The sequence below is a fragment of the Taudactylus pleione genome, unplaced genomic scaffold (genome assembly GCF_031769625.1).
Source record: "Taudactylus pleione unplaced genomic scaffold, aTauple2 ptg000547l, whole genome shotgun sequence".
NCBI classification, from domain to species: Eukaryota; Metazoa; Chordata; class Amphibia; order Anura; family Myobatrachidae; genus Taudactylus; species Taudactylus pleione.
Window position 1 is genome coordinate 3,893,120 of NW_028284949.1, and position 144,179 is coordinate 4,037,298.

A 144,179-nucleotide genomic window follows, 5' to 3' on the forward strand; every position below is an offset into this window, starting at 1 on the left:
AGACCTTCATTAGGCTCTTTGTGTCATCTTCCCAGGATGATTGGGTGGACCTCCTGCCATGGGCAGAGTTTTCTCATAATTTTAAATTCCATTCTTCCTCTAAATCCACTCCTTTTTTTACGGTTTTTGGTAGACATCCACGAGTTCCAGATTTCCAGAAGCTTCCATCTATAGATGTTCCAGCTGTGAATCAAGAGATTCAATCCTTTTCAGTTTTATGGAATAAAATTCACCTATCTCTAAAGCAATCTTCTAGGAATTACAAGAAATTTGCGGACAGGAGACGTTTGGCGGTTCCTCTGTTGAGAGTCGGGGACAGGGTCTGGTTATCTTCCAAAAATATTCGCTTAAGAGTCCCGTCCATGAAACTCGCTCCGCGTTTTATTGGTCCATATCGTATCATTAAGATAATCAGTCCAGTAACTTATAAATTGGAACTTCCTCCTCAAATGAAGATTTCAAATACTTTTCACGTTTCTCTCCCTGGTGCTCAATCGTTTTCAGAATTGTTCCCCTAAATTGCCTCAAGTCAAGACATTACAAGGCACTGAATTTGAGGTGGAAAAGATCTTGGATTCCCGGCACAGATTCAACACCCTTCAATATCTCATCGATTGGAAGGGCTACGGCCCCGAGGAAAGGGCCTGGATCAGAGCCTCTGATGTACACGCTCCGCGACTAATCCAGAGTTTTCATAGGCGATTTCCAGATAAGCCTGTTGGGTGTTCAGTGCCCACCCTTAAAGGAGGGGGTACTGTCAGGGCTCAGCCGGGGATCGGCGCCTGCTTACCGCACCGCCGGCTTCCCCTTTCATCCTGGGTGGTCGGTCGGCCTGCGCGACGGCGGGGGAGAAGCTAAGTATTCTCCCCGCTTGCTGTGGCTTCCTGGAGGGCTGGTGTCCGGCATCGCAAATCCGGACATGGGCGCCGCCATGACAGTCGACCCATGTGACTGGATCCTTCTCCCTGATAGGCCCATTTTCAGCTGATGCTGTGCACCTGTCTAAGGGTTCCCCTGGGTATAAAACTGTTCCACAGGTTATGGGAAATTGCCTGAACAACGGTTGTCTCCTAGCATGCTTTAGTGAGTTCCCGGTCCAGGTTCCTATTCACCCGTACAGCAGCAGTGTTACCACCTTTACCTGTGTGCCTACACATCTCTGGTGAATACCCGTGCAGCAGTGTTATCACCTTTACCTGTGTGCCTATACATCTCTGGTAAATACCCGTGCAGCAGTGTTACCACCTTTAACTGTGTGCCTATACGTCTCTGGTGAATACCCGTGCAACAGTGTTACCATCCCCACCTGTGTGCCTTACGTCTCCAGTGAACATCCGTGCTACAACGTATACCGCCTCTACCCGTGTGCTTTCTATCTCTGGTGACGTCTCAAGTAACCGTGAGTTGCTTCCCACTTGAAATCCTTATTGACGTTTGATCCTCGTGTCAAGGTGTTTTCTATACAGTATTTTAAGGGACTGTGTTGTGCCTAAGCAGGCATATCCTCGCTGGGCCACGGGTGTAGTGTCTCTATCCCTGCAGGGCTTGGGTACCTGGTCAAAGGACCGCGACCTGCTCACGGGGTGCAGCTAAGCCCATATCCCAATTGGGGGGGTCACTGGCGAACACCATCCTGTGGGTTAGACTCCGCACCTTTGCCCAGGTCTCGCCAACACTCAAGACCTGTGGATGAGGAGAACGTACATCCAGGCCCCTCGTCTCCGCTTCTTTCCCCAACTTAGGCCCACCACGTCCTCTTCTCCAGTCTCAGACGTGACAGCCCTGGGTTGCTGTCAATCATCTTCTGGGCCACATACTGACTGATGGCCGCCCATTCTTGCCTAATCAATGCTGGGAGTTTGTCAGAATTTGTGGGTTTTTGTTTGTCCACCCGCCTCTTGAGGATTGACCACAAGTTCTCAATGGGATTAAGGTCTGGGGAGTTTCCTGGCCATAGACCCAAAATTTTAATGTTTTGTTCCCCGAGCCACTTAGTTATCACTTTTGCCTTATGACAAGGTGCTCCATCATGCTGGAAAAGGCATTGTTCGTCACCAAACTGTTCTTGGTTGGTTGGGAGAAGTTGCTCTTGGAGGATGTTTTGGTACCATTCTTTATTCATGGCTGTGTTCTTAGGCAAAATTGTGAGTGAGCCCACTCCCTTGGCTGAGAAGCAACCCCACACGTGAATGGTCTCGGGATGCTTTACTGTTGGCATGACACAGGACTGATGGTAGGGCTCACCTTTCCTTCTCCGGACAAGCGTTTTTCCAGATGCCCCAAACAATCTGACACGGGATTCATCAGAGTAAATAACTTTATCCCAGTCCTCAGCAGTACAATCCCTGTAGCTTTTGCAGAATATAAGTCTGTCCCTGATGTTTTTCCTGGAGAGAAGTGGCTTCTTTGCTGCCCCTCTTGACACCAGACCATCCTCCAAAAGTCTGCGTGAAGATACACTCACACCTGCTTTCTGCCATTCCTCAGCAAGCTCTGCACTGGTGGTGTCCCGATCCCGCAGCTGAATCAACTTTAGGAGATGGTCCTGGCACTTGCTGGACTTTCTTGGGTGCCCTGAAGCCTTCTTCACAACTATTGAACCTCTCTCCTTGAAGTTCTTGATGATCCAATAAATGGTTGATTTAGGTGCTATCTTACTAGCAGCAATATCCTTGCCTGTGAAGCCCAGTGTGACCTTCTGAAACTTCCTAAGAACGCTTCAGGTGGCACTGCTGCATAGATTCTGGCTGTAGGGTGCCATTCTAAGCACCCTGCTAGCCAGATGAGGCTAGCAGAAAAAAGCATGAGGGCCAGACCAAATGATTCTGGGGGCCTTATACAGCCCCCGGGCCTGAGGTTCCCCATTCCTGTTATACATGAACAAATATACCTACTACTCAGCATATTCTCCAGCATTGGTTTGAGGATTGGATGAGGACGCTGTGTCATTTTTTAAATTTATATTAATAGTCGTAAAAATGGCAGCAACGATAACAACCAAAAATCCCCCCCTTTCAAAAAAAAAAATAGAATAATAAATATGCAGATAAACAGACCACCATTATTATAATATCAATAATATCAAATGCAATATAAAAAATAACATACGCAAGGTATACATAGTGTACAATAAGGGCTAAAAGTGCGGCAGTATGTTTTGAGTGTCAATGTGCAGGGGAGGGGTAGCGCATATCCCATAAGGCCCAAGCCACATTAACCGTATAAGTTATACCCAAATCCCCATTTATGTACACCTGAATTATTAGCAAGAAATCCTGAATGTTAGTACAAGACCACATGCAACGTAAGAGGTCCGCGTCAGGCTGAGAGCATTTAAAACAATTTGAATCTTTAGAGGCCTCCATTAGGCATCTCAACTTGGGGGTGTAATACGCTCAATGAAGTAGCTTATAATGCATTTCAGGGTATGGAGAAGATATTAGTTGTTTGGTCAGACATACGCTAAAGTCAATAACGTCCAAGTCCATGTCCTGAAAAACACTTAGCCGTGCCACATTTTTAAAGTATACAAATCTAATCATCTTCTAGTGTGATAATTAATAAAAGTAGGGTGGGGTCCCAATAATGTGCGATATAGAACACCATCCAGAGGACATATTTTATCAGACGGTGATAAATGAGTTAAAACCTGATCTACATAGCTACGGATTTGGAATTATGAAAACAGGGAAATGGATGTGTCCGTATGGTTCCTTAAGTTGAGAAAGAGAGAGGATCGAGGAGCAATCACCATCCAAGAATTGTTTAACCAATCAGAAACCCCTGGAGATGCCAAGAAAGCACCACACCACTAATGATACCATCTTGAAATTCAGGGTTAGAAATAAAGGGTAAGAACAAGAAGCCAAAATATTAAGTTGCCTCCTGAAGAGTCTCCAATCGCGACACGATTAGTGTGTTACCTACAAGATTAGGGGGCGATCTAGTAGGATGGCTATGTAATAAGTTTACTAAGTTTGTATTTGGACTAAATTATTGTTCAATAACCTGAGAAACTAAATGACCACCACCCCCAATCTCAGGGCCGGCCCTAGGCATAGGCATTATAGGCAAATGCCTAGGGGCAACAGGAATGCCTAGGGGGCATCCCAAGATTAGAGCTGGCTCGGTGCGTCAACCCGAGCCAGTCAGGAGGCTGTAGCAGCAGGACACTTCTCACACAGGCAGTAAGTGTTTACTTTCTCTGAGGCAGCTGCTGCAGAGTGCAGAGGAGGACGGAAGGGGATCTAGCTGTGCAGAGGAAAAGCCAGGCAACACCCGCGGAGCTGCTGCTAGACCCTGCCCCACCACACAGCATAAAGGTAAGAGCTGGATGAGGGGTGGAAGACACATATGGGGAGTGGGGGCTGATGACACTGCTATGTGAGGGGGAGATAAAGACAAATGGGGAGAAGGTGGGGTGTGGGGGTATGCCTGTGCTGTGAGTGATGGGTGTTGTGCTGTGATCTGTTCTGTGCTGGGTGAGGAGTACTGTACTGTAATCTGTGCTGTGAGGGGTGCTGGGCTGTAATCTGTGACGGGTGCTGGGAGAGGGGTACTGTACTGGTCGAGAGGTGCTGTACTATAATCTGCTGTATTGGGTGTTGTACTGTAATCTGTGCTGTGAGAGGTGCTGTGCTGTCGGAAGTACTGTGCTGAGTGACAGGTGCTGTGAGGTGAGAATTTGCCCTGTAGAATGCCTTCTGAGGTGAGGGTATAATGAACTTTCCCCTAAAACCTGTCCCTTTTCTCTAAAGTTACAGCAGTGTGCTGCGAGGGGAGACCTGGGATTTTCTATTGGGGGCACCAGACAAAATCTTGCCTAGGGCACCAAATTGGTTAGGGCCGGCTCTGCCCAATCTAGTCTAAAGCGTAGTGGTAATTAACTGCTAGTACAAAATCTTGAATACAAGGGAGGTTAATCTCCCCTAGATGTAAAGGTTCCAGCAAATGAAAGAGAGAAATTTGGTAAAGGCAGTAGTAATCAATCGGTGGTCACTCTTTGTGAGAGTAAAAGGGAGCATCTGTAGGGGATAAAGGGGTGAGGGAAACTGAGCATTTTGAACAGGTGACAACGGCCTTAATAAGAGAGGGGGAGGTGTTCCCACTTATGAAAATCAGTGAACATTCAGCGGATAAAATCGGGAAAGTTAGCTAAAAATAATCTAGATGGATGTGACGCACTGCTTAAACCTAAAAGTGCCCATCCACTAGCAGACATGAAAACGACTGCATAATTACGACATTGTAATTGTGCAGTCGTTTGTCAGTCTGTGATGAGCCTGCACTGAACGAGCAGTTGTTCAGTGCAGGCTCATCAATCATCTGCAAACATGCTCAACCTGACGTTATCGTCGTCCAGCATGTTTGCACGATGATAGATGTCTAAACGACCAGCTGGCACGCGCATCGCTGGTCGTTTTAGACATTTTTGCAGATGATTTATGAACGATCGTTATCGTTCAATTGCTCAACTTAATCGTGTAGTGCAGTGATTTTCAACCTTTTTTAACTCGCGGCACACTACACAAGATTTTAAAATTGCCAAGGCACACTATCCGGTGATGCGGTGTGCGCGGACTATGAAAAAACACACTACATTAGTTCCCACAGGAACAAAACACACTACATTGGCCCCCACAAGAATAAAAAACACACTACATTGGCCCCCACAAGAATAAAACAATCCCATTGGCTGGCCTAACAGAAAAAAAACCCACATTGCTCCCCACAAAAAAAACAACCATACCATATTGCGCCCCACAGAATTGCTCCCCACAGAGTAAGAAACCTATGGCTGGCCCCACAGAAACAAAAAACAAAACAAAACACATTGTTCCCCACTAAATAGGCAAATATATGGCTGGATAACATATGGCTGGTTCTCACTAAAAAAAATGACATGACTGGTTCCCACGAAAAAATAAACTATGGCTGGTACCCACGAAGAAGAAAAAAATGTCTCGTCCCCTCAAAACCCACATTTCTTCCCCCCTTGTCACTCACACTGCAGCAGGATCGCGTGCGGGCTTCCAGGCAGGCTGCAGAGCCTGCCTGGACAGAGCGCAGGCTGGCTGATTGGCGTAGGGCGTTGGCTGGCAGAGCGGGCTGGAGGGCAGTGGACAACGCGGCGTGCGTGACCTGTGATGTCACGCCGCCGCATCTTTGCAGGTCACTACCCGGTCGCGCCTGAGTCTCCCAGAGGAGCTCAGCGGCCCGGGATGCTGAAGTACAATAAAATGTGCCCGGTGGCTCTGACAGCCCCGCGGCACACTTCACAACCGGCCACGGCACACTAGGTTGAAAACCGCTGGTCTAGTGGATGGGCACCGTAAGTACGTAATGTGGTCGGGGGACGGAATCACTCCACCATGACATGGCATCCCTCTGAAGGGCCAAGGTTTTTAAAAGATTAACCTGAAAGCCCGAGACCAAATAAAAGGTATTTAGTACATCCAATAAGAGGTGAACTGTTCTTAAGGGTACGCTAAAGTATAGTAACAAATCGTCTGCAAATGCCGACACTTTAATTTCATGGGTACCAACCGCAATCCCCTTCCATCAAGATTCCCGTAGGAAGTATCTAATAAGAGGATCGAGGGATAGGTTGACTAGCAGTGGAGATAGTGGGTATCTCTGCCTGGCTCCCTATTGGAGTATAAAGGAGGGAGTATTTAAGACATTAATTGTTAAAAATGCAGCTGGCTGATGATCTACTGTAACATCCGAAAAATGTGCATGAAATCTGGACCAAATTGTTGCCAGTGGAGAACCCTCACAATATAGGCCAGGAAACACGGTCCAAGGCCTTATCGGCATCACAGCTAACCACAATATCAGTCTTATTTCCATTCAAATGAGAGTGTGTCAAGGCAGCCACCAAAAGACGGACATTGTGCACTGAGGTACGGCCCTGAACGAAGCCAGTCTCTGCTGGATGGAGAAGCGAGGGAAGATATTCTGCAGGCGCCTAGCAATGAGTCTGGAAAATAACTTTAGATCCCGGTTTAACGGAATTGGTCGCTAAGAGGATACTAATATCGGCTCTTTTCCTGGTTTGGGCAAAACTATAATACGGGTCTCATTAAAATTAGACGGTGGTGAATTACCCTCCATTACTGAATTAAAGTGGATGTCAGGTAAGGAAGGAGATGGGCAGCCAAGAGCTGATAGTACTCTGCCCCAAAACCATCGGCTCCAGGAGATTTATGGAGAGATTTAATTAAGGAATTAAGGGCCTGATTTAGCTTTGGGAATAGAGTGAGAAACAGCACGTAACTATGAACCAGGACAAACCATGTTGTAATACAAGGGGTGCAAATACATACAGTACATTTTATTTTGCATGTAAGGTAAATACTGTCTGCTTTTGCATGTAGCCCACAAATACTGCACAGCTTTATTTTTACACTGCACTTTAGATGTCAGTTTATACACACTCCTCCCAAATCTAAATCTCTCTGCACATGTTACATCTTCCCCACCTGCAGTGCAGCATGGTTTCACCAAAATGATCAGTTCCGTGCTAAATCTCACTCTATTCCCAAAGCTGAATCAGGCCCTAAGCTCCAAGTCCGTGACTGCTGCATACAGGGAGTAATAATCCTCCGTGAGGGTGGGTAAAGCCACGTCCCTAAGAATTTGCATACCCAACACAGGAGCAACATGTGGTGCTTCATACAGATATTTATATTAATAGAGAAATGCTCTAGAAATGGCTTCTGGGTCAATCACACAATAAGAAGAATCTGTTTTCCAAAGTAAAATGTGGGAGGGGTCCGAATAATACCTTACCAAATTTGCCAAAAACTTACCAGACTTATTGCCCCAATGAAAGTATTTATTGCGCTGGTAATCTAAATAAAGTTGGGCCTGGTCAGTACACAAGGTATCATAGAGACTCTTGGCATCTATATAAGATTGTCTGTCTGCCAATGAGTCATGTTGAAGAAATGCCTCTGTTTCTGTAGCAGCAAAAGACTTACGTTTCCCGGCCACCTATTCAATATCTGCCCCCAGGCAAATGGTTTGAAAGCGGCCCAAAATAAATTAATGTCAGAGCTATGCTCAATATTATCATCAACACTGAGGAATGCACGTTCCATATGTGTTTTAAAATCAGCCAACTTTGCAAGATAACCTGGAAATCTCCCAATTCTATAATATGGGAAGAGGGGAGTTTAAAGCCATGGTGGCCCAAACAGAAGTATGATCAGATATAGCTATTGGTTCAATTGCAGATTCTGCTACATGGGAAAGTAGGGAGGGGGAAAAACAACTAAAAGTCCATTCGGAAATAGGTGTGGTGGGGATGGGAATAGAACTTGTACTCTTGTAATGTGGGGTGTTGTCATCTCCAAGGGTCACAGAGCTGCAGTGTGCTAGTCAATGAGTGCAAGGAAGGTGGTCTCCACGATCCCTACATGATCTCACAGTAATATCAAGATGAGGAAGTTGGACCATGTTGAAGTCACCCCCCAGAATAATGTTGCCTTCTGCCCACTTTTGTAAACCAACATACAAGTCAGAGGAAAAAAAAAAACATTGTTAGGACACGAGGATGCATAAATGTTAGCCAGGGTGAACAATTCACGGACAATGATCATTTAATAAAAAAATATCGCCCAGCGGGGTCAGCTAAACTATCTCTAATTTAGGATTGAAGATGTTTATTGAATAATATAATCTCTCCTCTGCTTGTAGATGTAAGGAGGCGGATTTATAGTCCAGATTTAAGAGTCATGGAGAGTATTTGGATCAGATTTGTGCCAGTGGCATTCCTGTAACAGTGCTATATCTGACCTAAGGCGCTTAAGATGGAGGAGCACTTTTTTACACTTTAAGTGTTAAGCCCCTCTACATTCCATGTAATAAATTTGAGATTAGATTTAGGCCTCGTGCGGTCAGCTGAGGAGGCACTCATATCAACCTGTACCCACTCTAGGCCCCGCTCTAGGCCACAAAAGGAATAGACATAAACATAACCCAGGATCCTCACCAATCCCAGCAAGCAGGTGAGGAGGTGGGAAATAAACATATAATCCCTATCAAGGGAAAGTGGAACGCTAATCTTGTTAACTATAGATGAATACAACATATACTACCACATTGGAACCTTTCAATTTTCATAATGGTTATAAGAACTAACAGGGGCAGCCAACATGGCCACCATATATTAACATACTAGAAATATCAGTGCGAAAAGGAGAAAAAGGGAAGGACTGCGGAATAAAGGGAGACAGACAGGGAAAGGAAAGAGGGATAAGATAAAGGGGGGTGTGGGTGGAGGAAGAGACATTTAAACAAAACCTAACAGTGGTACATAGCAGAAAATCAGCCGAACATTATGATCTCGATGAGGGAGGAACAAAGAGCAATTCTAGTCGTTCAGTCAGCATCGTCTATTCCTATGGTGAATGCTGTACAGTAGAAAGAGAGTCTAGGAAATTCTTGGCAGCAAATGGAGCATCGAAAAAGTAGGGTTTGCCAGCATGAAATACATGTAGTTTAGCCGGGTAGAGTAAGGAAAAGCAAAGACCCTTGTCAAAGAGACTCTTATAGATGAGAGAAAACTCACTTCACTTTGTCGCTACCATATAGGAAAAGTCTTGGAACAGGAGGTGTCTGTCCCCATTGTGAGAAAGCCACAACTGTTTCCTCTAGGCCTCTAATAGCAGGACTTTGCATAATTAATTGTTCCCATTATGGCTGGAAGAGTGCTGGGTCAAGCGTTCCGGCCCGATACGATGAACTCTTTCCAGCAGGGAAGATGTCCAACTCACAGGGGGAAGTCAGCAGGAGACCAGATTCATAAGACCCCAAGGCTTTACAGTTTCTGATAGACCAATTATACGTATGTTGTTCCCTTTGTTTTCAAGATCCTCCAACTTATCATGCACAGACGTAATGGTGGCGTCTTTGGTACGTAGCCGAGACTGTGTCGCAGCAAGACCATCTTCCAAATCTGGAATGCGCTGCGCTACTTCAGAGATGTATTGGAAATGCTGATTGAGCTGAGTCAGAGCAGAGTCCAGAGATTTTTTTAAAGGAGCTTATTTCTGGTCCAGCAATTGAGACAATATATCGGTTCTTTCTTGAGATGACGAAAAAGGAGGCGCCCTCACAGGGGCCGGTGCGGGCTTCTGCTGTACTGGGCTACTACTGGAGCCTGCTGGAGATGAGAGTGATGATCCCTCCACCTAAGTCAGTTTCTCATAACTTTTGCCTGCCTGGCTACCTTTGAGGGCCCTGGTTTACTTAGCCTGAAACTTTTCCATAGTGGCTAGTAACAGCTAGCAGTAGAGAGGTTCCAGACCCTGGGTGTTCATATGACCAGGTTAAAGCAGGGTCCAATAGTAGCAGGTAGGGTGAGATGGCATGATCTAGAGACCCAGCAAAACTAGCTGCCATGGAGGCAGCTGGGATAGTGTGATATGAGAAGGGACAGAAACAGGAGACAGTGTGACAGGCCAGCCAGTCTGGGAGAGAAAGCAAGGTGAGTACCCACTGAGAGGAGAGAGTCCACCTTGATCTGCTGAGTAGGGAAGAGAGGGGAGTGCAATCCACTTAAGACTGCTGATGGAGCTGCGAAAAACAATTGGGTAATTTCCAAGATGATGGCAGCACCATTCACAGGAGTCAACGGTAGTCGCTGCACAGCATCGATTACTCCACCTTATTCAAACCTTGATCATGGTCTGTACCTTGACTACTCCTTGCTGCCTTCCCAGATCCTGACCTGTCTAAACCCTACACCATCAGCTCCCTACTGACATCCTGTTGTCTCACCCATATCCTCCTAAAACTCACAGTGCTTACCCAGGGGAGGGGGTGCTACCTGCATTGCATAGTAGTTAAACATATATCCCCTTGTGGGGATCAGTTGTAAACACCTGTGCTATGTTAGACTCTGCACCCTCAGAATAAATTGTGCTAAACCGGGCTGACGAGTTTGCTGAACCATCTACCAGGTTAGTGGTTCATAACACTCAAGAGGAAAGTTCAGCTCCAAAGAGTCATTGGCTTAGATCGCAGGTTCTCAAACTCTGTCCCCCCCAAATAGTTCATGTTTTTCAGGTCTCCTCACATAATTACAAGTGAAATTATTAGCTCCACCTGTGGATCTTTTAAAATGTGTCAGTGAGTAATGAATACACCTGTGCACCTGCTATGTGACCTGAAAAACGTGACCTGTTTGGGGTCCTAAGGTCCAAATTTGAGAACCACTGGCTTAGATACTAGTAGTGTGAATCCAATCGCAAAGGTAATGCAGTTGTGTCACCTGACTTTAAAGGACCGCTTTTGGCAAAGTCATTCTGAAATGATGTTTAGATTAAAGTAACTTGAGGCTCAATCTAAGTTTTTCATTCTCAGCAAGTAGAATCAATTTTTGATCTGTGCCTGTGGGGAAGGAGGAGAAGCAACATTTTAAGGGGATACAGTAGTTTCCAGAATATCTTTTTGATGAGATTTGCCCACCAGAAGTACGTGAGGAAAAGGTCACTCCAACCTGCTATTTCCCTATCAATGGACTTCATCAGTTGAGTAATATTTAAATGGTGTAACCTTGTCACGCATAAAACCACTAACTAATAGAGGAGTAGAGGGGGCAGTGTTTAGAGATAGTAGATGCTACTTCTTGGGGCATGATGTCTGTGTCTAGTAGGGATTGTTAAGTGGGAGCCAGCGAAAGAAGGTGTGATTCTGCTAATAACGTCTCCATGGAAACACCCGTACTCAAGTCAGAGTATAAATTACTAAGGAGCCGATTCAATTCAGCTGGATGAGCCACCGGGCAGCGTAACTAGTAAATTAATATATATATATATATATACAGTATATATACACAGTACTGTGCAAAAGTTTTAGGCAGGTGTGAAAAAAATGCTGTTAAGGAAGAGTGCTTTCCAAAATAGATGTGTTAATATTTTATCAATTAACCCTTTGCCATGAAAACAGCATCACTTCTACTAGGTACACTTGCACAGAGACAGGGATTTTGTAGGCTTATAGTCAGGTTTATAATTAACCAATCATACCAAACAGGTGATAATGATCATCATTTTCATGTGTAGGTTGAAACTCAGCTATTAACTAAACCAGAAATAGCTATGTAGGAGGCTTAAAATTGGGTGAGGAACAGCCAAACTTTGCTACAAAGGTGAGGTTGTGGAAGACAGTTTCATGTCACAGGTCATACACTATGGCAAGACTGAGCACAGCAATAAGACACAAGGTAATTTTACTGCATCAGCAAGGTCTCTCCCAGACAAAGATTTCAAAGCAGACTGGGGTTTCAAGATGTGCTGTTCAAGCTCTTTTGAAGAAGCACAAAGAAATTGGCAACATTGAGGACCGTAGACATAGTTGTCGGCCAAGGAAACTTGGTGCATCAGATGAAGACACATCATGCTTACTTCCATTTAAAATCGGAAGATGTCCAGCAGTGCCATCAGCTCAGAACTGCCGGAAATTAGTGGGACCCAGGTACACCCATCTACTGTTTGAAGAAGTCTAGCCAAAAGTGGTCTTCATGGAAGAATTGTGGCCAAAAAGCCATATTTTCGACGTAGAAATAAGGCCAAGCGACTCAACTATGCACAAAAACATAGGAACTGAGGTGCAGAAAAATGGCAGCAGGTGCTCTGGACTGATGTGTCAAAATTTTAAATATTTAGCTGTAACAGAAGGCAGTTTGTTCGCCGAAGGGCTGGAGGGTGGTACAATAATGAGTGTCTGCAGGAAACAGTGGAGCATGGTGGAGGTTCCTTGCAGTGGCGTCACAAGGTGGCTGCGGTCCGCACCCGGGTGTCACCCGCCGAGGGGTGACACCAAGGTGCAGGCTCCCCATCAGTGACAGGAGCCGGGTGCTGCACTATAGCATTAAGTGCAGCACTCGGCTCCTGTCAGTGAGGGAGCCGGCACTGCTCATGCCCACACCTACTGCACCCCCCACCGGCACCACCCCATTGATACATAATGTATCATACATTTTGTTTACCACGGCCATGGGCCGGGTTCGTGCCTTGAGGCCACGCCCCTCCCGAAGGTCCGACCTGTGAGGCCACGCCCCCGACACACCCCCTCCGGAAGGCCACGCCTCCATTTTGGCGGGTGCCGCGCGCATGGCGTCCCTCCCCGCACCGGGTGTCACTGGTTCCTTGCAAGTTTGGTGCTGCATTTCAACCCTTTGCCTTGAAAACAGCATCACTTCTTCTAGGTACACTTGCACAAAGTCAGGGATTTTGTAGGATTATAGACAGGTGTATGATTAACCAATCATACCAAACAGGTCATAATGATCATCATTTTCATATGTAGGTTGAAACACAGCTATTAACTGTACCAGCAATAGCTATGTGGGAGGCTTAAAATTGGGTGAGGAACAGCCAAACTCTGCTACAAATGTGAGGTTGTGGAAGACAGTTTCATGGCACAGGTCATACTAATAAGTATAATGAGTGTCTGCAGGAAACAATGAAACATGGTGGAGGTTCCTTGCAAGTTTGGAGCTGCGTTTCAGCAAATGAGTTAGGGATTTGGTCAGGATTAATGGTGTCTTCATGGCTGAGAAATGCAGGCAGGTACTTATCCATCATGCAATACCATCAGGGAGGCGTTTGATTGGCTCCAAATTTATTCTGCAGCAGGACAACGACCCCAAACATACAGCCAATGTCATTAAGAGCTATCTTCAGTGTAAAGAAGAACAAGGAGTCCTGTAAGTGATGATATGACCCCCCACAGTCCTGATCTCAACATCATTGAGTCTGTGGGGAAGGAGGAGAAGCAACATTTGAAGGGGATACAGTAGTTTCCAGAATATCTTTTTGATGAGATTTGCCCACCAGAAGTACGTGAGGAAAAGGTCACTCCAACCTGCTATTTCCCTATCAATGGACTTCATCAGTTGAGTAATATTTAAATGGTGTAACCTTGTCACGCATAAAACCACTAACTAATAGAGGAGTAGAGGGGGCAGTGTTTAGAGATAGTAGATGCTACTTCTTGGGGCATGATGTCTGTGTCTAGTAGGGATTGTTGAGTGGGAGCCAGCGAAAGAAGGTGTGATTCTGCTAATAACGTCTCCATGGAAACACCCGTACTCAAGTCAGAGTATAAATTACTAAGGAGCCGATTCAATTCAGCTGGATGAGCCACCGGGCAGCGTAACTAGTAAATTAATATATATATATATATATATATACAGTATATATACACAGTACTGTGCAAAAGTTTTAGGCAGGTGTGAAAAAAATGCTGTTAAGGAAGAGTGCTTTCCAAAATAGATGTGTTAATATTTTATCAATTAACCCTTTGCCATGAAAACAGCATCACTTCTACTAGGTACACTTGCACAGAGACAGGGATTTTGTAGGCTTATAGTCAGGTTTATAATTAACCAATCATACCAAACAGGTGATAATGATCATCATTTTCATGTGTAGGTTGAAACTCAGCTATTAACTGAACCAGAAATAGCTATGTAGGAGGCTTAAAATTGGGTGAGGAACAGCCAAACTTTGCTACAAAGGTGAGGTTGTGGAAGACAGTTTCATGTCACAGGTCATACACTATGGCAAGACTGAGCACAGCAATAAGACACAAGGTAATTTTACTGCATCAGCAAGGTCTCTCCCAGACAAAGATTTCAAAGCAGACTGGGGTTTCAAGATGTGCTGTTCAAGCTCTTTTGAAGAAGCACAAAGAAATTGGCAACATTGAGGACCGTAGACATAGTTGTCGGCCAAGGAAACTTGGTGCATCAGATGAAGACACATCATGCTTACTTCCATTTAAAATCGGAAGATGTCCAGCAGTGCCATCAGCTCAGAACTGCCGGAAATTAGTGGGACCCAGGTACACCCATCTACTGTTTGAAGAAGTCTAGCCAAAAGTGGTCTTCATGGAAGAATTGTGGCCAAAAAGCCATATTTTCGACGTAGAAATAAGGCCAAGCGACTCAACTATGCACAAAAACATAGGAACTGAGGTGCAGAAAAATGGCAGCAGGTGCTCTGGACTGATGTGTCAAAATTTTAAATATTTAGCTGTAACAGAAGGCAGTTTGTTCGCCGAAGGGCTGGAGGGTGGTACAATAATGAGTGTCTGCAGGAAACAGTGGAGCATGGTGGAGGTTCCTTGCAGTGGCGTCACAAGGTGGCTGCGGTCCGCACCCGGGTGTCACCCGCCGAGGGGTGACACCAAGGTGCAGGCCCCCCATCAGTGACAGGAGCCGGGTGCTGCACTATAGCATTAAATGCAGCACTCGGCTCCTGTCAGTGAGGGAGCCGGCACTGCTCATGCCCACACCTACTGCACCCCCCACCGGCACCACCCCATTGATACATAATGTATCATACATTTTGTTTACCACGGCCATGGGCCGGGTTCGTGCCTTGAGGCCACGCCCCTCCCGAAGGTCCGACCTGTGAGGCCACGCCCCCGACACACCCCCTCCGGAAGGCCACGCCTCCATTTTGGCGGGTGCCGCGCGCATGGCGTCCCTCCCCGCACCGGGTGTCACTGGTTCCTTGCAAGTTTGGTGCTGCATTTCAACCCTTTGCCTTGAAAACAGCATCACTTCTTCTAGGTACACTTGCACAAAGTCAGGGATTTTGTAGGATTATAGACAGGTGTATGATTAACCAATCATACCAAACAGGTCATAATGATCATCATTTTCATATGTAGGTTGAAACACAGCTATTAACTGTACCAGCAATAGCTATGTGGGAGGCTTAAAATTGGGTGAGGAACAGCCAAACTCTGCTACAAATGTGAGGTTGTGGAAGACAGTTTCATGGCACAGGTCATACTAATAAGTATAATGAGTGTCTGCAGGAAACAATGAAACATGGTGGAGGTTCCTTGCAAGTTTGGAGCTGCGTTTCAGCAAATGGAGTTAGGGATTTGGTCAGGATTAATGGTATCTTCATGGCTGAGAAATGCAGGCAGGTACTTATCCATCATGCAATACCATCAGGGAGGCGTTTGATTGGCTCCAAATTTATTCTGCAGCAGGACAACGACCCCAAACATACAGCCAATGTCATTAAGAGCTATCTTCAGTGTAAAGAAGAACAAGGAGTCCTGTAAGTGATGATATGACCCCCCACAGTCCTGATCTCAACATCATTGAGTCTGTCTGGGATTACACGAAGAGACAGAAGGAATTGAGCAAATCTACATCCACTAAAGACCAATGGCTAGTTCTCCAAGATGTTTGGAACAACCTCAATGCCAAGTTCCTTCAAAAACTGTGTGAAAGTGTAGCTAGAAGAATTGATCCTGTTTTGAAGGCAAAGGGTGGTCACGCCAAGTATCGATTTGATTTCAATTTCTCTTCTGTTCATTCACTTTGCATTTAGTTAATTGACAAAAATAAACTATTAACACTTCTATTCTTGAAATTACTCTTAATTTGCAGCATTTTTTACACATCTGTATATATATACAGTATACAGCGGTGAAAGGATGGCCCTCCAGGAGATTCAGGTAAAATAAATAAACCACCCGGAAAACCGAGGATGCCCGGGTGGATTATTTATCTTACTAATACTGCTTTTAGACCTAAATCCTGGGTCTGACCCGAGTTTTGGAACTCAGTTCCAAAACGGAGTATTTCCGTATCTGCGCCGTTCACACTGCACACGGCTGCAGTGGATCACTTCTCCCGGCGCTTGGAGATGACATCATCTCCAGGCGCCGAGAAGACCGGAAATCGCCATGCTGTAAACGAGAGCCAGGTCAAATTATTTATTATTATGTTGGGAACGGCACCCAGAGTGGTTGTTGACACTGAGTGGAGTGCCGGCTATTCTGATTTTCTTCTCTCTCTCTCTCACTCTCTCTCACACTCTCTCTCGCACATAAAATAAAACAGAAAAAGAAAAGACTACACATCACACAACAGCGAGGAGGATTCACAAGGAATGAGATGCTGGTTAGACAACACTATAATAAGACACGTAACAGTATTATACAGGAGGGGCACCTGTTGTAGGGTTTCTAGGTTGTACCAGGATATTGGACAACTCAGAACATCAGTAGATACAAGTCACAGCGCCACGCCCCAGCATGTGCTTATATACGCCAACCTGATGCAGGTGGGCGGTCGTGACGTGGGTTTTATTCAAACTGCCACCACGAAGAGTATTGTAGTAGCGCTCTGGTGATCGCCAGACACTTAAATCATATTTAAAAATCCACAGAAAAAGTCAGGACCCTAAATGATCGTACTCTGAGGTTTAGGTGATCTGCATGGGGGAGACCACATGAGGCAGAAGACTGGAGCACTCCTAGCACAAAGCTACCTCCTTGTAGAGTGAACACCGAGTAGTAGTGCAGGATTCTGATCCTTATAGTTCCACAACCACCACTCCACCAGCCTCCACCATTTCCAGGCTGAAAAGGACTGCTTTGTTGTTCTCACAAGATCTGTGTAGATGCAAATAAGATTTTTTTTCAGGAACCTAATGCTGGGTACACACTGTCCGATATATTGGACGATCAATTGATCGACCATTATATCGTGCCCCCGTCGACCAATGTGTACAGACGATATGTCTGTGAACAAAGTAGTTCACATATCGATTGGCTGTACTGCACAGTCAGTGAACAGATATGTCTGCAGACATATCTGACGATCAGCAAGTGTACCCGGGTCTGGCACAGCTCCCCATCCACAGCAGCCCAGCACACGCTGCTGTGTGCTGGGCTGCACTGGGAGACTGTCCGAGGCTGCGAAAGCAGCAGCCCGAGCAGTCTCCTATGCCAAAGGGGGGGAGCGATCACGCTGATTGTGCCCCCAATTGGCTGTGCGCTGGGCTGAGGGGCACACAGCGCCCCCTCACCAGCGCGCAGCGCTGCATCACAAATGTTTTTTTAAAGGGGTGTGGCTAAATATTTGGATAAATATTTGCTTTTTAGAATTTATAAACAATTTTTTAAAGTGCCCTCAAAGTACCCCAAAATCACCTAATTGTATTGACCCCTTAGTGATTATTATTATTATTAATAATAATAATAATAATAATAATAATAATATTGTTATTATTATTATTGTGAAGGCCAGTTAGAAGAGCTGCAGTTCTCGAGTTGGACACAAGATGGCGGAGTAATGATGTTTAGGAGAAGGCTTGCAGTACCGATACAGAGGGCGCTGTGTGACAAGTCTGTATTATTTCTCTCATCGCAATGCATTCTGAGAGTTGAAGTCCGGGTGTTACTGAACACAAATAGAACTAACAGAACTGGACTGCATTTCCCACAACACACTGCTGTTCTTGTACTGTAAACCGGAAGTTTTGTGGAACGCACAGGCAGGAAATTTAGTAGAACGCTCAGGTGGAACGCATAAACCGGAAGTAAGATATAACATTTTCCGTGTCAGAGGTGAGTGGGTGCAAGCAGATAGGAGACATTAACGTGACTGGCTGAAGGTAAATACATGTATAATTAGCCTTTATTATCTGTCTGTGCCTTGTTATTCCCCCACATCCATATTGCAATGCATAACTAATGGCTCATGTAAGTGGTATGAGAGCAGCAGGGATGTCACACATGTACTGGTGCTGTGTAACCTGTACATTATGCCAGTACATCCCCCTCTTACTGCAGGGAGCCAGCTGTTATTATTGCAGGGTGGTCAGTGGTGTATGGGGGAATAGTCTGTCCTCTCTCCTCTCTCTGGGAATAAATCTATGACATGTAACATGTAGGAAGATGGTCACCTCTGTATGGGTCTTTGGTGCTGTGACCTCTTCACGTTGCAGGGGGTGGTGCCCTGTACAGATAGAGGACAGGGGTCACCTAGGGCTGTACAGTGTAAAGATTGATCAGAGGAAGGGATCGGTAAGGAAAGCGGAGTGAGAGAGTATGAGCCCCAAAGGGGATGGGATCAGCAAGTTATCGGTATGTCCACAGTGAATATGTTGACATGACAATGGAGCCATCGGGATCCCTACACAGATGTAATGGTACTTACACCATTTTAACTGTGTGTGTCTTATACCGTTAATCATGCATATTCTCTCTGGACATTGTGAGTGTCGACATAATATACTCAACCAGCCACAAAGACATGGAAGCTGGATTTGCAATGAAGGAGCAAGTGAGATTGTCGCGTGCACAGGAAGACTGTCTGGCTGTGTGCAGAGTGGATGGGGGGTCTTTCTCTCTATCCGTCTGTCTGGAACGGCACCCTGTTACCAGTATCGCTGCTTCAGTACCGCTGATCGGGGGGTAGGGGCTGGCACTGTACCGGGGGATAATTTAAATGTTTTCACCCTGGCAGCTGACTGTTCTGCCCTTAGGCCAGACTTGTGAGCCACCCGTCATTCAACATGGTTAAAATAAATCACTAGGCAAATAGTGGGTGAAAGATGTGCTCTGTTATTCTATATAAAACACACAACTCACATAATAGTAATAATGTGACAATACCAGGAACTCACCACACTGCAGTACATACACTCCTGCATCTTGCCAGAGTCCTCGCAGTCCCTGGGTTTACGTAGTCCTTGGCTGCTGAGCCACCCTCTTCACTCCTCTACCCACTACATGTCTCTGTCCTATTGGTGGATGCAAGCAGCAAAAGAGTCAGTTGATGCACTTGTGACCAAACCTTGCCGCTACTCGACTTCCTTGTGGTTGAACCTCGCCACCCTGCGCCAGTGACACCATGTTGGCACTAACTAGGTTACTTTCAACTACTGAATGCCATACGACGCTGCGACTGGGCTCTTTTTTTTAATGCAAATTGTTTTTATTGAAAAAAGATCAATCATTTTAGATGGAATACAGCGGAAGAGACATGGAAATACAAATGTTGACAGATGGTGTTTCCATTTCAAATAGTCCAATCAGAATGAAAATATAATATAGATAGATCACATAAAAAATATACAATAAAATAAAGTAAAATGAACAAAATCTAAAAAGAAAATATATAGAACAATATAGAGGGGAGTGTGGGGAAAGGAAAGTCAGAGGGGAAAAAGGAATTTGAGCAGGTGGACGAGGGGGGTAATCTACCATAGCCTCAAATGGGTTATATTGAGATCAAGAAGACACAGATACAGGTGCAGAGTTTGAGTTATTAAACAATGAATATTGCGTAGAGCCCTAGAACAACAGGCAGGGGGACCACATAACAGTAAAGTCGGTAGGTCTACCCTTAGAAAAAGATACTATGTCCTCCATGTCCATATAATAATCTATCCTCCTAAACCAGTCTCTAATGGAGGGAGGGGAGGAGGATTTCCTCAAAACAGGGATGACCGCTTTAGCAGCATTATTTAAGTGCCTCAATAAGGAATTCTTATAGGAAGCTGTAGAAGATGAGGACATGTTTAAAAGCCAAAAACCAGGACCTCTCCTCTCAAGATTATCTTAGAACACTCAAATACATTCAACCAAAAGGGGGCCAGGGAGGGGCAGTTCCACCATATGTGTAGAAGACTACCTGGTGCAGAATTACATCTCCAGCAGGTTTTTGGGACCTGAGGAAACAATTTATTTAAAAGTACTGGATACCTATACCATCGTGATATAACTTTGTAAAGAGTTTCAAGAGTAGTAATACAAGAAGAACTAGCAAAGGTGTTATTAAAGACAATCTCCCAGTCTATGTCCTGGATCTCATCCTGGAGTTCTTTTTCCCACACTGTAGTAAATTGAGGGGGTAGTTTAAACAAATTTTGAATAATTAGTGAATATAATGTGGATATAGTGTGAGATGGAGTTTGAGAGGAGGAACATAAGGATTCAAACAAAGTGAGTGTTCTAGTGAGATCAGGCAGCTTACATTAGGAGGTAATAAAATGTCGTACTTGGAGGTATTTCCAGAATTCGGATTGGGGAAAATGCCATAATTCTTGGAGTTCTGTGAACGGACGCACCCCTGATGAACAAACCATCTGACCCAGTCTAAAATGGCCTTCACTCGACCAGTTTTTAAAGGACAGTGTGAAGAGACCAGGGGGAAAATCCAGATTCCCATGAAAGGAAGTGAGAGGGGAAACAGTAGATGAGATATGGGAGAGACGTCGCAGTTTCTGCCAAGAGCGTAATGTGGGTGTTATAGTTGGATGTCTAATAGTTGGTAGTTTAGGAAGCCATGGGACAATTTCTATAGGCTGAGCCAAACTGCTCTCCTCCAACATGATCCACTGCTTGAAACCCCTTGCTCGGGTCCATTCGAGAACACGAATAAGCATATGGCCTGATAGCTAGTGATGTGAGGAAGCTGCAAACCTCCATCTTGTTTACGGCGGTATAGGATAGCATGTTTAAAACGTGGTGTGGAATTGTTCCAAACAAACCTACGAATAAGGCGTTCCATTTCCGTAAACCATGTTGGAGGGATATGGATTGGAAGGGATTGCATTAAGTATAAAATTTTGGGTAGTGAATTCATTTTTATCACATTTATCCTGCCGATCCAGGATAAACGATTGGTGCGCCATCTAGTCAGATCAGTACGGATAGCTTGCAATAATGGGATAAAATTGTTTGAAAACAGTTGGGACAGATCTTTAGTCAGATAGACTCCAAGATATTTAAGTCTAGTGGGGTGCCAAACAAAGGAAAAGGATTGTTTCAAGAAATCTACCAAGGACGGGGATGCAGTCAGGCTCATTGCCACAGATTTAGAATAATTCATTTTAAAATTTGAAAACATACCAAATTTTTGGAATTCTGAAATAAGGTTCGGGAGAGAAATAGCTGGGTTAATAAGCATGCAAGAAGGTCATCCGCAAAGAGTGCCAGTTTATATTCCTGACCACCTATGCGGATACCAGAAATATTTACATTACTCCGTATGGCCCTAGCTAGAGCTTCCATACAAAGAACAAATAAAAGTGGGGAAAGTGGGCACCCCTGTCTCGTTCCATTTGAGATAGCAAATGAGTCAGAGAGAGACCCGTTTATCCTAATTCTTGCTGTGGGAGCATCATATAAGGCCAAAATTCTCTGCAGACATGTAGGTCGTAATCCCATATGCCGTAAAAGATCTGACATAAACTCCCAGTCAACCCTGTCGAAAGCCTTCTCTGCATCAGTCGATAAGATAATAGACTGGGTGGACGAGAGGGAGGCTTGGTGTATTAAATTGATAACTTTAGTCGTGTTGTCTCTGGTCTCGCGACCTAAGACAAAACCAACCTGATCATCATGGATCAATTTGGGTAAGAATATCTTCAACCAGTTGGCTAGGAGTTTAGCAAAAATCTTCAAATCAATGTTGAAGTGAGATTGGCCTATAACTAGGGCACAAGGCAGGGTCTTTACCCTCCTTAGGTATGACGGTAATGTGTGCTTCTAGTGATTGTTTGGGGAAACTGGTTCTATTGGTGATCGAATTAAAAGCACGAGTCATGAGGGGAGCCAACCTATCCTTAAAAGCCTTGTAATAGGCTGTAGAAAATCCATCTGGACCAGAGCTTTTACCAGCTGGAGAGGAGGAGATTGCCTGATCCACCTCTTCAACAGAAAAGGGCGTCTCAAGAGTATCAACCTCCTCTGAAGAAAGCTGAGGGTAATTAAGCGATCGCAAATAGGACGAAATTGCCTCTCGATGAGCAATAATATCCGAGCCCTGATCTAGATTCTTTAGATTATAAAGTTTGGCATAATAAGTTCGAAAGGACTCGGCGATTCGTTTAGTTTCATTATGGGTCTGACCATGTTCGTCTTTTATTGCTTGGATAAATGTAATAGCATGTTGTTCCCTCAATGCCTTAGCCAACATCTTACCCGGTCTATTTCCCCATTGGTAGAAGCGACTACGGCACTTACGGTAGGATAGCTTTATTTTATCCATGGAGAGTTTATGAAGGGCAGCTCTAGCTTCCTCCAATTTAGAGAAGAAATGTGGGGACAAGGAAGCTTTATGGGAAGTTTCCAGGGATTTAATCTCAGCTAAAAGGGCATCTCTTTTCTGCGTTTTCTGTTTTTTTTAAGTAGGAACCCAATTTTATGCAAGTGCCTCGTAGAACACATTTATGTGCCTCCCACACTGTTACCTTGGAAATGTCATCTTGATCGTTTTGTTCAATGTAAGAGTCTAAAGAACCCTCGATTTGAGATTTACAATAGGCATCTTGTAAAAAGAGGTTGTTAAAACGCCATGACCAAGGGTTGAGCGGGTGTTGTGGCAGAGAAAGCGTAAGGAAAACTGGAGCGTGGTCACACCACGTGATGGACCCTATTGAGGTGTTTGATATGAGATGTAAATGTCGGTGACTCAAAAAAAGATAATCTATTCTCGAGTAAGTGTGGTGGAGGCGAGAGAAGAATGTGAAGTCAGGTTCAGCTGGATGAGCGATACGCCAAGTGTCAGCAAGTTGATGGTCTTGAAGGGTGCGTCTCACTCGTCTAAATTCCTTACCTGGCCTATGAGATGTCTTATTAGAAGTATCACGAAGAGGATCAAGAGGCCAATTTAAGTCTCCTCCTACAACTGTGATCCCCTCCAATAAAGTCTCGGCTTTATCTAACACAGTGGCAATAAAGGAGGGTTGACCAGAGTTAGGCATGTACACATTTAAAAAGGAGAAACGCTGATGTTATAAAGTACATTTAACCAAAATACCCTTACCTTCTACAAGGCTATGTATGGGGAGACATCAGATATTGGTAAGTGACGAGCAAACAGGACGGCAACACCTAAGGTTTTACCAACTGAGTTATCACTAGAAAATGTGTGTAGGTAATAATAGTTTGTCAAAGAAGGGGCGTTCCCATTCTTAAAATGCGTTTCCTGCACCAGAGCTATATCCACTTTATCAGCATGAAAGGACCAAAGCATTTGGGATCTCTTTTCAGGGATATTCAATCCTTTTGCATTAATGGTGACAATCCGCAACACGGGTTTACGACTAGACATAGGATCTTAGTGTGGAAATTGCGTAACAATCTGTCCCTTGAGATAAAATGTAAGTTACACCACTACATGTATTACCTTTGAGGAATGGAAAAAATATGGATAGGGAAAAGGGATGGAAAAAAGGGGGAGGAAAATAAAGAAAATAACATAATCGCAAATATTAAGCAAACAATTGAAATATTGAATATAGGCAGAAATTGGAACATTGAAATGCTGCATCTGGACAACCAGGAGACAAAAATCAGCTCCATGTCCAGGATGTGAAAAAAGAAATGCAGCATTGGGGGGGTTCGGAGGGACGGCAACAACAACAACCCAAACTTGCAATTATAGAATTAAATTAATTTCTACTAAAAGATTCTTACAGATAACTTTACAATATGAAACTTACGGACATGTTGTGATATAACGTCACAAATAATACTGCAGCAATTAGTTAAGGTGCACTAAAAGTGCATCAAAATAAACATTAGCATTAAAACACTTAAAAAGAAGATGAAGACCGAAGTCCTATGTTGAGAGGGAAAACTAGAACAGTCTCACCAATTTTGTATATAATATGAAGTGATCAAGTCTCTTCCGTGGATGCTGGGAGAGACAGACGTCCTGTCTTCCGCTTGGAGCTTGAAACTCATTGCCAACTATCTATGTCAGAAGGAAGGGAAGGAATCGTTAAAGGGCTGTGAAGGTTCTCCCAATCCGGAAATGCCACTGTATCTATACCCAAAGCCGTGAAGAAGGAAGGAAGATCATCTGGTGTATGAAGGACAACGGTTTTCCCATTGTGAGTTACTTGTAGATTAAATGGAAAACCCCAACGATATCTCTGAGAGTGTTTACGAAGTTCTGTGAGTGGTCTCAGGGCCTTCCTTTGTTGCAAGGTATACCATGATAGGTCGGGAAAGAGTTGAATTTTGTCACTATTAAAATCGACTTCTTCAAGTTGTTGAACCTTCTGCAAGATAGCTTCTTTTTGGGTGTGGTAATGAAGGCGTCAGATAACGTCTCGGGGTTTGTCAGTAGGCAGACCTCTTGGTCGGAGAGCGCGGTGTACCCTATCAAACAGGATCTCACTATTGGGGTCTAGACCAAGGATCTCCCCAAATATTTTCGTGAGGGCATCTGTGAGATTAGGTTGCGTTACATCTTCAGGTAGACCACGTATTCTGATGTTGTTGCGTCTGCCACGATTGTCTAAGTCGTCTATATGTGATTTTAGATGGCGGATCTCAGATTATTGGTGAGAGAGTATGTCTGTGAATTGGTGGAATGCGTCCGCAGATACCTCTTTGTAGTCTTTCAGACCGTCAATTCTGGTCCCCAATTCGGCCATATCCGATTGTATAGTGGCCACTTCTTGGCGAATAGTGTACTGAAGTTTGGCCTCCAGAGATTGAAAGTCTTGTTTCATACTGTAGGTAGTGACCTAACGTGCGAGAGAATTTCACTAATCTCGTCACGGAAGGTAGACGCTGGAGGGCTGGAAGTATGAGTGGCTACTGGAGACATTCTGTCTGAAGAAGAAGAGGCAGCAGGTGAGGCTGGTGCGGAGGTTCATCTGCAGCATTGGTAACAGCGGGCTTTAGGAACTGACGTAAATCTTGATGAGATCCGCTGTCCGATCTACCACCAACTTCTGATCTGGACCTTTGTTTCTTATCCTTCCCCATTCTGAGTTTAGATAGTGTAAGTATGTGACATGAAGAATAATCTGTATACAATTTTCATGTGTGAGGACAGCTAGAGGAAAAGAGAAAAATCTGGGTTGTTGCCGGGCACCGTCCCTCCCAAGGACCTAGGCAGCCATCAGGATTACCGTTACATCATAGTAGAGAGCCGGACCGGACGTAGTCTCATAGAATCAGAGAAGAGCAAAACATATGTTGGGTATAACAAGTATGAAAGGCACTTGAAGTGAGGTATGACAGTCTCCATATTATATTTAAAGTCTTTATCATGAGTTTCCAAAGTCTCACCACAGGAGGGAGCTAGATGAGCTGGTATTATTAATGAGTATAGAATCAGTGTAAAATAATTATAAGAGACATTTATTTAGTAATATAGATACAGAGACTGGTCTCTAATATTCTTCTTTGGAGAATGTATATGTTATAATTGTCACCAACTTCTTAATTTCTATACATTGAGGCATAGAGATTTTGAAAGTTCTGCATAGAATGGGTAGAGTCTCTGCAGAGTAACTGTTAATCCACAATAGATGGTCTGAATACAATCTAAACTCAGCTCTTTACAGGTGAGAAACAGCTCAGGAGTCACTGAAGACATAGAAGGATCAGGGTGCTTTCAGCTAATAAGCGGGTGGCAGGGCTGTGGTAGGTAACGCTGGCCGCCCTCCGCAGCGTCACTCGGCTCACTCACCACACCTCTGCTGGTCAGAAGGTCCAGGACGGCACGTCGCGCCCGACAGCGGGGGTCCGCAGCTTCCGGGCGACTGGTCCTTGTTGCTGGGATCTGAATAGGTCCTGGGGATCTAATGCCGAGAGCCTGCACTTGAGTCTCTTCACCTCTCAAGGATGCAAGATGGTGGGCGTTTCCCTCTCATCAGCGCAGATCAGCGCTAGTCTTCCACATGAAGCCGGCCGGCGGGTGTGCGGGTAAGTCCCTCCACTGATAGATGGTCACAGCAGCGGGGGGGGTTTCCGGCGTGTCCGCGATCCGGCGGGTCCACAAGCAGGTGGAGGAAATTTAGCTCCCGGCTTCTGGAAGGGGGAGTAGGCCACAGCCTGCAGGAAGGTAGGAGACCTTCCCCGGCTCCGTAGCGCTGCCCCAGGGGTACCCACCGATGCTGGGTACTATAAGGAAGCACACCAGGGGTAGAGAAAGTGGATTTTGAGTGGAAAAGGTGGTAATTGAGACCACTAAATCAGGAGCTGCAAATATGCATGTCTCCTCCAAATGGCCGCCAAGCCACACCCCCGACTGGGCTCTTTTTAAACCCTCCTTTTCTTGGGTTGATCACTCACATGGGACATACCACAGCACTTACCATTTTGTGGTTGCCACGTGCCATCTAGCCTCAGTCAGTCAGTCAGACTGGATGCGACCGAGCAGGATGTATCCAGACGCAATTCTTACAGAACAAAGGAACGTTCACAGCAGCAGTGAGGACAATCCACCTGGCAACACCACATACATAAAATAATATAATGAGCTGGGCGATAAACTTTAGTCACAATGCCTGACACCCCTGAGCTCACTGAACATCTGTCTGTCTGTTTGCAGAGGGGATCTGAAGTCTGTCCAGAGTGGGTGGGACGTCTGTCCATCTGTGAATAGTATGGCTATATGTGCACCATAGATTACAGACTGCCTAAAATGGTTATGAACTTATATAGAATTGGTGTAGACATGTGAGAAATCTCTATTATTGATTGTCAATTTCTGTCCTATATACTGCCCTGTGTAGCTCATCTGTCTAACTGAAGATGGACAGGCATCACATGAACGAGAGGATATTACACCTGACCATGGAGATCATCTACCTGCTGACTGGGAAGGTGAGGGAGTCTGGGAGTGTCACAGTGACATCAATCTTACCTCTATTACTAACACAGGGACCTGACTGGGGAGGTGAGGGAGTCTGGGAGTGTCAAAGTGACATCACTCCTATCTCTATTACTAACACAGGGACCTGACTGGTGAGGTGAGGGAGTCTGGGAGTGTCAATGTGATATCACTCTTATCTCTATTACTAACACAGGGACCTGACTGGTGAGGTGCTGGGGTCTGGGAGTGTAACAGTGGCATCACCCTTATCTCTATTACTAACACAGGGACCTGACTGGGGAGATGCGGAAGTCTGGGAGTGTCACAGTGACATCACTCTTATCTTTATTACTAACTCAGGGACCTCACTGGTGAGGTGAGGGAGTCTGGGAGAGTCATAGTTAAATCACTCTTATCAATATTACTACCACAGGGACCTGACTGGGGAGGTGAGGGAGTCTGGGAGTGTCACAGTGACATCACTATTATCTGTGTTACTAACACAGGCACCTGACTGGGGAGGTGAGGGAGTCTGGGAGTGTCACAGTGACATCACTATTATCCCTATTACTAACACTGGGACCTGACTTGGGAGGTGAGGGAGTCTGGGAGTGTCACAGTGACATCACTACTATCTGTGTTACTAACACAGGGATCTGACTGGGGAGGTGAAGGAGTCTGGGAGTGTCACAGTGACATCACTATTATCTCTGTTACTAACACAGGGACCTGACTGGTGAGGCGAGGGAATCTGGTAGTGTCACGGTACATTACTACATCACTTTTATTTATTTTATTAACATGGGAGTTACATTTTATTGGTAATGTATATAGTCATATTTATTGCTGTCCGTCTCAATACAAAGGATAATATAGCAGTGAAGAAGACATCCGGTGAGCGACAGACATCCAGCAGCTTTCTCCATTTGTCAGGAGAACTGAGCAGGACCCAGAGCCCCATCACGGTGCCTCCACCTCACTCACTGATACATGAGAGACACAATGACCAGAAGATCCTGGAAATCACCAACAAGATCATTCAGCTGCTGACTGGAGAGGTGACTGCTGGGAATGGGACATTATACAGTAACACCAGGGGATGTGTCTGGGTGATGACTGTATCATTGTGTGTGTCAGGTTCCTATAAGGTGTGAGGACGTCACTGTCTATTTCTCTATGGAGGAGTGGGAGTATATAGAAGGACACAGGGGTCTGTACAAAGACGTGATGATGGAGAATCACCGGCCACTCACATCACTGGGTAAGAGGAGACTGTCATGTATTGTAATGGGGAGAGCAGCTATGGGGCCACCTATATACACAGCATCTGATAATCACATATATACAATGTAATCAGTCACTGTGTGTCTCCTACAGATGGGGCCAGTAACAGGAATACCCCAGAGAGATCTCCCCATCCTCTTTATTCCCAGGATGATATAGAGGAGAATCACAGTGTCCCACAGAAGGATCAGGTTGGTGGAACTGAAGGTATCGCTTGATACCAAAAAGTGTTGATCTTTTTTTTTTTCTAAGAATAGTAAACATCTATAAAACTAGGTATTAAATCTATATAATAAGCGAGAAAGTGTATCTGTCTGTCTGTTTGACCTTTATGCATGGCCAGCTCCAAGAAATTTGGTATGGTGGTGTAGTTTGACCAGGATTAAGTTGTTGCCTATGTATGAACTTTGTCAGTGCCACACACTGTCACACAATCCCTAAAAGTGGGGTACACAGGTTCCGGGGCTTACTCCATTGGAAATTGTCAGTCTGACAAAAACCTGTGTGAAAGCAAAAGTATCCTTTCACAGGCTGACCAAGTGTCAAACTTAATGCTCATGCAAGTTCATATTAAATCATTTTAAAGTGACCATATATATTAGCCCTCTGTGTTTGCATGCAAGGACACATTTTTCCACACAATAGTAGTGTCCCTTACACATTATGCCACACAGTAATACTCCTTACACATTATTCCCCCCCCTCAGAAACTAAACTCTCCGTGTCCCTCCAGCAGCCTATTGCCTCCCCCTGTGTGCCATCAGCAGCCAGTAGGTGTGGATTTGGTACCAGACTGGCAGCTAATTACAGCTGGTGCAGCGTCAGAAATGGATAGACAGTAGCGGCGCAATTTGAATCTGGCAGCTCCTGATTGGCTGCCGGTCCCTGAGCTCCTGATTGGCTTGCAGACCGGAAGCCAATCAGGAGCCACCACTGCTGATTGGCTGTCGGTCTGCGAGCTTTGATTGCCTTGTGACAGGCGGCGCTGTCTCTCCATGTCTGCCTGCCGGTGCCAAGCCGGCACCAGATCAACACCGCTGACACCCGGGCCCTCCTCAGTGGCCCTGACTGGACCGTCCCATCTTGTATGCGTGACTGAATTCAGGGGAAGCTGCAGACCACAGAGGAAGCTCGATCACCATAGCAGACGCACCCACGGTAGTTACGACACTGTTTGTATGCGTGCATGTTAGCAAACTGTGGGGTCTTTTTCAGGGTCAATGAAATTGTATTATAGGCGAAGACAATGTAAACAATTAAAGGCTGCAGGCGTACTTTAGGGTCCAGTCTTCAACCCGGGCAACGCCAGGTATCCCAGCTAGTATATAAGGAATATGAACATTTTTTCTTCACTTTTCCATAGGGTACACGGACTACGCTGGGGTATAGGCTGGCAGGTGGAGTCCGTGCACCAAAGTTCTTCAGCAACCTGCAGCCCAGGCTCCTCCTCCGCTATACCCCACCCACAGCCCACGCTCCTCCTCCCCTATACCCCAACCCAGACAGGCCAGTCTATTTTGGTGCCGCAGAAGCGTGCATCTCTAACGGGGCTGCTAATGCAGCCTCATATTTCTTCAGTTTTATTTTTTATTTTATTACTACTTGAGCAGGCAGCGCTGGGCATCCTATAGGTAGCCAGCTTCTGCTTTTCTCCGACGTCTGGATGACAACCACGTCAGACACCTGGGTTCGCGACATAGTCCCGCAGGGCTATGCTCTCACTTTCAGGAGGCGTCCACTGGCACGGTTTTTTACCACAGACCATCCACGAAATCCAGGAAGAGCAAAAGTCCGGCGGGAGTCAATTCACTCTCTGCTAGCCTCCAAGGTAATTGTTATCGTATCTCAGAGGGTCTCTGGCTTTAACGCCAATCTCACCTTGGGTCATATGTCGAACGGCTTCTTCTGCCCAATTCTGAACCTCAAATCCCTCAACAAGTATTTGCGGGTCCCCAAGCTCTGTATGGAGTCTTTGCGCTCCATCATTTTGACATTGGAACCAGGGGATTTCATAGCCTCCTTAGATATCCAGGATACTTATTTACATGTGCCTATCTGACTCAGTCACCAGAGTTTCCTCCGGTTTGCAGTCAAGGAGGAGCATTTCCAGTTTCGGATCTTGCCCTTTGGTGTTTCCACAGCTCCACGTTTGTTCGCGAAGGTCATGGTAGTCATGGCAGCTAACTTGCAGCGGAAGGGTATAAGAATTCTCCCTTACCTGGACGATCTTCTTATCCTAGCCAGATCTCCGGATATGCTCAGGGTGCACCATCTCACAATAGATCTTCTACAGTCGCACGGGTGGGTCATCAGTTGGAAGAAGTCCTCCCTGACTCTGGCCCAGGAATGCTCCACCTGGGGGCCCTGTTGGATTCATGGGTTCAAAGAGTGTTTCTCACAGTGGATAAAATTCGGATCTGCAGGACAGGATTTGAGGGTTCTCACTTCATCGCCAGGTGTTAATTCACACCTGCATGCGGATCCTGGGATCTCTGGTCTCCACCTTCGACATGGTGGAGTATGCCCAGTTTCACTCCCGGCTTCTCCAGGCGGAGATTCTGACTCAAACTGAACGAATCCCATCTCCAGATCAAGCTGCAGACGATCATCTTATCTCGGTAGATTTGTCTCTACCTTGCATGGTGGCTCCAGAGCTCCCACTTGGACAAGGGTCCAACCCTTCTGGATTCTGGACTGGGTCCTTCTCACCATGGATGCCAGTCTTCGTGGATGGGGAGCTGTAACCTGCCAGCAGTCTTTCCATTGTTGATGGACGGCTCAGGAGAGCCGTCTCCCAATCAATGTCCTGGAACTTCGAGCTGTCTTCAGGGCTCTCTGTCAGGCTCAGAAATTCCTTCAGCATCGCCCAGTCCAAGACCAATCAGACGAGCGACAGTTTTTGTAAGCGATGGCTATCACAACTACCAGGATGGCAGTCGCAGCACAATGAAAGAGGTCAGTCGCATACTCCGTTGGGCGGAGCATTATGTTTCAGCTCTGTCGGCAGTTTTCATTCTGGGAGTCAAAAATTGGGAAGCCGACTTTCTAAGTCATCAAGACATCCACTCCGGTGAGTGGGCACTTCATCTGGACATTTTTCAGCCTCGATCAGTCGATCTGATGGTGTCTCAGTACAACCACAAGGTACCAAAGTAAGAATCTCGCACCAGAGACCCGGGGCTCTTCTGGTGGACGCCTTGGCGGTTCAGTGGATTTTTAGTCTCATGTACATTTTTCCTCCAACCTCAGCTCTGTTGTGAGGGTTCTCTGAAGTTGGAAGGCGGCACCGTGATTCTGGTAGCTCCCAAATAGCCGCAGATGGCTTGGTACGCAGATCTTCTGAGCTTCTCCATAGACGTCCCACTGCATCTTCCTCTGGATCTACTCTGGATCTTCTGTCTCAGAACCCGTGCTTCCACCCATATCAGACTCGCTTCGCTTTGATGGGGTGGCATCTGCCTTGAGAGCTAAAGGTTTTTGCGGTCAGTCATTCTCACCATTTTGAATGCGCAAAAACCATCAGCCTAAGTTTTTTAAAACATATTTTTATTGTAAAACCGCAATAAACAATATAACATATTGATCAGAAAATGACAAGACATCAACAGGACCACAACAGTAATGTGCAATACAATGTATCCATGAGGAACGTAACAATACAGGAATTAAAATGGTGGTTCACCTGAAGACAAGGTTTCTTCATTATACCAGGCTGTAAGTTGAACTGCAGCTCGAAGCGTGTCTTTAACCTGAGGTGTTAATGTGTGAACATATGGGAGCCAAATATTAAAGAACTTCTCTGCTTCCTTGTCTTTATTAAGGGATAGTTCTAACCAATCCATATTAAATAGGTGCGTAATTCTAGGTTGTAAAAGACTGAGCGTTAAAGTGTCAGTGGATATCCATTGAGATAATATTGTTTTTTTCGCAGCTGCTGCAATCTTTGCTAGTAATAGACGGGCACCTCCAGGGGCACAGGATGATCCAGATGATGGTACAATATCCCACATAGCCCACTCGGGTGTTAGTTCAAAGGCAATTCCCAACTTGGTGGATATATAGGTGTGTACCAAGGACCAGAACCTCTGTACCTCCGCACAGTGCCACATACAATGCATTAGATCCGCATCAGGTTGACCACATTTAAAACAATTTGAGTCTGTGGAAGTACCTGTGATGAGTCTTAATTTGGGGGTGAAATAGGCACGATGCAATAATTTATACTGCATTTCCGCGTATGAAGCCGAAATTAATTGCTTATTGAGTCTAACAAAAGATTTCAAAATGGTGGATAGGGGTATGTTAGGGAATGTGGAATGCCACTTGGCAAATCCCACCGTCTCCACTTCCAAATTTATTTCCCGGCGTATATAGGTGTATAGCATAGAAGTGGAAAATGACATAGAGAGGCAGCGAGACAGCACATCATCCAAACCATTTTTCCCAGGTATAATGCGAATTTTAGGGAGTAAAGTATTGACATAACTACGTATTTGGAAATATATAAATAAAGGGATTTGGATACAGGGAAATTTTTCCTGTATTTGGTTATGAGAGTAAATAGTCATTGTGGAGAGATCCAATAATTGATATATGTAACGCAATCCCTGTGTGTTCCAGGTTTTGAAAGTCTGTGTTAGAAAACCAGCATCAAACCCTGGGTTATGGCCGATAGGAAGGAACAAGGAGACATTGGGAGGGACTCTCATTTGAGTTCTGGCTCGGCGCCAAGCCAAGCATGTAGTATGTAGTAGTAGATTTTGTGCTACGTGAGGTGGAAAGGACAAGGGTCGTGTGTGTAGCAAACTAGCTAATGGCATTTCAACACTAAAAGATTGCTCTATTAGCGTGTCAGCAAATCCATTTGTTCCTCTAATCCAGTCAATTGCGTATCGGTAATTTGACGCAATAGCATAAGATTTTAAGCAAGGGAGATTAATTCCGCCTAAAGCAGGTGGTTGGCTGAGTTTGAATAATGAAATCCTGGGTTTTTTGTTCGCCCAAATGAACTTGCTGATCGCTTTGTTAATCAATTTTAAATCAGATTCTAAAGGAAGCAAGGGGAGCATCTGAAAAAAATATAAAATCCTAGGAAAAGATATCATTTTAATTAATTGACATCTACCGAGATATGAGAGTGGGAGATGTTTCCATTTTTTAAAATCTAAAAGTGTACGTTGTATTAAAGCAGGGAAATTGACTGAGTATAGGGCGGAGGGATGTGCCGGGATATTAAGGCCTAGGTATTTTAGAGTTGTTTTGGCCCATTTAAATGGGAAAGAATTTTTCCAGTTTTTTGTGACGTCCGAGTGTAGGGCCAAGGCCTCTGTTTTGTTATAATTTATCAAAAAACCAGAGATAATATGGAAGTCTTTCAGGATATGAAGGAGTTTAGGTATGGCAGAATGTGGGTTCTCAAAATACAGTAATAAGTCATCCGCATACGCGGAGACTTTCAAAGTATTATTTCCGATATTTATTCCCTGCCATTGTTGACATAGCAAAAAGGTGCGGATAAGAGGATCTATAGCCAGGTTAAATAATAAAGGAGATAGGGGACAACCCTGTCGGGTTCCCCTATGTAGTCTAAGGGATGGAGTATTCAGGCCGTTAACTGTTAGGAATGCTATAGGGGTGTGGTATATTGTTTTGAATAATGTAATAAATTCGGGACCAAAATTTTGTAGCTGGAAGATGCGCAGTAGGTGGTTCCACGACACCCTATCAAAGGCCTTGTCAGCGTCGCAGCTGACAAGGAGCGTTTGGTTATTTCTCATTTGGTGAGATTTAGTTAATCCTGCAATCAAATGTCGGACGTTGATCACTGAGTGTCGTCCTTTCATAAACCCAGTTTGTGCGGTGTGTATGAGATGTGGCAATACTAATTGTAAACGTTGAGCGATAATACCAGTGAGGATTTTAAAATCCTGGTTGAGCAGAGATATTGGCCTATATGATTGGGTCAGCGTAGGGTCTTTCTCAGGTTTCAAGAGAAGGATAATTCGGGCCTGGTTAAAGTCTGGTGGTGTTGAGGCTCCCTTCAATATTGAATTAAATAAGGAAACTAAATGAGGGGTTACAAGTGGATTTAATATTTTGTAGTACTCGGCACTAAGGCCATCTGGGCCGGGTGTCTTTCCGTTGGCCAGGGATTTGATAGTTAGAGCAACCTCCAACTCCGAAACAGGAGTTGTTAGGGAGTCGCGGGCCTCTTCAGAGAGGGAAGGTAGATTAGCCTCTTTCAAAAAGTTCATCCCCAGAACAGGGTTATCATCCTGTGCGGAGTATAAGTCTGTGTAATATTGTAAGAAAGAGGCCGCAATGTCCTCGTTGGTATGTAATGATCCTAGGGGACCTTTAAGAGAAAGAATGGGAGAGGATGTTTTCTGACTTCTCACTATATTAGCTAGCAGTTTGCCCGCTTTATTTCCCCAACGGAAATAGCGATGTTTCTGGAAATCTAGATAATATTGGGCTCCTTCAGTGCACAATGTGTCATATAAATTTTTGTTATTCAAATAATTCCGCCGTGTCTCTGTGTTGTTATTTTGCAGCATAATGGCATACGATTGTGATAGGGCGTTACTCAATTCCGTGAAACGTGTGTTAAGTTTACGGCGTTTATGGGAAACATATCCCATAATATGCCCTCTCACTACTGGTTTAGATGCGGCCCAGAACAATGATATGTCGCCAATATGAGAAGCATTATCATTATTATAATTAAGAAATTGTTGTTCTAAGTATTTTTTGAAGTCTGGAGAAGTGAATAAGTATGAGGGGAATCTCCAATTGAAGGAAGATGTTTTGGGGGTAGATAGTTGTAACGTGAACCATGTAGGCGCATGATCGGAGATGACTATGTTTTCTATATGAGATGTTTGAATCCTATTAATTAATGAGCTTGAGACCAGCCAGAAGTCCAATCTAGCTGAGGAGTGATGGGGGTGGGAGTAAAACGTGTAATCACGTGCTAAGGGGTGGAGGTGTCTCCATGGGTCTACTAGGGCGAGGGATTCAATTAGTAGTTGTAGCGTTGGAGATGTGCTGCCCCGCCACTCACCGGATGCTCCCGTTCTGTCCAGACTAGGAGAAAGAGTAGTGTTGAAGTCTCCTCCTATGACGAGGGCGCCTTCTGCCCAATTCTGGAGTCGGGCGTAGAGATCGGAGAAGAATGCATTGTTGTGACCTGTGGGAGCGTACAAAGTGACAAGCGTGATTAATTCACCTTCTAAATTCAGTTTAAGAAAGAGAAATCTGCCCTCGGTGTCCAGGATCGAGTCTACAACTGTGTATTTTAAAGATTTATGGAAAATCACCAGCACCCCTCTTTTTTTAGATGTGAAAGATGCAGCTGTATAATCTTTTATCCATGAGTCTCTAAGAGTATTAGGGTCACCCTGTCTCCAATGGGTCTCCTGTAGCACTGCTATGTCAGGTTTAAATTTTTTAAGTTGTTGTAGTATTTTACGCCGTTTAATCGGGGTGTTTAAACCCTCTACGTTCCAAGTTAAAAATCTTATGTTTTTTTGTGTTTTAGTGAGATCAGCAATAGAGTGAGACATTGTGTTATCCTATACCTGTCCTGTAGATCAAAAAAATGAACCATCGTAAAGAGACCATCACGCTCTCAGTCCCAGCATGCAGAGAGCGCCTGCAGTAAAACCTTGAAAGTGCCATTACAGAAATACACATAACACAAAAACAAAAACATGACCTGCCATAATATATGGAATATAACAAACATAATGCAGTCTTACAATTTTTGAAAATTTTAAGAACCAAAAAATAAGGCTCTACGGGCCTATTTAAACCCAGTGAGGTATAAAAGTATCGATAATTGAAAAAAAGAAATAAAAGAAAATAAAAAAGGGGATATGAAAGAGGAGGAATGGTAAATGTGTAAAAGGAAGGGGAGAAAACAACAAACCAGAGATTATCTTGACAATTCTGCCGTTGACGTTTAGCAGTTGTTAAAATAACCAGAAATCTTGAAAACAAGCATAAGATATATATTTCCAATAACAAACTCTCCATGTTTGCGATAGGAGACGGATTTGTACAATTAAATGTATCTTCTTAAGTCACGATATCATTTTGAGGAGTGATTTGGTCAGTTAGAGAGTCCAGAAAAGTCTTTGCAGACGATGGAGAATCGAAAAAGTGTTGTTTGCCGTTATGTAGGACTTTCAGCTTCGCAGGGTACATTAATGCAAATCTCAGTCCCAGATCAAATAATGCTTTACAAATAGTAGAGTATTCCCTTCTTTTCATTGCTACTTGATACGAGAAGTCCTGAAACAACAACAATTTGTGCCCCTGATAGGTGAGGCCTTCTGATTTGCGGTAGGCGTCCAGTATGCGAGTTTTGTCTAGGTAGTTCAACATTTTCATTATGACAGGCCTAGGTCTTCTCTGGTCAGAAGCACGGTCAGGGCCTATGCGGTGAACTCGTTCTATGATGAGGGTATTGGAAGAAGCCGAGCAATTGAGCTCAGAGGGTAACCATTTAGAGACGAAATCCATGAGATCTCTTTGCTTAACAGATTCCGGTAGGCCTATTAACCTTAAATTGTTGCGGCGATTCCTATTCTCTAAGTCTTCCAATTTTTCCTGCATAGCAGAGATCGCTGATTCCTGTGTACGTATTACGCTTTGTGCCTCTGTTAGCTCATCTTCAACATTGGAGATACGTTGTTCTGCTTCCGTAAAGCGTCGACCATGTTCCTTAAGTTGCGAAACTGCTGATTCTATAGCTTCTTTGAGGCCGGACAGTTTTTTGTCAAGCAAGGGAGAAAGAAGCTCGGATATTTCTTGGGCTTTAGCTATTGAGGCGGTACTAAATTGAGTCGAGTTAGAGGCTCCGTCTAGGATATTGTCAGCTGGAGGTGAAGTAGGAGAGTCAGGAGATGATGATGGAGCTACATTTTTGTCTTTCCCTTTAGTAGTTTGACCTTTAGGTGCACGCTGTGGTCTGGCCACAAACTTCTCCATGGTATAGGGATGTGATGTGCGATTTAATCAGGAGCCACTAGGGGGAGCCCCAGGTGTTCAGGATATATATGACACTGGGTCTGTAAATTAAAACCTATAGTATGGCTTGTGAGCACTATCTTTGGACCAGACAAGACAAGATCACAGTATGAGGACCCAGCAACACCACCCTGCTCCCTGGTATGAGCAGCAAATAGAGAGAATTGTGAAAGGAGGTAAGCGCTTGCTGCAGCAACTTAATCAGGTCTCAAAAAATGGCGGCCGCGGGTGATGTGTGGCCAGCGGGGAGCTTGTAACTGAGGGACGTCCCTGAAACGGTGTCCAGGCGTCCCGCTTGTTCCTATGGGTCTAATGGTAGCCCCGGTGGCTGTTGCTGAAGGTGGGGAGGGGAGAAATTATGCCCGGCCGCGATCCAAGATGGCGGCCGCGGGCAGTGCCGCTTTTCCAATGCGGCTGTACTCCGGTGTTGTGGGGCAGTGCGGGGGGCCGGGGCATGCGCCGCTCTTACCCGCGTTATCCTAGAGACCTCAGGGTGGCTTTAGGTGAGGCAGTGAGTCTCTCCGGCGGCGCTATGTCTCGGCTATATGGAGCCGGCTTGGGAGCCCATTAAAAGTGCGGCCAGGTCGTTTGGTCCGCCCACCGGAAGTCCCCATCAGCCTAAGTTATCATCGGATTTGGCATGCTTACTTCTCTTGGTGTTCTTCCAGAGGTAATAACCCCAGATCCTTCCGGCTTTTTTAGAGTTCTCTCATTTCTACAGGCCAGCCTGGATTTGAGTCTTCGTATGTCTTCCTTAAAGGTGCAGGGCTAGGCCCTTTCAGGTCTTTTTCAGAGACAGATTGCCTTGATGCCGGATGTTCGTACGTTCTTTCAGGGAGTTCTCCATGTGCAGCCTCCGTTTGTTACTCCGGTGGCTCCATGGGACTTGGTTCTTCCGGCTCTTCAGTCACCTCCTTTCGAGCCTTTGGATTCGGTGGGCCTTCGTTGGCTCACGTGGAAGACTATATTCCTTCTGTCTATTGCTTCGGCTCGGAGAGTGTTGGACTTGAGTGCTCTGTCGTGTTGCTCTCCTTTTCTGGTCTTTCATTTGGATCGGTGATTTTTCAGACTCGACTTGGCTACCTTCCTAAGGTGGTTTCCAGATTCCATCCTAATCAGGAGATTGTGGTCTGGCTTTTCAGTCTCCAGAGGATTCGACTGAAGAGACCTCTTTAGATATTGTGAGGGCCCTTCGCGTATATGTAGTTTCATGGCCAGGGTTTCTCTGCATGGTAGTCACCGGATAATACCTGTGAGGTCGTTATGGCGGGGAGTCTCTGGCAGTGGTGCTGGTGTTTGGCGAGGGGCATTGGTTGTGCGTGGTTCTGTGCAGGCACTCTGTCACTAGGCCTGGTGGCGTTTGGCGGTATTTCCGTTGGCATGGGCGCCGCCATCTTGCCTGCGGCCATGTGATTCCAGCTGTCCAATCCTGGTAGGTCATGTGCTCATTCCAGCCAGTCACAGCGCGGCACTGAGTATTTAGGAAGGTCCAGAGCCTTCCTTCCTTTGCCAGTGCAACCTGTTTCTCAGCTGCGGATGAGTGAGAGTACCTGTGCCTTACCTGCCTGCTTGTTATACGCTTCTAGCCTGAACCTTGGCTGCTCCAACCTGTTGGACTTACACTGCACCCTCCATATACCTTCCTACCTGCCTGAGTACCTGAACCTGCTGTTTCCCTGCACCTTGCTTTATTTCACTCCCAGCTGGACTTCACTACCTCTGTCTGCATCAGCTACAGCTCACCAAACCTGCATTCACTTACAAGCTCATCAAGCCTGCATTCTGTTTTAACTCACCATACTTATACTGGACTGTTCTGCCTGTCACTATCTGGACATTTGTTCATTAACCCTAACAACAGTTCTCAAGTGCACTTTAGTGCTATACCTGGACTTTTTGTTTGCCATTCCCATGTCTTCTCAGTCACTTATTAAAAATCCCACTTTTTAATTTATGTCTGCTCCTGTGTCTGCTTCTATCACCACCCCGGGTCCACAACAAATTCAGAACCTCACAGTTTGCACTGGCCCCATGGATCCGGCCATGGAACAGGAGTCTGGAGTGGATTTATTTTGCTGTATTGCTGGTCGTTTAGAAAACCTGGAAGCTATGCAACATCAAATGGCCCAGTTCCTACAGGAGATGTCTAAACACCAAGATACTCTGCAAACTTAGTTAATCACCCCTGGAGTATCAGCAACTTCACCTCCTGTGCCTGGTAACACAGGGACCAGGGTATCCCCTCGTCTACATCTACCCATGCCAAGCAAATTTGAAGGCAATCCTAAACTCTGTCGTGGTTTTTTAAATCAGTGTGATATACACTTTACGTTACAGCCTGATAACTTCCCCACCGCTAGAACCAAAGTGGCATACATCGTGTCCTTGCTGACCGGCTCGGCTCTGGATTGGGCTTCCCCACTGTGGGAGCGTTCAGACTTGCTGCTGGATAATTATACAGACTTTGTATCTTCATTCAGGAGGATTTTCGATGAACCTGGACGCACAGTGTCAGCATCGTCCAGCATCATGACCCTGAGACAAGGAACCCGTCCTGTCAGCCAATATGCCGTACAGTTTAAAATTTTGGCATCGGAGCTTAAGTGGAATGAGGAGGCCCTCACCTCAGCCTTTTGGTATGATCTGTCCGACCGATTAAAAGATGATCTGATTACCCGTGAGCTTCCTACCAAATTAAATGATATGATCTCACTCTGCAACAAAATTGACCTACGCTTCAGAGAAGGTCAGGCTGAAAAGCACAGAACTGACCTGCAAAGGTCATTTACGTCTCCTTTGCCTATCCATCCACCCCATCCTCCTATAGATGAGGAGCCCATGCAGGTGAACCAAACTCATCTCTCCAAAGAGGAACGTCAGAGAAGGATGCTAAAAAACCTCTGTCTGAACTGCGGAGATTCGGGCAACCTGGTAGCCTCCTGCTCCCGCAAGTCGGGAAACGCCCGTTCCTAACTGACCTTGGGGACATCAAGTTAGGAGTTATTGCCCGTTCCCAAACACTAAAGATTTCAAGATTTCCTTAGCTTTGGATCTCAAGCCCAACCCTGTCTTCGTCTCTGCTCTATTAGACTCTGGAACAGCTGGAAACTTCATGACTTCCAGCCTAATTGATAAACTACAGATTCCTTGCTCATCTCTTAAGCATGCAATCTCCCTGACTTCTGTAGATGGAAGTCCTCTAGCCAAAGGAGTGGTCACCAAGGAAACTCAACCAGTATTCGTTTGTGTTGGGGCACTCCACTCTGAGTCTATAAAGTTTCTAGTGATACCAGAGGCTTCTCAAGAAATCATCTTAGGACTACCCTGGTTCCTCCAACATAATCCCAGGATAGACTGGTGTTCTATGCAGATTCTTTCATGGGGAACTGACTGTCAGAAATCCTGTCTTCCCAAAGTACGACATGTAAGAAAGACATCTTCGTTACCATCTCCAGCTATACCCAAGGAGTACCAGATGTTCTCTGATGTTTTTTCTGAGCAACAGGCGAACGTCTTACCTCCCCACAGAGAATGGGACTGTCCTATCGAGCTGCTGCCTGACAAGATGCCAACCCGTGGTTGCACCTATCCTCTATCCGTGCCTGAGACTCAAGCCATGTCAGAGTACATCCTGGACAACCTAGCAAAGGGGTTTATTCGACCTTCCACCTTTTTCGTTGGCAAGAAAGACGGAGGCCTAAGACCTTGTATAGATTACCGGGGCCTCAATGATATAATGATTAAGAATCGGTGTTCTCTTCCTCTGATCACAGAATTGTTTGACAGAGTTAAAGGGTCCATCATATTCTCAAAACTGGATCTGAGAGGGGCTTATAATCTCATCCGCATTCGTGCTGGCGATGAATGGAAGACCACCTTTAATACTAGAGATGGACACTTTGAATACCTTTGTGATGCCCTTTGGGTTGTGCAATGCCCCTGCCGTGTTTCAGGGCTTTGTTAATGAGATTTTCCGGGACCTGTTGCACGTCTCGGTTGTAGTTTACCTGGATGATATATTGATTTCTTTCGTCTTCTGTAACCAAACATCATGAACATGTGAAGGAAGTATTGTCCCGTCTGAGAAAGAACCACCTTTCTGCAAACTGGAGAAATGTGTCTTTGGGGTTCCCAGTGTGCCATTCCTTGGTTACATCATCTCTGGCTCCAGTCTAGAAATTGATCCCAAGAAGGTGCAGGCGATTTTGGATTGGTCCCGTCCTGAAACTTTGAAAGCCATCCAAAGATTGCTTGGGTTCGCCAACTACTATAGACGTTTTATTAAAGGATTTTCATCACTATTAGCTCCCATTAACACGTTGACCCGAAAAGACGCTAACCCTGCCCTATGGCCACCTGAGGCAGAGACTGCCTTCCAACTTTTAAAACAGGCATTTATTTCAGCTCCAGTCTTACGACAACCAGATTTGGATAGGCCGTTTCTAGTGGAAGTGGATACTTCTTCAGAGGCCGTGGGTGCAGTTCTTTCCCAGCGTTATGACGATAATCAAGTGCATCCCTGCGGGTTCTTTTCCAAGAAGTTTTCTCCTGCCGAGAGAAATTATGCCATTGGTGAGCAAGAACTTTTAGCAGTAAAGTTAGCATTAAAAGAATGGAGATACCTGCTGGAAGGGGCCAAGTTTCCCTGCACTGTCTTCACGGATCATAGAAATCTTCTCTTCCTCAAGAATCTTCAGTGCGTGAGTCCTCGTTTGGCCCGATGGGCGATATTTTTTGCTCGGTTCCAGTTCACCCTGAACTTCCGGTCTGGAGCCCTTAATCAAAAGGCAGATGCCCTGTCCAGATCTTTCCGTTGTGATGACAAATCTGAGAATCAACTAAATACCCCTGTTTTGGAGTCAAGAGTCTTCGCCACCTTACAGCTACAGCCTCCTACAGGGAAGTCCTTTGTGGCCCCAGAGTTAAGGAAGCAGCTCCTCACCTGGGCTCATCCTCTCGCTTTGCAGGTCACTCATGTACCTGGAAGACCTTGGAATTTCTAAAGAGAGGCTATTGGTGGCTATCTATGAAAGCAGACATGTCGGAATTTATTTCTTCATGTTCTTCCTGTGCCCAGCATAAATCTTCACGACAGGCACCAGCTGGTGAGTTATTGCCACTACCTATTCCATCGCGCCCATGGACGCATCTCTCCATGGACTTCGTCACGGATCTGCCAAATTCTCAAGGGTTCACTACCATCTGGGTCATAGTAGACCGATTCTCTAAAATGGTCAATTACATACCACTAAAGAAATTGCCTTCTGCCCCTGACCTGGCTCACTTGTTCGTTCAACATATTTTCCATTTCCATGGTCTTCCTGCTGAGATTGTCTCTGACCATGGTATTGCAAGTTAAGCCGTAGAAAAATTTAGCTTATCACCCACAAAGCAACGGATCCAGTGAGAGGGTCAACCAAGACCTTGAGACCTTCCTGAGGATTTTTATGTCCTCTTCCCAAGACAATTGGTCTGCATTGCTGCCATGGGCTGAATTTGCTCATAACGCCTCCTACCACTCTTCCATGAACCAAACACCATTCCAAGTGGTCTACGGCCTTCATCCTCGGGTGCTCTGTCACTAGGCCTGGTGGCGTTTGGCGGTGTTTCCGTTCCGTTGGCATGGGCGCCGCCATCTTGCCTGCGGCCATGTGATTCCAGCTGTCCAATCCTGGTAGGTCATGTGCTCATTCCAGCCAGTCACAGCGTGGCACTGAGTATTTAGGAAGGTCCAGAGCCTTCCTTCCTTTGCCAGTGCAACGTGTTTCTCAGCTGCGGCTGAGAGAGAGTACCTGTGCCTTATCTGCCTGCCTGTCGGTTACGCTACCAGCCTGAACCTTGCCTGCTCCAACCTGCTGGACTTACCCTGCACCCTCCATATACCTTCCTACCTGCCTGAGTACGTGAACCTGCTTTTTCCCTGCACCTTGCTTCATTTCACTCCCAGCTGGACTTCACTACCTCTGTCTGCATCAGCTACAGCTCACCAAACCTGCATTCACTTACAAGCTCATCAAGCCTGCATTTTGTTTTAACTCACCATACTTATACTGGACTGTTCTGCCTGTCACTATCTGGACATTTGTTCTTTAAACCTCACAAGTTATCAAGTGCACTTTAGTGCTATACCTGGACTTTTTGTTTGCCATTCCCATGTCTTCTCAGTCACTTATTTAAAACCCCACTTTTTCATTTAAGTCTGCTCCTGTGTCTGCTTCTATCACCACCCCAGGTCCACAACAACAGCTATGCAACATCAAATGGCCCAGTTCCTACAGGAGATGTCTAAACACCAAGATACTCTGCAAACTTAGTTAATCACCCCTGGAGTATCAGCAACTTCACCTCCTGTGCCTGGTAACACCCTTACTTTGACTGGCTGTTTCTCAAAGGAACCCTTCTTTTAATTCGCTCTTTCTCCACTTCATGATGGTTAAAATGGCCCAAAATCGGTGTGAAGGTATCTCTGAAAAAGGGCTTTTCGTGTATTTTTGGAAGCGGGACCGGAGAAGCCTAGGAACCCTTCCTTTGACCGGCTGTTTCTCCTCCTCCTGATTGTCAAAATGGCCCAAAATTGGTGTAGTTGTAACTCTGCTTCTATCACCACCCCGGGTCCACAACAAAATCAGAACCTCACATGTAGAATGTACCAGGGATATCCGGAAGTCGGATTCCCTTTTCATTCTCGATGGTTTCCACAAGCGAGGCTGTCCGGCTAGGAAGCAGACCTTAGCCAGGTGGTTTCGCTTCAGCATCCGCCACATGTACTTGGCAGGGGTTCCCCCCAGCCATAGTGACTGCTCATTCCACAAGATTGGTGGGTACCTCTTGGAAGTTTATGGTGCCTCGGCAGAGCAGATTTGCAAGGTGGCCACATGGTCTTCGGTTCACTAGTTTATCTGCTATTATGATTTTAAAACCTTCGCCTCCGCGGATGCGGCCTTTGAGCAATGGGTACTTAGTGCAGCTCAGGAGCGTCCCCTCTCTTAGGGGGATTGCTTTGGGACATTTCCAGCATAGTCACTGTTTCCCCTATGGACAAGTGAAGAAGAAAAGGAGACTTATGTCTTACCTGTTAAGTCCTTTTTTTGGAACTTCATAGGGGACACAGGGTGATCACCCTGATGCACCTGACTGGCGGGTCTTCTCCTCCTTTTCTGTTTCTCCTGTCTCTTCCGGTGTCTGTGTGTGTCGGTCTTCCTTCTCCTTCTTTCCGCTCCTGCCTTAGGCTTGCTAACTTGACTGGCCTGCCTGGGCTGGGGGTGGTGTATAGGGGAGGAGCCTGGGCTGCGCGTTGCTGAAGAATTTAACTTTTTGGTGTCTAGACTCCATCTGCCAGCCTATACCCCAGCTAGTCCCTGTGTCCCCTATGGAGTTCAAAGAAAAGGTCTTAATAGGTAAGACATGTCTCTTTTTTGTGCGCTCTGCACTCAATAAATGTTAATGATGAGGCTGAGATATAAATAATGACAGTTCTCTGCCTATCTTGGAAAAAAGCTTAATATATAGAATTCAGTTTTAGAATAAATATATTTTTTATATATTATTATTATACACTGATATTCTGTATGGTCACTGTTCTGTAACTCAGGAATCATTACATTGTGATATTTACTATTCTAGGGGAAAGATCTAATTATTATTAAACTAGAAGAGATAAAAGAGGAAGAGGAGACGTATGTGATGGGTGATCAGCAGTGTAAGGAGGAGGAAATCCCTACAGCTATCAGCACAGGTGAGTAATGCACAGAGAATAGAGTCACATTATTACTGATAAGGGGTGGTTTTTTTCTTTTTCCATTTTGTACACCCAGGCCATTGCCAGCTCGTTTAATCCCCATATATCTGAAGCAAATTATTCTATTTTTCATATAATAACTATCAGGTTATACGCAACATAAATATATGAACTTCGCAAAGTGTTAACCAGAATTATATACCTTTTAAATCATTTGGATAATTTCCTTTTATAAAGATAACGCGGCACACCAAGTGTTATAAGTACAACGTTTTTATATATCAAATCTTCATAAAATCAATGCTTGTTAAAATACAATATAGACGATACAAAGAGAGAGAGAGAGTGTAATATATATGATTGCCGAGTGTGTGTTGTTGGGACCCTTTGTCCTATTGTTCAAACCGCATGGTCTCTGAACACAAACTCCATTTTGAAAACTCACATTGAATACTCCCATAATGCCAGGTTCTGTAATACCAATACCTTCACCCACTACAACTGTGTGATATCTTTGGACCAAAACAGTACATTATATTGTATACCAGTGTCTAATATTTTCAACTTCCATGATATAACACTGCATCCACTATACTATACAAGCTTTTCAGATACTATAATGTTGTATAATACATATAAGCTGATTCCTCTGTAATAGTTAAAAATACCACTATACAACTCATAGTACACAATTCTATCATAATACTATAAAGCATCCACCAACCACATGGACCAACTTCAATTTACATTAGAGACATGGGTCAATGGGGGAAGGGGGAGAGCACATGGAATTTCCTTTGTTCATACCACATGGAGGTAGCATCTTTAAATTCCCAAACTATGATAATATATAACTTCACAATACTATAACAACATGGCCAGCAATCCGCAACTCCCATGGAACCACAACCACCAGCCGAACCCAACCTGATTCCACTACATAATGTCCCACAAAGCGCAAACTACCAAACAGTGTACACCACCCACAAACCCAGCACAACGCAATTGACCACCACCGAGTCACGGGTTCCCTCATCATCAGCTGACATCAAACAACCACACATCCACAGACTGCAATACTCCACCCAATTTCCATCCTAATCTTAACTACACAATGATACAGTCAGACCACAAGAATACAACACACACCAAACCCATCCCACTCAGACTATGCCACTGTCCAAGCACATGGGAAGGAAGGGGGAAAAAGTACACCTATATCACAGCCAGCTATATGTATAAAACTGAACCCAAATCACTGCAAACTATCTATACAAGCTATAAACAGATTAAATCTGGGGAGAAGCATGCTGTCCTGTGTCTCCCTGGTGTGTCCTTGCAAGCATGTGTGTTTCTCCAAGTGTGTGTGAATGCCATCCTGCTCTCAATTACCTGTGTCTCTGTAGAGTGTTTGTGTGAATGCCCTCCTCCTATTCCTCACCTGTGGGATCTTGCCCATAAAAGGACATTCAAACCTTATTGTATAGGGTCTCAGGCAGGAAACTGTGGCTCTTAGCTAGGGTAAACAAATGCTAATTAGATTGTATTGTGAGCTGGTTTCTCTGTTGATATTTCTAAGCTCTGGGAAAATTATCACATCTCATTTATATATTTCGGTTTTAGCTGTATAAGGAATTATTATTATTGATTTTAATATACACACTGTAACAATTACCACTATAAATATAACTATATAAGAAAGTGTTTTGTACTTTGCATATGTAACAGCTGGACATCACAGACTCGCTTACCATATGGCCAGTTTAGGGCATTATAACCCGCTCCCAATATAGAAGAATAATGTCATTTCCATACATTTTCTTTCTTTCCAGCAGACGGACACAAAGGTTGGAATCCCTCAGAGGAACATCTAATTTTATATCCAGATTCTATAATAGAAGATGATATCACAGGACAATCTCTCAGAGAAAATCCACTTACCGTAAATGTATACCCAGCACATCACAGTGCACATAGATCACCTGATCCCTCTAATCATGGGGAATGTTCTCCAGATAACTGTAATAATGTCACACAGGCTACAGCTCATACAGGCGCTAACCTCTTTCCCTGTCCTGAATGTGGTAAACGCTTTAGCCATTATTCCATCTTTGTCAGACATCAGAGACATCACACAGGGGAGAAGCCATTTCCATGCCCATCGCAGCTTATTGTACACCAAAGAACTCTCACTGGAGAAAAACCATTTCCATGCTCTGAGTGTGGGAAATGCTTCACGTTTAAATCAAATTTTATTAAGCATCAGCAAATTCACACAAGAGAGAAGCCATTTTCATGCTCTGAATGTGGGAAATGTTTTACATGCAGTTCAAAACTTTCTGCACATAAGAGAACTCACTCAGGTGAGAAGCAATTTTCCTGTCATGAGTGTGGGAAATGTTTTGCACAGAAAGGAGTTCTTGATAAACATAAGAGAACTCACACAGGTGAGAGGCCATTTCTGTGTTCTGAATGTGGGAAATGTTTTAGAGTGAAATCAAAGCTCATTAATCATCAAAGAGCCCACACAGGTGAGAGGCCATTTTCATGTTCTGAGTGTGGGAAATGTTTTACACAGAAAAGTAATCTTAATAAACATATGAGAATTCACACAGGTGAGAAACCATTTCCTTGTTCCGAATGTGGGAAATGTTTTGCACGTCAGGGAACACTTGATGAACATCATAGAACTCACTCAGGTGAGAGGCCATTTTCATGTTCTGAATGTGGGAAATGTTTTGCACGCCAGGAAACATTTGATAAACATCATAGAACTCACTCAGGTGAGAGGCCATTTTCTTGTTCAGAGTGTGGAAAATGTTTTACACTGAAAAGTAATCTTAATATACATAAGAGAACTCATACAGATGAGAAGCCATTTTCCTGTTCTGTGTGTGGGAAATGTTTTTCACAGAAAGGAGATCTTAATAAACATAAGAGAACTCACACAGGTGAGAAGCCATTTTCTTGTCCTGAATGTGGGAAATCATTTACACACAAAGGAAATCTTGATCAACATCAGAGAGCTCACACAGGTGAGAAACCATTTTCTTGCTCCGAATGTGGGAAATGTTTTGCACGTCAGGGAACACTTGATGAACATCATAGAACTCACACGGGTGAGAGGCCATTTACTTGTTCTGAGTGTGGGAAATGTTTTAGACAGAAAAGGAATCTTTATAAACATAAGAGATTTCACACAGGTGAGAACCCATTTCCTTGTTCTGAATGTGGAAAATGTTTTGCTCACCAGGGAGCACTTGATGACCATTGGAGAGGTCACACAGGTGAGAGGCCATTTGCGTGTTCTGAGTGTGGAAAATGTTTTGCACGCCAGGGAACACTTAGTGACCATTTGAGAAGTCACACAGGTGAGAGGCCATTTCTCTGTTCTGAGTGTGGGAAATGTTTTACACAGAAAAGGAATCTTAATAGACATCAGAGAAGTCACACAGGTGAGAGGCCATATTCATGTTCTGAGTGTGGGAAACGTTTTGCACAGCAGGGAACACTTGATGACCATCAGAGAACTCACACAGGTGAGAGGCCATTTTCTTGTTCTGAATGTGGGAAATGTTTTACAGACAAAAGGAATCTTAATAAACATCAGAGAAGACACACAGGTGAGAGGCCATTTTAATTCTCTGAATGTGGGGAATGTTCTAAACATAAATCAGCTCATTTTAGTCATCAGAAACTTGACAAGGAGAAAAACAATGTATATGAGCGTCTAGATATATAGAAATTGCAGCTGTACTTTTAGTAATATTATTTTATTGCACATTTTCACAACCTAGACTGCTTTTCCTGCTTAATGAGGGGTAAATTACATTTGTATAGAGTGTAAGCCTGTGAGCAGGGCCTTCGTACCTCTGTCTGTTATTACCCAGTTTTGATCTATTAATGTTTCCAATTGTAAAGCGCAATGGAATATGTTGCGCTATATAAGAAACTGTTCATAAATAAATAAACTGTTAAAAAATGCGCATGTTCACATCATATACTAATATCACAATTTAGATAAAACCCACTCCTAGCTGAGATGAATGTCACCAACATAAGGCTGCAGTATATTCCCCATGTAAATGGCTTTCAGTTTCCTTATTCCATTAGATTTTGGCCGTGTTGCACAATAATAAGACCACTTGCCGTAATATAGGGTCCTAATAATCTGTCATATTGGTAATTTGTTGGGGATGTAATATGGGAAGTGGGGAACTATTACATCATGTGATCACTTGGCTGTAAGTGTCGGTGTGGGATGGGTCATGTAATGAGATCTGTAACCTCTGATTTTATCTCACTTATTTCCGTGTTCTCTGGTTGGGTTTTCCTGGTAAATAGATTTCTAGTCTCCTTATAGCAGCCAAATTTCTTGTTCCTACTAATTAGATCCTCTGTAACCTACTTTTTAGACTATTCCCAAAGTTAAGGACATTAATATCATGATTATTTAATTCATACATTAGATTATGTCATTTGTGTTGGGACACAGGAAGCTGATGGCTGCTGGTCTCGTTATAAGCAACTACCGGTAATGTCCATTAGGTGCATCAGACTCCCAATATCCCCAGCAGAATACTGAGTACAGATGTGAGCAGGGTACGTAGTAATGGAAGAATAATACAGGGACATCACAGGATAAGTTGGATCAGTACAGATTGTCCTCAGTATGTCCTGCACTGTCTCACCTCCCACAGTGATGATACCACCAGTAATGTGCAGGGTCAGGAGATGGAGATTATTTGTCAGTGAGGGAATCTGTAAGGACCAGGCCAATAACACTGAGCAACACCCAGAGGACAATTCAGGCTATGGTAATAACTTACAATGAGGAGGTCAGAGAGTTTAGTAGGAAGTTAAATGAAGTCTGAATATAACGTCAATTAGTTTAAATCTCATAACACTAGAAATCAGTTTTAATAAATATATTGGTATCAACTTATCAGACAAAGAGCGCTAATGCTAAAAAGTATAACAATTTATTGACACAATATAATATAAAATAAACATAACTGAAAAATAATAAAATAGATAAATGATGTAAATATACAGACACAAAAATATATAAAACCAAACTGTTATAAATTGTAAGTTGGCTTGTATAAGTAACATACATATAACTTACATATAAAAATAAAGGTTTTGTATAGCCATTTACGCTCCAGCACCAATCGGGTAGTGGAATCAAATAGTCTGTCCTTCCTCTGATGTAGGAAAAAATGTTAAAACATTCCAGCTAAAATCTTAACCGATGTATTTAGTTACTTAATGGTTCCACTTTGTAGCATTAATAGCCGTGACTTCTATAGGTCAGTTCGTGCAGCAATAGGTACTTTGATCTTTAAATATGGTGCAACATCGAGGACAGTCTGCCTTAATATGAATAACAGAGTTAATCTGTCAGCATGTTCGAGCTGCAATCAGTTCTCCCCCACTTAAGCAAGATGATAGTGCTTACCGCCGGCCGGCCGATAAGGAGGGTAAGGCTCTCTGTCCGTAAAAGGTTCTCCACGATTGTTAATGCCAGGATGCTAATGTTGCTCCTTACGTTGTTTAGACCTCACGTACACTGCAATGCTGGAGCCGCTGTTGGTAGCCAGAGCAAGAGAAACCAAGTTGGTGCCATAAAGGGGAAACCGTTATGCGTTTCTCTGCTATAAATAATGGCAGTTTCGTCAGAGGGTAGGTTTCCTTATGATCCTGTGGGTGCTTTTAAACTTAGATCATCCAATGGGGAACTCTTAATAATTAAGTCACATCAGGATCACCTGTATGGGTGTGTCTCCATACTTCAGTCTATCACAATCTTCATTGATTAATGATTTTAATAAACAATTATTACAAAAAAATACATAATCACAAATCATCACTATGTGTTTTAAAACAGCATTTCTATATTTTATAGTTAATCTAATTTTCGACATTCATTAATGCATATCAATTTAGTCAAAATAAAAATAGTTTTGTTAATGATGGATAATACATGGGTTAAAAGAACTACACTTCATTGCTAAGTAATGCAACTTGAGACTAGCTCAGAGGCAAGGTATCCATCTAGCACTGAGACAACCCAGGTTCAATTCTCGACCATCACAGAATTGTTTTGTAAAAATAACTAATTTGTTATAACTAAATTCTTATTTATACATTTATTGTTGTCACTATTGGATCATTATTCCATTACATTTTTTTTTAAATAAATGAATATTAATATAAAAATAAAATAGAATAAAGTTGAAATAAAAATAATTAAGATAAAATTCCCAATTAACTAATATGATCTAATACTGGATTATAATATTTTAATAATGATGAAAGGGGATGTTGCTATTGTATACAGCCCTACATATAAGGCATACAACAGTAGCATCCTGTGCCAAGGACCCAAAAAAGATCAGTTGATATATTAACTAGTATCTACACATATGGTTTCAACTTCTAATGATTAATGGCATCAGATACTGGAACAATTACATGTCTCACATATATCATATAGATCATATAAACCAGAGTGTTCTTTTTATGATTAATTGTGTATTGCTACTCACTCTTAGTATAGAGACCTATAGTACTTCATATAGATATAATCTATTATAAACACTCATTGTGTGCAGATAATAAAATAGTGAACCATACTTGTAAATATAAATACATATCATAGCAGAAACCTAGTTAATATTGATTGCTAGGAATCTCAAATATACCCAATTTTAGTGCAAGAAAAAAGAGGCAAGGGAAAAGAGGGGGGGGGGGGTTGAAAGAAAGACAATCATCTTCATATCAAAAACTGTTAAGTTCTATATTGTTATGGCTATTAATGCTACAAAGTGGAACCATTAAGTAACTAAATACATCGGTTACGATTTTAGCTGGAATGTTTTAACATTTTTTCCTACATTAGAGGAAGGACAAACTATTTGATTTCACTACCCGATTGGTGCTGTGTGGAGCTGGAGCGTAAATGGCTATACAAAACTTTTATTTTTATATGTAAGAGACACCTACTGGAGGGGTGAATCCTTTCTTTTTTACTTATACAAATTATACCAGTTTGGTTTTATATATTTTTGTGTCTGTATATTTACATAATTTATCTATTTTATTATTTTTCAGTTATATGTTTATTTTATATTTATTATATTGTCAATAATTTGTTATACTGTTTAGAATTAGCACTCTTTGTCTGATAAGTTGATACCAATATATTTATTAACACTGATTTGTAGTGTTATGAGATTTATAATACCGTAATTGACGTTATATTCAAACTTCATTTAATTTCATACTAGGTGAGAGTTACAGGTTTATTCACTGCTAGGAGCAGCTTTTTCTAATTATTCTATTTATTAGTTATTAATACCAAGTTGTAAGCGCCTGAATTCTATATAATTTGTATATATACAAATTATATTGGTTTTATATATAGTAGGAAGTTAGAGAACAAGTCGCTGCACTGAGCTGTCTGACATCCATGTGACATAACACAGCTGTGTGTGATGGTGGTTTGTGTCTGTACATTGTTAGTAAAGCTAGAATAGTGTATAATTGTCCTCTCAGTGGTGCACATGTTCTGTGATGGCCTTGGTGTTGTATCTAGTGACATGATGTAATGGAAACACTGATATTACCAGAGATTTCCCAAGGAAGTATAGAACTATCAGGCTAGTCACACTAGGCCACAGCAGGGAGGGGAATATAACATAGAGATGTAACCAGGGACAGGGCAGTCAGCTATAGGCCAGAGTACGGGCTGAGGTCAGGGCCATTGAAGAACAAACGTCAGGTATAAGCCGGGTGGATATTGGTCAGTCAGACAATTACTACGACTCATTCAGAACTGGATATAAACTGACTTAAAGCTGTATTATCCTGTCACTTTGGGTACTGGACATTACAGGTATATATTGGGAGCAGAGTAAACATATATTTTATGTAGTATTATGACACTTGTTTTTTCCTTATATTTTGCCATTTAGTAAATCTGGATTTTTGCAATCTTGATTCAATGTATATTATTTTGACACTGTCTTGTCAACTCTCGTCATATTATGTGTGTCTTTTGTGAGTAAATTTTAGCTAATCATTTCTATATATTAAAAGTTATATTTTAATCCAATTACTATCTTAGATGTAATAAGAGAGTGCACTCTTTAAGAGTTCTTGTGTTGGGTTCCCTCTTGAACCAACACCCATATTTTCTCGAGGTATATATTGGGGTTGCATAAGCTTTTTGTATTCCTCAGTTCTGGTTTATCTTTTTTTTTTATATTTATCTTAAATTAGCTTTTTTGTATTTTTAAAATGTTAATATTTTATTGCTTAAAACCAAACTAAAAAGATTTTGTCATACACGTGTCCCCTCTCTCCCGTCACTGTGACAATAACCGCTGCGGTGTTGGGGATTTGCTCTCAGATAAACACCTGCAGGATACAATGTTCAGTCATTCATGTTTATAAACTAGTTCTGCATTTTGTGTGTACATATCTCTTAGATACTGTGTCATCTGTATTGTATTTATGTCATGGACTGAATACTGTGCCAGTATTCATATCCTGCAGCTTGTAATACTTACCATAAAAATAAATGTTTTACAACTGTTTGAAATACCAATAATAAAAGGGATGATTGAATAACTGGATGTTACAGGACTACGATTTACTCTCTGTATAATAAACTACAGACTGATTACATCTCTGATGAAAGGACCATATTATACCATAGCCGGAAAGCCAGCACAGGTATTCCTCATGGATGACTCTAATACGTACAGACTACACATAATGGAACATGTCAGGATGCTTCATATCACTAATCATTGGATGTATGATCTCTTACCCGTATACAGGTGCACGTCACAGCACAGTGTTACTGCACCAGTAGGGCAGGAGCCTCACATCATTACTCTGTGCGGTTACCTAGCTGCATCCATGTCAACTAAAGGACAGACATTAGCATAGAGATGTAAACATGTTGATACCAAGGTTCCCATATAGTCTAATATAGTTTGTTGATAGTGTTCAGTAATCAAGAAATTTATTCTGTGCAAGACACTGCCACATGTAATTAATTGAAGCCTATGTTTTTAATTTCATGTTTTCAAGAGCATACTTAAGTGTCACAACGTCTTTGCATGTCAGTATTTTCTTATATCTGGTTTATGTCAGTCATCTAGAATTGATAAGACAGTTCCACCTTATACATGAACAAATGTACCTACTTCTCTGCACATTCCCCAGCTTTGGGGGTCTAAATACTAAGCCTTGGATGGAGATAAAGTGAACAGAGGTAAGGTACCAGCCAATTAGCTCCTAAATGTCATTTTTGAAACACAGCCTGTGACATGGCAGTTAGGAGCTGATTGGGTGGTGCCTTACCTCTGTTCACTTTCTCTCCATCCAAGGCTTAGTAAATAGACCCCTTGGTCTGAGGGCTGGATGACGATGCTGTGTCAGTATAAAAATGGCAGCATCAATAAAAAAAAAAAAAAGAATAGAATAATAAATATACAGACAAACATTAGGTGGTCCAACCACCTTTATTATATCAAATGCAATAGAAAAAATATACACAAGGTATATATAGTGTACAATGAGGAAGATATGTATGGAAATGGGGGAATAATGTAATCAGAAACTGCCCCTTTCCCAAAGGCATCAGAGGGGCGGAGAGCCTCTGGATAGAGTTTCTTAGTTGTAGCAAGATGTTTACTTAACCGCTTGTCGTATAAATTCACGAGTTGCAGTGGGAAAGGTAACAAGATAGCGGACCCAAATCACAAAACAAATTCTCAGCTCTAACCTCCACATCAAGGGAAGAGTCTATCCAATCCATCTAGAAGAGAAACGCATCTTGGATAAACAGCACAATGGGCACAGACAAGCAGGAGCACGACTGACAGGAACCGGAAGGACCCGTACTGACATGCTATAGCCGGCAAGGTGGTGAAGAACCAGCAGGGTTATGAAAGGTGTTTGCACCAATGAAAACAAGGCAGGAGAATAATGGAATCCACAGGTGAGGTGGAAAAGTCATGAAGTATCACATACTGCAATCCGGCATCCCAATCTCCCAGCAACTGGAGATGCTGTCCTAGTACGATGTGTACAGTATGTTGTATGGAAGCATGTTTGCGGGTGTGTGACTTTCAGTCCGGAGAAGGAGAGACACTCGGAGCACGGGCAAGTGACAAGGCGCGCTGGTGACTTGTGACAGTACCCCCCTTGACGAGGGGTTAAGAAACCCCTAGAACTGGGTTAGTCGGGGAAGTCCTCAAAAAAACGTTAACGTTCGGAGCTTGTACAGATTTCTCAGGAACCCAAGAACGCTCCTCTGGTCTAAAATCTTCTCCACCACAAACTCTTGTTGACCTTGGACGAGCACAGGAGATGGTCTTCCAGGACTTTTAGATCTGAACTTAGAGGAGAAGAATACCGATTTGAGCAAGGAACAGTGGGAAGTATTTTTAATTCTCAGCATGTTAGGCAGTTTAAGCCGGAAAGCAACAAGATTAACAGGAGCCACAATCCGGAATGGTCCGATATATCTAGGGCCAAGCTTCTGAGAAGACTGACGGAGCCTGAAGTTATTCGCAGATAACCAGACTAAATCTCCAACCTTAAACTTGCAGGGCTTCCGGCAATTATCTGCCATCGTGTTGGAATGCAGTGAAGTCTTGTGGAGGCACTGGTTTACCTTGTTCCAGACAGAATGAAGTCGGGAGACCGAAGCTGAAGATGAAGACCCCCTGGCATTGGTTCAAAGGAGTTCACTCTAGGATGCAATCCGGTGACACAGAAAAAAAAAGTGACACTGTGGAAGTAGGGTGACATTAATTATTAAAAGCAAATACAGGCAAACTAAATGACTGACCCAATCGTTATAGCACTTGGAAACATAACATCAGAGATATTGTTCCGGAGACTGGTTAACTCTTAGCCTGTCTTCTGGGTACCATCCCCAGTCCAATGGGCTCTGCCCATTGGACTGGGGATGGTACCCAGAGGACAGGCTTAGACTGTTGCCTAGGCAAGAACAGAAGACTTTCCAGAAGTGGGCAATGAACTGTGTCCCTCGATCCAACATTATGTCCAATGGTAACCCATGAAGCCGGAAGATATATTGGAGAAATAGAGTGGACAGCTCCTTAGCAGTGGGAAGTTTGGTTAAAGGAATGAAATGTGCCATTTTACTAAACCGATCCTCCACAGTCCAAATGACAGTACATCGTGAGGAAGGTCCACAATAAAATCCATAGCAATAAGAGGAAGTAGTAGGCCAGAGGGAGTGACCAGAAGAGTCTTGTTCCAGGTGCAGATGTCACAAGCCAAGACAAACTCGCAAACATCTTGAGGTAACGATGGCCACCACACAGAACGTGAGAACAACTCAATAGTCTTGGAAATGCCTGGATGACCTATTGCTTAACTGCAATGTAATTCTGACAAAACTGACTCTGAGTCTTTCCAGAAACAAATAGCAATCCAGGAGGTTTTCCAGAAGGGGCTTCCGACAGAAAGGCTTGAAGGGCAACAGCCAAATTGTGGGTTAAAGCCACATGAATCTGAGAACTGTGAATAATAGGTTTGTCAGGAGCCGTACACTGTTGGATGGGAAGAAAGCTACGAGAAAGGGCATCAGCCTTAACGTTTTTGGATCCAGGTCGAAAGGAAATGACATAATTAAGGCTAGTAAAAAACAATGCCCAACGAGCGTCTGTAGTTCAATCTCTTCGCTGGTTCGATGTAAGATACATTCTTATCAGTTAGAACAGTAATCTGATGTTTGGCCCCCTCTAGCCAATGTCTCCAATCCTCAAATGCCCATTTAATGGCAAGTAACACGATTGTCCACATCCTAGTTTTTTTTGGCAGAGGCGAATTTGCGAGAGAAGGCGGCACAGGGGTGTAGTTTGATGTCCTGGAGATCCTTCTGAGATAATATGGCCCCAACTCCAACCTCTGAAGCATCTACCGCCACAACAAATGAAAGTTCAGGATTTGGGTGACGAATGACAGGGGCAAGAGTGAAGGCAGTCTTAAGATTGTTAAAACCCAATCCAGAACCGCTTTAACCTTGTTGGGATCCATGGAGAACCCCCCGAGAGGAGAAGAGCAGATGATATATCCTAGGAAGGAGACTTCTTTTACCTCAAATTCACATTTCCCAAGTTTCGCGTACAGATGGTCTTCCTAAAGTTTCTGTAGTACCCGTTTGACGTGCTGGCGATGTTGATCCAGTGACTAGGAATAGATCAAGATGTCATCTAGGTATACTACAGCAAACACACAGTGCCGTAACTAGACATTTTGGTGCCCTGTGCCAGAAAGAGCTTTGGCGGCCCCTCCCTTCATAGTGTAAACTTAAACAGCACACCAAAAAGGAGCTTGGTCTTGTGGAGAAGAGGCATGGCCAAACTATAGTACCCTCCATTCACTTTAATAGTGCCCCTTATACATGTTAAGCTATACAGTAGTAGTGTCCCTTACACATTGCGACACACAGTAGTAATTAACCTTACACATTATGACCATAGTAGTAATGCTCCATACACATTATGGTACACATTAGAAATCCCCCCTTAAACATTATACCACACAGTAGAAATCCCCCCTTTACACATTATATGCCACAAAGTAAAAATTCTCCCACACAGTAGCAATACCCTCGCCAGAGCTCTCTCCCATATGTAGTCAGCACTCACCTGGTCATTGATACTCTGACCAGACACAGAGACTGACGACCGTGTCAGGAGTGGACTGTGGGAGGGCTGAATCTGCCTGCTGCCTTGTGTATGGACTGTGTCACACAGTCTGTTACTCTGCTGGACATTTCCTGCATGCCCAGAAAAACGGCTTTTCACTCCTCAGTCTTGTCACTGTGGGAGTGTCGAGACTGGAGAGGAGAGACATCATGACGTCTCTCCTGTCCACAGGGCTGGATTAAGCCTTGAGGGTGACAGGGGCACTTAAAAAAGTGGGCTACTTTACCTCTTGTCAGCGACTCCCCCCTGGCTGTGCCCGCAGTGCGCCTCCTATGTGAATCCCTCCCTCTGCACCTCAATGAGGCAGCCGCTAGATGAAAGTGAGGCTATCCAGTTCTAACAGTATTTGGTTCAATTTGCTTTGGGTGCTGGGGTGTAAATAGATGGTTAATCTCTTTGGGCAGTGAAGGTGGGAGTGTCTGATGGAGCTGATGTTACGTAATAGTTTTATAGTAAATATAGTATGTCAAAATAGTCCATATCAGTATAGGGGTGCAAGATAGACATTGCAGGTCAAAATTAAGGAACCACAGATAGAGATTAATCATGAAGATGAAAATAAATACAGAGGTACAGAGATGGTAATAGCATGAGAGGTATTAGTTATCTGCTCCCAGCTAGTGTGTTGGGTCAGTGGGTGCAGATAATGTGCAGCTCTCTGTGGCTGCAGCCTGGGTGTACAGTATATAAACTGTATAAAGGAGACTGATTCCTCCTGCTCTGATGGAATTATTAGAATTGCTGCTCTTGCTGGGGACAACAGTGGGACATGCTGCCTGTGCCTGAGGAATCTGTTATTCAGCTCTTTAGGACCAAGACTTTCCTGACCTGGCTGTAACCCCTTGCCTCCTGTGCCCCCGCTCCCCCCTTAATCCAGCTCTGCCTGTCCATGCAGAAAGTGCACCGAGTGCAGGAGCCTGGGAAGGTCTCAGCTGTTAGTGACAGCTGAAACAGGCAGCCAGCAGGCTACAGTGAAGGACTGGAGCCAGACGTATCGCTGCTAGTATATACACAGCAGCGAGCGTCCTGACACATAGAAATTACGGTGGCCGGCCAGTTCTGCCCAAGGGCACACTGTGCTCTGTGCGGCGCACTGGCCACAACACCCTAGTTACGGCCCTGCAAACACCTAGAAACTTACGAAGGACAATATTGATTAGGTCCTGGAAGACAGCGTTGGCATCGGCAAGTCCAAATGGCATGACTAGATATTCATAATACCCTGAGTGGGTGTTGAATGCTGTCTTCCATTTGTCATCCCTTCTGATCCTAATCAGATTGTAGGCTCCCCGGATATCAATTTTGGAGAAGATGGTCGCCTCCTGTAACTGGTCAAAAAGAACGGAGATCAATGGCAGAGGGTAAGAATTCTTGACCGTTACATTGTTGAGACCCCAGTAGTCCATGCAAGGTTGAAGCGACCCATCTTTATTCTTGACAAAAAAGAACCCTGCCCCAACTGGAGGTTTGGAAGGATGGATGAAACATTTTGATAAACCTTGAAAGTATTCCTCCATGGTTTTAGTTTCAGGAATAGATAAGGGGTACAATAAGCCCTTGGGTAGTTTGGCGCCTGGTACTAAATCGATAGCACAATCATAAGCTCTATGAGGTGGAAGAATGTCAGCTTTCATCTTGGAGAACATCATCCAGGAAATCATGGTAAGAAACAGGTAAAATTGGGGAGGAACTAGGTCGAGAGGGCTGTACTGCCCATACTGGAAGGGAGAGACGCCTAGACATGCAATCAGAACCCCATTAAAATTTTTTGCCAGAGTGCCAATCCATGACGGGATTGTGAGTTCTGAGCCATGGCAGACCAAGGATAATAGGAGCTAATGGGCAATGAAGCAAATATAAGGTAATGGACTCTGAATGTAGAATTCCAACAGTGAGTCGGATCAATGGTGATAGGAGCTCCACTAAATGCTTGGATAGAGGGCTGCCATCCAGCCCGCAGATGGAAATTGGTTGAGTCAGGAGTTTTGAAGGAATTCCCAGGGTTTCAAAGAAGGAAATGTCCATAAAATTTCCGGCTGCTCCACTTTCCAAAAAAGCAGTAGTCGGAACTTCCCTTCCAGGTACTTGAATAAGTGCAGGAACTAATATGAAATTTTTAGGGAGAAACCGAGGCTAGGCCTAGATGTAGTTCTCCCGGTAAATCTAGACCCTGCCTTTTCCCGACCTTGATGGACAGGAGTTGGCCGTGTGTCCTTTACCGCCACAGTAGAGGCAGAGGTTCAAGGACTGTCTCCTGAGCTTTTCTTTAGCAGACAAGTGGAAAACTATCTGCATGGGCTCTCCTTGCTCTGCCGAGGAATTCCATACAGGGGACCAAGGGGATAAGGTCGGGAGGTCCTTCTCAACTCTGCGTTACCTTAGGTGACGGTCTATGCGGATGGTGTGATGCATAGGTCCAGAGTTTCAGGCATCGGATGCTGGAACATAATTTACTTAATGTGTTCAAAGAGTCTGAGACAAAACTGACTGTGTAGCTCAGGGTCATTCCATCCACAATATACGGACCGTTTATGGAATTTGGTGCAATTATCTTCTGTTGCTTTCCACCCTTGCTTAAGGGATCATAGATTGGCCTCGGCCACAGCTGCTTTATCAGGGTCATCATAGAGGAGACATAAGACTTTAAAGATTGCATCAATTGTTTGTAGGGCATCATGGGAAGACGGCAAACCGAAGGCCCAGGTGGAGGATCACCTTGGAGTAAAGATATGACTACACCTACACGCTGACTTCAGATCCAGACGAAAGAGGTCGTGGTCTAAAATATCATTTGCAGCTCTCCCGGGAGTTTAAGAATTCTTTGCGATCTCCTTAGAAACGGTCTGGGAGATTCAATTTAGGCTCTCTCACAGTGGCTTGTGTTGAAGATGAGCGATCATCCCCCAATGGTAAGGAAAGTTCCTGAACCTTCTGAGTGAGAGCTTGAATTTGGGCGGCAAGGATCTGACCTCGGTTCTGGCCAGGATCCATAACAGTCGACTTATAATGTGGCTGGCTATAATGTTACGGTCTCCTAGGACTCACTGTGTAAGACCACTAGAATCGCCCTGCGAGGTCTTCCGCCAATAACAGTCACCTGCTCCTCCCTTAGAACTGAAAGCACTCACCGGTACTAAGGTGGCCACTTGTACTTACGCTCGAGATAGTAGAGGCTTACACGGCTATCCTAGGGCCACTGGGTGTTATGTGAGAACTAGTTTAGGCAGGCTGAGTGCAGCCTAGAAAGCAGATAGAGATCCCAGCAGGGATGCAGCCTTGAGATCCGGGGAGCAGCTTTGAGGGCCGGTATGAATGCTGATAGTGCTATGGCCTTGTTGGCTGTAGTGCGGCTATACAGCCGGGATGCGGCTTTGAGAGCTGGGACGGTACAGGCTGAGTTGCGGCCTAGTGGGCCGTGGTGCGGCTATACAGCTGGGATGCAGCTTTGAGAGCCGAGATGGTAACAGGCTGAGTTGTGGCCTAGTGGGCCGTGGTGCAGCTAGAGAGCTGAGATGGTAATAGACTGAGTTGTGGCCTAGTGGATCGTGGTGCGGCTTTGCAGCCGGGATGTGGCTTTGAGAGCGCGCTGGTGACTTGTGACAGTATTGTTAGTGTGTTTATATGTGTATGTATGTGTTAATGTGTATATATGTGTGTTAGTGTGTGTATTCTATGTATGTACAGTATATGTGGTAGTTTGTTTGTATCCGTTTTATGAGTGTGTATGTCCAGCACTCCGGTGCCTTCCTATGGGGACGGCACGCCAAATATAGAGACCAACAAAGGCAGCACTCAGAGAGCTCGATATCATGAAAAAACTGTAAGCTTTACAGATATCATCATCAGTGGGGGGGGGGGGGTATAGGCTCCGGGCAGCTTGGTGGGGGCCCCTACAACTTAGTTGTCCCAGGGCCCCCGGCTCTAGCCCCCATAGACTTTAGAAACTTATCACGCATAAAACCACTGACTACTAGAGGAGTAGAAGGGGCAGTGTGTAGAGATAGTAGATGCTACTTCTTGGGGCATGATGTCTGCGTCTAGTACGGATTGTTGAGTGAGTGCCAGGGAAGGAAAGTGTGATTCTACTAATAACGTCTCCATGGCCTTAGGATCAGGGGAAACACCCGTATTCAAGTCAGAGTATAAGTTACTAAGGGGCCGATTCAATTCAGCTGGATGAGCCACCGGGCAATGAAACTAGAGTCACAAATAAAAATTCTGTCCGAGCAAAGCGGAAGATCAATAAATACTCACTGAATTACAATTAATAGTAAAAAGTGAAAACTCGTATAAACATGAATAAACACACAGTAGTTTCCCCATACACAACACAATAACACAATAGTATAAATATACAGCATAGTATTGTTCTCAATCATTGACAGTGTTAACAGCAGGCAGTTTGCATAGCTTTATATACTTTCTGTCACGGATTGTTTTTTGGGGAATCCGGACTAGGGTTTGGACGTGACAGGGACTCTATGGATTCTGTGGTAAAAGTTGTGGACCGGGCACTAAAGTTAGTACTGAGTATTGGCAGAGACCCATACCAGGGGCGTGGTGTCTAACCCGTCTGGCGGTATTCACCAGGTACCCCAGCAAGCGGCCTCCTGGCTGGGTCACTCAGTACTTTCACTGGAAATTGGGAAATGGACAGAAGCTGTGGGTCTGTGGTTATTGGCTGAGACAGATGATCTATGTTTACTGGTATGAACCGATGGCCTGTGGTTATAAGCAGGAACTGATGGTCTGTGGTTATTGGTAGGGACCAATGGTCTGTGGTTATCGGTAGGGACAGATGGTTTGTGGCTATCAGTATGAGCTGTGGTTATCAGTATGGACTGATGAGCTGTGGTTATTGGCCGGAACCAAAGAACTATGAGTATCGTCTGGAACCGATGGACTGTGGGTATCGTCAAAACTGATGGAGCCAAAGTTACAAGGTGAAGTAGCACAGGAATCACTTTGAGGAATAAACACAGGAGCACTCTCTCCGCACGCAGCAAGGGCTGTGAATACAGTGGCACTGGCAACCTGAGACTTCCTGGGCTTCTACTTTTATTCCTCCTGACCAGTAGGGATTGGATGCAGGAGTCAGCTGATGCAGTGTCAGCTCCGGATTGGCAGTGATCCGTTCAGCTGATTCTGGGGAAGATGGCGGCGCCCTGTCTCCTGCACACATGGAGTACACCAGACACTGGGCCTGATTCAGACCCGCTCGCGAGCACTATGAGCTCGCAAGCGGGTCGATGTTGGCCCAGTGCGCATGCGCGAAACCCGGATAGCGATGGGGAAGCCGTCGCTCCGGGTCTCGCTACAAAGGGGGCGTGCTGTCAATGTTGAGTGACAGCATTCCCCCTTTGGTGGGCGGGCCGGGGCGTGTCTGCCCAGACGGAGGCGTTCCCAGGGGAACGTCTACCGTCTGGGGCCAGCCCCACTGACATAACAAGTGATGTCAGTGGGAGTGCTTTTGGCTCTGTTAGAGCCAAAAGCACTCGGGCTTGCGGCAACAAGACCCTACCGCAAGGGTCTCGTCGCAAGCCCAATGGTCGCGATGGTCTTGACCATCGCGACCATCATCATGGACACTCACATAAGCTGTGGGTGGTAACCCACAGCTATGCAAACGTCCAAGAGGCCGCAACATTAAAAAAAAAAACGCCCTGATTCAGAGCGTCCGGCTCTGAATCAGGCCCACTGTGACCTCAGAGAAGGCCCTGCTACCTCTGACAGTGTTCCACAATGGACCCCATGCTGAGCCGCCATCCTGCTGGAAGCCACATGCCTGTTAAAAAGACCAAGGCAATTCACTGTCTCTGGACTTGTCCCATAATACGCCAGTTCTGGGTCCATATTCGTGCATTCTCTGTGGAAAATCTAACTATCTACCCTTAACACCAGATTGGGCACTTTTTGGAATCCTCTCTCAGGACCTGCGCGTTACTAGGGGATGTCGGAAACTATTACTGGCAATAAGTGCGGCTGCAAGAAAAGCCATATTGCAAACCTGGATACATCCTACATCCCCCTCTGCTAGCCTTTTTAAAGCCAAGCTTTTTTTTTATCTTTTCAGGATGGAATGGATAGGAACTACGTTAGCAAGTGAGACAAATGTCGAAAACTTTTTTGCAGTATGGGAGAGCTATATAGTGACACTTTCTTCAGCTGTTAAATCCCAAATTCAAAATTATTTTTCAAATACCGCATGGTATATGCTTCGTATAGTGGATAATAACCCTCCAATAACTATATAATATTATAGTATAAAAACCCAAAACCCCATGGGGGCTTGTTTGAGATCGGGGAGGATAGGGGTTGAGGTGAGCGAAAAAAATTCTATTTTTATTTCCTTTTTTTTTTTCTCTTTACTTTTGTGAAAAAAATATTTGTTAATGTGCTGTGTTAATTTTGTGTATACAAAGATGTACAAATGTAAATTTGTTTTATTTTTATTCTTATCAAGGAACTGTACTCATTGGTGATTATTGTATGAATTACTTGTACATCTCTTATTCTACAATGTAACACTAATTGCTTCAATAAAAATATTATTAAAAAAAAAAAAAAAGACAGAGGCGAATGAACGGAGCGGTGAGTAGCGTAGACTTTCGGGATCCCGGCAGTCAAAATCCCGATGCCGGCATCCCGACAGGGTTAGGATACTGACACCTATCAGTATCCTAATCCTCCCCCTCTGCCTACCCTAACCTTGCCTCCCTGGTCCATTGAATAAGGGACACTACTACTGTGGGCATTGTCTAGCACTGTCTTTGAAATGACAGAAGCTTTATCTCTCTCCAAGGCTTGATCCATCTCCCTCTATATATCCCAGGAAGACCCATTCCCAAATGACTGTGAAGTTTATCCCAAGCTCCCATGTGATATAATCTTGAAAAGACACCCAAAACCGCTGTACCTTGTCACATGGCCACATACAATGTAGGAAATCAGCGTCAGGAAGAGACCATTTAAAATAATTACAGAAAAAAGAGGTACCCATAATACACCTCAGTTTTGGAGCGTAATAAGATTTATGGAGTAATCTGTAACATACTTGCCGACTTTCTGACTGCCCCCTCCAGGTCAGCACAGCAAGGGAGCGTGACAGCAGCATAGGTGGGCGGTAGGGTGGTGATGCTTGCGGAGCGATCACGTAATTGTGGTCCTGCCCCCTCCTATGTAGTGCAGAGATTAAAGTCCTTGTAAAGAAAGGGGCGGGGCATCGCCACATCCCCCCCACTTTTGATCGGCAAGTGGGCGACTCCGGGGGGTGCGGGTCGGCTCAATCTTACAAAAGCATTCACTATATTTGATAGTCCTATCTTCGGGAAGGATAAGCACCATCTGGTCATCCCCACTAGTCATGGAATCAAGGTACAAATTAGGAATTGTCATACTGTTGTATAGGGAGGAGGTCCCTATCCTCTCTGTTGTGACCTGATGCCGTACAGCAGTGGTTCTCAAACTTGGTCCTCAGGACCCCACACAGGTCACGTATTGCAGGTCACCCAGCAGGTGCACAGGTGTAATCATTACTCACTGACACATTTTAAAAAATCCACAGGTGGAGCTAATTCTTTCACTTGTGATTCTGTGAGGAGACCTGGAAAACATGCAATGTTTGGGGTCCTGAGGACCAAGTTCGAGAACCTGTGCCATACAGCACAGGTAAGATGATGATGGCTGTTCCTTGCAGTCCTTTGCTGTAATCCCCACGATAGTCAGTCCAGCAGTAGCTGTAACCCCTCACTAGTCCTGGACCTGGTCTCCCGTTTACATGGTCTCTCACAGCCGAGTCCTCCTCCAGCCCTTTATTTATTGTGTCTCAGATTCCCTTCCTTCAGGGCGGTTCTCCCTCTTCTGGCTCCCGCATTGGAGGTTCTTATCACATGGGGGCTGGATCAGAATCCTCAATCTTGGTAGTGACTTCAGATAGCCAGTTCCCATAATGGATCTCACCATAGGAGCCTCATCACAGTGTAATGACTCATGGCAGCCTCCCTAGATTAATACATTTGTGTCTTTCTGCATAATAATAATAATAATAATAATAATAATAATAATAATAACAACCTTCCCTCCAACATGACCCCTTCCATCAAGTGCAAAACACTCTGCTCCTGGGCTTCCCACCTAATTTATTGTTGCAGTCACTTATGTTGAACTAGTTAATTGAGGAGACAGGAGTTTCACCACAGGTGACTGCAATCATACATTAGGTGAGAAGTCCAGGAGAAGAGCATTTTGTACCTTATGGAACGGGTCATGTTGGAGGGTCCGAAATAATATAATGTTATTATTATTATTAATAATAATAATAATAATAATTATTATTATTATTATTATTATTATTATATTAAGACTGTCAGGGTGACAAGATGCAGGTCAGAAACTGAAAACTTGGTAATTTATTATTATTATTATTATTAACGGTAATAATAATAATAATAATAATTAATAATAGTAATATTGATGTTGTGATGGGAAGAGCTGCAGTTCTATAGTTGGACACCAGATGGCGGAGTAATGATGTTTTGGAGAAGGCTGCAGTACCGATACAGAGGGCGCTGTGTGACATATTTGTATTATTTCACTCAGCACAATGCATTATGGGAGTTAGTAAACATGAACGGAACTCACAGATATTTGGACTGCATCTCCCAAAACACACTGCTTTCCCTGTACTGTAACCCGGGAGCCAGGTGGAACGCAGACCGGTAGTTATGTGGAACGCTCAGATCAGGTGGACCGCATAGGCCGGAAATTACATATAACATTTCCCGTGTCAGAGGTGAGTGGAATGAAGTAGACAGGAGACAATAATTGTGAATGGCAGCAGGTAAATACGTGTATAATTATCCCTTATTATCTGTCTGTGCCTTGTTATTTCCCCACATCCATAGTGCAATGTATAACTAATGGCTCATGTAAGTGGTATGAGAGCAGCAGGGATGTCACACAAGTACTGGTGCTGTGTAACCTGTACATTATGCCAGTACATCCCCCTCTTACTGCAGGGAGCCAGCTGTTATTATTGCAGGGTGGTCAGTGGTGTATGGGGGAATAGTCTGTCCTCTCTCCTCTCTCTGGGAATACATCTATGACATGTAACATATAGGAAGATGGACACCCCTGTATGGATCTTTGGTGCTGTCACCTCTTCACGTTGCAGGGGGTGGTGCCCTGTACAGATAGAGGACAGGGGTCACCTAGGGCTGTACAGTGTAACGATTGATCAGAGGAAGGGATCAGTGAGGACAGCGGAGTGAGAGAGTATGAGCCCCAAAAGAATTGGGATAAGAAAGCCATCCACAGTGACTATCCTGACATGACAATGGTGCCATCAGGTGTAATGATACTTAGGGCATAGTAACCGTACGGGTAACATTTAGCAGGCATACTCACTGCAGAGATAGTGAGTGTCGGCATAACTTACCCAACCTGCCACAAAGACATGGGGGCTGAATGTGCAACGAAGGAGCAAGTGAGATTGTATAGTGCACAGGAAGACTGACTTGTGTGTAGAGTGAGTGGTAGATCTGAAAAGAATACAGTTATATTCCCGCACTAGTCACTCACTTATCCTATAATTATATAAGTGGTGTTATGGGGATATTGGTTATTACTTTTATTTCCTCAAACGTCCTGTTGTCGTACAGAAGTGCCACCAATACCTCTTATATAGTTACTTTGGAACAGAAAAAGAAAAGAAAGTGTTTTTCTTCCTCTGCACTTATGCCCTAATAACATACATGTATTGCAGTGGTTCCCAAACTTTTTTGACTCATGGCGCCCTAGAGTATCAGAATATTTTCCACGGCACCCCTGAGCCAAAAGTTTCTTTTTGAGAAATTCAGAAAAGAATTGAATGAATAAATGGTGCTTCTATGTCTCCCTTAGGTTCTGTTATGTGATGGTGGACAGGGCTGTGCTTTTTATTGTCCACACATTCTTTTATAGACAAAACCAGTGCTAATGGCTGCCAGTCACACTGAATAAAATTAATTTTATTTGGTACTGGACCACCAACCCAAGGAACCCCTGCAAGTGCCCTGAGGCACCCCAGGGTGTCACGGCACACAATTTAGGAACCACTGATGTATTGTCTATCCCAGGGTTGAGGAACCTTTTTTCTGCCGAGGGCCATTTTCATATATATAACATTATTTGCAGGCCACGCCCACTCAGTGTGACATCACATGGGGGCGGGGCTACAATCACCAGTGATTACAGCAATGCCCGGGGAGCTATAAGGGCAGCGGTGTGACTCTGTGAAGCGTCCTAAGGAAGCTCCAGGCAGCACTGCTGCATAGATTCTGGCTGCAGGGTCCCATTCTAGGCACCCTGCTAGCCGGATGATGCTAGCAGTAAAAAAACTCTGAGGGCCAGACCAAATGATTGCAAGGGCCATATACGGTCCCCGGGCAGGAGGTTCCCCATCCCTGGTCTATCCAATGTGATGATGTGTCCTACTAAAACGTAACTTTTATTTTGAAATTTACTTAAAATAAGTAACCAAATAGCAGCAAAATATTAAAATAATAGTTATGTGTATAGATAGAAATAGTGTTTAAAATCTTCCACTTGGGAGGAGTTCCTTCACGTGCCTAGTTATTATTCAGCTTCCTATAAGTGATTGGTAATCTAGGGAGGAGTGCCTTCACGTGCCTAGTTATTATTCAGCTTCCTATAAGTGATTGGTAATCTAGGGAGGAGTGCCTTCACGTGCCTAGTTATTATTCAGCTTCCTATAAGTGATTGGTAATCTAGGGAGGAGTGCCTTCACGTGCCTAGTTATTATCCGCTTCCTATAAGTGATTGGTAATCTAGGGAGGAGTGCCTTCACGTGCCTAGTTATTATCCAGCTTCCTATAAGTGATTGGTAATCTAGGGAGGAGTGCCTTCACGTGCCTAGTTATTATCCAGCTTCCTATAAGTGATTGGTAATCTTGGGAGGAGTGCCTTCACGTGCCTAGTTATTATTCAGCTTCCTATAAGTGATTGGTAATCTAGGGAGGAGTGCCTTCACGTGCCTAGTTATTATTCAGCTTCCTATAAGTGATTGGTAATCTAGGGAGGAGTGCCTTCACGTGCCTAGTTATTATTCAGCTTCCTATAAGTGATTGGTAATCTAGGGAGGAGTGCCTTCACGTGCCTAGTTATTATTCAGCTTCCTATAAGTGATTGGTAATCTAGGGAGGAGTGCCTTCACGTGCCTAGTTATTATTCAGCTTCCTATAAGTGATTGGTAATCTAGGGAGGAGTGCCTTCACGTGCCTAGTTATTATTCAGCTTCCTATAAGTGATTGGTAATCTAGGGAGGAGTGCCTTCACGTGCCTAGTTATTATTCAGCTTCCTATAAGTGATTGTAATCTAGGGAGGAGTGCCTTCACGTGCCTAGTTATTATTCAGCTTCCTATAAGTGATTGGTAATCTAGGGAGGAGTGCCTTCACGTGCCTAGTTATTATCCAGCTTCCTATAAGTGATTGGTAATCTAGGGAGGAGTGCCTTCACGTGCCTAGTTATTATCCAGCTTCCTATAAGTGATTGGTAATCTAGGGAGGAGTGCCTTCACGTGCCTAGTTATTATCCAGCTTCCTATAAGTGATTGGTAATCTAGGGAGGAGTGCCTTCACGTGCCTAGTTATTATTCAGCTTCCTATAAGTGATTGGTAATCTAGGGAGGAGTGCCTTCACGTGCCTAGTTATTATTCAGCTTCCTATAAGTGATTGGTAATCTAGGGAGGAGTGCCTTCACGTGCCTAGTTATTATTCAGCTTCCTATAAGTGATTGGTAATCATTCAACTAGTTTATTAAGATACATATTATTTATTCTCCTAATCTAGTTGATCGGAGGTTAAATATTACTCACTATATAATTGTTTTATATCCGTACTCAATATTTGATTAGCATATGTTCTTTATTTCGGTATATTTTAAGTGTCTAATTTTTCTTCACTCTAAAACATCCCTTTATAATATTATATTTAGTGACTTCTAGTATTTATCACTTGCATGGAATCGATCTCTGATTCTCTGTGTTGAGCTCAGTGTCCGTAATTGATACGAAGGGGTAAATTTACTAAAGTGAGAGTTTTTAGAAGTGAGTTTTAGAAGAGATGTTGCCCATAGCAACCAATCAGATTCTACTTAACATTTAACTAGCACCTTCTAGAAGGTAATAGCTAGAATCTGGTTGGTTGCTATGGGCAACATCTCTTCTAAAACTCACTTCTAAAAACTCTCACTTTAGTAAATTTACCCCTAAGGGGCATATTCAATTAGGTTCGAAAAGTAACCTTGGCGAGGTTTTCGCCATCATCGCTGATTTTCCATGCGGAAAAGTATTGCACGCGTCCCCGTTTATCCCCGTATTCAATTAGAAATCGGCAAAAACGGCACCTGGCGAAACGCAAACAGGTGAAAAGTGCTGTCAGATTTGGGGAAATCAGCCTGACATCCCCCAAAGGATGCACTATCATTGGGGATCATGGTAGATACCCCCGAATAGCCCTGCTGAAGCTATTTGGGGTACTCAAATGCTCTCATTAGCTGCTAATTAGCATCTTTGCACAAGTGGTGAAGAATAGCATTTAGCAGGTTTTTTTGGAGAAAGTAACTAGTCCTAGCAAATTTTGGATACATGAAAATGGGTGCAAGCATGGTTAAAAAGAGCAAAAGTGGAGTTCCCCCATACTTGCAGACCCCCCACCAAAAGCTTATTTCACTAGTTTTTAAGATTTTTATTTTTTTTTTGCCCCCTTTTTTCATGTCATTTTTTGGGTTGTTCTTCTAATTTATTTTTTTTATTTTACGCAGGTATGCTTTGGGGGCCTGTCCCAAGGGTGCAAGGTGGTTTCCCCACCTTTGCACCCCAATACCACAATTCTGCACTTTTCTTCCGCCTGATTTCATAGGCGAATCTTTTTCACCTATACCAATGCATTGACTTTCCGCGTAGGTGAAAAATCTTTGGAATTGAATACGAGGATACTTTTTAGCCGAAAACGGCTTATCGTGGCTAATTGAATATGCCCCTAAGTATCTAATTCACTCGACACTCTGTGCCTGTTTGTTTTGATAGAATGTTTCCAATTACTCCCTGACACGGTAGAGGTCCTCTCACTAGGCTGCGGCTGCTGCTGGATTTTCACTTTTATCTCAGTGACGTTGCATCACATTTTGTTCGTGATATAGTATACCCACCATAATATGTGTGATCGTATTCCCTCGTGTGTGTAGCTGCTACAGAGTATAATTCTCCGCTTAGTCAGTATTTGTGAAATTGCATACAGTGTGCATTCCAATTAGACTGTTCACAATATAATCGTTAGCCGTACCATGTGACATCGAGTCAGCCTGATCTATACGGACATGTTATATTCTTATTCATGGATCATTTGGGATTCATGCATTTACAGTCTGTATGTTCTATTTTAACTGTTACAATCACAGTGTTTATTGCTTCCCCAATAATATAGATCCACAAGTATGATCTTATCACAGTCGTGAACACCAGGCTAATTCATCAGCCATACCCCAACATTCAACATTTAGATTGAATATGATTTTATGATTGCTAAGCTGCAGTTATGGTGTATCGTGGTTTATGCCGCTGGTATAAACTCAATTATGAAACAACGATCTTCATACACATTTAAATGCCGTTGGTATGGCTTAGATCAGGGGTGGGGAACCTTTTTCTGTGAAGGCACTCCTCCCTAGATTACCAATCACTTATAGGAAGCTGAATAATAACTAGGCACGTGAAGGCACTCCTCCCTAGATTACCAATCACTTATAGGAAGCTGAATAATAACTAGGCACGTGAAGGCACTCCTCCCTAGATTACCAATCACTTATAGGAAGCTGAATAATAACTAGGCACGTGAAGGCACTCCTCCCTAGATTACCAATCACTTATAGGAAGCTGAATAATAACTAGGCACGTGAAGGCACTCCTCCCTAGATTACCAATCACTTATAGGAAGCTGAATAATAACTAGGCACGTGAAGGCACTCCTCCCTAGATTACCAATCACTTATAGGAAGCTGAATAATAACTAGGCACGTGAAGGCACTCCTCCCTAGATTACCAATCACTTATAGGAAGCTGAATAATAACTAGGCACGTGAAGGCACTCCTCCCTAGATTACCAATCACTTATAGGAAGCTGAATAATAACTAGGCACGTGAAGGCACTCCTCCCTAGATTACCAATCACTTATAGGAAGCTGAATAATAACTAGGCACGTGAAGGCACTCCTCCCTAGATTACCAATCACTTATAGGAAGCTGAATAATAACTAGGCACGTGAAGGCACTCCTCCCTAGATTACCAATCACTTATAGGAAGCTGAATAATAACTAGGCACGTGAAGGCACTCCTCCCTAGATTACCAATCACTTATAGGAAGCTGAATAATAACTAGGCACGTGAAGGCACTCCTCCCTAGATTACCAATCACTTATAGGAAGCTGAATAATAACTAGGCACGTGAAGGCACTCCTCCCTAGATTACCAATCACTTATAGGAAGCTGAATAATAACTAGGCACGTGAAGGCACTCCTCCCTAGATTACCAATCACTTATAGGAAGCTGAATAATAACTAGGCACGTGAAGGCACTCCTCCCTAGATTACCAATCACTTATAGGAAGCTGAATAATAACTAGGCACGTGAAGGCACTCCTCCCTAGATTACCAATCACTTATAGGAAGCTGAATAATAACTAGGCACGTGAAGGCACTCCTCCCTAGATTACCAATCACTTATAGGAAGCTGAATAATAACTAGGCACGTGAAGGAACTCCTCCCAAGTGGAAGATTTTAAACACTATTTCTATCTATACACATAATTATTATTTTAATATTTTGCCGCTATTTGGTTACTTATTATAACTAAATTTCAAAATATAAGTTAAGTTTTAGTAGCACACATCATCACATTGGATAGACAATACATGAGTGGTAGATCTGTCTTGTTGTGGGTGGGAGGTCTGTATGGCTTTGTGCGGAGTGGGTGGGAGACAGTGTGAGAATACCTGACAAGGTTGTAGCTAGAGGTGTGAGGGGTGCAGGACCCTGGGGAGGAGGCACCTTCACTGCCCCTACATCTGGCTAGCAGGGTGCCTGGAACGGCACCCTGCTACCAGTATCGCTGCTGCAGAACTGCCGCTCAGGGGGCGGGGCCTGCACTGTATGGGGGGCTCATTTACATATTTTCGCCCTACCAGCTTACTGGTCTGCCAATAGGTCAGACGTGTGAGCCATCCCTGTCATTCAAAATGGTTAAACTAATACCCCTTTTACACAGGCCAAATAAGCCGGGTTACTGCCTTGTCAACCCGGGTCGCGGCTCAGTGTAAAAGGGTCCCCGAAAAATAACCCGGTTCCAGTGACCCGGCAATCCAATCCGGGTAGCAATGCATTATGGGAGTTAGTAAACATGAACGGAACTCACACAGATATTTGGACTGCATCTCCCAAAACACACTGCTTTCCCTGTACTGTAACCCGGGAGCCAGGTGGAACGCAGACCGGTAGTTATGTGGAACGCTCAGATCAGGTGGACCGCATAGGCCGGAAATTACATATAACATTTCCCGTGTCAGAGGTGAGTGGAATGAAGTAGACAGGAGACAATAATTGTGAATGGCAGCAGGTAAATACGTGTATAATTATCCCTTATTATCTGTCTGTGCCTTGTTATTTCCCCACATCCATAGTGCAATGTATAACTAATGGCTCATGTAAGTGGTATGAGAGCAGCAGGGATGTCACACATGTACTGGTGCTGTGTAACCTGTACATTATGCCAGTACATTCCCCTCTTACTGCAGGGAGCCAGCTGTTATTATTGCAGGGTGGTCAGTGGTGTATGGGGGAATAGTCTGTCCTCTCTCCTCTCTCTGGGAATACATCTATGACATGTAACATATAGGAAGATGGACACCCCTGTATGGATCTTTGGTGCTGTCACCTCTTCACGTTGCAGGGGGTGGTGCCCTGTACAGATAGAGGACAGGGGTCACCTAGGGCTGTACAGTGTAACGATTGATCAGAGGAAGGGATCAGTGAGGACAGCGGAGTGAGAGAGTATGAGCCCCAAAAGAATTGGGATAAGAAAGCCATCCACAGTGACTATCCTGACATGACAATGGTGCCATCAGGTGTAATGATACTTAGGGCATAGTAACCGTACGGGTAACATTTAGCAGGCATACTCACTGCAGAGATAGTGAGTGTCGGCATAACTTACCCAACCTGCCACAAAGACATGGGGGCTGAATGTGCAACGAAGGAGCAAGTGAGATTGTATAGTGCACAGGAAGACTGACTTGTGTGTAGAGTGAGTGGTAGATCTGAAAAGAATACAGTTATATTCCCGCACTAGTCACTCACTTATCCTATAATTATATAAGTGGTGTTATGGGGATATTGGTTATTACTTTTATTTCCTCAAACGTCCTGTTGTCGTACAGAAGTGCCACCAATACCTCTTATATAGTTACTTTGGAACAGAAAAAGAAAAGAAAGTGTTTTTCTTCCTCTGCACTTATGCCCTAATAACATACATGTATTGCAGTGGTTCCCAAACTTTTTTGACTCATGGCGCCCTAGAGTATCAGAATATTTTCCACGGCACCCCTGAGCCAAAAGTTTCTTTTTGAGAAATTCAGAAAAGAATTGAATGAATAAATGGTGCTTCTATGTCTCCCTTAGGTTCTGTTATGTGATGGTGGACAGGGCTGTGCTTTTTATTGTCCACACATTCTTTTATAGACAAAACCAGTGCTAATGGCTGCCAGTCACACTGAATAAAATTAATTTTATTTGGTACTGGACCACCAACCCAAGGAACCCCTGCAAGTGCCCTGAGGCACCCCAGGGTGTCACGGCACACAATTTAGGAACCACTGATGTATTGTCTATCCCAGGGTTGAGGAACCTTTTTTCTGCCGAGGGCCATTTTCATATATATAACATTATTTGCAGGCCACGCCCACTCAGTGTGACATCACATGGGGGCGGGGCTACAATCACCAGTGATTACAGCAATGCCCGGGGAGCTATAAGGGCAGCGGTGTGACTCTGTGAAGCGTCCTAAGGAAGCTCCAGGCAGCACTGCTGCATAGATTCTGGCTGCAGGGTCCCATTCTAGGCACCCTGCTAGCCGGATGATGCTAGCAGTAAAAAAACTCTGAGGGCCAGACCAAATGATTGCAAGGGCCATATACGGTCCCCGGGCAGGAGGTTCCCCATCCCTGGTCTATCCAATGTGATGATGTGTCCTACTAAAACGTAACTTTTATTTTGAAATTTACTTAAAATAAGTAACCAAATAGCAGCAAAATATTAAAATAATAGTTATGTGTATAGATAGAAATAGTGTTTAAAATCTTCCACTTGGGAGGAGTTCCTTCACGTGCCTAGTTATTATTCAGCTTCCTATAAGTGATTGGTAATCTAGGGAGGAGTGCCTTCACGTGCCTAGTTATTATTCAGCTTCCTATAAGTGATTGGTAATCTAGGGAGGAGTGCCTTCACGTGCCTAGTTATTATTCAGCTTCCTATAAGTGATTGGTAATCTAGGGAGGAGTGCCTTCACGTGCCTAGTTATTATCCAGCTTCCTATAAGTGATTGGTAATCTAGGGAGGAGTGCCTTCACGTGCCTAGTTATTATCCAGCTTCCTATAAGTGATTGGTAATCTAGGGAGGAGTGCCTTCACGTGCCTAGTTATTATCCAGCTTCCTATAAGTGATTGGTAATCTTGGGAGGAGTGCCTTCACGTGCCTAGTTATTATTCAGCTTCCTATAAGTGATTGGTAATCTAGGGAGGAGTGCCTTCACGTGCCTAGTTATTATTCAGCTTCCTATAAGTGATTGGTAATCTAGGGAGGAGTGCCTTCACGTGCCTAGTTATTATTCAGCTTCCTATAAGTGATTGGTAATCTAGGGAGGAGTGCCTTCACGTGCCTAGTTATTATTCAGCTTCCTATAAGTGATTGGTAATCTAGGGAGGAGTGCCTTCACGTGCCTAGTTATTATTCAGCTTCCTATAAGTGATTGGTAATCTAGGGAGGAGTGCCTTCACGTGCCTAGTTATTATTCAGCTTCCTATAAGTGATTGGTAATCTAGGGAGGAGTGCCTTCACGTGCCTAGTTATTATTCAGCTTCCTATAAGTGATTGTAATCTAGGGAGGAGTGCCTTCACGTGCCTAGTTATTATTCAGCTTCCTATAAGTGATTGGTAATCTAGGGAGGAGTGCCTTCACGTGCCTAGTTATTATCCAGCTTCCTATAAGTGATTGGTAATCTAGGGAGGAGTGCCTTCACGTGCCTAGTTATTATCCAGCTTCCTATAAGTGATTGGTAATCTAGGGAGGAGTGCCTTCACGTGCCTAGTTATTATCCAGCTTCCTATAAGTGATTGGTAATCTAGGGAGGAGTGCCTTCACGTGCCTAGTTATTATTCAGCTTCCTATAAGTGATTGGTAATCTAGGGAGGAGTGCCTTCACGTGCCTAGTTATTATTCAGCTTCCTATAAGTGATTGGTAATCTAGGGAGGAGTGCCTTCACGTGCCTAGTTATTATTCAGCTTCCTATAAGTGATTGGTAATCATTCAACTAGTTTATTAAGATACATATTATTTATTCTCCTAATCTAGTTGATCGGAGGTTAAATATTACTCACTATATAATTGTTTTATATCCGTACTCAATATTTGATTAGCATATGTTCTTTATTTCGGTATATTTTAAGTGTCTAATTTTTCTTCACTCTAAAACATCCCTTTATAATATTATATTTAGTGACTTCTAGTATTTATCACTTGCATGGAATCGATCTCTGATTCTCTGTGTTGAGCTCAGTGTCCGTAATTGATACGAAGGGGTAAATTTACTAAAGTGAGAGTTTTTAGAAGTGAGTTTTAGAAGAGATGTTGCCCATAGCAACCAATCAGATTCTACTTAACATTTAACTAGCACCTTCTAGAAGGTAATAGCTAGAATCTGGTTGGTTGCTATGGGCAACATCTCTTCTAAAACTCACTTCTAAAAACTCTCACTTTAGTAAATTTACCCCTAAGGGGCATATTCAATTAGGTTCGAAAAGTAACCTTGGCGAGGTTTTCGCCATCATCGCTGATTTTCCATGCGGAAAAGTATTGCAAGCGTCCCCGTTTATCCCCGTATTCAATTAGAAATCGGCAAAAACGGCACCTGGCGAAACGCAAACAGGTGAAAAGTGCTGTCAGATTTGGGGAAATCAGCCTGACATCCCCCAAAGGATGCACTATCATTGGGGATCATGGTAGATACCCCCGAATAGCCCTGCTGAAGCTATTTGGGGTACTCAAATGCTCTCATTAGCTGCTAATTAGCATCTTTGCACAAGTGGTGAAGAATAGCATTTAGCAGGTTTTTTTGGAGAAAGTAACTAGTCCTAGCAAATTTTGGATACATGAAAATGGGTGCAAGCATGGTTAAAAAGAGCAAAAGTGGAGTTCCCCCATACTTGCAGACCCCCCACCAAAAGCTTATTTCACTAGTTTTTAAGATTTTTATTTTTTTTTTGCCCCCTTTTTTCATGTCATTTTTTGGGTTGTTCTTCTAATTTATTTTTTTTATTTTACGCAGGTATGCTTTGGGGGCCTGTCCCAAGGGTGCAAGGTGGTTTCCCCACCTTTGCACCCCAATACCACAATTCTGCACTTTTCTTCCGCCTGATTTCATAGGCGAATCTTTTTCACCTATACCAATGCATTGACTTTCCGCGTAGGTGAAAAATCTTTGGAATTGAATACGAGGATACTTTTTAGCCGAAAACGGCTTATCGTGGCTAATTGAATATGCCCCTAAGTATCTAATTCACTCGACACTCTGTGCCTGTTTGTTTTGATAGAATGTTTCCAATTACTCCCTGACACGGTAGAGGTCCTCTCACTAGGCTGCGGCTGCTGCTGGATTTTCACTTTTATCTCAGTGACGTTGCATCACATTTTGTTCGTGATATAGTATACCCACCATAATATGTGTGATCGTATTCCCTCGTGTGTGTAGCTGCTACAGAGTATAATTCTCCGCTTAGTCAGTATTTGTGAAATTGCATACAGTGTGCATTCCAATTAGACTGTTCACAATATAATCGTTAGCCGTACCATGTGACATCGAGTCAGCCTGATCTATACGGACATGTTATATTCTTATTCATGGATCATTTGGGATTCATGCATTTACAGTCTGTATGTTCTATTTTAACTGTTACAATCACAGTGTTTATTGCTTCCCCAATAATATAGATCCACAAGTATGATCTTATCACAGTCGTGAACACCAGGCTAATTCATCAGCCATACCCCAACATTCAACATTTAGATTGAATATGATTTTATGATTGCTAAGCTGCAGTTATGGTGTATCGTGGTTTATGCCGCTGGTATAAACTCAATTATGAAACAACGATCTTCATACACATTTAAATGCCGTTGGTATGGCTTAGATCAGGGGTGGGGAACCTTTTTCTGTGAAGGCACTCCTCCCTAGATTACCAATCACTTATAGGAAGCTGAATAATAACTAGGCACGTGAAGGCACTCCTCCCTAGATTACCAATCACTTATAGGAAGCTGAATAATAACTAGGCACGTGAAGGCACTCCTCCCTAGATTACCAATCACTTATAGGAAGCTGAATAATAACTAGGCACGTGAAGGCACTCCTCCCTAGATTACCAATCACTTATAGGAAGCTGAATAATAACTAGGCACGTGAAGGCACTCCTCCCTAGATTACCAATCACTTATAGGAAGCTGAATAATAACTAGGCACGTGAAGGCACTCCTCCCTAGATTACCAATCACTTATAGGAAGCTGAATAATAACTAGGCACGTGAAGGCACTCCTCCCTAGATTACCAATCACTTATAGGAAGCTGAATAATAACTAGGCACGTGAAGGCACTCCTCCCTAGATTACCAATCACTTATAGGAAGCTGAATAATAACTAGGCACGTGAAGGCACTCCTCCCTAGATTACCAATCACTTATAGGAAGCTGAATAATAACTAGGCACGTGAAGGCACTCCTCCCTAGATTACCAATCACTTATAGGAAGCTGAATAATAACTAGGCACGTGAAGGCACTCCTCCCTAGATTACCAATCACTTATAGGAAGCTGAATAATAACTAGGCACGTGAAGGCACTCCTCCCTAGATTACCAATCACTTATAGGAAGCTGAATAATAACTAGGCACGTGAAGGCACTCCTCCCTAGATTACCAATCACTTATAGGAAGCTGAATAATAACTAGGCACGTGAAGGCACTCCTCCCTAGATTACCAATCACTTATAGGAAGCTGAATAATAACTAGGCACGTGAAGGCACTCCTCCCTAGATTACCAATCACTTATAGGAAGCTGAATAATAACTAGGCACGTGAAGGCACTCCTCCCTAGATTACCAATCACTTATAGGAAGCTGAATAATAACTAGGCACGTGAAGGCACTCCTCCCTAGATTACCAATCACTTATAGGAAGCTGAATAATAACTAGGCACGTGAAGGCACTCCTCCCTAGATTACCAATCACTTATAGGAAGCTGAATAATAACTAGGCACGTGAAGGAACTCCTCCCAAGTGGAAGATTTTAAACACTATTTCTATCTATACACATAATTATTATTTTAATATTTTGCCGCTATTTGGTTACTTATTATAACTAAATTTCAAAATATAAGTTAAGTTTTAGTAGCACACATCATCACATTGGATAGACAATACATGAGTGGTAGATCTGTCTTGTTGTGGGTGGGAGGTCTGTATGGCTTTGTGCGGAGTGGGTGGGAGACAGTGTGAGAATACCTGACAAGGTTGTAGCTAGAGGTGTGAGGGGTGCAGGACCCTGGGGAGGAGGCACCTTCACTGCCCCTACATCTGGCTAGCAGGGTGCCTGGAACGGCACCCTGCTACCAGTATCGCTGCTGCAGAACTGCCGCTCAGGGGGCGGGGCCTGCACTGTATGGGGGGCTCATTTACATATTTTCGCCCTACCAGCTTACTGGTCTGCCAATAGGTCAGACGTGTGAGCCATCCCTGTCATTCAAAATGGTTAAACTAATACCCCTTTTACACAGGCCAAATAAGCCGGGTTACTGCCTTGTCAACCCGGGTCGCGGCTCAGTGTAAAAGGGTCCCCGAAAAATAACCCGGTTCCAGTGACCCGGCAATCCAATCCGGGTAGCAATGCATTATGGGAGTTAGTAAACATGAACGGAACTCACACAGATATTTGGACTGCATCTCCCAAAACACACTGCTTTCCCTGTACTGTAACCCGGGAGCCAGGTGGAACGCAGACCGGTAGTTATGTGGAACGCTCAGATCAGGTGGACCGCATAGGCCGGAAATTACATATAACATTTCCCGTGTCAGAGGTGAGTGGAATGAAGTAGACAGGAGACAATAATTGTGAATGGCAGCAGGTAAATACGTGTATAATTATCCCTTATTATCTGTCTGTGCCTTGTTATTTCCCCACATCCATAGTGCAATGTATAACTAATGGCTCATGTAAGTGGTATGAGAGCAGCAGGGATGTCACACATGTACTGGTGCTGTGTAACCTGTACATTATGCCAGTACATTCCCCTCTTACTGCAGGGAGCCAGCTGTTATTATTGCAGGGTGGTCAGTGGTGTATGGGGGAATAGTCTGTCCTCTCTCCTCTCTCTGGGAATACATCTATGACATGTAACATATAGGAAGATGGACACCCCTGTATGGATCTTTGGTGCTGTCACCTCTTCACGTTGCAGGGGGTGGTGCCCTGTACAGATAGAGGACAGGGGTCACCTAGGGCTGTACAGTGTAACGATTGATCAGAGGAAGGGATCAGTGAGGACAGCGGAGTGAGAGAGTATGAGCCCCAAAAGAATTGGGATAAGAAAGCCATCCACAGTGACTATCCTGACATGACAATGGTGCCATCAGGTGTAATGATACTTAGGGCATAGTAACCGTACGGGTAACATTTAGCAGGCATACTCACTGCAGAGATAGTGAGTGTCGGCATAACTTACCCAACCTGCCACAAAGACATGGGGGCTGAATGTGCAACGAAGGAGCAAGTGAGATTGTATAGTGCACAGGAAGACTGACTTGTGTGTAGAGTGAGTGGTAGATCTGAAAAGAATACAGTTATATTCCCGCACTAGTCACTCACTTATCCTATAATTATATAAGTGGTGTTATGGGGATATTGGTTATTACTTTTATTTCCTCAAACGTCCTGTTGTCGTACAGAAGTGCCACCAATACCTCTTATATAGTTACTTTGGAACAGAAAAAGAAAAGAAAGTGTTTTTCTTCCTCTGCACTTATGCCCTAATAACATACATGTATTGCAGTGGTTCCCAAACTTTTTTGACTCATGGCGCCCTAGAGTATCAGAATATTTTCCACGGCACCCCTGAGCCAAAAGTTTCTTTTTGAGAAATTCAGAAAAGAATTGAATGAATAAATGGTGCTTCTATGTCTCCCTTAGGTTCTGTTATGTGATGGTGGACAGGGCTGTGCTTTTTATTGTCCACACATTCTTTTATAGACAAAACCAGTGCTAATGGCTGCCAGTCACACTGAATAAAATTAATTTTATTTGGTACTGGACCACCAACCCAAGGAACCCCTGCAAGTGCCCTGAGGCACCCCAGGGTGTCACGGCACACAATTTAGGAACCACTGATGTATTGTCTATCCCAGGGTTGAGGAACCTTTTTTCTGCCGAGGGCCATTTTCATATATATAACATTATTTGCAGGCCACGCCCACTCAGTGTGACATCACATGGGGGCGGGGCTACAATCACCAGTGATTACAGCAATGCCCGGGGAGCTATAAGGGCAGCGGTGTGACTCTGTGAAGCGTCCTAAGGAAGCTCCAGGCAGCACTGCTGCATAGATTCTGGCTGCAGGGTCCCATTCTAGGCACCCTGCTAGCCGGATGATGCTAGCAGTAAAAAAACTCTGAGGGCCAGACCAAATGATTGCAAGGGCCATATACGGTCCCCGGGCAGGAGGTTCCCCATCCCTGGTCTATCCAATGTGATGATGTGTCCTACTAAAACGTAACTTTTATTTTGAAATTTACTTAAAATAAGTAACCAAATAGCAGCAAAATATTAAAATAATAGTTATGTGTATAGATAGAAATAGTGTTTAAAATCTTCCACTTGGGAGGAGTTCCTTCACGTGCCTAGTTATTATTCAGCTTCCTATAAGTGATTGGTAATCTAGGGAGGAGTGCCTTCACGTGCCTAGTTATTATTCAGCTTCCTATAAGTGATTGGTAATCTAGGGAGGAGTGCCTTCACGTGCCTAGTTATTATTCAGCTTCCTATAAGTGATTGGTAATCTAGGGAGGAGTGCCTTCACGTGCCTAGTTATTATCCAGCTTCCTATAAGTGATTGGTAATCTAGGGAGGAGTGCCTTCACGTGCCTAGTTATTATCCAGCTTCCTATAAGTGATTGGTAATCTAGGGAGGAGTGCCTTCACGTGCCTAGTTATTATCCAGCTTCCTATAAGTGATTGGTAATCTTGGGAGGAGTGCCTTCACGTGCCTAGTTATTATTCAGCTTCCTATAAGTGATTGGTAATCTAGGGAGGAGTGCCTTCACGTGCCTAGTTATTATTCAGCTTCCTATAAGTGATTGGTAATCTAGGGAGGAGTGCCTTCACGTGCCTAGTTATTATTCAGCTTCCTATAAGTGATTGGTAATCTAGGGAGGAGTGCCTTCACGTGCCTAGTTATTATTCAGCTTCCTATAAGTGATTGGTAATCTAGGGAGGAGTGCCTTCACGTGCCTAGTTATTATTCAGCTTCCTATAAGTGATTGGTAATCTAGGGAGGAGTGCCTTCACGTGCCTAGTTATTATTCAGCTTCCTATAAGTGATTGGTAATCTAGGGAGGAGTGCCTTCACGTGCCTAGTTATTATTCAGCTTCCTATAAGTGATTGTAATCTAGGGAGGAGTGCCTTCACGTGCCTAGTTATTATTCAGCTTCCTATAAGTGATTGGTAATCTAGGGAGGAGTGCCTTCACGTGCCTAGTTATTATCCAGCTTCCTATAAGTGATTGGTAATCTAGGGAGGAGTGCCTTCACGTGCCTAGTTATTATCCAGCTTCCTATAAGTGATTGGTAATCTAGGGAGGAGTGCCTTCACGTGCCTAGTTATTATCCAGCTTCCTATAAGTGATTGGTAATCTAGGGAGGAGTGCCTTCACGTGCCTAGTTATTATTCAGCTTCCTATAAGTGATTGGTAATCTAGGGAGGAGTGCCTTCACGTGCCTAGTTATTATTCAGCTTCCTATAAGTGATTGGTAATCTAGGGAGGAGTGCCTTCACGTGCCTAGTTATTATTCAGCTTCCTATAAGTGATTGGTAATCATTCAACTAGTTTATTAAGATACATATTATTTATTCTCCTAATCTAGTTGATCGGAGGTTAAATATTACTCACTATATAATTGTTTTATATCCGTACTCAATATTTGATTAGCATATGTTCTTTATTTCGGTATATTTTAAGTGTCTAATTTTTCTTCACTCTAAAACATCCCTTTATAATATTATATTTAGTGACTTCTAGTATTTATCACTTGCATGGAATCGATCTCTGATTCTCTGTGTTGAGCTCAGTGTCCGTAATTGATACGAAGGGGTAAATTTACTAAAGTGAGAGTTTTTAGAAGTGAGTTTTAGAAGAGATGTTGCCCATAGCAACCAATCAGATTCTACTTAACATTTAACTAGCACCTTCTAGAAGGTAATAGCTAGAATCTGGTTGGTTGCTATGGGCAACATCTCTTCTAAAACTCACTTCTAAAAACTCTCACTTTAGTAAATTTACCCCTAAGGGGCATATTCAATTAGGTTCGAAAAGTAACCTTGGCGAGGTTTTCGCCATCATCGCTGATTTTCCATGCGGAAAAGTATTGCAAGCGTCCCCGTTTATCCCCGTATTCAATTAGAAATCGGCAAAAACGGCACCTGGCGAAACGCAAACAGGTGAAAAGTGCTGTCAGATTTGGGGAAATCAGCCTGACATCCCCCAAAGGATGCACTATCATTGGGGATCATGGTAGATACCCCCGAATAGCCCTGCTGAAGCTATTTGGGGTACTCAAATGCTCTCATTAGCTGCTAATTAGCATCTTTGCACAAGTGGTGAAGAATAGCATTTAGCAGGTTTTTTTGGAGAAAGTAACTAGTCCTAGCAAATTTTGGATACATGAAAATGGGTGCAAGCATGGTTAAAAAGAGCAAAAGTGGAGTTCCCCCATACTTGCAGACCCCCCACCAAAAGCTTATTTCACTAGTTTTTTTTTTTTTTAATAATAATATTTTTATTGATATTAGTGCATAAAATTTGACAGAGAACATATTTCTCAACATACAATAGTAACAATACCATATCGTGGCAATGTAGAAAAGTAATAAAAAAAAACAAACAAACAAACAAACATAAACACATGGCATAGAATGATAAAAAGAAAGCATTCTCTCTATAGTCAGTAATTTAAAGAATTCATACAGAAAACAGAGTATGAACCATTTAAGAACGATTTTGTATAAAATATTCCCATACAACCTAATTGATTTATGCGTGACATGGTTTATCCTTAGAATGGTGGGTGACCTTTCTCTAGTATCTCCATATTATACCATGTGGTCATAACTGCCACTCTACGTATATTTTCTTTGAGAGATGGAGATAGATTATTGATATAGGGGAGCCATATTTCAAAGAAGTTCTTTGCATTATTTTCAATATCGAGTGAACTTTCCACCCAATCCATCTGATAGAGATACATTAGTCTCGGTAGCATAAGCGTTAAAGGAATGGGATTAGGATCAATCCACTGTGACAAGATAGTTTTTTTTGCTGTTCCCGCCACCCTGGCTAATAATAAACATTTTCCTTTTGTTAGTCTTGGTTGTGTCTCATTAGAATAATGGTTCCATAGCGCCCATGCCATTGATATCTCAAAGGAAATATGTAATATATTATTTATATAGGATTGTACTTCTTTCCAAAAAATCTGGACAATCTCACACGACCACAAGCAATGAACTATGTCAGCATTGGGAGCTGAGCATTTAAAACAATTAGAATTGTCTGATATTCCTGTTAAATGTCTAAGTTTTGGTGTGTAGTACGCTCTATGCAATATTTTATAGTGCATCTCAGCATATGAAGATGAGACTAGTTGCTTATTTAGTGTATTCCAGGATGTAATGATGCATTGGAGCGTTAATTCCGGAAATGTATCTGACCATTTGGCTAAGCCTGTATCTACCTTAGCAAGATCCAAGCGTCTTCGTACATAATCATAGAGCATTGAAGTAGACCATGGATCTCCCATCCTGCTCCTCACTACAGCGTCTAGAGCATTGACTCTATTCAATTGATCAAGTTGCGACATTTTTTTTAAAATATAGCTTCTTACTTGAAAATAAGCAAATATTGGAAAATTAATATTAGGATAACGCTCCTTAAGTACAGACAAAGACAGTATTGTGGAACAGTCTTCATCTAAAAATTTGTAGATCGAGCTAAGTCCCCGAAGATTCCAGTCCCTAAAAGTCCTTGCAGATATATCATCTTGTAGAGTGACATCACAAAAAATAGTTTGAAACAAAGACTCTGTGTGTGAAAGATGAAGTCTCTTCCTCAACAGTCGCCAAGCAGAACAAGTAGTATTTAGCAGAGGGTTGCATTTAATCTCTGGAGCAATTTGTGAGGGCAGAGTATGTAATAGATTAACCAAATTACACTCAGGGCTGAAAGCCTGATCCAGTTCCTTATATGCAAAACAACTGCTATTCCCTATCCAATCGAGAGCATATCTATAATTGGCTGCAATGGCGTAATCCTGTGCGCATGGTAAATTTACCCCTCCCAATGATAATGGTTGTTGTATCTTTAATAACGAAATTCTGGGTCGTTTGTTAGCCCATATAAATTTGGATAGTGCTCCATTAATTAGTTTAACATCAGTTTTTGGTAAAAGAAAAGGAAGCATCTGGAGTGGGTATAATAATCTGGGGAAGGAAATCATTTTATAGAGTTGGCATCTGCCCAAAAAAGATAAAGGCAAATGTTTCCATCGTTCAAAATCTTGTAGCAACTGCTGAACAGAAGGGGTAATATTAGCTGCATATATATTTTCTATCTTATTTGGAAACTTTAGTCCTAAATATGTTAGGTGACCCTGAGCCCATCTAAAGGGAAATTGATCTCCCCATGCTAATCTAGCCTCCGCATACAGTGCTAAAGCTTCAGTTTTGCTAAAATTCACCAGAAAACCTGAGATGTCATGAAAATCTTTTAATATCCTCAATAATGATGGAAAAGCCTTCTTTGGTTCACTAAAATATAAAAGAAGATCATCTGCAAAAGCTGATACCTTAATCATAGAGTTCCCTAGCAAGACTCCCGTCCATAGATCATCTTTGATAAATGTGCGTATTAAAGGGTCTAAAGCAATATCAAAAAGCAATGGGGATAAGGGACATCCCTGACGTGTGCCTCTTGACAGATAAAAAGGAGAAGAGTTCCATCCATTAATTGTCAGGAAGGCAGTGGGGCGTGTATAAAGTAATCGAAAAATATTAATAAAGCCGGTACCAAATTGCTGCATGTGTAAGATACGTGATATATGTGACCAGGAGACGCGATCAAACGCCTTATCGGCATCACAACTAACTATTATAGTCTCTCTATTATTTATTTGTTTAGATCGTGTCAAAGCTGCTATCAACATTCGTACATTATGTATAGATGTACGTCCCTTAACAAATCCATTTTGTGCTGGGTGGAGTATCCTAGGAAGAATATTTTGAAGTCTCTGAGCTAGTAACTTAGTGAACAATTTTAAATCCTGGTTTAATAATGATATGGGTCTGTAGGACTGAACTAATGTGGGGTCCTTTCCAGGTTTTGGCAAAACTATAATTCTGGCTTCGTTAAAACCAGTCGGCGGTGGTTTCCCTCCAATAATAGCATTAAATAAGGACAACAAATGTGGCAGCAATTGAGTGGAAAGAATCTGATAATATTCTGCTCCAAAGCCATCAGGTCCTGGGGTCTTACCTTTAGGTAATGTTTTAATTAACTGTATCAATTCCGTCTCCGATATTGGTTCTACCAAAGATTCTCTTTCCTCCTCCGTTAATAATGGCAAACCTGCTTCCCTCAAAAATCTTGTAGCTGACTCAGGAGAATCGGGAGGAGCCGTGTATAATTGTTTATAATATTGTTGAAATTGTTCTAAAATATCGTCTGAACCCGTAACACAATTACCCAAATTATTCTGTAATTGAAGAATATTTGAAGATGTATTGTGGGTTTTGGCTAAGTTTGCTAATAATCTGCCTGGTTTATTACATCCTCTAAAATATTTGTTACGTTGAATATTATGTGAATATTGGGCACGTTCTTCACACAAAAGATCGTATTCATTTTTAGCTTCCACATAACTTCGCCTATTCTCAGGTGTCTCGTTCAGAATGAGTGTGTCATACGTTTTAGTCAAGTGTTTGTTAGAGGAATCCAATTTAGAAGTTAGCAGCTTACGTCTCCTGGCCACATACTCCATAATCTGTCCTCGAAGCACCGGCTTTGAAGTAGCCCAGAATAAGTTAATATCCTCCAAGTGTTCAATATTATCATTTGAGTAATTACAAAATGCTCCTTCTAAATGGGTACGGAAATCATTTGATTTACTCAAATACGCCGGGAATCTCCAATTATATGAAGTATATATGGGGGATTGTAATGAAAGAGTGAACCATATCGGAGCATGATCTGAGACTGCTATGGGTGCTATCCCTGAAGACTCTATCCTTTGATATAAAGAGCGAGATATTAGCCAAAAATCTATTCGTGAAAAAGTGTGATGTGGATGTGAGTAAAAAGTATATTCACGAGATACTGGATTTTGACATCTCCACGGGTCGCACAGTTGCAGTGAATCTACTAGCAACTGTACAGGGGACACCAAAGCCTCTCTATTTCTACCTGGAATGTTGGATCTATCCAAACCTTGAGATATTACACAATTAAAGTCACCTCCTATAATCAATTCACCTTCCATCCAGTCATTCAGTCTAATATATAAATTTGTGAAGAATACTTTATTTGGACCAGTAGGAGCGTATATAGTAGCCAAGGTATAGATCGAATCATGTAGTGATATCTTTACAAAGAGATATCTACCTTCAGGGTCTATCAATGTGTCTTTAATAGTATATGGGATATTTTTGCGAAAAAGAATCAAAACTCCTCTACGCTTAGACGTGAAGGAGGCAGCTTTATAGTCACCTATCCATGTATCTCTTAATTTATTGGGGTCTCTAGAATTCCAATGCGATTCTTGCAAAAATGCCACATCCGGTTTCATGCTTTTTAAATGTTTAAGGACCTTACGTCTCTTGACAGGCGTATTTAATCCCTCCACATTCCATGAAATGAATTTAAGTACTGACTTAACCCTCGTGGAATCTGAAGAAATCACTGCCATATCAACCTATTCCCACTCTGGGTGCTGAACAGTAAATAATCCTAATACTTGCACCACCCCCACCCGTCCCAGCGAGCAGGTATCGGGGTAAGAGAACACACTTTTCACGAAACCACGTCATGATAAATATAACAAAGAGAACACATATCTCCGTAAATAACCATGTAAGTAACAAATAAAAAATTTTTTTTGAATTTTTACGAACCCAATAGTGCGATTGGAATAATCGCCTTATATAACAATGATATAAAAAACGTTTAGAAAAGAGAATTGTAATACCTATATAGGTGTCATGAGACCATTGTAAACACAATAAAATTATGTTGCCCAAAAATTTTCCTTGATATAAAAACTCTTGATAAACTAGAAGAGAAACTAGCATGGGATTTGCTAATGGTCCACATTTTGGCCACCCAGAACACCACAGCAATAAAAGTATTACCACTGCAGTATAGTATATCACAAAAAACTGTACCATAATATTAAAATAATTAAATGCAAATATCAACAAACAGATATAGAGAACATTTAGCATATAGAACCTGAATGTACTTCACTCATAGGGAATTCTTCACATATAATGAAGCATCTGTGACCCATCAATCATAACCCTGCGGTGAAGTGTCAGATGGAAGTGAGTCCACAAAGTTCTTTGCAGCTTGTGGTGTTTCAAAGAAATACGTTTTTCCTTCATAGGAAATTCTCAACTTGGCTGGATATAATAAGGCGAAGCGGTGTCCCCTTTCAAATAAACTTTTGCAGATAGGAGCGTATTCCTTTCTTTTTGTTGCAACCATATAAGAGAAGTCTTGGAACAGGAGTATCTTAGCTCCCTGATATCGTAGCTCTGATTGTTTTCTGTATGCTTCCATTAGTCGAGCTTTGTCAGCATAATTCAATACTCTCATAATAACAGGTCGTGGTCTGTTTCTGGTGTTTTGTCTGTCTGGACCAATACGATGGACCCGTTCCACCATCAGCACTCCCTGGTCAGGGACACTCTTTAATTCACGAGGCAACCATTCAGAAACAAGTGTCATCAACTCAGTAGTTTTAATGGTCTCAGAGAGACCAATTATGCGCACGTTATTCCTCCTGTTTCTATTTTCAAGATCTTCCAACTTATCTTGCATGGATACTGCTGCCTTTTCTTGGGTTAAGAAGTCAGCCTTAAGTACAACAAGCTCATCCTCCAAGTCTGAAATCCTTTGTTCCGCCTCTGAGATACGTTGATCATGTTGTGTCAATTGTGTCAAGGCTGAGTCTAAAGAGTCTTTCAATGGGGCTAATTTTTGATCCAATAATGAAGCTAAGATGTTGGTAATCTCATGTGTTGTGAGAGGGCCAGCAGTACTGTTGGTTCCAGCATCTGACTCCCGGTCCCTAGGGCTACTTCCCGGGCTAGCATTCTGAGAAGTCGGGGAAGATGAGGAGGCGGCCGATGGAGCCTCTCGTCCCCTGCCCCTTCCTGTCTGATGTCCCTTAGGACCTCTAGGTGTTTTGACCACATGTCGATCCATAGCGCTATCTGACTGTTAACAGTAAGGATTATGACGAAAGTGTGTACAGTCAATTTATGTAAATGTCTGTTGCCCTTGTTATTGGGCTCTGATTCTGGTGTTCTGGGAGTGTGTGGAAAGGATGATAGCCCACTACTTCTTACCAGGACCCCCACGGAAGATTAGTGATAAACGTCCACTTTTCTTACTACTCGTCTCAATTGGATAAGACAGTTGTGTTTTAATATAGACTCCGTGAGCCAGCAGTCACTCAAATAGGACCGCCCACCAGATTTCAGCATTGACTTTCTTTGTAAAATTAAGTTTTTAGTATATGATGACTGTATTCACTCTTTTGATTTGAGATAGACAGCTGTTCAATGTGGCCGGAGGTAATGTGGTATCTGATGAAAGATTATGTCAGAGCAAACAGCAGTACAAACGCAGCTTATAACTGCAGCATCTTCAGAGAAAAGCAGTTAGGCCGTGTTACTACAAGTTGCAGTGTCTACCTGGGGGGGAAACCCCAGCAGGGAAAACCCACACAGGAAAGTCCTTTATGAAGTTTTGTCTTGTCAAAGATAAATTTATGGGAGGTCTATCTCCAGGTCACAAAGGGAAGCCTTTTAACCAGCACATAATGGGGGGAAGCTGCTGTATATAGAGAAAGCCCAGTAGTGTATGTGAGTTATCCAGGAGTTTGTACTCCTCAGCATAGACCCATGGGTCTTATTCAGCCAAGGGAGAGCCAGATGCTATAGGTATGTCCCCCAGAGCACTCACCCCTAAGTCTGGCCCAGTCCTGGATGCAGGCAAGTCTCGGAGTCCGTCCTCAAAACGGTGGCCCCCCGCGAGATGCGGCTCCGACCGCGGGCGTTTTCCGGCTGTTGGCGGTTTAAATTCACCCACCGCCTGTCTCCACGTCCCCAGCAGAGCCCAGCGGAGGGTCAGGGAGACCGTGGAGATGTCCGGCGATGGCGCGGCAACTCCGCCGAATCCGCGGGCTCACAAATCTAGTCCCCGGCTTCTGGAGGTGCAGTAGGCCGCAATGACGCCGGAGCCGGAGGTCACCCCAGGAACGAACAGGAACGAACAGCGGGGCTCAGTAGAACATGCGGCGGCTCAGGGTAATCGATAGGGCCCCCCAACACAGCCGGTATTTAGGTATTGGTGTCCTTTTAGTGGGGTTTCAGAGGAGCCAATCTGGGACACGTCTTCCTCTCTCAGGTGTCAAGCCACGCCCCCATTTCACTAGTTTTTAAGATTGTACCCCAACTCTTTTATTTTTTTTTTGCCCCCTTTTTTCATGTCATTTTTTGGGTTGTTCTTCTAATTTTTTTTTTTTTATTTTACGCAGGTATGCTTTGGGGGCCTGTCCCAAGGGTGCAAGGTGGTTTCCCCACCTTTGCACCCCAATACCACAATTCTGCACTTTTCTTCCGCCTGATTTCATAGGCGAATCTTTTTCACCTATACCAATGCATTGACTTTCCGCGTAGGTGAAAAATCTTTGGAATTGAATACGAGGATACTTTTTAGCCGAAAACGGCTTATCGTGGCTAATTGAATATGCCCCTAAGTATCTAATTCACTCGACACTCTGTGCCTGTTTGTTTTGATAGAATGTTTCCAATTACTCCCTGACACGGTAGAGGTCCTCTCACTAGGCTGCGGCTGCTGCTGGATTTTCACTTTTATCTCAGTGACGTTGCATCACATTTTGTTCGTGATATAGTATACCCACCATAATATGTGTGATCGTATTCCCTCGTGTGTGTAGCTGCTACAGAGTATAATTCTCCGCTTAGTCAGTATTTGTGAAATTGCATACAGTGTGCATTCCAATTAGACTGTTCACAATATAATCGTTAGCCGTACCATGTGACATCGAGTCAGCCTGATCTATACGGACATGTTATATTCTTATTCATGGATCATTTGGGATTCATGCATTTACAGTCTGTATGTTCTATTTTAACTGTTACAATCACAGTGTTTATTGCTTCCCCAATAATATAGATCCACAAGTATGATCTTATCACAGTCGTGAACACCAGGCTAATTCATCAGCCATACCCCAACATTCAACATTTAGATTGAATATGATTTTATGATTGCTAAGCTGCAGTTATGGTGTATCGTGGTTTATGCCGCTGGTATAAACTCAATTATGAAACAACGATCTTCATACACATTTAAATGCCGTTGGTATGGCTTAGATCAGGGGTGGGGAACCTTTTTCTGTGAAGGCACTCCTCCCTAGATTACCAATCACTTATAGGAAGCTGAATAATAACTAGGCACGTGAAGGCACTCCTCCCTAGATTACCAATCACTTATAGGAAGCTGAATAATAACTAGGCACGTGAAGGCACTCCTCCCTAGATTACCAATCACTTATAGGAAGCTGAATAATAACTAGGCACGTGAAGGCACTCCTCCCTAGATTACCAATCACTTATAGGAAGCTGAATAATAACTAGGCACGTGAAGGCACTCCTCCCTAGATTACCAATCACTTATAGGAAGCTGAATAATAACTAGGCACGTGAAGGCACTCCTCCCTAGATTACCAATCACTTATAGGAAGCTGAATAATAACTAGGCACGTGAAGGCACTCCTCCCTAGATTACCAATCACTTATAGGAAGCTGAATAATAACTAGGCACGTGAAGGCACTCCTCCCTAGATTACCAATCACTTATAGGAAGCTGAATAATAACTAGGCACGTGAAGGAACTCCTCCCAAGTGGAAGATTTTAAACACTATTTCTATCTATACACATAATTATTATTTTAATATTTTGCCGCTATTTGGTTACTTATTATAACTAAATTTCAAAATATAAGTTACGTTTTAGTAGCACACATCATCACATTGGATAGACAATACATGAGTGGTAGATCTGTCTTGTTGTGGGTGGGAGGTCTGTATGGCTTTGTGCGGAGTGGGTGGGAGACAGTGTGAGAATACCTGACAAGGTTGTAGCTAGAGGTGTGAGGGGTGCAGGACCCTGGGGAGGAGGCACCTTCACTGCCCCTACATCTGGCTAGCAGGGTGCCTGGAACGGCACCCTGCTACCAGTATCGCTGCTGCAGAACTGCCGCTCAGGGGGCGGGGCCTGCACTGTATGGGGGGCTCATTTACATATTTTCGCCCTACCAGCTTACTGGTCTGCCAATAGGTCAGACGTGTGAGCCATCCCTGTCATTCAAAATGGTTAAACTAATACCCCTTTTACACAGGCCAAATAAGCCGGGTTACTGCCTTGTCAACCCGGGTCGCGGCTCAGTGTAAAAGGGTCCCCGAAAAATAACCCGGTTCCAGTGACCCGGCAATCCAATCCGGGTAGCAAGGAGGGTTGGACCCGGGTTACGGTGCAGTGTAAGCTAGTGACCTGGGTCATCCGACCTGGATCTTGTTTACAGCATAGGGACAGCCGGCTCACCGGCGCTTAAAGAAAATGTAATCTCTGAGCCCTGGCAGAAAACCTAACACTGCACCCGTGTGCATTGTAAATGGCCCGGCCTAGGAATGATCCGGTCAGAGCCGCAATGTGAATGTGGCCTGTCCTAGGTTAGAACCGTGTTCCAAATCCCGGGTCAGACCCAGTATTTTGGTGTAAAAAGGGTTTAAATAACTAGGTAATTAGTGGGTGAAAGACACTCTCTATTATTATATATAAAAGATTCAGCTCACAATAATGGTAATAATGTGACAATACCAGGGACTCTCCACATTGCAGTACATACACTCCTTCATCTTGCCAGTACCCTCACCCAGTCACTGTGATGCCTAATCCTGGGCGGCTGAGCCGCCCTCTTCCCACCTCTACCCACATGGAGAGAGCTAAACTGTATGCTGTATGTCTCCGTCCTATTGGTTGATGCAAGCAGTAGAAAAGTCAGTTGAGGCTTTTTGGTCCACTTGTGACCAAACCTTGCTGCTCAGCGACTTCCTTGTGGTCGAGCCTCGCCACCTTGTGCCCAGTCCAGTGACTCTGGTTTGGCACTAAACAGGTGACAGCAAATGACTAAATGCCATACTACGCTGCGACTGGGCTATTTTAAAACCATAATTATCGTGGTTGTCACATGTGATCTATATTTAGTCAGCCAGACCGGATGCGATCAAGCAATATATAACCTGACACAATTAATACAAAACAAAGGAACATTCACAACAGCAGTGAGGGCATTCCACCTGGCAATAGCACATACATATTACAATAATCACCTGGACGATAAGCCTTATTCACAATGCCCGACACTCCTGATCTTATACAGATGGGACATTTGTCTGTCTGAGAGGGGATCTGAGGTATGTCTGTCTTTTCCTGGAGTGGGTGGGAAGTTTGTTCATCTGTCGCCAGTATGGCTGTCGATGCACCGTAGTACTGACTGCCTAAATGGTTATGAAGTTAAATAAAATTGGTGTAGACCAGTGAGAAATCTGCCTTCATCTCTTTTATTGTGTGTCAATTTCTGTCCTATGTACAGGGTATACTGTCCTGTATAACTCATCTGTCTCACTGAGGATGGACAGGCATCACATGACTGAGAGGATATTACACCTGACCATGGAGATCATCTACCTGCTGACTGGGGAGGTGAGGGAGTCTGGGAGTGTCACAGTGACATCACTCTTATCTCTTTTACTAACACAGGGACCTGACTGGGGAGGTGAGGGAGTCTGGGAGTGTCACAATAACATCACTATTATCTCTATCACTAACACAGGGACCTGACTGGGGAGTTGAGGGAGTCTGGGAGTGTCACAGTGACATCACTATTATTTCTATTACTAACACAGGGACCTGACTGGGGAGGTGAGGGAGTCTGGGAGTGTCACAGTGACATCACTATTATCTCTATTACTAACACAGGGACCTGACTGGGGAGGTGAGGGAGTCTGGGAGTGTCACAGTGACATCACTATTATCTCTATTACTAACACAGGGACCTGACTGGGGAGTTGAGGGAGTCTGGGAGCGTCACACTGACATCACTCTTATCTCTATTACTAACACAGGGACCTGACTGGGGAGGTGAGGGAGTCTGGGAGTGTCACAGTGACATCACTATTATTTCTATTACTAACACAGGGACTTGACTGGGGAGGTGAGGGAGTCTGGGAGTGTCACAGTAACATCACTATTATCTCTATTACTAACACAGGGACCTGACTGGGGAGGTGAGGGAGTCTGGGAGTGTCACAGTAACATCACTATTATCTCTATTACTAACACAGGGACCTGACTGGGGAGGTGAGGGAGTCTGGGAGTGTCACAGTAACATCACTATTATCTCTATCACTAACACAGGGACCTGACTGGAGAGGTGAGGGAGTCTGGGAGTGTCACAGTGACATCACTATTATCTCTATTACTAACACAGGGACCTGACTGGGGAGGTGAGGGAGTCTGGGAGTGTCACAGTGGCATCACTATTATCTCTGTTACTAACACAGGGACCTGACTGGGGAGTTGAGGGAGTCTGGGAGCGTCACACTGACATCACTATTATTTCTATTACTAACACAGGGACTTGACTGGGGAGGTGAGGGAGTCTGGGAGTGTCACAGTAACATCACTATTATCTCTATTACTAACACAGGGACCTGACTGGGGAGGTGAGGGAGTCTGGGAGTGTCACAGTAACATCACTATTATCTCTATTACTAACACAGGGACCTGACTGGAGAGGTGAGGGAGTCTGGGAGTGTCACAGTGACATCACTATTATCTCTATTACTAACACAGGGACCTGACTGGGGAGGTGAGGGAGTCTGGGAGTGTCACAGTGACATCACTATTATCTCTATTACTAACACAGGGACCTGACTGGGGAGGTGAGGGAGTCTGGGAGTGTCACAGTGACATCACTCTTATCTCTATTACTAACACAGGGACCTGACTGGGGAGGTGAGGGAGTCTGGGAGCGTCACACTGATATCACTCTTATCTCTATTACTAACACAGGGACCTGACTGGGGAGTTGAGGGAGTCTGGGAGCGTCACACTGACATCACTCTTATCTCTATTACTAACACAGGGACCTGACTGGGGAGGTGAGGGAGTCTGGGAGTGTCACAGTAACATCACTGTTATCTCTATCACTAACACAGGGACCTGACTGGAGAGGTGAGGGAGTCTGGGAGTGTCACAGTGACATCACTATTATCTCTATTACTAACACAGGGACCTGACTGGGGAGGTGAGGGAGTCTGGGAGTGTCACAGTGACATCACTATTATCTCTATTACTAACACAGGGACCTGACTGGGGAGGTGAGGGAGACTGGGAGTGTCACAATGACATCACTATTATCGCTATTACTAACACAGGGACCTGACTGGGGAGTTGAGGGAGTCTGGGAGCGTCACACTGACATCACTCTTATCTCTATTACTAACACAGGGAGGTGAGGGAGTCTGGGAGTATCACAGTGACATCACTATATCACTGTTATCTGTATTATTAACACTGGGACCTGACTGGGGAGGTAAACTTTTTTGGTAATGTATATAATGATATTTGTTGCTGTTCGTCTCAATAATAAGGATAATATAGCAGTGAAGAAGACATCCAGTGAGCGAGAAACATCCAGTAGCCATCTCCGTGTGTCAGAAGAACTGAGCAGGACCCAGAGCTCCATCACGGTGCCTCCACCTCACTCACTGATACATGAGAGGCACAATGACCAGAAGATCCTGGAACTCACCAACAAGATCATTCAGCTGCTGACTGAAGAGGTGACTGCTGGGAATGGCACATTATACAGTAACACCAGGGGATGTGTCTGGGTGATGACTGGAGAGGTGACTGCTGGGAATGGGACATTATACAGTAACACCAGGGGATGTGTCTGGGTGATGACTGTATCATTGTGTGTGTCAGGTTCCTATAAGGTGTGAGGACGTCACTGTCTATTTCTCCATGGAGGAGTGGGAGTATATAGAGGAACACAGGGGTCTGTACAAGGACGTGATGATGGAGATTCACCGGCCCCTCACATCACTGGGTAAGAGGAGACTGTCATGTATTGTAATGGGGAGAGCAGCTATGGGGCCACCTATATACACAGCATCTGATAATCACATATATACAGTGTAATCAGTCACTGTGTGTCTCCTACAGATGGGGCCAGTAACAGAAATACCCCAGAGAGATGTCCCCATCCTCTTTATTCCCAGGATGATACAGAGGAGAATCACAGTGTCCTACAGGAGGATCAGGTAGGTGGGATTGAAGGTATCAACTGATGCCAAAAAGTTTTTTTCTGAGAATAGTGAACACTATAAAACTACGTATTTAATAAATATAAACATTTTGTGTACGCTTTAATGATGAAGCTGAGATACAATACTGTGCAAAAGTTTTAGGCCGCTGTGGAAAAAATGCTGCAAAGTAAGAATACTTTAAAAAAAAAATAGAAGTATTAATAGATTTTCTTCTTCAGGGTCCATAGGGCTCCACAGGGAGACCTTGGGGTGTAGGTGGTGATTTGAGGACTGGGCACCACACAGTTAAGTTTTCATCTCCCAGGATGCACTGGTCTAACCCCCTATACCTTTCCCCCTGAGCCAGAGGCACCTCAGTATCGTTGGTGCCCGGCCGGAGTCGAGGCACCATTATGCAGTGGGCTGCTTAGGCAGCCCAAAAAGCTTTTATTTTATGATTTATTTAATTTTTTTTATACTTTTCCTGATGAGAGAGCAGCAGCAGACTGTCCACAGGACGTCTGCGCTGCCGCTCCGTCACCACTACAGGCACCGCAATGCCAGCTTCATCTGGGGATTTCAGCGGGCATCCCGGGGTCCTCGCTAGCCGGCCCCGCGGACGGACCCAGACTGCAGCCCGGACACAAGGGGACAGGTAAGGCAGGTCATCGCTTGCGGTGACCCGCGGATTGGCAGTCATACCTCCCATCTCAGGGGACCGACCAGAGGCGCTGAGAGTGAATACAGGCTTTGTCCATAATGATCCACTAGACCACCAGGGTACATATGGAGCTGGAATCCAGTGTCCCGGTGGTTAAAAATCAGCATGGGGAGGTCAGCTTCCCCCATTAAAGCGGCCCCTCCCCTCAGCTCAGGGCACCATTCCTCTGAGGTCTCACTTCCCTGAACTGCTATCCTCCTCCAACCACGCCCCCTCAGAGGTTTCCAGCGGCCATTTTCTCCAGACTCAGCCACAGCTCTCTCAGGGAAACGCAGGGTCCGGTCCCCCTACATATCTCTCCCTGGAGTCAGGTTATGTTGCGCTATAATCTGGTATTTCTGCATTGTCTGTTTATTTCTCTATACTGTCAGTATATATCCTAACATACAGGTGTATTCAGGGTTTTTCCTGTGCCTTACATCTCTAAAACAAATGTTTTTGTGAGGGCTGTCACATACAGTTGGTTACTGCACTGTGCCATATTTGTGCTGTGTGCTCCTGCAGCTTGCCCAAGTATAAGACCAGTATATTGCATTCCTACTAGTATCCTACATCCACAGTGGTTGAATTATACCCAGTCCATATTGTGTGCTATACTACTCTATAGCTATGTCTAGCAAAGACAAGAGTAGCAAGCAAGTATCTGCACCTATACTGTTATCATGCAAATTATGTGCTGCAGGCTTTAGTGAGGAGAAATTGATACAAGATGGGTTAAGTGTTATACTCCACCAGGCCCATCAGACCCCCCTGCTCCTGCACAAGAGCCCCCTGGACTTCCTTTTCTCAGGCGCTGGCTACTATTGCGGACCGCCTAGCGGTACCGACTGTAATTCCCCCTATGGGGTTACCACAACCGGCCGTAATTCACCCTCTGGGGTTGCCACAACAGGTTCAGGCAATACAGGTACCTCCTGTGCCCTCTACATGGGTAGACGTACTCTCTAACTCGGTGCAGAGTCTGGTGGCTACCTCTACAGCCTTTCAAACTATGTTGCTAGGTGAGAAGCCCCTACCCAGTAAGCGTCCTGTGTTATCCTCACAGTCCACGTAGCTCTCAGATTCTGAAGAGTCATCTGAGGAGGCAGAAGATGCTGATCTCTCTAACACTGACTCCCCTCAGGGGAAGGACGAGAGTCAGTGTAAAATTAATATTCCTGCCTTAGTGCGAGCTGTTAGATCCATCTTACTAATAGAAGATGACGAGCCAGCCCCTAAATCAAAGCACCCACTGTTTAAACGACAGAAAGTGGCTTTAGCAGAATTGCATCTATCGGATTAATTAGTTGAACACATGGCGGCATCCTGGCAGTCGCCTGGTAAGAGGTTTCAGCCCCAAAAAAGTCTGACCTCCTGTTATCCATTTCCTGCGGCTCACTGTTCAAAATGGGAGACTCCCCCCTACGGTAGATTCGCATGTTACGCGTTTAATTAAAAGCGCTATGTTGCCTCTCCCTACAGTATCCTCTTTGAAGGACCCTATGGATAGGAAGGTTGAATCTTGTCTTAAATCGATATACTCTCTTTCAGGGGCTGTTGCCCGTCCAGCCATGGCTATTGCATGGGTGGCTAAAGCTATAGAGAACTGGGCTGACGCGCTTGAAGGCTGTTTCTCAGATGCTTCTAGGGATCAGATGTCTTTCGTTGCTCGCATATGAGATGCAGTTTCTTATATTGGAGAAACTATATTGGATGCCAGTCTCCTAACCTCCAGAGTCTCGGCCACGGCAGTGTCTGCCCGCCGTACACTGTGGCTATGCTCATGGAAGGCAGACGCGGACTACAAAGAAAGGCCTAGAAGTGTTACCCTACAATTGGGAGATCTTGTTTGGTCCAGACCTTGACAAGATTGTAACCACATTGGTGGCTCACAAACTGCATTTCTGCCTTCAGCAACTATTACTGCAAGCCTCGGATTACATCTTTTAGGTCCTTTCGTCCTCAAGGAAAACCTAAAGGTCAGTCCTTTCCTAGGCAGTCGGCTTCCACTAGGGCCGCCAAGCCCAGGACCAAGCTGGACTGGTCCACCAGACACCCTGCTTCAAAATCCGAGGATAAGCCCTCAGCCTGACGGGATGGGCCTCCCTCTGGGGGATCCCACAGTGGGAGGCTGACTTCTTCAGTTCGCCCAGTGCTGGTGTCAAACCAACACAGATGCTTGGGTAAGAGAAGTGGTTTCTCACGGGTATTCCCTCTCATTTATTCGACGGCCACCCCACCAGTTTTTCTACACAGGCCCTCCTTCAGACCCAAGCAAGGCCTTACAGATCCAGAAATATATATAGTCCTTGCTGCAAGCAGGGGTAATTGTGCCAGTCACGCTATCTCAGCGGTGGACCGGTTACTATTCTACTCTCTTTCTGGTTCAAAAGCCAAATGGGTCTCATCGGCCTATCCTCAACCTCAAATCCCTGAACAAATTCCTCAGGGTACCCAGGTTCAGGATGAAAACCCTACGCTCTATCATTCTAACAATGGAGCCTGGGGACTTTCTGGTATCTCTGGATATTCAGGACGCGTACCTACATGTACCTACAGCGCCCTCACATCAGCGATATCCTCGGTTTGCTATACTACAGCAACACTTCCAATTTCAGGCTCTGCCCTCATACTGGCCCAGAACATACTTCACGGAAAACCTGTACAGGTACAGTCCGACAATGCCTCAACAGTGGCTTACATCAACCATCAAGGAGGCACTCGAAGTTGGGCAGCGATGACATGGGCTGAGGGTCACCTCCTGGCCATCTTTGCGGTGTTCATTCCGGGAGTTCTCAATTGGGAAGCAGACTTCCCCAGCCATCACGACATGCATCCTGGGGAATGGTCTCTTCACCAAGAGGTTTTTCAACTCCTAGTGAGCAGATGGGGCCTCCCAGAGGTGGACCTCATGGTCTCCCGGCACAATCACAAACTGCCAGTGTACGGGTCCAGAACAAGAGATGCCGAGGCAACCTTTGTAGATGTGTTTTCAGTGAAGTGGACCTTCCAGTTTGCGTACCTATTCCCTCCTCCCTTCTTCCTCGAGTTCTTCGGAAGTTCAAACAAGTCGGAGGCACTGTCTTGCTGGTGGCTCCAGTTTGGCCCAGACGTCATTGGTACTCAGATCTTCAGAGTCTCTCCATTTCTGCCACCTCAACGACCGGACCTGTTGTCTCTGGGTCCTTGCCTTTACCCGGACCTGGGTCGTCGGTCTTTGACGGCGTGCTCTTGAGATCCAAAGGATTCTCTAGCTCTGTAGTCAAAACTATGCTCAGAACGTGTAAGCCAGCCTCTGCTCGGGTGTACCACAGAGTGTGGCATACATATTTCCAATGGTGTCATACCAGAAGCTACCACCCCCAACTGTTTAGGATTTCCAGAGTCCTGGCCTTCCTTCAAGCTGACCTCACTGAAAGTGCATGTCTCTGCTCTATCCATTTGGTTCCAGTGTAGACTTGCTCCACTTCTGGATGTCCACACCTTCCTCCAGGGTGTCCTCCGTATACAACCTCCCTTTGTCCCTCCAGTGGCTCCATGGGATTTGACAGTATTGCTTTGTGCCCTCCAGGGTCCTCCGTTTGAATCCCTGGATTCTGTGGAACTCAAGTGGCTCACAGCGAAGACTATGTTTCTTCTGGCTATGGCGTCTGCCAGAAGGGTGTCAGATTTAGGGGCGCTCTCCCGTCGCTCCCCATTTCTGATATTCCATCAGGACAGGGCTGTGCTTCGGACTCGCCCTGGTTTCCTTCCTAAAGTGGTTACTAGTTTCCACATTAATGAGGGAATTGTAGTCCCGGCCTTTCAATCACCTGACCTTTCGGAAGGTGAGGCCTCCTTGGATGTTGTCCGTTCTCTCACGATATATGTGGAACGTACCAGTTCCCTCCGGAGATCAGACTCCTTATTTGTGCTCTATGGATTTCACAAGAAGGGATGGCCAGCCAACAAACAGACATTGGCTAGATGGCTTCGAATGAGTAACAGACTTACACGCAGGCAGGCCTTCCTGTACCAGCTACTGTTACTGCTCACTCTACTCGATCTGTGAGTCCTTCGTGGGCAGCTCGCCGTGGTGCCTCAGCTGAACAGCTTTGTAAGGCGGCCACGTGGTCCTCTGATACATTTGCCTCTCAGGATGCTTCCTTTGGGTGCTGGATTCTCCTCTCAGCAGAGGAGTGTCCCCTCCCTTAAATGACTGCTTTGGGACATCTCCAAGTTCTTCCTTTGCAGCCCTATGGACCCAAAAGAAGAAAATGAGTTATGGTAAAACTTACCTTTTGTTAATTCTCTTTCTTCGAAGTCCACAGGGCAACCGCCCTGACGCACCTGGCTTCACATGGGCTAATGTTTCTGGTCACCGGTTTCCTGTCTCCTTCTACGTGATAGTGTGATTCTTGTGTGTATCATTCTTCCATCTATCTTCTCCTCCAGCCTTTGGCTAGTCATGGCCTGAGGTGCAGACATCTTGTGGACAGTCTGCTGCTGCTCGCTCAACAGGAAAAATATAAAAAAATAAATCCTAAAATAAAAGCTTTCTGGGGTGCCTAAGCACCGACGAAACTGAGGTGCCTCTGGCTTTGGGGCGGGGTATAGGGGGTTGGACCAGTGCATCCTGGGAGCTGAAAGCTTTAACTGTGTTGTGCTCGGTGCTCAACCACCACCTACATCCCAAGGTCTCTCTGTGGACCCTATGGACTTCGAACAAAGAGAGTTAACAAAGGTAAGTTTTACCATAACTCTAATTATTTTTATCAATTAACAAAATGCAAAGTGAATGAACAGAAGAGAAATCTAAATCAAATAAATATTTGGTGTGACCACCCTTTACCTTCAAAACAGCATGAATTCTTTTAGGTACACTTGCACAAAGTCAGGGATTTTGTTGGATTATAGTCAGGTGTATGATTTACTAATCATACCAAACAGGTGGTGATGATTATCATTTTCATATGTAGGCTGAAACAGTCATTGGCCCTCATTCAGAGCCGTTCGCTATTTGCGGTCGTTCGTTTAAAAACAAGGGGTGGCTATTCAAATGATCCGTACGCACATTGTAGTCTGTTCACACCTCTAAGTCTGAACGAGCGAGCAAAACATACGCTCGTTTATTTGTTAAAAACACCCCCTGGCCGCTCGCATCCTACGTCATGTCCGCTATTTATTAGATTAATCGAGTACATCGACCAGCGTATGAACTGCTCGCTATTCTTGTGGTTGGTGTTTGCTACCACAAATTTGCGAGCAGTTCTGGCTATAAAATAACCCAGTGACGTGAACAATGACGCTGCTGTTTTAAATATACACACCCATAAAACGCCCGTTTTGACCTTTAAGCACGCCTGCGTTCGGATCTCCACTCCCCATTTTCAAGCACCTTCCCCTGTTACCACCCACATACGCCTCATTCTGTCATTCAAAATAGCAGGCACTCGCTATATTGCGTACCAACGATTTTTGGCCGCACTGACTGGTTCGCGCATGCGTACTAAAAACCGTACGCATGCGCAGATGTGCAAACATCGCTCGGAACGAGCGTACTGCCGCTAACGAGCGGCTCTGAATGAGGGCCATTAACTGAAACAGAAACAGTTGTGTAGGAGTCTTAAAACTGGGAGAGGAACAGCCAAACTCTGCTACAAAGGTGAGGTTGTAGAAGACCGTTTCATGGCACAGGTCGTACATGTCATGACCTGGCCCTTGAGATCTTCAGTTGGAGGACTGGGAGTCTGGGTAATGGGGTAAGGAGATAGCACAGGAGAGGAGGAAGAATGTAGGTCTTCCTAATCGGCTAATTCCGGGTGTTGACGAGACCTGACTAGAGGCGCGGGGTCTAAGTCGCTGGTGGTTTTCAACAGTAACCCCTCCATTTGGCATATGGTTTTCGCATTGCCCAACGGGCAGGTCGTGGCTCCCTGGTCAGTACCCAGGGAAATGGCTAAGGAAAGAAGGGAAGGAACTCAGATGACTGATGCTGAGTATACTAGAGAATATTGGTAGTGACCAATGCTGAATATGACTGGAGAATATCGGTAGTGACTGATGCTGAGTATCCCTGGAGAATATCGGTAGTGACTGATGCTGAGTATCCCTGGAGAATATCGGTAGTGACTGATGCTGAGTATCACTGGACGATATCGGTAGTGACTGATGCTGAGTATCACTGGAGGATATTGGTAGTGACCGATGTTGATAGTCACTAAAGATTATTGGTGCAGAATATCGCTGGAGAATATCGGTAGGGACCAATGTAGATTATCACTGGAGAATATTGGTAGGGACCGATGTAGATTATCACTGGAGAATATCAGATGAGACTTGGTGAAAGTTCACTGAAGAATATTATCTGAGAGAAATAGGCACACTGGAGATATACGGGAGAGTCCTGAGAATATGCACTGGAGATATACACAGTGTGGAACTTGGAACAGTGCTTCGGTGCAAGCAGTAACGAAGCAGAGACGTTGTTCAGACAATTTCCTGTTCCGGGAGTCCTGCTATATACCCTTAGGTAGTTGGTCATTGGAGGAGAGAATCAGCTGAGAGAGGCTACCACTGGAGGAAAGTTCGGTCAGGTGTGAGAGACAACATGGCTGTGCCCATGACTGCAGCCGCGGGAAACTCCTCAATGGACATTGGCATGGAAGTCTTCACCAGTCCCGAGGGAGAATACTCAGCGTGCCACCCGCCGCCATTTCTGGCTTCTGACTGCACGGCTGATCAGGGGACGCCAGCGTTGCGGTGAATAGCAGCTGATCCCAGGCCGAATCCTGACAAAATATACAATGGCAAGACTGAGCATAGCAACAAGACACAAGGTAGTTATACTGATTTCAAAGCAGACTAGGGTTTCAATTTGTGCTGTTCAAGCTCTTTTGAAGAAGCCCAAAGAAACGGGCAACGTTGAGGACCGTAGACGCAAGATGTTTGGAACAACCTCTTTGTCTTCAAAAACTGTGTGCACATGTACCTAGAAGAATAGATGCTGTTTTGAAGGCACAGGGTGGTCACACCAAATATTGATTTGATTTAGATTGCATTTTGCATTTGCATTTTGTTAATTGATAAAAAAATAACTAGTAACACTTCTATTTTTGAAAGCATTCTTACTTTGCAGCATTTTTTCCACACCTGCCTAAAACTTTTGCACAGTACCGTATGAGTAATGACGGCTAGTTCTCTGCCTGGCATGAAAAAAATCTTTATATATAAACTCCTTTTTAGATTAAATATTATGTGATCAGGGGGCGTGGCTATGGAGTGAGGAGGTTTTCTCTGAGCTCTCTTGTCACCCATCCTGTAATACCCCTATCCTGCTCACTGTGATGGTGGTTGGGGGTGCCTGCCTACTTGACTGCCCTCCATGCCCCTGAGAACTCACCCAAGAGGCTCTCCGGCGCTGTCATCTGCCCGGGAGAGGTCCTCCTGCTTGCGGCCTCCTCCACAGCCGTCTCTGATACAGCGTCGCAGCCTGCGGTTTCAGGGTCCAGCGCTGGTGTATGCTGCAGCGACTGTCACCCGCGAGTCTCTAGACCCGTCGGGAGCTGATCTCTCCCATCACTGCTGCGGGAGCTGCATAGAGGGTCTGCCTCTTTCTATTTCCCTGGCTCCAGTTCTCTGATCCGGTCTGTGGAAGCCAGTCTCACTCTGCATGGCGACCATTTTGGATTTGCCTCTCCTTACTGATAGCTCCAGCACTACTGCTCTATACATCCAGTTTGTTCTATAATTATGGGTAAAACTAGTGAAGCAGCTGCTAAACTGGAGCGGTATGCACGCACCACTACCCCGCAACCTCCACCTGCTTCTCAGACAGAGGGCTCACAGAATTCACCTCAGACAGTAACATCAGAGAGCTCCCAAGGTCCTGCTGCTGCAGCTCCTACAGAGGTCACCTTACTGCAAGTCTTGGATGCTGTTATAGCAGGGCTTGACAAATGTTTCTAAAATCTAGGAGCCGGGATGAAAGTGTTGGAGCCAGACCCCCCCTTCCCCCAGGGAAGCATTACTGAGCACCTACGCCCCGGGCACCCAACCCCCATGGCCACACCACTAATGGGGTACCCCAGGTAAACCACCGTCCCACAGCCACATTACTGAGCAGCTAACCCCCACTCTCCAGGCAACCAACCCCCAGGAACACCACCCCTCCGCAACCAAAAAACTTCGGGCAAGCAAAGCCACCGCCGGCAGTGGCCGAACTAGAGAGTGGTGGGCCCAAGTGCAAGAATATGCTTTGGGCACCCCTATGCAGTGCCCCCAGTAGTGGACCCTTATGCAGTGCCCCCAGTAGTGCCCCACATACAGTGCCCCCAGAAGTGGTCCCCCCCTATGCATTGCCCCTAGTAGTAGTCCCCCCTATGCATTTCCCCCAGTAATAGTCCCCCCTATGCATTGCCCCCAGTAATAGTCCCCCTTATACAGTGCCCCCAGTAGTAGTCCCCATAATGCAGTGCCTCCAGTAGTAGTCCCCACTATGCATTGACTCTAGTAGCGCCCCCCCCCTTATACAGTACCCCAGTAGCGCCCCATCCTTATACAGTGCCCCAGTAGCGGCCACTCCCACCCATGCAGTGCCCCCAGCAGTGGTCCCCCCTATGCATTGCCCGTGGTAGTAGTCCAGCCAGTAGTAGCCCCCCTATGCAGTGCCCCCAGTAGTAGTCCCCCCTATGCAGTGGCCCCAGTAGTAGTGCCCCTAGCAGCACCCCCCCCCCCTGTACAGTGCCCCAGTAGCGGCCCCCCCATACAGTGCCCTCTGTAGCGGTCACAAACCCCCTATGCAGTGCCCCCTGTAGCGGTCACCCCCTTTATGCAGTGCCATTGCCCCTTACACACACACACAAAAAACCCACACAATTTACCTGAATCCCCGCTCGTGACGCGTCCACCGCTGTCCGCTCAGAGTCCCGACCCGTTCTTCTCCTGCACTATGGGAGAGACGTCATGACGTCTCTCCCATCACCTGCTGCGGGGGGAGCCGGAAGGCGGAGCTCATGAATAAGTTCTAGCCGGCTCACTCCGTGGACGCAGCAGCCAATGAGAGTCTGCCTTGACTCTCATTGGCTGCTATAACAAACACACAGCCGCCGCTGGCGGCTGTGTGTTTGTAAACTGTGTAGTGTAGATAGCACTCACGGTGTGCACTACACAAGCGACGGGTGTAGCGGCGGCAGGGGTTGCTGCAAATCTGGTCGCCAGGCAGCCAAATCTGGTCGCCGTGGCGACCTGGCCCCCGGGTTTGTCGAGCCCTGTGTTACAGTCAGTGGAAAACATCTATCAGATAAAATTTAAAAAGTGCAGTGTGACGTCTCCTTGCTTCGTCACGATCTGCAACGGATCCGTGACCGCATGGAGGAAGTTGAAACCCATATTTCTTCATTGGGGGACTCGCATGGCCCTCTACATGAACGTGTCTCTAATATGTGTCAGCAGATGTCCGTTATGCAAAGCAAGCTGTCTGATATGGAGGGAAGACTTCGCCGCAACAATGTTCGTTTTGTTGGGTTACCTGAAAAAGAAGAGGGATTCTCTCCTGAATCCTGCCTTGAGTCGTGGCTTTTGGATACTTATGGCAGAGATTCCTTCTCCTCTCAATTTGCGATGGAGCGGGCACATCGCTTTCCTTCTAGGCCCCTGCCTCCTGGTGCTCCGCCTCGCACGTTCATTGCTAAATTCCTGCATTACAAGGATCGGGACACTGTACTCCAACTATCTCGTATTAACGGTCCGCTGGAACGAAATGGTGTGCGTAGTTCAGTGTTTCCGGATTTTGCTGTGGAGGTCCAGAAAGACAGAGCTAAATTTCTCCCTATTAAAAGCAGGTTGCGAGACTTGAACCTCTCCAATGCCATGCTATTCCCATCCAAGTTGTGAGTGGTGGAGGATGGAGAGACTCACTTCTTCACTTCTCTGCGTGAGGCCGCTACCTGGTTGATCGATATGCCCGGGGCAACAGACAGCTAGTACCAGATTCATTTATCCTTGATGTTATATCTATTCTGGGTTATTACCTGTATTTTCCTTTCAGGATGTAACTATCGGTCTGTCTCAATGTTCAAGAGGTGGATGTTTTGTCTGTGAAATATCTATTATTATGTGACTATTTTGGGTGTTTCGGTTGCCCCTTTGTCAGGAGGGGTGGTTTATGAAACTCCTCCTGTATATAGTTTGTAAAAAGCCCCCACCGTCATAGTCTATATTGGAGGGTTCCCATGTATTGGTGGTTAATTCCGTTTACCGCCCCAGCTATCTTTTCCTTTTCTTTTTGTTGTTTTAGTTTAGGTAGTTTGCAATTTTTGGGGATCCAAGTATGCCTGTATTGGGGGGGGGGGGGGGGTATACAGGGAGGGAGGATGGCTGGGTTTGTTTAGTATAAGTTTTATTATTTATTACGTATATGCTAGCTGTTATGTCACACATTTTTATTTAGTTTCTCAGAAGTCTGCTATATCTCTATTCTCGTTTTCTATGATATTTTTTCATTTTTATTATGGTACGATCTACTTAGGGGGATTAATGATAGGATAAAAGGATCTGTAGTGTTATAAATGCTTAAACAATATGGTCCTGATATCTCCTGTTTTACTGAGACTTATTTGGATCCCCTTTTGGATAAATGGCGTAAGGACCCTACGACAGGTCCAGTGTGAGGTGAGAGGATTTGCGAAATTTGTGGCTGGTCTGGGATGGGTAGATGCCTGGAGAATGAAGCATCATATTCCTGTTTTTTTCCTCCTCTTTTTGCTCGTTTGATTCCCAAAATCTCTGGCGCTGCTTATAAGATGAGGGGTATATCGGATCATTCTCCCCTTGAATGTAGATCTGAATGGTCCAAGAGGACAGTCATTATGGAAATTACATCCCTCCTGGATCCTACAGATGGGGGCAGGTTTGGAACTAGAAGCTGCTTGGAAGAATTTATTTTCTGATAATGCTGAATCTGCTTTGATCAATGTTATTTGGGATGCATTTAAAGCCTTTATGCGAGGGAGTTTGCTTAAACGCTGAACTTAAAAGATATTATAGGGAGAGGGAGATTGAACTTGAAAATGCTTGCCCTTCACTGGAGTCTGATTATTTACAAAATTATCTAGAAGAGACTCGGGTCCGGTGGCTGGCAGCTCAGTTTTACTTGGACTACCCAAGTAAAAGTGTTGTTCCCAATATATGTATGCCGATAAGACTGGTAGCTATTTGGCTCACTTAGCCCATGCTGAACGTCCCTCCACAGCTGTTCCTGAAATGTTTACTACAGATGGCTTACTGGTTTCCAACACCCCTGACATTGCTGACACCTTTCTCAATTTTTCACAAAAATATCTATAGTTCTAGACTGTCCTGCTCCTCAGCTGAACTGGTGTCCTATGTAGCGGCAATTGGTCTCCCACATCTGGCTCCCGAGGAGAGGTCTTTTTTTAGATGCGCCTTTTACTTTAGAAGAAGTCGAAATTGCTATTAACTCCTTCCCAGGTGGTAAGGCTCCCAGCTCTGATGGTATCCCATTAGAGGTTTACAAGAAACATGCTGGTCTATTTATTCCGCAACTTTTGGAACTTTTTAATAATTTATATGTTAAGGGTGTGTTTCCAGCTTCCATGTCAGAGGCCATCATTATTGTGATACCTAAGCCTGGGAAAGACCTCAAATTTCCCGATGCATACCGCCCTATTTCGTTAATACCCACGGATGCTAAAATCCTAGCTAAAATTTTAGCAATTCGCCTTAATCAGGTTATTTCTAAGATTGTACATCCAGATCAGACTGGCTTTATGCCAGGACAGTCGACATCGGTTAATATCAGGTGTCTTTATTCTCATCTTCAGGCGTCTCATGGGGAGGAGTCCTCCTCTGTAGTAGTCTCTCTAGATACGGCAAAAGCATTTGACTCTGTGAAGTGGTCCTTCCTGTGGTAGGTCATGAGGTGTATTGATGTGGGACCAGGATTTCTTAGATGGGTTCAGTTGCTATACTACAAGCTTACTGCTCGTGTTTCTGTGAATGGTTTTATTTCGCCCTCCTTTGTACTGTCTAGAGGTACCAGGCAGGGATGCCTCTTATCCCTGAGTATCTTTGCTTTAGCTATTGAACCGCTGGCGTGTCTTCTGCACACACATCCTGATATCGTTGGCCTTACCTTGGGTAACCGGATGGATACGATAGGTTTATATGTAGACGACATGCTGCTGTTCCTCCCACTCCTCCTTCTTACCCTGGACACAATAGGCTAAGTCAGATGCCTATCATTCAGCTCGGCTTCCCTCCGGAACTATGTGACTGCTATGCCCCTGGTTTTGCAGGTGATAGACAGGTTTGGTAACCTTAGGTTAAGGTTCTTTATGAACCCATACCTCCTGTTTTCGAAGGTTTGGTAACTATTCTGGTCTTGCCATTAATTGAGACAAATTATCCATTCTCCCGCTTAGGGGACGCCCTCCTGTTAGCTCATTAATTTCCCTACCTATATGTTGGGTCGACTCCTATAAATATTTAGGTATTTGGGTGTCTAATAGTATGGAGGAGTATTCCTCTCTGAATATATTGCCTCTGTTTTCTTATTTACAAGATGGGACTAAAATTTGGAGCAAACTACCTCTTACAGTAACAGGACAAGTCAATTTTAATTAAAATTATAGTGCAGCCTAAATTTTTATATATTTTTCAACAAGCTCCAATTTATCTCCCTATATCGATATTTCGGAAACTGAACAGTATAATTTCTTTCTTGATTTGGTTAAATAAACGGCCTCGAATAGGGTTGGACGTACTTATAAAGTCTAGAGATTCTGGAGGGATTAGCACTTCCCCATTTTCAATACTACTATTATGCGGCACAATTGGCTCATCTGCGACTGTGGGTGCAGGACAGTTCAGTTGACTCCCTTCCGGCTCTTTTTTAGTTTCTCAGGTGTCAGCGGGATAGACACCCCTGCAGGCTCTGCTCAGTTATTCGGTTTCTCGTGGTGATCCCCCTCTAATTTTGCAGGCTTTGAAAATTTAGCGCGCTGTTCATGCATGAATACATTTTAGCGAGATTGACCCGGATACTTCTCTTTATGGGGTTCCCGTCAGCTGACTGAGCTCTCATCCCTTAGTGCTAGAGAGGTGTGGGGAAGTAGAGGTGTCATCAAGTTTAGTCAGTTATACCATGATGGGATTCTTAAATCTTTTACTCAGTTAGACGAATTTAAACTCCCATCCACTTATTTTTTAGGTATTTCCAGCTTCGCCACCCACTGAATACTCAATTTGCTAGGAAGCCTCTCTCGATGCAGCATTCTCCCTTAAAATCTTTTCTTTGACATCTAGGCCCCTTGGCGGACAATTTCCTGTCTCTGTTGTTTTTTGTTAACATTTCATCATGCTCCTAATTTTCTTTGTTTAAAACAGAGTTGGGAATTGGAGATTTCAGTGATGACAAATGGAATGGAGCACTTGCTTGCCCCTGTGTATCTACTGCTTCTGTTCATTTTCGGCAGAGTCGGCTATTTCTCCTTCATAGAACTTACCAGCTCGATTAGTGAAGTTTGGAGGAAGGGCTTCGGATGTTTGCCCAAAGTGTAATTTAGCCTCTGGAACCTTTGGGCATTTGTTATGGGAATGTCCAAGGGTGCAATTCTTTTGGAGCAGGGTCCTTCAGGCGATCTCTGATACTGGTATTTCTTATTCTATTCTTACTCCAAGGTTCTCTTGTCTTGGGATTATAGCTGATGATGTTCTAGATAAATACAAATTACAATATGCGATAAATTTATGTGTGTTAGCCAAGGTCTGTATAGCAAGACTTTGGATGGCCCCTGTAGGTCCTGACTTTCAGGCCTGGGTATCCTTGGCTGCTCTAACAGTGGAGCATGAACGTTATTTGTATATAACGCTTAGAGCGGAATCTAAATATGAATAGATTTCGTCCGGTTGGCTTGACTCGAAGTATGCTTCCCCAAGTCAGTCCGCCTGAGGACTTTATAACAGTTTTGGAATGGGATATTGATTCTGTTATATCAATGGTATGCAGACTTCCACATATTTTATTTATTTGATATTTTGTGTGACTTTTAAAATCTGTAATATATTTCTTTTTTCGCTGCTGTTTATATGCTATATGTTTATATAGTAATCTGCTTTTTTTTTTTTCAATATTTGGAAACGGTGATAATATGCTTTTTGCTGTGTCATTGTGTTAGCTGCTACTAAGTATCTATTTTATTTATTTTAGTTGTTTTTCTATTTTTTTTTTGTATATGCAAATTCATTTAATAATATTTTTTATTAAATTGAGTATTTCTTATGTGATCAAACTGTAAGATGCCAAACTAATCCAGATTGTGTTACTTCCATTGGATGCCTACAATACATTGTGTGTGTGTGTGTGTGTGTGTGTGTGTGTGTGTGTGTGTGTGTGTGTATGTGTGTGTGTGATGTCCGTGTTGGCTCCTTCCCAGCATCCTGTCAGACACTAACCTTGGCAGTGGATGAGCATTGTGACCAGCAGGTATAAATATGAGTACAGGAGGGTCGCACACTGCTCCTAGTGGTCCCAGTAATAATACATAACACATCTCCCAATCCCTCCTTTATCATAGGTATATCTTCCCAGTGGGACTTATACAGTGATGTAACCTCCATCATCCTGATACCTCTTATATAATATAACCAAGTGTTCTACAGACCCCATCCCTGGTGACTACACTTTCTGCTGACCCCACCCCCAGCGACTACACTGACATCGCCCTCCCCCGGTGACTACACTGCCTTCTGACCACACCCTCCCACCGGTCACTGCACTGCCTGCTGACCTCCCCCTCTCCCTGGTCACTGCCTGCTGCACCCACACCCTGGTGCCTACACTGCCTGCTGCTCCCACACCCTGGTGCCTACAGTGCCTGCTGCTCCCACACCCTGGTGCCTACACTGCCTGCTGCTCCCACACCCTGGTGCCTACACTGCCTGCTGCTCCCACACCCTGGTGCCTACACTGCCTGCTGCTCCCACACCCTGGTGCCTACACTGCCTGCTGACCCCACACCCTGGTGCCTACACTGCCTGCTGACCCCACACTCTGGTGCCTACACTGCCTGCTGTCTCCACCCTTTCCCCTAGTGACTACACTGCCTGCTGACCTCCATATCACCTGATACCATGACTCCTGCTGACCTCACCCTCTCCCTGGTCACTGCCTGCTGACCCCACCCTTTCCCGGGGTGACTATACTGCCTGCTGACCTCCATATCATCTGATACCAGGACTCCAAGGTCACATTTCACAGTTCTGCCTCTGTATGTATGTGTCCCACATGTATTATATCACATACTGATGTATTCCGTTTAACTCTGAGCACTTCGGGCCCGATTCAGACCCTCACGCTCACACACAGCAGAAAGGGTCCGGCTTTGCAAATTCCGCAGTCGCACGGCATGGCTTAAGGGCGCCCTATATGTCTTAGAGTGCGTCGTCTGCGCGATTGCAGGCAAGCCTAATGCCGCCCCCTTTACCTTTGCAGCACACGTCATCTCCAGGAAGTGTATCGGTAACATCGAGAACAATCGGGGGCATACGCAGTGCTTGAGGTGGACCCTACCGCAAGCACTGCGATCACTGCAGGCTGAAATACAACCAGGTGACGTGTACAGTGACGCTGACATGCTAATTATGGATGCCCATTAAACGGCGTTTTGACAGAATCGGGCCCTTTATTCCATTTCCGTATTTTCTCTACATCACTAAAACAACTAATTGCACATTTATGCCCATCTCAGTCCTGCTCTGTCCTGTCAGTTCCTCAGTGCAGTATAGTCATTACCATGTGTAATGTTTGTTACTTACCCCATAACCCCCAGATACCAGAGGGACTCCGCAATGTATCATCTGTACAGCAGCTGTGTGGGTCTGATATTATTATACACTGATATTCTTCTGTATGGTCTCTGTTCTGTAACTCAGGATTCATTACATTGTGATATTTACTATTCTAGGGGAAAGACCTAATTATTATTATACACTGATATTCTTCTGTATGGTCTCTGCTCTGTAACTCAGGAATTATTACATTGTGATATTTACTATTCTAGGGGAAAGACCTAATTATTATTATACACTGATATTCTGTATGGTCTCTGTTCTGTAACTCAGGAATCATTACAGTGTGAAATTTACTATTCTAGGGGAAAGATCTAATTATTATTATACACTGATATTCTGTATGGTCTCTGTTCTGTAACTCAGGATTCATTACATTGTGATATTTACTATTCTAGGGGAAAGACCTAATTATTATTATACACTGATATTCTTCTGTATGGTCTCTGTTCTGTAACTCAGGAATCATTATATTGTGATATTTACTATTCTAGGGGAAAGACCTAATTATTATTATACACTGATATTCTTCTGTATGGTCTCTGTTCTGTAACTCAGGAGTCATTACATTGTGATATTTACTATTCTAGGGGAAAGACCTAATTATTGTTAAACTAGAAGATCTAAAAGAGGAAGAGAAGACGTATGTGATGGGGGATCAGCAGTGTAAGGAGGAAGAAATCCCTACAGGTATCAGCACAGGTGAGTAATGCACAGAGAATAGTCACGTTCTTATATATTTATAGTGGTAATAAAGTGTTTTGTACTTTGCATATGTAACAGCTGGACATCACAGACTCGCTTACTATATGGACAGTTTAGGGCATTATAACCTGCCCTTAATATAAGAAGAATAATGTCTATTTCCATACATTTTCTTTCTTTCCAGAAGACGGACACAAAAGTAGGAATACCTCGGAGGAACATCTCATTTTATATCCAGATTCTAAAATAGAAGATGACATCACAGGACAATCTCCAGGAGAGAATCTGGTTACCCTAAATGTATATCCATCACATCACAGTGCACATAGATCATCTGACCCCTCTAATCATGGAGAATGTTCTCCAGATAACTGTAATAATGTCACACAGGGTACAGCTCATACAGGTGATAACCTATTTCCCTGTCCTGAGTGTGGTAAATGCTTTAGACATTACTCTGTCTTTGTCAGACATCAGAGAAGTCACACGGGGGAGAAGCCATTTGCGTGCTCTGAGTGCGGGAAATGCTTCACGGTTAAATCAAATCTTATTAAGCATCAGAAAATTCACACAGGAGAGAAGCCATTTTCATGCTCTGAATGTGGGAAAAGTTTTACATGCAGTTCAATACTTGCTGCACATAAGAGAGCTCATACAGGTGAGCGGCCATTTTCCTGTCATGAGTGTGGGAAATGTTTTACTCAGAAAGGAGTTCTTGATAAACATAAGAGAACTCACTCAGGTGAGAAACTATTTCAGTGTTCTGAATGTGGGAAATGTTTTAAAGTGAAATCAAAGCTCATTAATCATCAAAGAGCCCACACAGGTGAAAGGCCATTTTCATGTCCTGAGTGTGGGAAATGTTTTAGAGTGAAATCAAAGCTCATTAATCATCAAATAGCCCACACAGGTGAGAGGCCATTTTTATGTTCTGAGTGTGGGAAATGTTTTACACAGAAAAGTAATCTTAATAAACATAAGATAATTCACACAGGTGAGAAACCATTTCCTTGTTCTGAATGTGGGAAATGTTTTGCACGCCAGGGAACACTTGATGACCATCGCAAAACTCACACGGGTGAGAGGCCATTTTCTTGTTCAGATTGTGGAAAATGTTTTGCACAGAAAGGAGTTCTTGACAAACATAAGAGAACTCACACAGGTGAGAGGCCATTTCCATGTTGTGAGTGTGGGAAGTCTTTTACACAAAAAGTAGTTCTTGATAAACATAAGATAATTCACACAGGCGAAAAGCCATTTCCTTGTTCTGAATGTGGGAAATGTTTTGCACACCAGGGAACACTTGATGACCATCGCAGAACTCACACAGGTGAGAGGCCATTTTCTTGTTCTGAATGTGGAAAATGTTTTGCACAGAAAGGAGTTCTTGATAAACATAAGAGAATTCACACAGGTGAAAAGCCGTTTCCTTGTTCTGAATGTGGGAAATGTTTTGCACGGCAGGGAACACTTAATGACCATCAGAGAACTCACTCAGGTGAGAGGCCATTTCCATGTTCTGAATGTGGGAAATGTTTTACACAGAAAAGGAATCTTAATAAACATCAGAGAAGTCACACAGGTGAGAGGCCATTTTAAGTCTGGGAAATGTTCTAAACATAAATCAGCTCCTTTTAGTCATCAGAAACATGACAAGGAGAAAAACAATGTATATGAGCGTCTAGAAATATAGAAATTGCAGAGGTATTTGCAGTACTACAATTTTATTGAACATTTTGACTACACGCTTAAATACAATCTTAGCCTAGATTGCTGTCCCTGCTTAATGAGGGGTAAATTACATCTGCATAGAGTGTAAGCCTGTGAGCAGGGCCTTCGTACCTCTGTCTGTCTGTTATTACCCAGTTTTGTTCTATTAAGTTTCCAATTGTAAAGCGCTACAGAATATTTTGCACTATATAAGAAACTTAATAAATAAACTGTTAAAAAAAAAATGTGCATGTTCACACTATATACTAATATCTCAATTTAGATAAAACCCACACCTAGCTGGGAAGAATGTCACCAACAAGGCTGCAGGATATTCCCCATGTAAATGGCTTTCCGTTTCCTTATTCTATTAGATATTGCCTGATTCCTAATAATCTGTCATGTTGGTAATTTGCTGGGAATGTAATATGGGAAGTGGGAAACTATTACATCATGTGATTACTTGGCTGTAAGTGTCGGTGTGAGATGAGTCATGTAATGAGATCTGTAACCTCTGATTTCTACTTCAGGGTCCATAGGGGTCCACAGGGTTGACTTTGGGGTATAGCTGGATCTGGATCCGCGGGCACCACACAGTTAAAGCTTTAGCTCCCAGGATGCACTGAGTCCATCCTCCCCTATACCCCGCCCCCGGGCCACAGGCACCTCAGTTTGAGTTGGTGCCCGGCCGGAGTCGGGTCACCATTTTTTTTTTTTAGTTTTTAGTATTTTAACTTAACACTCATCAGAGTGGCAGCATCAGACTGTCCAGTGGATGTCCACGCTGCCGCTCCTACACCCCGCCAGCGCCGTGACGTCAGTACAGATCTGGGGATCACGACGGGACCCCAGAGTCTGTACTAGCCAGGCTCTGGGGCATCCCTGGACTGTGGCCGGATCGACGGGGATCAGGTAAGACCCGCGGGTTGCCGCTGCGGTAACCCGCGTATACAGTCTGCAGTCCGCCCCCAAAAGGTAGGCGTTCCCATGAGAACGCCTCCGTCTGGGCAACCGCCCCCCCCCCCGACCCGCCCACCAAAGGGGGCGTGCTGTCACTCAACATCGACAGCACGCCCCCTTTGGTGCGAGACCTGGAGTGACTGATTGCCCATCGCTATCCGGGTCTCGCGTATGACGGAGCCGGCTCCGTCATGCGCATGCGCTCTGGGCCACCATCGACCTGGTTGCAAGTGCTCAGCGCTTGCGACCGGGTCTGAATCAGGCCCAGTGTTTCTAAAGGTGCCTACACACCTGGCGATATTTTACCCGATCTGGCCGATTCCGATGCATCGGAACGACAGATCGTGTAATATATGCTCAAATAGTGAGTCCCCACTCACGATGCGCGTCCCCGCTGGTCGCACATCGCATCATCAGATCTGCCGTGCTGTAGGGCAGATCTCACAATCCGGTACACGATGAACTGAACAAAGTGAGGATGCACGACAGATCGTTTGTCACATTGGACCAAATCGTGTGCAGGACTGCCGGGGAGAGTCACAAGGGAAATCACTCACTATGTCGGATCATGAGCACATCGCCAAGTGTGTAAGCACCTTGAGTTGTACCAAGATAGAGTGGGGTAGAGAGTACGGAGGGTGAGCTTGCCCTATGGGTGCGATGCTAATGTGGCAGCCTGTCGTGATCTGAGGTGTGGGATGAGGAAACGAAGACAAACAGCAGACTTGGTGGCCAAATGATTTATTGGAATAGTCACAATGCTAATCCTGTTCGGTCCCAGGCAACATGGGGGGGGGTATGGCGATCTGATGGGGGGTGCGTGGGTGGAGACTGGGGAGGTGGGTGGACCCTTTTAGGGGGCTCCTTTCCATGCAGATCAGTTGACCGGCACGTTACCCCTGCTGGACCTTGGCCAACAGTCTAGGACGTCACGGGGGGGGGGGTTTGGTGGTGATGGGTCGGCAGCAATTGTGGCGGTTCTGTAGTGCACCCTGGCGGGTGGTTGGCTGAGAAGGGACTGGAGGCAGTAAGGTTCAACAGAATTCTCCGTGGGGATGAAGAGCTTCTGGTAAAGGCTTGCTGTGATGTAGGGATGTAGGGGGTCTCAAGCACCAGCTACCAGCACCCAACGCAATATATTACCACCAAAACCCTACCGGTAGGTAAGTGACTTCGAGACTCATAACCCTGTGCGGGACGCCGCCAGGGTGCACTACAGAACCGCCACACCTGCTGCCGACCCATCACCACCCCCCGAGACGTCCTAGACTGTTGACCAAAGGTCCAGCAGAGGTAACGTGCCGGTCAACTGAACTGCACGGAAAGGAGCCCCCTAAAAGGGTCCACCCACCTCCCCAGTCTCCATCAACGTACCCCCACCTGATCGCCATACCCCCCCCCCCCCCCCCGTGTTGCCTGGGACCGAACAGGATTAGCATTGTGACTATTCCAATAAATCGTTTGGCCACCAAGTCTGCTGTTTGTCTTCATTTCCTCATCCCACACCTCCATTCCAGCCGAATCCCCTCACACCCCACACCCCATCACTCCCTACTCGACATTGAGCACACACAGATCACGACAAGCTGCCACATTAGCATCTCACCCATAGGGCGAGCGCACCCTCCATACTCTACCCCACTCTATCGCTACGCAGGACCCGGTACTCCTGTTCTCAGGAAGGTGCAGCACCCCAAAACAAATACAACATACCCACACCCTATCTGCCCATACAGCAGAGCGCAGTTCTAACCCATCATTCGCAATCAGTTGTACCAAGATGTTAACTTTTCGATTGTATAAACTTACAGGTTGCAGTGGGAAAAGTAACAGTATAGGGGAGCCAAATCAGCTCTCACCTCCACATCGAGGGAACAGTCAATAGAATCCATGTGGAATAGAAACGTAAACCTGGGAAACATCAGCGAAATGGGCACTTCCTCTGCATGAAGATTAAGGGGGGTGGGGGTGACGGGTAGTCGGCCTGGGGATCCCACTTACAGAGGGGCCCTACCACTAGAGCATGCATGGGGGTTTGGTGGGGGCCCCTACAACTTAGTTGCCCCAGGACCCCCACAAGCCTTAATCCAGCCCTGAGGCCCATAGACTTTAGAAACTTAACACTGATAAAACCACTAACTAATAGAAAAGTAGAAGGGGCATTGTATAGAAATTGTAGATGCTACAGTACATTTTTTTTTTTTTTTTAAATTAGAGTGAGATTCTGTATGGTTATGAACTAGTTTTCATTTTGCATTCAGAACATAGAGCCATGGCAGCTCAGCCACCATCCAGGAACAGGTGCCACTTGACCCTGTGTAGGCAGGGGCAAATGCATGATTTTCTTGGTAGAGGGGGAGGGGGAAGGTGTTTCCATATAATATATATATATATAACTCTGCAAATAGGCGGCACCCGCCTATTATAAAAACATTGTTTTCACTGTATTACAAGTCTCCGAGTGCCGCCTATTTGCAGAGTTGATTGATGTTGGGGGTGTTGTCCTCCTTGGGAAGGCAACGGAGCGAGTTACCCCATGGTGGGTCCAGAGTGCCGGGTTATACAGAGTGTGTGTGTGTGTGTGTATATATATATATATATATATATATTTTGCAGCCTAAATGACTTTTATAATATGTTTGTTATCATTAGCCACTTAGCGCATATTTAAAAAAAAGAAACCAACAAAAAAACATAAAATTGTGGTGGCTCATCTGTAGATTGTACACTGCTTGATGGAGGAAGAAGTGGGATTACTGGAGTAGCAGGATAATTGGTTCATTTTATATAACATCATCCTGGACCTCATTACCATAATATCTGTCCAAACATCAGTGGACTAAATAGAGGGTATTAAACCATATAAAAGTAATTTTAATTTGTATTCGGTCCATAAAATAATGGACTAATTAAGAGGGGAATAAACCAGGACCATTTCTACCTCCCTGTGATGTGTATATATATATACACACACACATATATATATATATATATATATATATATATATATATATATATATATGGCATACAATTTTTTTTGAAGAGTACATTGCATATAGATATATGATCTGTTTCACATATAATAATGCATAATAGATAATAGAGAAGCACACACAAGTGGTGGACATATTATATTACTTTATTTGTTTTCTCCAATTATGAATGTGATACAATAATAAACACACTTTGATACAACTGCTGAGTATACATGAGCATATAATAAAGGCAAATGTAATAATAATAAATAAAAATATTGGAATAAACACACAGTGGGAATCTTTGTTTTAAATACACTGTCTATTTTGTACTGTAGTCACTAATATATGTTTATGTGTAGGTTTTAACTATTTTGCTGTATACGTTTACATTTTATCTGAAATAAAGGTTAACTTTTAAATAACAGACATATAGTGCGCCACAATTAAGATAACTCCTGTTATTTTCTTTTGGAGTGTGATAAGATTTATGGAGTAGTCTGTAACATACTTGCCGACTTTCTGACTGCCCCCTCCAGGTCAGCACAGCAAGGGAGCGTGTCAGCAGCATAGGTGAGCGGTAGGGTGGTGATGTGGCCTCATTGTGGTGCTGTCCCCTCCTATATAGTGGTGAGATTACAGGCCTTGTAAAGAAAGGGGCGGTGCATCGTCATAGCCACATCCCCCCCCCCAGGTCTGCCCACTTTTGATCGGCAAGTGGGCAACTCCAGGGTGGTGCTGGTCGGCTCCAAGAGACTTGTCTGGGTGGCCGGGGGCGCTACCTGATTTTCGGGAGCCTGCATGTCGTTCTGGGAGAGTAGGCAAGTAAAGCCTGTAATGTGTTTCTGCCTATGAAGAGGATACTAAATGCCTGTTCAATTTTAGACAAGCATGCACTATATCTGATAGTCCTATATTTGGGAAGGATAAGCGCCATCTGGTCGGTGTACAAATTAGGAATTATCATACTGTTGTATAGGGAGGAGCAGAGCCGTAACTAGACTTTTTGGTGCCCTGTGCCAGAAAGAGCATTGGCGCCCCCCTAATTTTTCAAAGGGACATAATGCACCCAAAAAAGGGCCATGGCTTCATGGGGAAGGACCAGGGAAGAGACAGGAGAGGCCAGGAGATGCTGGGGTTGAAATAAGAGGAAGCTACAAGCAAGAATGATAATAAACAGAAATTTGACAGGCCCAAACAGTGCCCCCTGACCTGTGGTGCCCTGTGCGATGGCACCGGCCACACTACCCTAGCTACGGCCCTGGGGAGGAGGTCCCCGATCCCCCCTGTTGTGACCTGAGGCCGTACAGCATACAGGTAATAAAAAGATGAAGATGGCTGCTCCTTGCAATCCTTTGCTGTAATCCCCATGTTAGTCCGTCCAGCAGTAGCTGTAACCCCTCACTAGTCATGATCTCCCGATTACATGGTCTCACCGCCGAGTCCTCCTCCAGCCTTTTATTTTTTGTGTTTTAGATTTTTCCCTCCAACATGACCCCTTCCATAAAGTGCAAAATACTCTGCTCCTGGACTTCCCACCTAATTTATGATCTCAGTCCCCTGTGTTGAACTAGGTAATTGATAATGCTGGCCATACATGCTACAATTATTGGGGTGATCCGCCTGATACCGGCGGATCGCCCCAATAATTGTAGCGTGTGGGGGGACGACCGAGGGTTAAATATTGCTCGGTCGGGTATTCCGGATTGTCCAGCATGCCTGTCTGATGCGATATTTACCCGGTGAACTGTCGGCCACATCGGGCAGTGTATGCCCAGCCGCGGCCGACAGACAGACATTTCCTGTGTTCCTTTCTACGGAAGGAACAGGGAAATGTCTCCTCCCCCGGGGTCGGAGCGCGGATGTCGGGCTGATACACTATGAGATTTCTCTCACAGTGTATGCCGGCGACCTCTGCGGCTGGCATGCAGCCAGATAAAATGTCTGTCGGTCTGACAGACATTTTATCTGGCCGTGTATGCCCAGCATAAGACAGGTGTTTCACCACAGGTGACTGTAGTCATACATTAGGTGGGAAGTCCAGGAGCAGAGCATTTTGTACCTGATGGAACGGGTCGTGTTGGAGGGTCTGAATAAATAATAATACTAATATGACTGTCAGGGTGACAAGATGCAGAACAGAAGCTGAAAACTTGGTGATTTTTTATTATTATTATTATTACTATTATTATTTTTCTTAATAATAAAATAATAATAATAATATTGTTGTGATGGTTAGTGAGAGGAGCTGCAGTTCTCTAGTTGGACACTAGATGGCGGAGTAATGATGTTTGGGAGACGGCTGCAGTACCGATACAGAGGGCGCTGTGTGAGAGGTCTGTAGTATTTCTCTAATCGCAATGCAATCTGGAAGTTGAAGTCCGTATTTTACTAAAGGGAACTCAGTCACCCGCACTGCATCTCCCATAATACACTGCTTTCCCTGTGCTGTGGAGCCAGGTGAAACGCACAAACCGGAAGTTATGTGGAACGCATAAACCGGAAATCAGGAATAACATTTCCCGTGACAGAGGTAAGTGGGAGGAAGCCGACTGGAGAAAAAAAACATACGAGGCATTAATGTGACTGGCAGAAGGTAATTACATGTATAATTAGCCCTTATTATCTGTCTGTGCCTTGTTATTCCCCCACATCCATAGTGCAATGTATGACTAATGGCTCATGTAAGTGGTATGAGAGCAGCAGGGATGTCACACATGTACTGGTGCTGTGTAACCTGTACATTATGCCAGTACATCCCCCTCTTACTGCAGGGAGCCAGCTGTTATTATTGCAGGGTGGTCAGTGGTGTATGGGGGAATAGTCTGTCCTCTCTCCTCTCTCTGGGAATACATCTATGACATGTAACATATAGGAAGATGGTCACCTCTGTATGGGTCTTGTATTGGTGCTGTGACCTCTTCACGTTGCAGGGGGCGGGTGCCCAGTACAGATAGAGGACAGGGGTCACCTAGGGCTGTACAGTGTAACGATTGATCAGAGGAAGGGATCGGTAAGGACAGCGGAGTGAGAGAGTATGAGCCCCAAAAGAATTGGGATAAGAAAGCCATACACAGTGACTATCCTGACATGACAATGGCGCCGTCAGGTGTAATGATACTTGGGGTATAGTAACTGTACGGGTAACATTTAGCAGGCATACTCACTGCGGAGATAGTGAGTGTCGGCATAACTTACCCAACCTGCCACAAAGACATGGGGGCTGAATTTGCAGTGAAGGAGCAAGTGAGATTGCAGAGTGAGTGGGAGGTCTGTCTTGTTGTGTGTGGAGTGGGTGGGAGGTCTGTATGGCTTTGTACAGAGTGGGTGGGAGACAGTGTGAGAATACCTGACAAGGCTGTAACTTGGGGTGTGTGAGAGGTGCAGTTGCCCAGGGTGCAGGACCCTGGGAGGAGGCACAATTAGTGCACCTACATCTGGCTAGCAGGGTGCCTGGAACGGCACCCTGCTACCAGTATCACTGCTGCAGAACTGCCGCTCAGGGGGCGAGGCCCGCACTTTAGCGGGAGCTCATTTACATCTTTTCGCCCTACCAGCTAACTGGTTTGCCCATAGGTCAGATGTGTGAGCCATCCCTGTCATTCAAAATGATTAAACTAATACCCCTTTTACACAGGGCAAACAACCCGGGTCGCTGCTCATTGTAAAAGGGTCCCCGAAAAATAACCCGGGTCTATAGACCCGGCAATCCAATCCGGGTAGCAATCAGGGTTGGACCCGGGTTACGGTGCAGTGTAAGCTAGTGACCTGGGTCTTGTTTACAGCATAGGGACAGCTGGCTCACAAGCGCTTGGAGAAAATGTAATCTCCAAGCACAGGCAGTAAACCTAACACTGCACCCGTGTGCAGTGTAAATGGCCCGGCCCGGGAATAATCCCGGTCAGAGCCACAATGTGAATGTGGTCTGTCCCAGGTTAGAACCGTGTTCCAAATCTCGTGTCAGAGACAGTATTTTGGTGTAAAAAGGGTATAAGTAACTAGGCAATTAGTGGGTGAAAGACACTCTCTATTATTATATATAAAAGATTAATCGCACAATAATGGTAATACTGTGACAATACCAGGGACTCTCCACACTGCAGTACAAACAGCTCCTGCATCTTGCCAGCACCCTCACCCAGTCACTGTGATGTCCAGTCCTGGGCGGCTGAGCCACCCTCTTCACTCCTCTACCCACATGGAGAGAACTAAACTATATGTCTCCGTCCTATTGGTTGATGCAAGCAGTAGAAAAGTCAGTTGAGGCTTTTTGGTCCATTTTTGACCAAACCTTGCCGCTCAGCGACTTCATTGTGGTCGAACCTCGCCACCCTGCGCCCAGTCCAGTGACTCTGGGTTGGCACTTATTATTATCATCATTTATTTATATGGCGCCACAAGTGTTCCACAGCCCCTTACAAAGTACATAACCAAAAAAGTGACTTACAGTACAATACAATGCAGGACAAGGACATAGATAATATACATTGATACATTGGTGACCATAACACCCAAATAGGCAACAGAGCATAAGCAACCCAGTGTTAGGTGCCCTAGTGGGGAGTAAGAAGTAGATGAAAATAAGTAAGGAGAAGCACAAAAGGGTAGAGGGTCCTGCTCGCAAGATCTTACATTTTAAAGGGGAGGGGCAGACAGACAGGCATGATACAGATGGGGAAGACAGGGAGGAGGGAGCATGTAGCAGCAAGTTAAGATGAGAGCTGGAAGGCATTGATGAAGTAGTGGGTCTTGAGAGCCCGTTTGAAGGATTGTAGAGAGGTGGAGCATCTGAAGGTGAGAGGGAGAGAGTTCCAAAGGTGGGGAGCAGCACGGGCAAAATCTTGGAGGTGGGAGTGGAGGAAGTAATCAGTTGGCATCAGAGGCGGCGTGCATTTGTTGAACGAAGAGGGCAGACAGGAGAGTGAAGGGAGGTGAGGTCAGAGATGTAAATGGGAGAGGAGTGTGTGATACCTTTGTAAGCAAGTGTGAAAACCTGGAATTGGGTTCTGAAGGGGAAGGGGAGCCAGTGGACGGCTTGTTGTAGAAGGAGGCAGATGTATAGTGTTTGGAGAAAAAGATGAGTGGAGCGGCAGCATTGAGGACAGACTGGAGAGGAGAGAGATGGGAGTTGGGGAGGCCAGATAGGAGAAGGTTATAGTAGTCCAATCTGGAGATGACCAGTGAGTGTATTAGGGTCTTAGGGCCTGATTCAGAGCCGCTCGCTCTGAATCAGGGCGTGTTTTGTTTTTTTCTCCAGCGATTATCGCGACCATCGGGCTTGCGACAAGACCCTGTGGTAGGGTCTCGGCTCCCGCAAGCCCGAGTGGACTTTCTGCTCTAATAGAGCAGGAAGTCCACTACTGACATCACTAGTGATGTCAGTAGGGCCGCCCACAAACGCCAGGCGTTCCTAAGGGAACGCCTGCGTTTGTGCAGCCACCCTCCCCCCCGCCTACAAAACGGGGAGAGCTGTCAAACACCATCGACAGCAGCCCCGTCTATCAGTGAGACCTGTAGCGACTCAGCTGCAGTCGCTGGACGGGTCTCGCGCATGCGCAGTGGGGTAAAATCGAGCCGCTTGCGAGCAGCTCTGAATCGGCCCCTTAGTAGCATCCTGGGTGAGAAAGGGTCTGATTCTGGAAATAGTTTTGAGATGGAAACAACAGGACTGTGAGAGGTTCTGTATATGTGGTTTGAAGGAGGAGTCCAGGATAACTCCAAGACAGCGCACTTTGGGGCTAGAGAAGATAGTTGTGCCATCAATTGATAAAGAAATAGTGGGATGTGAGGTTATGTGGGAGGATGGGAAGATGATCAGCTCAGTCTTAGATATATTAAGTTTAAGAAATCGCTGGGACATCCAGGAAGATATAGCAGAGAGACAGTTGGAGATACGAGTGAGGAGAGAGGTCAGGGGAGGAAAGGTAGATCTGAGTATCATCAGCATAGAGTTGATAATGGAGGTCAAAAGAGCTGATGAGTTCACCTAGAGAGGACGTATAGAGAGAGAATAGGAGAGGTGCAAGAACAGAACCTTGGGGAACTCCTACTGTAAGAGGATGTGGGAAGGAAGATAAGCCATGAAAGGAGACAGAGGAGGATCGGTCAGAGAGGTAGGACAGCCAGGAGAGGACAGTGTCACGTAGACCAAGGGAATGAAGGAATTTGCAGCAGGAGAGGGTGGTCCACAGTGTCAAAAGCAGTAGAGAGGTCAAAAATGAGCAAAGAGTAGTGGCCTTTGGAGGTCGTTGCTGACTTTCGTGAGGGCAGTTTTAGTGGAGTAGAGAGAACGGAAGCCAGACTGAATAGGGTCAAGGAGGGAGTGGGAGGAAAGAAAGGTGGTAAGGCGGTTGTAAACAATATGCTCAAGGAGTTGGATGCAAAAGGGAGGAGAGAGATGGGTCGGTAGTTGGCGAGAGTGTTAGGGTCAAAGGTAGGTTTTTTAATGATGGGGGAGACAAGGGCATGTTTGAATGCAGAAGGGACAGTGCCAGTTGAGAGGGAGAGATTGAGGAGGTGGGCAAGATGGGAACAGGCACAAGGAGAGAGGTAGCGGAGGAGATGTGAAGGGATAGGGTCAAGGGGGAGGACTGGATAAGGGCCATGACTTCCTCACCAGATACAGGGGAGAAGGATGTCAGTGTAGGTAAAATGGAAGGGTAGGGATGATCCGGGAAAGGAGGAGGTGTAGTGCTGGAGGACTGGTGGGATATGATGTCCTGACGTATGGAGTAAATTTTAGATGTGAATTAGGTAGCAAAGTCAAGGGCAGAGAGTGAGGAGGGAAGGCGAGGAGGGGGTGGGCAGAGGAGGGAGTTCAGAAAGGTGAAGAGACGCTGGGGATTTCAGGACTGAGAGGAGATGAGGTGCTTGAAATATGACTGTTTAGAGAGGGAAAGGGCAGTACTGTAGGATGAGAGCATAGATTTGAAATGGAAAAAAAATCTGCCTTAGATCGTGATCTTCTCCACTGTCGCTCGGCGGTTCTTGAACACTTTTTGCAGATATCTGGTGCATTTGGAATACCAGGGTTGAAGTGTGGTTCTGCGAGGGTGAGTAGTGATTGCCGGAGCAACAGAGTCAAGAGCAGAAGTAAGGGAGGCATTGTATAGGGAAGCAACTTGTTCAGGGCAGGAGAGAGAGAGCAAAAGGGAGAGAAGCGAGTCATGTAGGGAAGAAAGAAAATCAGTGTTGATAGCCTCAATGTTACACCTAGTGATAATGGCCTTAGGAGGTAGAGGAGGGGATAAGTTAAAAGAGAGACGGTGATGGTCAGAGAGGGGGAATGGGGAATTGGAGTAATCAGAAATATCACAACGGTGAGCGAATGCCCACTCACATGGGAGGCTGTGGAGGTCCATTGGGAGAACCCAAAAGAAGATGTGAGTGTAAGGAGTTTGGAAGCTGAGGATTCAGTGGGGATATCAATTGAAATATTGAAGTCACCTAGGATAATGGAGGGAAGGTATGAGGAGAGAACGTGAGGGAGTTAGGAAGCAAAGTTGTCAAGGAATTTGGAGGGAGGGCTAGAGGGACGGTAAATGATAACTACTTGCAGGTGTACTGGTTGGAAGAGGCGTATAGCATGAACCTAAAATGTAGACAATGTAAGGGATGGTTCAGGGGGTATAACTTGGTAGTTGTAACCAGGGGATAGAGGGACCCCAACACTACCACCATGGCTACCCCCGGGCCGAGGGGTGTGAGAGAAAGTGAGGTTACACTCACTAACCAGGTTACAGCCAATGACTGAATGCCATGCTACACTGCGACTGGGCTCTTTTAAAATCCTCCTTTTCTTGGGTTAATCACTCATCAGGGACCTACCACAGGCCTTACCACATACTGGTTGCCACGTGCCATTTGGCCTCAGTCAACCAGACCGAATGCGATCGAGCAGGATGTAACCAGACACAATACAAATCAAAGGAACGTTCATAACAACAGTGAGGGCAATCCACATGGCAATAGCACATACATATTACAATTGATCAAACAGGAATATGGGGACATTCATATTCCTTCAGCAATTCACAAATATATGCATGCTTATGTAACTTTATTTTCCTGCACTGCAATTTAGAGTATATAGAAATAATTGAGAATATTTATATAGTTGTGTGAGTTGCAGAAGGCCGCATTTGTCGAATGGCCTCAGGCCTAGAGAGGATAAGGCCTTCCCTTTCTCTCTAAAGTAAGCAAGTGTGTGTGTTTGATGCAACAGCCATTTTGTTTAATATTTTAGCTAAAGGTATGTTAAATGAGGTATTAAAAAGTATATAGAGATTAGTGTTTTATTTCTATGCAGGTGTGATTAACTGCGGAGATATGTATAGGTTAAACTGCTATGTACAATGTTTAGTAATAAGAATTATGGGTTTAAAGCAGGGCTTGACAAATCCCAGGGGCCAGGTCACCATGACTACCAGATTTGCTGCCTGGCTACCAGATTTTGCAGTGAGGGAGAAAGCAGATCCTCATCAGCCCCCGCGGAGATTCGTGCCTATAGTATTGCGGCGTTCATTTCATGCACAGGAATGCATGTGCTGAGTGTCGCCTGCAGTGACTGCTGTGCCTGTCCGTCCCGGCCTGCACTGACGACTCCTCTCCATCCTGGCCTGCTCTGATCCCTGCTGTCTGTCCCAGTCTACGCTGATCCTCCTGTACGTTCTGGCTGTCTACGGTCTCCTATCTCCGGCTGCATAGAGCTGTCCGGTAGTAGGGTCTATGCGTGGCCAGGGATTGTGGAGCAGCTTCAGAGGGATAGTGATGTGACCACGAGGGGAGGGGAGTTCTGTTGTACTTTCTGGCACCATTGTTTTATATGAAATGTGGTCCATTATTACTGGGGGGTGGAGCAGGGGAGCTTTGCAGAGCAGTGAGGGGGCCTCCATGTTACTATATCTGTTCAACTGTGACCATTTTGTGGACTAGTATAGTGTGCATAACACACAGAGCTGTGCTCCTCACTCACTCCTGTAATATTTTTGGGGGGACGGTGGTCTGGCTCCTACACTTTCATCCTGGCTCCTAGATTTTAGAAAAATTTGTCAAGCCATGCTTTAAAGTGTATTGGTTTTAACATGTGCAGAATGGCAGACAGCAAGTCTCAGGAATCTTATAAACAAAGAGTTAAATTAAGATAGCATTTGTCTGCAATAGTCAGGTGAAGGCTAGTTGAGCAATTATGTTAGAATTCTTCATGGGAACAGAAAGATAACACAGAATAGTGTCAATATTATGGTTAAGATACCCATAACCAATTAAGGCCTAGCACGTACGAATATTAATTAAATTAATATTCCCCATTGGATTAACTGGAGGTATAGCCAGAATTATAGTATAAAGCTCATGAGAGAAAGAGGGAGGGGGGAGCAGTCAGAGAACAGAGGAGAAAGAGCACACAACAAGGGTGGGGGGTTGCCGTTGCCGTACATATGTATGAAATATGGCTGGCTGCTATTCTGCACTGGGCATTACAAATTTATTTTACAAGTAATCCCTACTGCTGCTGATATAACCTATGTTTGTGTTGTGAGTCTGCACTGGCAAAATACATGTATAATTATGCTGTCTTTAAGTAAAAGCATTGTCATTTATTTTAGAATCTTTATTTGTGTGAATTATTTAATTTCTCTTTGTGACGGGTAAAGTTTATAAGTAATCCAGAACACATCGCGTTACCACAATAATCAGCTGGGCGATAAACCTTATTCACAGTGCCCGACACTCCTGATCTCATACAGATGGGACATTTATCTGTCTGAGAGGGGATCTGAAGTCTGTCTGTGTCTGGAGTGGGTAGGAAGTCTGTTCATCTGTGGCCAGTATGGCTGTGTGTGCATCGTAGATTACTGACTGTCTAAATGGTTATAAAGTTAAATAAAATTGGTGTAGACCAGTGAGAAATCTGCCTTGATTGTCAATTTCTGTCCTATGTATAGGGTATACTGTCCTGTATAACTCATCTGTCTCACTGAGGATGGACAAGCATCACGTGACTGAGAGGATATTAAACCTGACCCTGGAGATCATCTACCTGCTGACTGGGGAGGTGAGGGAGTCTGGGAATGTCATAGTGACATCACTCTTATCTCTATTACAGACACAGGGACCTGACTGGGGAGGTGATGGAGTCTGGGAGTATCATAGTAGCATTACTCTTATCTCTATTACAAACACAGGGACCTGACTGGGGAGGTGATGGAGTCTGGTGGTGTCATAGTGACCCCACTCTTATCTCTGTTTTTAACATTGGGACCTGACTGGGGAGGTGAGCCTATTTGGTAATGTATATAGTGATATTTGTTGCTGTTTTTCTCAATAATAAGGATAATATAGCAGTGAAGAAGACATCCAGTGAGCAAGAAACATCCAGTAGCCATCTCCATTTGTCAGGAGGACTGAGCAGGACCCAGAGATCCATCAAGGTGCCTCCACCTCACTCAATGATACATGAGAGACACAATGACCAGAAGATCTTGGAACTCACCAACAAGATCATTCAGCTGCTGACTGGAGAGGTAACTGCTGGGAATGGGACATTATACAGTAACACCAAGGGATGTGTCTGGGTGATGACTGTATCATTGTGTGTGTCAGGTTCCTATAAGGTGTGAGGATGTCACTGTGTATTTCTCCATGGAAGAGTGGGAGTATATAGAAGGACACAGGGGTCTGTACAAGGACGTGATGATGGAGAATCACCGGTCCCTCACATCACTGGGTAAGAGGAGACTGTCACTTACTGTAATGGAGAGAGCAGCTATGGGGCCACCTATATACACATCATCTGATAGTCACATATATACAGTGTAATCAGTCACTGTGTGTCTCCTACAGATGGAGCTAGAAACAGGAATACCCCAGGGAGATGTCCCGGTCCTCTTTATTCCCAGGATGATACAGAGGAGAATCACAGTGTCCCACAGGAGGATCAGGTAGGTGGAATTGAATGTATCGCTTGATGCCAAAAAGTGTTAATTCTTTTCTAAGAATAGTGAACACTATAAAACTACGTATTTAATATATAACAAATGTGAACATTTTGTGTACGCTGAATAAATGCATCATTTAATGATGAAGCTGAGATACAATACTGTGCAAAAGTTTTAGGCAGGTGTGGAAAAAATGCTGTAAAGTAAGAATGCTTTCAAAAATAGAAGTGTTAATAGTTTATGTTTATCAATTAACAAAATGCATGATCAGAAGAGAAATCTATATCAAATCAATACTTGGTGCGACCACCCTTTGCCTTCAAAACAGCATCAATTCTTTTAGGTACACTTGCACACAGTCAGGGATTTTGTAGGATTATAGTCAGGTGTACGATTTACCAATCATACCAGACAGTGATAATGATTATCATTTTCATATGTAGGTTGAAACAGTCATTAATCGAAACAGAATCTGCTTCAAAGGTGAGGATGTAGAAAACCGTTTCATGGCACAGGTCATACATGTCACGACCTGGCCCTTGAGATCTTCAGTTGGAGGACTAGGAGTCGGGATAATGGTGTGAGGAGATAGCAGCAGGCAAGGAGGAAGAATGTAGGTCTTCCTAATCAGCTAATTTCGGGTTTTGACGAGACCTGACCAGAGGTGTGGGGTCTAACTCGCTGGTGGTTTTCACCATTGACCCCTCCATTTGGGATAGGGTCTTCGCATCGCCCAACGAGCAGGTCGCGGCCCCCTGGTTAGATACCCGGGAAATAGGAAAGGGAAGGAACTCAGATGACTGATGCTGAGTATACTAGAGAATATTGGTAGTGACCAAAGCTGAATATGACTGGAGAATATTGGCAGTGACTGACGCTGAGTATCACTGGAGAATATCGGTAGTGACTGATGCTGAGTATCACTGGAAGATATCAGTAGTGACCGATGTTTATAGTCACTGAAGATTATTGGTGCAGAATATTACTGGAGTATATCGGTAGGGACCGATGTAGATTATCACTGGAGAATATATAATTGGTGTTAGGAATCAGATGATTAGTCAGGATGATTTAGGCTGTATACAGTCTTGAAAGGTGATGCTCTTGGCAGATAGTGACCTGTAGTTCGTAACCACGGTGCAGCTTTTGAGCCGTGCAGCAACCTTGAGGGTTGGACTCTTGGCAAGCTGCGGTTAATGAGCCGTAAGTAGATGTGACCTTTGGGCCATGTATCAGCCTTGAGGGCTGGAATGTCTTGGCTGGTAGTGGCCTGTGAGCCATGAACAAGATGCAGACTTTGGGCTGTGCAGCAGCCTTGAGGACTGGTATGTCTTGGCTGGTATCGGCCTGTGGGCCATGGGCAGGATGCAGCCTTGAGGGCTGGTATATCTTGGCTGGTAGCGACCTGTGGGCCGTGAGCAAGATGCAGCCTTGAGGACTGGTATGTCTTGGCTGGTAGCGGCCTGTGGGCCATGGGCAGGATGCAGCCTTGCGGGCTTGTATATCTTGGCTAGTAGCAGCCTGTGGGCCGTGAGCAAGATGCAGCCTTTGGGCTGTGTAGCAGCCTTGCGGGCTGGTATTTCTTGACTAGTAGCAGCCTGTGGGCCGTGAGTAAGATGCAGCCTTTGGGCTGTGTAGCAGCCTTGCGGGCTGGTATATCTTGGCTAGTATCAACCTGTGGGCTGTGAGCAAGATGCAGCCTTTGGGCTGTGTAGCAGCCTTGCGGGCTGGTATGTCTTGGCTGGTTTACATTGGCGTTGGTGCACTGGACTGCTCACTTTGGACACTGAAGTGCGGCCTATGTCGCCGGATTGACACAGGTGTTGGTGAGCTGGAGTGCGCACTTTGGACACTGAAGTGCGGCCTATGTCGCCGGGTTGACACAGGCGTTGGTGCACTGGACTGCGCACTTCGGTGCGACCAGTGCCGCCTAGTTGACACAAGCCATTGGACGCTGGATCGTGCACTCAGGACTGTGAGTGCACCCTGTGCCACCGGGATGACACAAGTGGCTGGGAGCAGGAATGCACGCCGTGCCACCTAGATGACACAGGCGGCAAACAGAAGATGTTATGCGGACTATGCCGCCTGGATGGTACAAACGGCAGACAAGAAATAAGGCAAACAGGAGAACTGAAACAAACAGGAGACTGACCACAACCGGAAACACGTGAAAGCGCTATCACCGGCATCGGAGCAGCGTTCACAGCAGCAGGATATGGACGCAGGAGCCAATCCAGATCGATCCCAGGATGATGGACAGGAGGTAGGCGGATTTTCAACGAACGCTTGCGGCGTTTGCTTTGCACAGCATACACAGTGCGGCAGCTTGTGACAGTATGTGCAGGCTCCTGTTCAATTCAGCATCAGCTGCAGCAGAGATTACCACAACGGCAGTTGGAGTGCTAGTGGTAAATTGGGTTTTCTTCATCTAAAAATCCACTCAGGATAATGTTATGTAAATCCACCAGCTGCACACATTGATCATAGACAGGGACAGCGACGCGTTTTCGCCTACTCTGTAGACTTTTTCATGCTTTAAAAAGTCTAGAGACTGAGACCCCTGCTGCTCTTACACCTCTGGTCTAGAATGCAGTGCATCCATACCACAGTCCCTTTTCTTCCTACTTGCAAATTTCTCCCCAGAGGATTGTCGTGCCTGTTAAACAAGGTAAACTTTCCACCCCGCAACTCCTATTAGATTCACCTCTCAGAAAATGCCTGATCCGATATCTATTGGAAAGTCTCCCTATGGCGTCGACATCCTCCTTTGCCGCCTCGCCTAGTTCTGTCCTGATCTCTTTGATGATCCGTTTACGGTTCGTACGTTGCACCAGATGCTCCAGGCATTTAGGTCAGACCACACCTCTGATTTCCAGACCTCCGTCAGACAACTCACTGGTGAAGTGGCAGATATTGGTGATCGTACAAATCATTTAGAGAACAAAATGTAGGAGCTGGTCTCCTCCCACAACGATCTTCTACTTTTCCATAATTCAGTTTTGGCTGAACATTTACCACTGTCAAAGACAAGCTTGCTGATCTGGAGGCCAGGTCCAGAAGGAATAATGTTAAGATCAGAGGTGTCCCAGAATCTGTATCTAATGACGATCTTCAGGATTATGCTCTGACCCTTTTCAAAAAATAATTGCATTCTGCTTAGGATCGGGATTTGCTGATTGACCGGATTCACCGTCTTCCTAAACCCCACTCTGCCTCTAGAAGCTCTCCCCGAGACACCCTTCTACTTCTCCATTTTTTCCATATTAAGGAGGATATTCTCAGGGCTGCACGCTTGGCGGAGGAAACGGATGTCTTGAATGGCCTACAGCTCTTCCCAGACTTCTCAATTCTTACTATAAACAAGCGCAGATCCTTCCAACATATTACGAAGTCTCTCCGGGACCATGATATACAGTTTCGTTGGGGGTTCCAGGTTAAGCTTTTAATATGGAAGGATGGATCCACTTACATCATCTCATTCCTGGAGGCCGGTACGAAACTCCTGACTGAATGGAACATTACAGGTCTCAATTGCCACAGCATCTCTGGGACTCCCTCTTCAGCTTGACTGGTCCCAGGTGGGATGAAAATGTGCCTAGTTTCTCCACTTCGGTTTTTCATATTTTTCCAAGTATGTGCTGGCTACGATGGCGTTGGTTTGGACTGAGTTTCTATCGGCTATCCTATTTCACTGATTCTGTTTGCTGATGGTTGGACACCATTCTCTCCTGCTCCTTAGTTCCAGCATCTCCATGTTTCTACCTTGGGTGTCGTGTTCTGCCATCCTCGGACGCAAGTATTATTCATTGCTTACTGCTGAACTTTCAATGTCTGATATATCTGTTTTACCTTAATATTTCAACTGTGGTTGTCCTGTTCTCTTTCTCTATGTTTTTCTCAATACCGTATTTTGCAATGCAAATATTTTCTGAAATAGTTCTCGATGTTTTTGCTTACTGTGATATTTAATCTCTTTAAGTTATATTGAGAGTTCAAGATATTGCAGTATATTTACCTATTACATTGTGCTAATTTCTGTGTTCTATCTTATAAATGGTCTCATGGGTGGGGAATTTTTCAGCCCACCCCCATGTGTTAGCTATGTATCTTTTTCCTACGCTAACTACTGTGGCCCGATATACTGGGCCTTTGGGGTTTTTCCTTCTTTTTTTGTTATTTTTCCCCTTACCCATATTTATTTATTTTTTTCCTTTTTATTTTGTTTGGCGGGTACATCTAGGGCATCCCTTTTCTCTCATTATCTCATATTATATAATGGTTAAAACTTTTCCCTTAATGTTAACGGGCTTAACACCCCACATAAGAGGAGGGTAGCCCATTCCACTTTTCACCAACATAAAGCCGATATTGTGGCCCTGCAGGAGACACATTTTCTTCTTCTGCGCCTCCTATTTTTAAAGATCATAGATATCACCTTTGTTATACTGCTAACGGCCCATCCAAATGTGATGGTGTTGCCATTTTATTCCATAAGAATACCCCTTTACTTTACACTGGAAATTTGAGGATAAAAGTGGTAGATTTTTCATTCTTATAGCTATTATTGAAGACACTTTTTGTTTTAATTTAGTCCTTGATCCTAAAATGGATAGATCCTCTCCCCATAGTTATCTCTCCTCCAGGGATCTAGGCCCCTCTTTAGCTTTTAAGAAGTTGCTATCAGAGTTCGACTTGTATGACACCTGGCGCACCTATTTTCCTGATGAAAGACTATATAATTTTCTCCTCAGTCCATAATAGTTACTCTAGAATAGATCTTATTCTATTACATAAGAGAGTGCTTCAGTATACTAAGAAGATTAACATTCTTCCCATTACATGGTCTGACCATGCTCCTATTTTATGGACCTGGGATATGGATCAACATTTCCCCTCTGCACACCCCTGGTGCTTTCCTGAATACCAATTAACTGATCCTGATACTCTGAAGGCCCTTACTAACTCCTTTATATCATATATGCAGACTAATTCTCCTGAGGAAACTTCTATTTTCACTTACTGGTGTGCTTTGAAAGCAGTACTCCGTGGTACTTCTATCCAGAAGGGAGCTCAGCTGAAGGCTCGCTCTCGAAAAATGCAGTGATTTAGAGTCAACCCTTAGGTCTTTGGGGTCTCAGAATCAAGAGATAAGACACCAGCTGCAGAAACTTTTCATGCTTCGTATGCGTTCAGCCCTTGCCCACCTCCATCATAAGTTTATACTGCTGGAAATAAAGCTTCTTGTTTGCTAATGCGTAAACTTTGTGGTAAGCAGGCACGTAATAAGATTAAATGTCTTATTACTCCCTCACATAAAAAATGTGTTAATCCCCTTGATATCGCTAACCTATTTTCAGAATACTACGCTAAATTGTATAATCTACATGAGGACCCTTCCACTCCCCAGCCCTCAACTAGTACCATTTCTTCATTTCTAGATAGCCTTCCTCTCCCCTCCCTTGATGCGGATTGTTTGGTGTCTTTGCACACCCCTTGGTCTCTGGAGGAAATTCAGCTGGTCATTCAGCAGCTGCCAAAGGGAGATGCTCCTGGCCCTGATGGCTTTGTTAATTCCTTTTATTCTACGTTTGGTGAGGTCCTTTCCCTCATTAATTACAGCTTTATACAGAGGCTTATCATACTGTTTCTTAACCCAGTTGACATTCTTAGGCACAGCTTGGATGTGTCACAAGATTTCCTGGTTGGGCCACCTAGCGGCATTTAAAACAATGTTGTTGCAAAAACTGATGTACCCATTTTGAGCTATTCCCTATGCAGTCCCCCATACATTAATATAACGGGTTGATATTATGTATACTGATTCTAATGTGTTTCAATCACCTCCGGATCAAGTTCTAGGCAGATTGACTAGACCTTCTTCTCATGGTGCCATATCTTATTGGTATTGTTTATTGTCTCCCCTCCCAGATCTGATGGATAAGTCCCTAGTTCAGCTTAAATGGGAGAATGATCACCAACGTACTTTTACCCTTAAACAGTGGGAATCAATTCACATTTCTTCCTTCTCCCTCTCTAAATGCACCAATTGTGCTGAAATGCATGTTAAGCTTTTAAATAGATTGTACTTAACGCCCTCTAAACTCCATAAGATATGGCCTTCAAAATTTTATTGGCGTCTCTGCCATTCTCATGGCTCTATTTTCCATGTTTATTGGGAATGCCCTGTTTTAAGCCCTGTTTGGACGGAAGTGTTTACCCTTATATATTATGTATTAGGTCTTACTTTGACCCCAGACCCCTCCATAGCCCCCCTACATTGGTATCCTTACACTGACCATAAATCTGCCTGCTATGTCATTGGTCACAATCTAGTATCGGCTAGGACCACCATAGCCCAACATTGGAAATCCCCTTGCCTTCCCCCATTTGTGAAAGTTATTTCTAAGCCTCAATTCCATTTTGAAATGGAGACTAAGGAGGTTCCTTACTCTACAGCCCCTTCTCCTATTATGAAGTGGCTTCCATGGCATATATATGTTACAGAGGGTAAGGGTGCCCCGCCTGCATATGCTATGCCTCAGACCCCCTCCCCACTTTTTAATTTCAGTGAAACTTTGATGGTAAATTCAGACGATTGATGAATACATTTTGTTATTTTTGTATTATTTGTTTACTAATGCCTGTGGAAGACCTGTCTCCCTTATTCCCCCATTTTATGTTTTTGTTTTCCCCTTTTCTATAGGGTAGGAGGGAGCAAAGTAGCTCAGTCAATAGGTGAGTAATGATGCTGACTGCGGCGTCCCGCTAATCAGTATGACAGTGCCTGCTGAAAATGGGTAGAAGATGGCGGTGCCCGGGATGCAGTGTTCTGAGGGGTAACCGATCGGGTGTAGTTTTGTGACTCCAGGGACCACACTCCTCCTTTAAGGAGACTTACCTCCCTGTCGTCTCGACGCCGCCTCGGTGTCCCCTTGCCGGCCTCAGCTTGATTGGAGTCCTCTCGTCTGTGGCTGGTGCTTCCGGGTCACATGAGCTGTCTTCGGCTGGTTAGTGATGAACGCCCTGGTGTCACGAACCTACACCGCTACACCTCCTCCCCAGGCACACGCAGCCCGCCATCGTGCACCGGCGTCGCAGTTCCGCGCCACCACCGGACTGTTCAGCCAGGAGACCCCTTTACCTAGCATCTCCGGCACTCGATCGGTCACCCCTCAGAACACTGCATCCCGGGCACCGCCATCTTTACTCATTTTCAGCAGACACTGTCATACTGACTAGCGGGACGCCGCAGTCAGCATCATTACTCACCTATTGACTGAGCTACGTTGCTCCCTCCTACCCCGGTCACACACTCCCAATATATCTATAAGACTATTATTCATCACTATGTGCTCATTGTGACATTCACAACTCTGCACAATCATTCCTTTTCAGCCTACGAACTGGGTTTCACAGGTCCTCTGCACTGTGACACTATTGATTTTTATTTTAATTTTATGTTGCCAATAAACTACCTCAATACAACATTGATACTGAATCGACATTCATTCACTATAGAAGGGGGTCATTTGAGCGCACTTACCATCCCTAAATCATTGATTACCCACAGGAGGTTAGACACCCTTCTTTGTAAGTGCAGCTCCCCCAGCCCATTAACTACAGTCCAGTGCGCAATTTTACTTTGTTATTATATCCATATCCTGGTGGTAGATTATGTTACAAGGTACCCGGAGTCCATCCCGCTACGCAGCATGAAATCTAGCACTATTGCCCGGAAATTATTGATGCTATATACCTGCTTGGGAGTACCAAAGGGGGTCTTATCGGACCAAGCTACCTCTTTTTGTCTCTAAACTAATGAAAGATATGTTCCGACTGTTAAAGGTAGATCGGATTACTACCTCAGTTTACCACCAGCAAACAGTTGGGCTCGTTGAACGCTTTAACCAGACCCTTAAATTATAAAAAGGTGTCTGAGGAAAAGCGAGATTGGGACTTACTCCTACCCTATTTAATGTTTGCAGTGCGAGAGGTGCCCCAATCCTCTACAGGATTTAGTCCATTTGAACTCCTCTATGGGAGGCAATCTAGATGGATTTTAGATCTATTGAATGAAGGGTGGGAACAACAGTCATGCCAAAAGCCTAACATCTTTCAGTTTGCAACCCAATTGTATGATCGTTTAAGGCAAACTGCGCCACTCGTGAACAAACACATGGATAGGGCACAACAGTGGCAAAAACGTCGATATGACGTGACCGCGGTTAATCAGTCATTTAAACCGGGATACAAGGTACTGCTTCTGGTACCCACCACTGAAAGCAAAATGTATACCCAGTGGTGAGGCCCTTATGAAGTTATAGAGGCAGTTGGACCTGTTAATTATAAGGTTCGACAGGAGGGTAGAAGGAAGGAGGTGCAAATCTACCATGTAAACCTGTTAAAACCCTGAAAAGAGAGCTCTGGTCATCCCTTTTTGATCGCCAAGAAATGTCAGGTGCCCATTGAAGTTACCCTTAATCCCCGCCAGAAACAGGAGGCAGTGAGTTTAGTAGCACGGCACCAAGATGTGTTCTCCGCCATTCTGGAAAAAACCCATATTATCCAGCATGATATAGTTACTCCTCCCAGGGTGGTAATAAAACAGAGGCCATACCGTATACCCGAGGCAAAGCGGGCAGCGGTTAAACGGGAAGTAGTGGAGATGCTGCCGCATAGAGGAATCAAATAGTGAATGGAACAATCCCATAGTTTTTGTGCCTAAGGCTTCAGTTGCTTTAAGATTCTGCAATGATTTTTGCAAATTAAATAAAGTGTCACAGTTTGATTCCTACCCTGTGCCCCCGGGTGGATGAGCTGGTGGAGAATTTAGCAAACAGCCAGTATCTCACCACCCTAGATTTGACAAAAGGATATTGGCAGATTCCTTTAACTAAGACTGCTAAAGCCAAAACAGCCTTTTCTATCCCAGAAGGTTTGTTTCAGTATAAAATGCTGCCGTTTGATTTGCATGGGGCTCCGGCAACCTTCCAGAGCGGTATGAACAGGTTGCTGTGACCTCACAAGGAATATGCAGCTGCATATCTAGATGACTTAGTCATCTTCAGCCCTGACTGGGGAGTTACACCGTCCAAGAGTAGAAGCAGTGTTGCAAACTTTATGGGCACATGGGTTTACTGCTAATCCTGAGAAGTGTGTCATTGGAATGGTGGTGGAAAAATATTTGGGATATATTGTAGGCAGAGGGCAGGTAAAACCTCAGCCCAGTAAGGTGGAGGCGGTCCTCACATGGCCTAAACCCAAATGCAAATCCCAGCTCAGAACATTCCTTGGTATAGTGGGTTACTACCGCAGATTCATTCGTGATTTTGACACTAGGGTGGCATCATTAACTGAGTGTCTTAAAAAATAGTCCCCAGACAAGATAGTATGGTCTAGATCAGCAGAAGCTGCATGGCAGGATTTTAGACGCACCTTGTGTGCAGAACCTGTTCTGCAGGCTCCTAATTTTAAAAAGCAGTTTATATTGCAGACAGATGCCTCAGGTATGGGATTGGGGGCAGTCCTTTCCCAAGTGGTAGAAGGGGAAGAGAAACCCATCCTCTACCTTAGCCGGAAATTGCTGCCCAGGGAGCGCAAGTACTTAACTGTGGAGCAAGAGTGCTTTTAGTTAAGTGGGCAGTAGACTCGTTAAAATATTATTTGTTGGGGCGGGAGTTTTTGTTGGTTACAGATCATGCCCCTTTACAGTGGATGCACACGACCAAAGAAGTGAATGCTCGTGTAACCCGCTGGTTTTTTTATCTTTGCAGCCATTTAAGTTTGAGGTGCAGCATCGTCCGGGGAAACGGCACCTCAATGCTGATGCCCTTTCCAGGAAGTTTGTTGGGCCCGATCCTCCAAGCAACCCTACGGTGAAGCTAGAGGAGGAGGAGGGTGGTGAACTGTGGAAAATGGTAGAGAGCTGTGTACCCGGGTGGATGACACAAATAAATGTGGGCGAGGCAGATAGCTCATACCAAGTATGACATTTTTTTTTTCGAGTTCTTGGAAGTTTTTGAAAATCTACAAGTTCTTCATACCAAGACTGAAAATAGTTTTTTTGGTGTCTCAAGTTTTGAGTTTTTGAAGTTTTTCTAGTGCACTTCCTTGGTGTCCGGAGTCCACCCTGAAAGGGGGAGGTGTCAGGATACGGACTGGGATCGGCCACTACTCTCCTCCGACCCGGCATCCTTGGGCTTAGGTGTTCAGTCGCTGGGAGTGGAGGTGAGTGTTGACTGAGTATTCTACCTGGGGTCTGCTAGGGCTTCCGTGCGTGCGTCCTTGTTCCCGGGTTGCCAGGCATGGGCGCAGACATGTTGGTCCATATCACCTGACTAGTCTTTCCCAATGGTAGTGCTGCAGTCACTCAGCTGATCCTCTGATCCAATGACCAGCTACCTAAGGGTATTTAATTCTGACTCCAGGAACAGGTAACTGCTGTTCAACTTCACTGTTCCAGTGACTGAGATACTCACCAGTGTTTCTCCGTATTATTACTCAGTGTGTTGCTTCAGCCTTCTCACTGTTCTCCAGTGTTATTTGCATCAGCTCCCAGGCTGACTCCCAGTGTGCCCAGTTTTCTCACTGAACTCCAGTTCTTTACATAACAGCTCTTGTGTTGTTATTATTGTGCTGTTCAGTTCCCCAGCTGCCTCCCTGTGTTACTGGTGTCAGCTTTCATGCTGATTACTAGTTGGCTCTCAGCTGGATCATTAACAATTCTCAGTGCATTCCTGTGTTACATTTCCATACGTTTCTCAGTGCAAGTCAGCGACTGGATCCTTTACAATTCTCAGTGCATTCCTGTGTTCAAGTATTCAGTTCATACGCTCATCTCCTGTGCTAAGTTTTCTGCTCACTAGCTGGTCCCTTGTGTCCTAGCTATGTAGTTCTTACGCTGGCCTCTAGTGTTATTACATTCCTAGGGTTCCCAGTGCTAATTCATTCTAATATAGTTCTGGTCTTCCTGCCACTCCCAGGTACCTGTCCAGAGGGCGGCGACCTGCTCACTTGGTGCAGCGAAACCCATATCCCAAAACTGGCGTGTCACTGGTGAAGACCACCAAGTGAGTTAGACTCCACGTGTCTAGCCAAACCTGTGTTTGGCCGCAATAGGGAGACCTAGTACTGTTACTCACGTGGTCGTTGCCTAGCCACCCTAACCCCCTGGCTTTTGTCTTCTCCCGAGGAACTTCCCATACAGTTCCTGACACAAGGCTTGTTACTTACCCCATAACCCCCAGATACCAGAGAGACTCTGCAATGTATCATCTGTACAGCAGCTGTGTGGGTCTTATATTATTATACACTGATATTCTGTTTGGTCTCTGTTCTGTAACTCAGGAATCATTACATTGTGATATTTACAATTTTAGGGGAAAGACCTAATTGTTATTAAACTAGAAGATATAAAACAGGAAGAAGAGACGTATGTGATGGGTGATCAGCAGTGTAAGGAGGAGGAAATCCCTACAGCTATCAGCACAGGTGAGTAATACACACAGAACAGAGTCACATTCTCATATTCATATTTATAGTGGTAAAAAAGTGTTTTGTACTTTGCATATGTAACAGCTGGACATCACAGACTCGCTTACTGTATGGACAGTTTAGGGCATTATAATCTGCCCCCAATATAAGAAGAATAATGTCTATTTCCATACATTTTCTTTCTTTCCAGCAGGCGGGCAGAAAAGTAGGAATACCTCAGAGGAACATCTCATTTTATATCCAGATTCTATAATAGAAGATGACATTACAGGACAATCTCCAGGAGAAAATCCACTTACCCTAAATGTATATCCAGCACATCATAGTGCACATAGATCATCTGACTCCTCTAATCATGGGGAATATTCTCCAGATAACTGTAATAATGTCACACAGGATAAAGCTCATACAGGCGATAACCTCTTTCCCTGTCCTGAATGTGGTAAGCGCTTTAGACATTATTCCGTCAGACATCAGAGAAGTCACACGGGGGAGAAGCTATTTTCATGCTCTGAGTGTGGGAAATGTTTTCCATGCCCATCGCAGCTTATTGTAGAAAAACTATTTCCGTGCTCTGATTGTGGGAAATGCTTCACGGTTAAATCAAATCTTATTAAGCATCAGAAAATTCACACAGGAAATATGCCATTTTCATGCTCTGAATGTGGGAAATGTTTTACATGCAGTTCAATACTTGCTGCCCATAAGAGAGCTCATATAAGTGAGCGGCCATTTTCCTGTCATGAGTGTGGGAAATGTTTTACACAGAAAGGAGTTCTTGATAAACATAAGAGAACTCACTCAGGTGAGAAACCATTTTGTTGTTCTGAATGTGGGAAATGTTTTGCACATAAAAGTAATCTTAATAAACATAAGAGAATTCACACAGGTGAGAGGCCATTTCCTTGTTCTGAATGTGGTAAATGTTTTGCACAGCAGGGATCACTTGATGAACACCATAGAACTCACACGGGTGAGAGGCCATTTTCTTGTTTAGAGTGTGGAAAATGTTTTACACAGAAAACAATTCTTAATAAACATAAGAGAACTCACACAGGTGAGAGGCCATTTCCTTGTCCTGAATGTGGGAAATATTTTACACATGAAGGAGTTCTTGATACACACATGAGAATTCACACAGGTGAGAAACCATTTCCTTGTTCTGAATGTGGGAAATGTTTTGCACGCCAGGGAACACTTGATAACCATCGCAGAACTCACACAGGTGAGAGGCCATTTTCTTGTTCTGAGTGTGGGATGTGTTTTACACAGAAAGGTAATCTTAATAAGCATAAGATAATT

At 44.5% G+C, this 144,179-nt stretch overlaps 2 protein-coding genes across 2 annotated transcripts in view; both read left to right on the forward strand.

The window, feature by feature from the left end:
• The first annotated feature begins 18,394 nt into the window (after window positions 1-18,394).
• LOC148500801 (uncharacterized) lies at window positions 18,395-117,527 on the forward strand. Its single transcript, XM_088451435.1, is given in 15 exon segments — window positions 18,395-18,443; window positions 27,321-27,411; window positions 28,267-28,458; window positions 28,538-28,661; window positions 28,778-28,875; window positions 45,341-45,452; window positions 47,288-49,173; window positions 49,925-49,989; window positions 80,621-80,673; window positions 94,824-94,933; window positions 96,886-97,077; window positions 97,223-97,346; window positions 97,463-97,560; window positions 114,685-114,796; window positions 114,984-117,527. Coding segments are annotated over 14 exon segments (4,653 nt in total). The 5' UTR covers window positions 18,395-18,443; window positions 27,321-27,339; the 3' UTR covers window positions 116,399-117,527.
• A 5,394-nt stretch (window positions 117,528-122,921) lies between these two features.
• The window catches only part of LOC148500802 (uncharacterized), a 23,315-nt gene continuing 2,057 nt past the window's right edge, over window positions 122,922-144,179 (forward strand). The window contains exons 1-7 of the mRNA XM_088451348.1: window positions 122,922-122,977; window positions 130,389-130,498; window positions 130,776-130,967; window positions 131,047-131,170; window positions 131,287-131,384; window positions 142,763-142,874; window positions 143,068-144,179. The exon at window positions 143,068-144,179 is cut by the window's right edge and continues 2,057 nt beyond it. Of these exons, the coding sequence (XP_088307474.1) occupies window positions 130,427-130,498; window positions 130,776-130,967; window positions 131,047-131,170; window positions 131,287-131,384; window positions 142,763-142,874; window positions 143,068-144,179 (1,710 nt within the window). The 5' untranslated portion in view covers window positions 122,922-122,977; window positions 130,389-130,426. The remainder of the gene's footprint in view (window positions 122,978-130,388; window positions 130,499-130,775; window positions 130,968-131,046; window positions 131,171-131,286; window positions 131,385-142,762; window positions 142,875-143,067) is intronic.